At 39.2% G+C, this 144,179-nt stretch overlaps 3 protein-coding genes, 1 long non-coding RNA gene and 2 pseudogenes across 8 annotated transcripts; 3 read left to right on the top strand and 3 right to left on the bottom strand.

The window, feature by feature from the left end:
- Positions 1 to 19,455: 19,455 nt before the first annotated feature.
- Positions 19,456 to 28,576, top strand: LOC308651734 (putative cartilage matrix-associated protein). Its single transcript, XM_081299166.1, has 5 exons — positions 19,456 to 19,561; positions 19,957 to 20,022; positions 20,124 to 20,219; positions 24,496 to 24,594; positions 28,331 to 28,576. The coding sequence occupies exons 1-5, from the start codon at positions 19,504 to 19,506 to the stop codon at positions 28,426 to 28,428; spliced, it is 417 nt and encodes a 138-aa protein (XP_081155292.1). The 5' UTR covers positions 19,456 to 19,503; the 3' UTR covers positions 28,429 to 28,576.
- A 4,205-nt stretch (positions 28,577 to 32,781) lies between these two features.
- On the bottom strand, positions 32,782 to 33,752 carry LOC308651240 (small ribosomal subunit protein eS27-like; annotated as a pseudogene). Its single transcript has 2 exons — positions 33,581 to 33,752; positions 32,782 to 32,851 (listed from the first exon to the last, which is right to left on the bottom strand). The product of its transcript is annotated as a small ribosomal subunit protein eS27-like (transcript).
- A 3,277-nt stretch (positions 33,753 to 37,029) lies between these two features.
- Positions 37,030 to 71,723, bottom strand: MCM10 (minichromosome maintenance 10 replication initiation factor). The gene is made up of 20 exons (XM_081297108.1): positions 71,632 to 71,723; positions 69,797 to 69,880; positions 66,161 to 66,499; positions 65,176 to 65,280; positions 64,900 to 65,037; positions 63,196 to 63,382; positions 61,831 to 61,996; positions 59,472 to 59,639; positions 57,768 to 57,884; positions 56,758 to 56,957; positions 55,279 to 55,379; positions 54,570 to 54,680; positions 54,373 to 54,490; positions 51,145 to 51,373; positions 49,937 to 50,081; positions 49,078 to 49,196; positions 47,245 to 47,358; positions 46,570 to 46,715; positions 38,668 to 38,710; positions 37,030 to 38,224 (listed from the first exon to the last, which is right to left on the bottom strand). The coding sequence occupies exons 2-20, from the start codon at positions 69,801 to 69,803 to the stop codon at positions 38,141 to 38,143; spliced, it is 2,637 nt and encodes an 878-aa protein (XP_081153234.1). The 5' UTR covers positions 69,804 to 69,880; positions 71,632 to 71,723; the 3' UTR covers positions 37,030 to 38,140.
- A 125-nt stretch (positions 71,724 to 71,848) lies between these two features.
- Positions 71,849 to 87,696, top strand: LOC308650792. The gene is made up of 2 exons (XR_014022415.1): positions 71,849 to 72,098; positions 87,252 to 87,696. It is a non-coding gene; the product is annotated as an uncharacterized lncRNA (long non-coding RNA).
- Positions 74,846 to 77,409, top strand: LOC308650791 (small ribosomal subunit protein eS27-like; annotated as a pseudogene). Its single transcript has one exon. The product of its transcript is annotated as a small ribosomal subunit protein eS27-like (transcript).
- OPTN (optineurin) lies at positions 86,045 to 126,085 on the bottom strand. 3 transcript variants are annotated; one of them, XM_081297111.1, is made up of 14 exons: positions 125,847 to 126,085; positions 119,018 to 119,194; positions 118,102 to 118,304; positions 114,036 to 114,218; positions 111,485 to 111,558; positions 109,451 to 109,585; positions 99,778 to 99,880; positions 98,557 to 98,672; positions 97,158 to 97,307; positions 96,701 to 96,794; positions 95,200 to 95,358; positions 92,802 to 92,932; positions 91,538 to 91,620; positions 86,045 to 86,422 (listed from the first exon to the last, which is right to left on the bottom strand). In XM_081297111.1, exons 2-14 carry the CDS (start codon positions 119,181 to 119,183, stop codon positions 86,295 to 86,297), a joined length of 1,725 nt encoding a protein of 574 aa, XP_081153237.1. In that variant the 5' UTR covers positions 119,184 to 119,194; positions 125,847 to 126,085; the 3' UTR covers positions 86,045 to 86,294. The 3 variants fall into 3 exon arrangements, with proteins under 3 accessions (XP_081153237.1, XP_081153235.1, XP_081153236.1); XM_081297109.1 differs by having other exon boundaries at positions 125,837 to 125,974; XM_081297110.1 differs by lacking the exon at positions 109,451 to 109,585 and having other exon boundaries at positions 125,847 to 125,974.
- Between the last annotated feature and the right edge of the window lie 18,094 nt (positions 126,086 to 144,179).

Raw genomic sequence — 144,179 nt, 5'->3', positions numbered from 1 at the left:
CTTTCTCACCCTCTCTCTCTTTGAAGAAAAAAAAAAATCTGCCAGTTCCTTTCTTGTCATTCTGCTGAAAACAGGATTTCCTTAATCTTGTGTTTCCATAGGTGTTAGTTAATTGAGGGGGCACCCATTTATTCTTAGCCCCATCAGGAAAGGAGTAAAATCAAGAGAATCATTAAGAGGGCCTAGGGAAACTGGTCCTAGAATGATATGAACTAAATATAAATAAGGAAAGCCAGGGCAGATAGCATGCAGAGAGCACTGCTTTCATCTAGAACCTGTTTCAAAGTACTTCCAACCTGGATTTGCTTCCCCTGCTTGGGCCTCGAAAGTTGCTGTGATTAAAGATGTACACCCCTGTGACCCCCTTTTCCTGATTAGAAAAACCAAACTTCAGGCTGTGGTTGTGACTCAGTGGCAGAGCGCTTGCCTAGCATGTGTGAAGCACTCAGTTTGAGCCTCAGCACCACATATAAATACATAAAATAATGGTCCATAGACAATTTAAAAAAAGAAAGAAAACCAAACTTTACCAAGGAAAATGGCACAATTTTGAGTCTCCATGTGCATGTGTGAGTGAAAGCTAACTCTTCTGTCAGGAACATGCACTTCTCATCTCATCTGTGTCCCTTCTATGTAGCAATTTGCAGGCACCCACTCTATAGTGGGAAGGGGAATGACTAGGGCAGGATGACTAGGGCTGTGTTCCTTCCTTTTGAAGGATGGGAACAAACCTCTGCTGGAAAATGAAGAGATGGGACAGGAATGCCTTGGCAGAATGAGAGAACCCTGGCTGTTCAGTGGGAGGGGATGTGTCCTGGGCTCTTCATTTCACCAGAGAGCAATACAAAGTTTTCTGCTATAAGTGCAAAATAAAACTCTTAAGGTCTCCTAAGAATTTGGGGCCTTAGAGTTGAGGAAAGCCAGAGGCCTTTGCTCACTTGTATTTACTTGGAGCTCCTCTCCTTTTTCCTGTGTTCTTTTTAATACATAAAATTGAGATAAAATACTTATAACTATCTTAGGTTTTTGTTGTTGTTGTTGTTGTTGCTGGGGATTGAACCCAGGGGTGCTCCACTACTGAGCTACATCCCCAGCCAGGAAGAAATTGAGAGTGAAGCTGGAATGTGAACACTCAGAAATACAAACAAAACCTTTAGCCCATCTGGCTATTTGGGGGAGCTGGCAGCCTTTTAGTAAGAGCCAAATTGTCATTATCTTCAGCTTTGCATCCTGGACTGTCTCTGTACAGTGACTCAGCTCTGCCTTTAAAGAAAGAAGGCCGCCAGAGACAATATGAACCTATGTGGGCTAACAACATTGTACTTACAAAAGAGGATGACTGTGACAGATGACCCCAACTCTACATGAACACCCAACTCTACATGAACGTGCAAACCCAGAAAGCAAACAAGTGTCCTGTGCCTTGTACCTGCAGTGTTGCAGGGGGATTCAGGGTCCTTACCTGTGTGCTCTTTGCAGATGCACAAGAAGCTTCTGCCAGCTTCACCTTCTTGGCACAGAGAGCAGCTTGCTCACCTGTGTGTGATACATTGCAGCTAATTTTGTTTTCTTGATGAGTCCAGTTTTTAATCTAGATTATGTTCAGGACAACTGTTAGGATTTATTCTGAGACCTCTAAAGTGTACCTTGTAGCTCACAAATTATTGAGCTGAAGTGTGCTGGAAAACATTGATATATCATGAATTCAAACTAAATGTGCATGTCAGTAGCAATAAGAAATTTTGGTTGCAACAACAGAAACTGACCTTGACTATAAGAATCGGAAAACTGTGTCAGCAGGCTGTTAGGGACTCAGAGCGTAATGCTGGGGGCCAGGCATGCAGAGGAGCAGGGACAATGGAAGACTAAAGACTGGTCCATAGGGGTGGGAATGCATCTGACCCCACACCCCATCCTGCCCTTGGGAGCTGCCATTGGGGTAAAAATGAAACCAAACCCTTATTCTGGAGCTGTTGAGCAGTGGCCCAGGCAGGCTACAGCACAGATTGCCAGCAGAATCTGCCCGCTGGTGTGGGCCTGAAGTATAACAAACCCGGACAAAGGCAAGCCAAGGTGCACCAACCAGTTGCTCAGAGGCAGTCCAGCGTCCAGTCTGCTGCAGAAGCCCACTACATATATCACCCCACTTGGGACCCACAGAACATCCACCATGCATGACCTCAAGCTCCTGCTCAGGAAAATGAAAGTGGGACAGACTTGAATGAAAGTTCAGACTCAAGGACTAACCAATAATCAAGAGCATGGGTAGTTTTTCCAAAGCCTGATTAACATAAGTTTGGACAAACATGTTAGTGCTTTTCTAAACTCTGATTAGCATTAATCTGGATCAATAGTGTTGGTACTTTTCCAAATCCTGATTAGCATACATTTGGACCAATAGCATCAATCCAAGTGCTATAAAAACCCCTAGACAAGTGCAATCAGATGGCAATCCCTATGGGGGTCCTCTCTGGCCCCTGCAAGAGTTCTGTTACTATTCTTCACATTTGAATAAATCCTACTTCTTTCATTCTTAACTTCTATTGTCCAGTGAATTTCATTCCTCAAATCTGCAAGAACTTGAAGGTAGTTGGCAATGAGCTGAGCTGCTGGAGTCTATTGCAACACTGGAGGGCATATCCCCCATTGACAGCTGCAACTCACCATTCAATGGTACTGAAGAAAAATGGCGCTTTGCTTGCTGCACACTCAGACCCCACAGGAAGGCATTCCCTGCTGTGATAGCTGCTAACACTAAAATGGATTTTCAGGCTTTCTCAGCTGCAGAGGACCACAGCTTACACAAACTTCTGTCCACCAACAGAAGCAGTGAATCAAATTTCATCTCAAATTCCAGTTTCAAAAGTGTTGGGGGTGGACTCTGATGGACACAGTGTAAGTTACAGGCTGCCTACAGGTTGCTGCTGAGGTGAAGAGAGAGCTATTATGAGATTTTCTGTTCCTGTAGTCTGCTCCACTTGGTGGAGTAGAGATGGCCCCAAAGCGAGAAAAATGTCACAGTCCACTGCAACACCCATGGAATTTGGACCCAACATCTGAACACTACAGTTCACCTGCATGGAACCCCATTCTGAGCATGACAACGGGAAGGACTATAATATAGGTCACTTCTTAATGTCCCTGAGCAAATGCCTACTGACTCAGTTCCTTCTCAGACACTCTGTCTTAGCTCCCCAGTGACAGAGATTCATCACCTGACATTAGGTTAATCTGTGGGACCAAACCAATGGTGACACATTCTGGGGTCACTGATATTAATTTAGTGGATCACAACCAGAGTTTTTTTAATATTTAGTTTTTAGTTATAGGTGGACAATATATTAATTTTATTTTTATGTGGTGCTGAGGACCTAGCCCAATGCCTCACTCATGATAGGTAAGCACTCTACCTCTGACCCACAACCCCAGTCCCACAATCTGAGTTTTTGAAAACAAATTTGTTAAAATGAAAGACCAGAGAACCTGGTACATAGTGAGCCCTGCACATTTTAAACAAAAATGTACATACATGTTTTGGAAAGTGATGCAAAATGAATTTCTTATTGTTGGGTATAGCCAAAAGTGTGACCCCCAGTAGCCTAATTCTGATGCTCATGAAAATAACAGATACTATTCTCAGAATGAGATGTTAAGTAAAAAATCCATGTTAAATTGATGACAACACGTCCCTTTATTAGCACACCTACATGGACCTGTGTGGTGACTAGGACCTTTGCTTGCGGGAGCCAGCTTGAGCAAAATGAGACCTTTGCAATAAGGATCTGGGTACTTCATGACATCCAAGAGTCACAACTTCCCAACAGAGTTATGAGTACAGCAGGGAATGTGGGGGTCCCTCTTACTATCCCCTACTTCAGCCTCTCCCTGTGTGATTGCTTCCTTCTCTTGCCCATGACCTTATTCTCCTGCAAAGGGCTTTTATCATAAGGTTCTGGGGTTTGCATCTTTCCTTCCAAAAGAACAGTCAGACTGTGGAACTTTATTAAATTCCAGATTGCTATGAAGTGACTTATTGATTCACGTCAAGTGCCCTGCCCTGATCTAATTTTTAAAAATATTATCAGCTTCCTTCTTAAGTAATGCTAGTGTGTGTGTGTGTGTGTGTGTGTGTGTGTGAGAGAGAGAGAGAGAGAGAGAGAGAGAGAGAGAGAGAGAGAGAGAGAGAGTTGTGTGTGTGTGTGTGTGTGTGTGTGTGTTTTGGGAGGCAGGTTGTTAGGAGAAGACAAAAGGGTGTGTGTATCAAGTGGGAGCAATTTCAGGGAAGAGAACTGATCAAATGGTAATTGGGCCAGAACAGTCTGAATAGACATGTATCTCTTTAAAAATACATTGATCTACTGGACATAATGATGCATGCCTATCATCCCTGCTAGTCAGGAAGCTGAGGCAGGAGGATGGCAAGTTCAAGGCCAGCCTCAGAACTTAGCAAGACCCTGTTTCAAAATTAAAAATTAAAAAGTGAACTGAGAGAGCAGCTCAGTGGTAGAGCACTCCTGCATTCAATCCCTAGTACCATAAAAAAGAAAAAGAAAAAGAACTGATCTAAGCCAGCAACTTTGCTTCTGGGCAAATGCAAAAAAAGCATCCCAAAGAGGCATTTGCTCATCCAGTTATAGCAGCAGCATTTGCTCTTGAGGAAAGCAGCTCAAGTACCCATCAGTGGGAGAACAGATAAACAAAATGTGATCTATGCATACAGTAGGTATTATTCAGTTTTAAAAAGAAAGGGAATCCTAGCACATGTATAGCATGGATAACCTTGAGGACATTATGCTCAATGAAAAAGCCAGTCCCAAAGAACAACTATGGTTAATTACACTTACGGGAGGTCCTTAGAATAGTTTAATGCATAGAGGCAGAAAGTAGAATATAGTGGCCAAGGACCTAGGGAGGAGGAAATGGGGTAGTAATGGGGACATTGTGTCAGTTTTGCAAGATGAAAAGAACTTGTGGAAGGACGGTGGTGATGGTTGCACAATGTTGATGAACTCAGTGCCACTAAACTCTGTTTTTCAAGGTCGTTAAAATGGTAAATTTTATCACAGTTTTAAAAAGAAAAACAAACATAGGGCAAAGAGAGGAGGGGTTTCCAAGCACATGCAATGAACCAAGGCCTGCACTTTCCCAAGCAGATGGTCCCCAAGTTCATAGAAGCAGGTCCTTCCTCTTTACTTCATTTGGAGCTTTGTGTGAGTGCCTCATAAACTCTTCAGATTCTCTCTGGTGAAGTGACCACAGCCCAGGATGAGTCTCCTGTTCCACTGAGAAGCCAGGCTTCCCATGTCATCCAGGTCCCTTGGTAGTTCTTTCCCTCTTCATTTCTTGTTTTGTCCTAAATTCAGTCTAGTACTGATCCTAGGGGCCAGTGGCCTGGTCCTGGTATGTGGTCACTGGAGCCACGGCTAGCCTCTGAAGAAGTAGCTATCTCCCCACCCTGTAAGAGGCCTAAAGGATCCTCTCCTGGTCTGAAACCTGAATTTCCTGGTCTGCAGTCATTTCCCAGAGCAGTCATAGGGCCAGACACAGAACACAACCAAACCAAAAACAAAAAGCAGGGACCCTTTAAAGAATCCCCCTCAGATATGCCTGAAGTTAAGCCTCAGCCCCATTATTATACCTTTTGCAATCACCACACATCTCTAGACCTCAGTTTCTTTAGTTATAAAATGGAGCTTCATGGCTGGTTTTTCGAAGATTAAATGGGAGTGTTGGTATTTCTCTTTCCCAGTCATGTCATTTGTTGAGCAGCCCACTCACAGGTCATTTGGTAAAGATCTTAAAATGGGAGTCCATATTACCAACGAAAACAAAGAACAGCAACCCTGAACCAGTAACAACTCTACCTAGGACGCTGCTAGAACCTGGCAGGAAAGAGGAATGCTCCAGGGTCCTGGGCCTAGGATCTGCATTGTTCCACTGTAACCCCTTCCTCCAAAACATCCAGGAATCTTCCAGCATCCAGAGGTCTGCAAGCCCACAGGTTGTTCCAAGAGTGAGTGTACAAAACAGAGTTTAAAAATCTCTGGGTAACATATATCATAGGTGATGGTCTGCTTATTATCAGGACAGTTTGCATCATTAAATTCAGGTTAGCTGAAAAGGGATGGGAAATGTTGGGCAAGGTGTGTAGAAATGAAAATAATTTTTAAAGAGTCGGAAACTGGGGTTTGGTGGATGGCAAAGACAGCTTTGGGAGATGATCTTAGACTGACCAAAGTTGTGAGTGACCAGAAACTTCTCTGTACATTCCTGGATTGCTTCTTCCTCCATCCTCCTGATCTCACTGCCAGCAGCCTCACAGACACCTCAGCCACATGAACAGACTCCTGTTCATTCAGCCTCTCTCGGGAGATTTCCCAGGAAAGCCCGGGCTCACCCACTTGTTACCACATGGACTGCTGGACAGCCACCCTTTCATGCATTCCCTCGACTGAGCGGTCTAAATGCCCACCAGTGTGTGTGTGTGTGTGTGTGTGTGTGTGTGTGTGTGTGTTGCACACCACACTGCACACCAGCTCTCCAGCCCTGTTCCCTCCAATTTCCCTGCCTGCTGCTCCTACTTCTCCCAGTTTCCATCCAACTTCTCCACATCAATCTCCTTCAGCATTTATTTATTGAGTGACTTGATGTGCCAGGCACTGTGGGGACTCCTGGGAGAAGCAGAACCGAACAAGCATGCACTGTGTGCACAAGGATCCAGGTCTGCTGGAGAAGGGGTTGGGGACTAGAGCAATCTAGTAAGATCTTAAGCACGTGGAGAGACTGACCATAAAAAGGAGGCAAAGCACAAGCAAAAGTTGGGGCCAAGGGAGAAGGAGGAAGGGGGACACTAGGAAAAGAAGATTGCTAACCCCTGGAGAGGTGAGTAAAACAGTCATTGAAGAGAAGGGATTTCAGAATAATCCTGGAACATTAGAAAGATTTTTCCAGATGGGCCATGAAGGAGAAGCTGGTTCATCAGAGAGAATGTGAAGAAAGAGGGATCCTCGTGGCATGGCAAGAGTGTGACATGTCAGAACGTAGAGGATTAAGCAGTGGAACTGTGGCTAGAGAGGTAAACAGGGACAGGTAATAAAAATCTTTTCATGTCATGCCAAATAATTTGGAATTTATTCAATGTTAAATGATGCTTTTCGTGGCGAGGAGCAGAAAAAGTCAATTCTGCAGGCTTAACCAATAAAGAAACTGTATTTTCTCACATAACTGGAAGACCAGAGGACATAATATGCTCAGTGGTCATCAAAGACCCCATTTATTTTTTTTCTGTTCCCTCTCCCATCTTCATAGTGATCTTTCTTCTCATGAATACAAAATGACTGCAGTGGTCCCAAGCATTGCATCTCACCAAACACCCGCCAGAAGAGGAAAAGAATTATTTAACCTCTTTGTAAGAATCCTTTCTTTAAAATCTAAGAATCCTTTCCTAGAATATTCTATACTCCAGGTAATAGGAGTGGGAGGGAGCAAGGGTGATGGCTAGAGTTTCATTGGGGGGTTCCTGCAGAGGAAGGGGTAAGCCACCTGGAAACTTAAAGTCTAAAATAATTAGTGAAGTACAAAACACAAATAGTCAGAATTGTATTTTTAAAAGGCAGAGACCTGGATATATCTAGTCCACATGGGTGCTGGAACTAGACAAAGGAAAAATGGCTCTGGAGGTTTATTTTAGCGAGTACATCAAAGGCAGAGATAAAGTTTCAAGGTTGGAGTCTTGCTTCCTGATGTCTTGCAGTCAGCAAGTTGATTGACATCTTGGCAGGTCACACCCATCTCAGGTGCAGTGTGAGCCACAGCAGAGTGAGATAGAAATTTACAATGTCTTGGGCAATTGCCCAGAAAAAATGTCCACTGGTTATTCCCAGACCCCAGATGTTTCTATCCACTAGGCTTCGATGCCTGGTGACCCACACACAACCCATGGACAGCTCGTGACATCCAGGAGCCTTCCTCCCCTCCTCAAGTTCATATGACTCTACCTGTCAATGATCAGCAAGGGGACTGGCTGGTTTAACTAATCTAGACCCATTCCAGGGACTGGAGCTGGGTCCAGAGGCCACATGACTGACAGAGCACTGGATAAAACCTCAGCTGTTTTGGTAAAGAAGTGGGTGATAGCCACTATTACTGTGAACCACTGGAGAGTTTTAGGAGGTGGTGTAATATCATCAAATCTGAATTCTAGGAAGATCAATCTGACAACAGTTTGTAGGATGAAAAGTGAGAAGAATGAGACTTGAGGCAGAAGAACCAGTGGGAGGATTTTCAATGACACTGCAAAGAGAGCAAATGCAGTCAGGGCCAGGGACATGGGTGGGCTGTAGTTAAGATGGAGAAGTGATAGAAGTTTGATATGATGCCAGGAGGAAAGGGGGAGGCCAAGATGACCCTGGTCGCCAAGGGGTCTCCAACTTCCCTCTGCCAAATTTACCAGCAAAGGCACTCTGGGGGTTTCCCAGAAGCAAAGTTTTCCATATCCTTTGCTGTCCCTCTGAGAATGACTGCCCTTGTCCCCAAATGTGCGCTCTCAACTCATCTAGATAAGCAGCCACTCTTGACCCAATCCCTGACTCATTCCTTCCTCCTCTCACCTTCCTCACAGGCTCTACGACATTGCTGTATCCCCAACAGTCTCTAAAACCCCTGGCATCTTTTCTTTTTCTTCTTTCTTCCTTCCTTCCTTCCTTCCTTCCTTCCTTCCTTCCTTCCTTCCTTCCTTCCTTCCTTCCTTCCTTCTTTCTTTCTTTCTTTCTTTCTTTCTTTCTTTCTTTCTTTTTCTTTCTTTCTTTCTTTCTTTCTTTCTTTCTTTCCGGTGTTGGCCTGGAGTCTTGCCTTGCACATGCTGAACAAGCACTCTACCACTAGGCTATACCCCCCAGCCCCCAGTTCCTTTTTCATCCTCCTAATCTCCAAGTCTGCATGCTTGGGCTTCTTGAACATTTTCTGTCTTCTATCTACTCATTTTCTAGGTCAGAACCTTTCATTCAGGCATCACCTAGTCTCTCTTAGTGTGTAGGCCACACAGAGTTCATAGAGGAACAAGTTCTAGTTCTTTGACTTCTGTATCCTCTTTCCTGAAGCCATTTGTTTGAGATTGCATCCAATTGGAGATGTGGGTTCTCCAAGCCTTTCCATCTTTTAACAAAAGACAATCAGTAAAATGTCAAACTCACAGATACCACCTCACACTCATTAGGATGAGTTCCATAAAAGAACAAACAGAATGTTGGCAAGAACAAGGGGAAATTGGAGAGAAAAACAAACAAACAAATAAAAAAAATAACTGGATAAAAATGGCTCCAAAACCACCATTGTATTTAAATTCCAAACAGATACATTTAAAAAAGTGATGTAGTAATTTTACTTAAACTGTTAGTTAATGCCTACTATATGCCCAAAATTCTTCGTAATTAAACTAATGGCCAAACTTTAAACATATGAGGAGAATCACAGTTCTTTTAGAGGCAAATCTGGTCTAATTGACATTTTTAGAGCACTACACTCAACATTGCTTAAAACCACCCATCTCCCCCTCCTTTTTTTTTTTTTTGGCAAGTGAGCCTCAAATATACACCATATACTGGTCATAAAACAAGTCTCAAAAACCTTCAAAGGAAGCCATACTGTGTTCTCTGATCACAAAGTTAGGAAAAGATAACTGGAAAATCCCCAACCATTTGGAAATCAAGCAAAACACTTTTAAATGTTTAAATGCTTCTAGGACAGACTTATTGCATGCTAAATGCTTTTCTTAATGCAGATTTTTCCAATTTAGCCCAAAGTCAGACACATGAGGGAGATAGGCTCCCTCTCTTTTCTCTTTTAATTAATTAATTATTATGGTTCTGGGGATTGAACCCCGGGGGTGCTCTGCCACTGTGTTACCTCTCCAGCCCTTTTAATTTTATTTGGAGACAGGATCTAGCTAAGTTGAGCAGGCTGGCCTTCAACTTGAGATCTTCCTACCTTAACTTCCTGAGTAGCTGGGGATTATGGGTACATGCCCCCACACTGGGCCGGTTTTCCTTCTTTTTAGGTTCTCCATATATAGATATATAGAGCTAGCCTCTTTTTCTTGAACACTTTGCTTTTTAAAAGAAATAAAGACCTGCTGGGAGCCCTGGGGCATGTCTATAATCCCAGCAACTAGGGAGACCGAGGCAGGAGGATCACATGTTTGAAGCCAAACTCAGCAACTTTGTGAGGCCTTAAGCAACTTACCGAGACCCTGTCTCAAAAGAACAAATAAAATGGGCTGGGGATGTGGCTCAGTAGTATAGTGCCTCTGGGTTCAACCATCTCTTGATCCAGGAAAGAAAAAATAAAAGAAGACCCATACCCCAATGTAGGGTAAACCCCACAGTCTCCCTTCAGAGGCACATTATGCTCATCCTTCAGAGACTCAGATCTAGCCTTTGCACCTGAGCTTCCTCAGAAATTTTCCCACCTGTCTCTTTCCTGGACAGTTTTTTGTACCAATGACCCTGATGTGGTCAGCATATTATATTGTCATTTAAAAAAAATTTGTTCCCTTTGAGTATTCTCTCCCCAGTTGGACTGCTTGAGATTAAGCATCCAATTATATAATATTATTTAATTATATATCTTCTGAAAATTGAATTGGATTAAAGATCATCCTGAAGCTAGGATTTCTTGCCATAAAATGAACTATCCAGGTCTTTCCAAAGTAGGCTAGGAGATGTTCATAGGGGATCCATAATAAAGAGCACGCTCAATGAAGTTTGAGAAAGAACAAAATGACAACGTTTTCTAAATGCAGAATTTGCCAGACACTGTGGGGAAGAGAGCTAGAGATGAGTGCTCCCCAAACATATTTTACCATGTTCATCAGGGAACATCTTGTGGTACTGGTATCTTGAAACTTTGCAGACACTAATATATCCCCCCAGTGCTAAGGTGCAACTGGAAAGTCACATAGAAGGTACACTTTGTCCAAGTAAGATGCATTTGGCAGGAGTCATACCTGCCGTTTTCCAGTCCTGTTGGTTCCCCAGGCCCATCGTTTAGGATTTGGCCTGGCAGAGCCTCTGCACAAGCTTGCCTTCAAAGCCATCACCCTGAGGATGACAAGACTGGGCCTGTGTGTCTGTTTTCCTTCAGCATGGCTCAGCTCCGGCCAGGCTTCCTGGGGTGACTCAGTTCCTGTCCCCCCTGGACCTGCCTCAAGCAGCACTAGGCACATCCCCAACCTCCCAGAACTATGGGGAACTCAGAATATAAGCCATACATTCAAAGCATTCCTGGAAGGCCGGGCCCCCAGCCAGCTGGGCCAACAAATCTCATCCACAGCCCTCATTTAAATGTTCTTCTGTGGGTTTTGCCAATGAATCCTTTCCTTTCCATTCCCCGCAAAGTCCAGCATGAGACTAGAAAGGAGCTCTGTTTCATCTCCAGAAACACAGAGAGAAAGAGAGCGCCTTTGTTCAGAGAAATGCTCAGCTCTCCAGGCGCCACCTCAGGCTCAGGTTATCAATAATAAATCCATATAGAGGCCCTGCTCCTGAAAGGTGGGCCAGACCATGTGCTCCTGGCACTGTCCAGCTGGGGGCGGGGGTGGGTGCTGATACCAACGTGGAGCCAGCAACCATGAAGCTCTAGATTCAGTGGAATGCTCACAAGCTGGGAGAAACTTAGAGACCAGAGACAGTAGGAATGTTGAAGATTGGCCAGGGAGCTGCTCACAGAGAGAGATGAGCCGGATCTAGGATTGCTACAATTTTATTTTTATTTTATTTATTTGTTTTAAATATATTTTAAATTTTAGTTGACACTGTAGGTTTTTTTGTTTGTTTGTTTGTTTCTTCTCAATAGCACTTCTGGTCTCCCACCCCCCTTTTTTGGGGGGATACTGGAGATTGAACCCAGGGGTACTTAACCACTAAGCCACATCCCAGCCCATTTGTTTCTTTGTTTGTTATTGAGACAAGGTCTAGCTAAGTTGCTGAGGTTGGCTTTGAACTGAAGATTCTCTGGCCTCAGGCTCCAAAACTACTGGAGTCACAAGTGTGCACTACCACATCCTGCCTCTTGACTAAAAAATTATTTTATGATCACTGTACAAAACTTAATATAAAAATACTGAAAGAAACCGGGCATGGTGGTACATGCCTGTAAATTCAAAGCCAGGCTCAGCAAAAGTAAGGCACTAAGCAACTCAGTGAGATCATGTCTTTAAATAAAATACAAAATAGGGCTGGGGGTGTGGCTCAGCAGACAAGTGCTCCTGAGTTCAATCTCCAATAAACTCCCCCACCCCCTAAAAAATATTGAAGGAAGATGTTTTAGTTAGCTTTTTCATCACCAAGACTAAAACTAAGAACAATTTAGAGGAGGAAAATTTGTTTAAGGTTCCTGGTTTCAGAGAGCCCAGCAGAGGAAAGCTGCTCAGCTCATGGTGGGGTCAGGAAGCACAGAAGGAGCTGAGAAGAGGCCACAGGGAAGATGTCCCCTTTCAGGGCACATCCCCAGTGACTCACCTCCCAGCTATGCCCCACCTGCCTACAGTCTCCACCCAGTCATTTCCTTCAAACTAGGAGAGACTGATGAGGTTACTGCTCTTACAATCCAATTGCTTCACCTCTGAACATTTCTGCACCAACACTGGAGTTTTTGGAGGACACTTCACATCCAAACCATAGCAGAAGTAAATAAAGACCACCCTTATTGCAAGTGGTTTTCCAATATGCATATATGTGGTAATTACATACACACACAATATGTGTATATACAATTTTTTATGTGTATGTGTACATATATTTTGGATATATATATATATATATATATATATATATATATGTATTTATTTTAAATAAAACTTTAGATGAGCCTGTGAAAATGTGTGTGCATATACAGTGATATCAGTAGCTACTAACCTTAGCTGTTCATTACATTCCCCTTGCATGTTTGCAATAAATCCTGGTATCCAGGTCCCTAACAAACTGAATGAGAATCTTAGAGGTTGGGGCCCAGGTATTGGTGCTTTTAAAGTACTAGGGAGATTTGAATGTGCTGTCAGGGTTGACAACCATATTCCTGTACTGTCTTGAGTAAAGATAATGTACCCCTGTTTATCCCAAGAGTGAAATGATCTAATGATCGCAGCAAAGGGTCCATAAGTTCAGTGGATACCTTCCTTTAGAGATTGTACTTAGGAATGGGTTGTAGTGGGAATGGAGTTTGCCCTGGATCCATCATGGACTGCTTACCTTTAAGTGTTATCCTCAAGAGAGGAGCTTCAGGCCACCCAGACACAGGATGTCCTTTGTCCAAACTGTGGAGATTAAGGTTGCAGTCAATTACTAATCTTGGGCACTAAAGTGCCATTCCAAGGACCTGGGGCAACTCAGAAAATCAGCACTTCACTAGATTATTTGATCAAAAGGAAAGAGCTTGTTGAGGATCGTGGATGCAAATAGGTCTTGCTCACTTAGGCTATAGAGCTGAGATGGGACACAGCCTACCATGTTGGCAAAGCAGACCTCAGAAGTAGAGACTGAACTCTTCTCTTACATGGGTAGATCATAATGCGAGTCTCCTGCTGATTCATTTAGATTGTTTCCAATTTTGCACTTTTGTAAATAAGGATGTTTTAAATATCCTTGATAAGATTTTTTGTGATAAATGAGGGATTTTGATGGGACCAAAGGATATGGTAAGTAAACAATATGGGAAATAAGAACAGAAGTGACAAAGAGAAGAAATAGAAAAAATATATAAGGCAAGTCTGGGGATCAATAAATAATAAGAAATCTCTGAAGTCAGAGAGAAATGTAAAAGTACTGAACTGGCATAAGACAGACATTTAGCAATCAGAATCAAGGCTGGCCTTGGGCAAGGGCAGAATTCTGGAAGGTTTCTGCTGGGCCAAGCATCAACCCTCTAGATAATGGATTGTGGAAGCTGGGGGAGGCCGAAAGCAGCAGAGGAGATTGGGAGAGGGCTCAGGCAAGTGTCTATTTACAGACTGATATATCCAATGTTGTAATAACTTGTATGGTCGTAACAGAGCTAAATACTAGCTAGGGGTGAGCTGAGAACAGTAGTCCATGTACTTATAGAGTGGCCTATGTCTTTATCAAAACTTTTCTTGCTACCACCTTACACATCCTGGTTCTAATAGTGAGGACAAGTGTTTCTTGAATTCCTTCTATGGCAAGTGGGGACATTGAAAGAAGGGAAGGGTTTATGACTTTGCATATAGATTCAAGGAAGGCATTGGTCACTGGGAGTAGGACATGAGGTTAGTGCTGCTCTCTTCTGAATGAGCCTCTTCTGGCAGAGTTAGTTCCACCAGGGGCTTCTAGACACCATTTCATTAGAGACCTCTCATTTCTCTGTGGTGCAAGGGGGAAAATGCTATATAGATGCTCCATGACATTCTGGTTCAGCACTTAACACTTAGAGAAATGGATGGTTTTCCCAAGAAAAAAAGAAGCCGGGAAGGATTTAGAAATATTGTCCTGACTCACAAGCTCTCATTTTCCACACCCACCTGTGTCAACATAGTAGCTTCAGAAGGACCTCAAAGAAGTTGACTTTTTAAAAAATTTCCAACTGTCACTCCCTTAAACAACAAACAAGCTTTCCCATTCAATCTAAGGTAGTGTTCTTTTGTTTTTTTGTTTGTTTGTTTTGTTTTGTTTTGTTTTTCTTTTGAGATGTGAGGAGGGAAAAGGTGTTCATTTATATTGCCTTGCAGGGGGAGTACCTGGGGGTTGAGTTCTGGGGACACTTGGTTCCAAGAGTCATGAGTTCCCCTTTGAGTACAACCTTTGTTTCTCACTCCTTCCCAGTAGGGGGCTCTCAGGAACACAATTGGTGCATTGAGAATGAAGTGAAATGGAAGAACACAGTATATCTCCCCACCCCCCATGGTGCCTGGAATTGAAACTAGAGCCTCATGCATAGTAGGTAAGCACTCTACCATCAGGCTACATCCCCAACCCAGTAGACAATATATTCTTAATAGGAAGTACAGACAATAGCTTTTCATATGTTTATTTGGGGATAACACTTATAGATAGGCCTTGGCATCTAAGGACCTCATTTGCATGGACACCCTCTTCCCAAAGGTCATTTCCACTCAATGTGATTGATGCCCATGTCCCTGGAGGATCAGGTGGTGTACTGAGTCAATGTCATTGTCAAAGTTAAAATTGCACCTGACTAATAAAACAGTCAGGGAAGACTTTGTTCAAGATTATTGCAATGGGGAGAGGCCTGAACCAACTCCATTGACCCAAAGGACTGGAGAGGTTGACAGATCAGGAAGAGGAATTTCAGTCCACCTGTGGGTGCTAATTGGTCTTCATGACTCTAAAAGTAAGCACATACCCTTCCTCAGAGACAGGGAGGCAGGGGTGCTCACTCCCTCCATGTTCATGTTTCAGAAAAATGATTGTCAGGTCCTTCAGAATTTCCGGAGGGACTGGGGGTGTAACTCAGTGGCACAGTGTGTACTTAGCATGCAAAATGTTCAGCATCCCTCCTCCTGAAAAAAAAAAAAAAGAAAAAGAAAGAAAGACATTTCCTGGGTTGTGCAACTGGAAGTAGCTGCATCTATTTCAAGGGGCAGAGAAAGAATTTACAATCCCAAGTATTAGAGCAAACCCTCTAAGAAAAGGAGGTCAGGGACCTAGTCAGGAAGAAACTTGTCTAACATTTAACTAAACTGTGGTGAATGTTGAGGCCATCTTGGCTACTCTCTAAGGCAATTCTTCAAAATTCACTGCAAAATTCATTCCTGCCACTTGAGAAGGATCTTAAACCCAGTGGTACATAAATTTGGAAATTTCATGTCTTAGTACAGGTACCTTTTCATGAATAGCCCATTGAAATGAGCATATAAGTGTTTCCTTTTAATACTCTCATGAAAGGCCATTTTGATGGATCAATAAATATGCAGGAAGCATCTAGTCAATGTCACACACCATATTAATCATGACAAGGAGAAAACGTGCCTCCAAAGAGATCTCACAACACTGAAGGAGACAGCTAAATAAATAAACATTTGAGATATGAGTTTTTCAAAATATTAAATATAAGACCCAGGTGTCTGGTCAACAGAAATGAAAGCATGTGCCTCCGCAAACTCTTGTACACAAATGTCTACAGCATCATAATTAATGATAGCCAAAAGATGGAAGCAAACCAATGTCCATTGACTGATGATGGATAAACAAAATCCTGCATATCCATATTATTCATTAATATTCAGCAATAAGAAGGAATGCGGGACTGATGCATGGTGCATCAAGGATAAACCCTGAAAACAATCTGCCAGTTGAAAGAAGCCAGACACAAAATGTCACATATTGACCAATTCCATTTAGGTGAAAGGTCTAGAACAGATAAATCCAGAGACAGATCAGAAATGAGAGGCTACATAAGGCCCTGGGGTAGGGAAAATGATGAGTGACGCTTAATGGGTCTAAGGCTTCTCTTGGGGGCCAACGAAAGTGTCCTAAGATGATTTTTGTGGTGGAGTCACAACTTTGTGAATATACTAAAAACCATTGAATTACATACTTTCAATGCGTGAATTGTATGGTGTGTGAATTAATCTTAAAAATGCTGTGTAAAAAAGATGTGTATATAAACATATACATATCTATATGTTACATGATGTGAAAAAAACGTGAGGATACTCATCTGTGGGAGTCAAGGGGAAGGAGGTGAAATCAGGAAGACTTCAAAGAGGAGGTGAAAGCTCCTCTTTCTGAAACTTGAAGGATAAGGGTTCCCAAAGCCCTATCAGAATGGAAGCCCAGAGCAGCAAGGCCCTTCTGAGGACCCACAGACAGTTCAGAGATCCCCAGAACACAGGAGCATGTGGAGGGGATGGAGACAGGTAGGGCGTGGGCACTGTGAGGGGTTCATCCTTCCTGCCTGTGAAGCAGTACAGGGTGACAGTGATAAGCAAGACCCTGAGGCCAGGCTCCATGGGCTCAATTCCAGTTCTGGACTTACAGAAGCTGCAGGGCCTTGGGCAAGTCACTTTACTTCTCTGTGCATGAATACCCTCCTCTGTCACATAGGTTGATGCACCCAAAGTCCTTGGAATGGTGCAGAGAGGCTCTGAGCACTGTATGCATGCTTATCATGTGACACAATCACAAAACCACTGGATGATTTAAAGCAGCAGCCACAGGAGGGTTTTCCAGGAACAATACCCTCCCAGTGACATGAAAGGCAGGAGGGGTTCAGTGTGAATTAGGTGAAAAGTGACTGGGTCTTAGAGAAGACTGTTGCAATTGTCCAAGAGAGACATGATGTCTGTAGAGTGCAGAAACAGCAGGAATGGGAAGGACAGAGAATATTCAAAAAGAGTTAAGAAAGAGAATCAATAGGATGTGATGACTAATAAGCTCGGAACAGTGAGGGGTTGGGAGGTGTGTATTGTGATGGTCCCTGAGTTTCTAATTGGGTAACTGGGTGGACAGATGGTGAGATCATTCACTGAGATGGATGAAACAGAATGAAGAGAAAGCTCAAAGGATGTGTCATTGGACAAATCCACTATGTGGCACCTGTCTTCTGATGTCAGATTCAGTATCCTTCTTGTCTTCCCCCAGCCATCAGAATGGTACCCTGCTTTCAGGTGATATGGTTTGTTATACTTGGGGGCATCATGTCACGAGGAGGCCGGCTCTGCAGCACACCTGATAATGGAAAGTCAAGTACCAATGATCTAGAAAGTTCTGAAGGAACTGAGAGATTATTGAGACAAGATCTGGTCAGACCATTACTTGGAACAGATCAGTGTAGCCTGGAGAATCTCAGGTCACCAGCTTAGTTATATTAGTTATTTTTCCAGAACTGAGCTTAATTACCTATAAATTTCCAGTCTCCATTCCTTGAATCTGTGAATTCTGGATCTCGTGCCACCTTCTCCTGACTGACTTTGAGAACACTGCACAGGGTTTGAGATTATTCTCTGAAGCCTTTGTGCGTGGTGAACAGGGTAAGTACAGTGTTCAATGGGGAGCAGAAACACTTTCGGGGAAACTAGACAGGTTTACTTAAAGCTGATTGGCCAGTGACTAGGGGATCTTGGGCAAAGGAGGTGCCCAATAAATGTGGTTAAAGTGCATGTAACTGAAATAAGGCACAGGTGGATTTAGGATGTCAAGAATGTCAGAGGTGTTTCCCACACCCATTTTCTCACCTAGGAATCCCATCAAAAGCATTCTGTCTGTGGCCCTTCCCCCTCCCAGGGACATCTATTCATCTGTTAGATGAGTCCTTGCTGATGTGACCTCACACAGGTTGCACCCACAGCCTTTCCCCACTGACTAAGTATAGTCCAGTCAGTGTCCAAGGGGTACCCACGTAGAGCCAGCACTGCCACTGGCCACATTTTTCTCCACTGGAAGTCAACCTGTTTATTTTATTTACTCTGCCTCCATTATTTCTCTGGCACTAACACGTATTTCCTGACCAATGATCAAGTTCATGCAGGATGGTAAGATACAGTCTATGGAAGGGGAGCCTCCGATGGGCATGGGCTGGGGTTTGCGTCTAGTGATGGTCGCCATTGAAAAGTTTCTCCACAATGCCCAGGGGATAATTCTTCAGCAGGTAACAAAGTACTGATGAAGGTCATAATAAATGGCAATGGCAGGAACAAGCCACCATAGGGGCTGGGCTCTGATGCCCCCCCAGAGCTCTGATTTCCTCACTGATCCCATTTCTAGGGACCAGTTCCTTCCCACATGGGCGTGGTGAGTGTGGTTTGTGTGGTTCTGAAGAAGTGTGCCTAAAAGTGGTTCTTTTCAAATGCTGAACGCCTCCTTCTCTGCAGGGGAAGCTTGACCCACTCTCTTCCTCTATGTCTCCAAGGGGCTCTAGGACTCCCAAGGCTAGGGTTCCATGCTTTGCTTGGCAGCAATCACCAGCTGGGGACAATGTGTCAAGGGAGGGAGTTGTCTTGTTGTCACCAGAATGACCCATGTGTCTGTGTGTTAACTGGATGGCTGTTCTGGACACCATGGTCCCCCTTGCCTGGCATTTGAATAAGGATTTCCCAGTGCTACCCTCTTCCTCCCTGCTCTCGTATGCTCAGGACTTGGATCTAGGGTCCCAACCTTCCTGAAGCAGATGCCAGGAGTTCTTTGAAACATGCCCTTGGTCTCTGGAGTCCTGACTCTTAGGCTGAGCCTTCTCAATAGCAACTCTTTGGGATGTTGGACAGGCCACTTCAAAACTGTCCCATCCAGGGCCCCTGACTACAAACTTTGCTTCTGTAGAGGTTTGCCAGGCGCCAAAAACATCTCCGGTGCTCCAGTCAGGAACAGCCAATGGAAACGGCAGCCAGGACCCCTCCCACCCTCCCCCAGTGGCATCCTGGCCTCCTGCCTCTGTCTTCCTTCCCTCTTGCCTGTCCTGCCCGACTCAGAGTGAGGACCAGGTGGGAGACAGCATCAGCAGCATTAGGAGCTGCAGAGAGACTCAGCTTCTACAAAGATGACTTGGCGACAGGTCCTTCTCCTGTCCTGCCTCTCGGCCGTGGTGCTCCTGTCTAGTGAGTATATGGGAGGGTTAAGGGGGACTGTGTTGTCTAAATAATGGGTAAGACTTACCTTCCACAGGTAAGTGCTCTCAGCTGGCACAGAGAGGCCATTCTTGGGGTGTGTGTGTGTGTGTGTGTGTGTGTGTGTGTGAGAGAGAGAGAGAGAGAGAGAGAGAGAGAGAGAGAGAGAGAGAGAGAAATATAGCAAAGAAAGAAAAAACCAGGAAACACTGTAGTTTGCCTCATGGGTTCCTAGGGAGATTGGCTCCATACCTGGCATGTGATGTACAGAGGACCCCACATGAGGCCTGGCAAGCCACTAAGCCTAGAAGGACTATTGAGGCCTTGCTCAGGGCCTGGACTCCCCTCCAATGCTGGAGCCTTCCCTCTGTGATCTTGTCCTCCAGTGCTGCGGGAGGGGACCAGCGCATCAGTGGGCAGCCCTCAGGAAGCGGGAGAAGAAGCCCAGGAAGGTGAGTCTGGGGACAACCCTTGGGTGCAGGACAGGTGGAGCCCACTCCCCCAACATCCCTGCCCCCAGAGCTGGTTGTGACAGGCCTCTCTTGGGTTTCAGGTGTGAAACCGAAGATTTTCATGCAGGAATCAGATGCCTCAAATATCCTCAAGAGGCGCAGCAAGCGGTCCCCCAAATCCCGAGATGAGGTCAATGGTAAGGATGCTGAGTGGTCTCTTACCACCACAGGGGATTAAGGGTTGCAGCAAAGCCCTTGAACATCAGGATGACTGTAGCTCTGAAGTGGAAATTATACTGTGTCCTTGATGGTGGGTCACATGTTGGGGCAAATGGGTGAGGACCAAAAAGGAACAGTGATGCATCAAATGTATCTAACAATTATGAGATGCATCCCTGCTTCAGAAAGTGAAAAATGTAAAGGAGGAAATGTTCTCTGGTCTAGAAAGCACCTAGCCCTTTAGTGGGTGTTTTGGAGTATTGGCAAGGTGCACAGTAGAGCAACAGAATCACATGTAGGAAAAGATCCCAGGGGACAGGAGTGCTGAGAAATGTGGGCTCTGTTGCTAAGTGGCCTCAGCCACTTCATGTCTGTGGTCCTAATTCCCTTACTTATAAGCCTCTGAACAAACTGTGTTTAGCCAGCTGTGCTTTCTTGAAGCTTTATTTGCAGTGCAGTTGGTGAGCACGTCTCCCTAACAGCCTGGGGCCTGGGGTCCACACTGCAGGGCCCTCATGTTCTTAACCTACGGCCCTTGAACGCATTTGAGTTTCCTACCTCTAAACTTGATTCTTCTTAGACTCTGAGCTCAGGCTGTCCTGGCCAAGTTGACTGCTTGATTCTTTCCTTTTGTGTGTAGATGAATGAACTCTTTGTATCCCTGAGCATACACAGTGAGGTGACTTTCTCAGTGAAAATAACAGGATTATTTTCAAATGATGGGAAAGATCAGAGGCGGAAATGCTTAGAGATGAGAATTTTTTTTTAATTGGATAAGTGTAGTCAGATTAGTGAAATCTCTAGACCTCACATAATTTGGGATTTAAATTTGCAAAATCAAAAAACACTGAAAGGCTATGATGGATGTTGGGCCTTTCTTGTCTGAAATCAGAGAAGCAGCTTTCTGCAAATTTCCAGGGGAAAACAGGCAACTTTAAGACAGACAAATATATCTGTCCTCTGAAGCTGACTCAGAACCATAAGATCCGTGATTAGGCTGAGTTCCCTGACCTTAGGCAGAAGCTCAGTGCCTCAGGCAGTTGTGGGAGGCCCAGGATAGCCAGGTGAACCCCAGGACTGCACGTAAATGAATCTGAGGATACCTCATCGATTCCTATAGATGAATGGGCAGAGCTGACAGAGATCCAGAGGCCCAGGCAGTAAGATCGCAAGTTCTACACCAGCCTGGATGAATTAGTGAGACCCTTTCTCAAAATAAAGACTAAAAAGGACTGGTGATACAGCTCAGTGGTAGAGGATTCCTCAGTACAAAAAAAAAAAAAGGAAAGAAAATAAAATGAAAAATAAATAGATAAATAAACAAACTTCTGGAGAATCTTTCCAGTGGTCCTTAAGTTGGGAACAAGGAAGGTGGTATTTTGAAGCAATTTGTATTGGAAGCTAAGGAGATGGATAAGTGACTTCTTTAAGTTTCTGAGATACAGGCTCAATTTACTTTAGGGTGAAAGAGAATCTGAGGGATGCATGTTCTAGGCAGAAATGCATGTAATGCAGAAGGTGATACCTAGCATAGAAACACCGTCTTAACTGGGCCTGGTGACATAGCCTGCAATCCCTGCCACTCTGGAAGCTGAAGCAGGAGGATTACAAGTTCCAGGCCAGCCTGGGTAGGGATGTAGCTCAGTGGTAGAGCCCTTGCCTAGCATTGTGCCAATCTCTAGTACCTAAAAACAAACAAACAATCAAGAGTTAAATTGTTCTTCTTTGTTGCTACATCTAACACCCCAATGGAAGTGCAGGACTATAATCCTAGTGCTCGTGAGACTGAGGCGGAAGACTCAATTGAGTCCAGGAGTTCGGAATCATCATGGACAATACAGTGAGACTCTGTCTCAGAAAAGAGATAGAGGGAGGAAGAGGAGGAGGAGGAGCAGGAGGAGGAGAACAGAAGTAAACGTCCAGTTTTTGGCACCTCTGAAAATGCAAATTGAGGAACCAAGGAACTAGGGGGTACTCTGGGCAAGTACTAGGAATCTGGTGTTCTAGCTCTAGCCTCAGCTCCACCCCAACAGGCTGTGTAGCTGTGTGACTTCAATGATGTCAATGCACTTCTCTGAGCCTGGATCCCCTCTTGAGAAATATGTGCGGTATGAAGATGGATTGGATCACAAACCCCTTATGCCAGACTAAGGTTTCCTTCAACTGTATAGGCAAAAAGGCAGGAATCTGGGAGAAACAGAGGACTTACCTCAGGGATTCTAAGACCGATTTACAGATATAGTGATTTTTAATCTGAGTTAAATATTATAATTTCAACATAAATAACTCATATTTATAGAATTTACTGATCAATGTAGGCTCCTTGGTTCCAAGAGGGATTTGAGGTGGTTTCTGATGTTACCATTGTGCATAGGAGAACTTGTCATTTCCTGAATATGGGGTGGCCATGGCCTCCCTTGGTTCCTCTGCTTCCCTCACCTCCCCACCTGCTCTTGCACATCAGAGTTGTGGGGACAAGAGCACCTCAGTCCCCCAGGAGAATGTGAGGTTTCTGAGGGGCCTGTTCTTCCTCCAGCAGACATGAGCCGCAAGTCTTTGTTGATTCTTCTAGTTGAAGAATGTGCCAGAAATCCTTGAAAGTAGAGTTCTAGATAATGTCCTCCCAATAAGTCATGTTCTCCAGAGGACCATGGCTCTCACAGAGTTTAATTTCACAGTCAAAAGCTCAGTGAAACTTGTTTTTTTTTTTCTTGGTGCTGGGAATTAAAGTCAGGGCTTTATGCACACTGGAAAGCACTCTGCACTGAGCAACACTCCCAGCCCCTGAAACTTGCTTTGAGGGCTCTCTCCTCACCTGGATGACAGGCATCTTAAGTGGAGGGACAGCATCTTTCTTACTTACCTTTGCAATTCCAGCATTCAGTCTATATCCTGGTGTGACAGGTGCTCAAAAATGTTGACTAGACTTGAAGGTATTAATCAACATTAAATTGGATAAGTCCTTCGTGAAGTTTGTTTATTTATCTATTTATTTTTCATTTTCTTTTCTTCTCTTTCCTTTTTTCCTTTTTCTTTTCTTTCATTTCTTTTTCTTTTTCTTTCCTTTTTTTTCTTTTTGTACTGAGGAGTCCTCTACCACTGAGTTGTATCACCAGTCCTTTTTAGTTTTTATTTTGAGACTGTTAGGTGCAGGGCAGGCTGAACTAAGTTGTCCGAAGGACAGGCTGAACAAATGTCAGCTGCAGGATAACCCATGCACTCAACCCCACATCTAGCCCCTGCACCACCCCGTCTGCCTGAAGGCAGATGACACTACTGTATGATCCAATCACCGTATGCCAACAAGGCAGCTTGCAGATCCAGAGACCCCATTAGATTTGGGCTATAAAAAACTCCCTCCTGCCGGGCCCCACTCTCTTGCTCTCTCTGTCTCTCTCTCTTGCTCTTGATCTCTCTTTTCTTGCTTTCGCTCTCCCTCTCACTCTCCCCTTTCCTCTTCTCTCTTTGCTCTTCCCCCTCTTTCTTCTCTCTTTCTGTATTCTTTCTTTCTCTTTTTCTCTTCCTTTGCACTACTGCAATAAAGATCTCTTGGTCTCTTCGAGTGTTGTGGTCACTTTCCTTTCAGAGACAGGGTCTCACTAAGTCATCCAGGTTGGTGTAGAACTTGCGATCTTACTGCCTGGGCCTCTGGATCTCTGGGATGACAGATGTGGGTCACCGTACCCTGCTTGTGGAGTTTACCTCTGATTTCAAGTGTCTAAGTGGCCTGGTGTACTTGGATTATACCACTAACTTGATGACTGGAGCTAACTCACTTTTTCCTCTTGGGGCTTCAATCTCTTCACCTGCAAGATGAGGTGATTTGGCCTGGCATGGTGTGCACATCTGTAATCTCAGTGACTTGGGAGGCTGAGGCTGGAAGATGGCAAATTTGAGGACAGCGTGGGCAACTTAGTGAGACCATGTCTCAAAAACCAAAAACCAGAAAACAAAACAAAACCAAAAAAGGCGGGGCTGGGGATGGAGCTCAGTAGTAGAGTGCTCCTGGGTTCAATCTCTAGTACTGTTCAAAGAGAGGGGATGTGGCAGGGGGTGAGGGGTAACTGGGTAGGATCATCTCCCAGGTCCTTCCAGTTTAAAGCCTCTGCCAGGAAAAAACCATTTCAGTGGAGTCTCCCAACCTAAATACCTCCCAAACCATTTTTAGCTTCTCAGGTAAAGTGTTGGTGTTCCCCTAAATGTGAGCCCTCAATGCCCCTCTCTTGGGGGCAACTACCTCTTTTCCTTCCACAGCGGAAAACAGGCAGAAGTTGCGGGCCGATGAGCTACGGAGAGAATATTACGAGGAACAAAGGAACGAATTTGAGAACTTTGTGGAGGAACAGAAGGATGGTAAGAGTTCTTGCTCATCTGCCATTTATGCCCTGTTTGCCGAGTCTTGACCTTTCATCTCTTGTCAATAGATAACTAGTAGAAAAGGCAAGAGAGCAAGTGTCTCTGACCAAGCAATTAATGTACCATGCCCCTGCCCTCAGGGCTCCTTTCTTCCCTCCAGCCTTGCTGGCTGCACCAGGGCTTCAGTAGCGAGTGGGTATGGATGGGGATGAGATAGAGGGAGGCTATATCTCTAAGCCAATGCCTTCCACCAGTGGGATTTGACCTTGCTGTCTAGTGTCATCCACAGCAGACATCTGTAGCAACATTTAATGAGGATCAAACCAGTAGGCCTGATTCTCATTATGTGCTGGTTTTTCTTTTTTGGGATTTCTCAAACTTCAAGATAGAAATGGTCCTGAGCAAGCTCACTTGGTACCTCCTGGTGCATATGAGCTTGGAAACAGGACCCCGGTTTGGGGTACTTTTGTTAGAGCCAGCTCTTTTGTTTTATCCTGACTCCTTGACTTTGATGGACAGAGGAAGTATGATCCTTTAAGGGCATCCTCCAGTGGAAAGACTACTGCCACCAGGACCCAAGGGCTACAGGCTGTGCCTATAGCCCTTCAGGTGGCATCTGGTTGAGCCCCACAAGCAGGTGTTGGGCTCAGATCCTAGCAAATCAAACGTTACATTTTTTTTAGTTGTTGATACTTTTATTTTTTTAAAAATTATTTATATGCAGTGCTGAACCCAGTGCCTCACACATGCCAGGCAAGTGCACTACCACTGAGCTCCAGCCCCAGCCCCCAAATCAAACATTTTTGGGAAGATACTGTGAAAAACTCAGGCTGTCCTAGCTTAGAGGCCAATGCTTATTACCTTGGTGGACAGCTTGGGAAGAGCTGTCTTAGTTTTAAGAAATGGAAATATGATTTTTAGTCATACTACTCATCATAATTTTTTTGTATTTGTGTGTGTGATTTTTTAAAAAGTTTCAGGTCCAAATCTCTAGCACATGGGTAGAAATAATTTGCTGTTTTCTTTTTCATGATGAATTATGAAGGAGGTTAGGTACCTATAGGATGATGTGTCTTTTTGGAGGATGCTAAGATCAGGGTCCTCAGGCTTCATCCACAGAGATGGAGAGGCCATTTTTAGAATAGGCCACAGGTCTTTGGGAACTGAAGTTATAGAAGCTGTTGGTGCAGAACACTTGTTCTGCCAGGTACTGTGCTGAACCATCTAACCACTACAAGCTTCATCTGAGACAGGACTTGTGAGTTTCATTTTAGAATTTGGAAAACAGTCTTAGAAAGGACACATGAATACACAAGGTGACATACTAACAGGCTAACTAACATAACAGGAACAGGTCTAGCCTGTTTGAGGATAAAGTTCTGAAAAAGGTGGAACTCTTCTCAAAATTTCTTTCTTTTCCAGAACAACTGTTGCTATGGCCTGGTTGCCTGGGGCCATGTTCAAAATCTCCATCTTCTGGGACTTTTTATGAGGCCCGTGACATTCCCCTTTCATAACCCTGGCTTTAGTTAGCTGTCTTATCCGACAAAGCCACGTGTTCTAAGAATAATTAATAGCAGTTGATTGTTCAACCTTTTTCAAGGTATTTACTTCATGAAGGGGATAGCCAATCAATTTCTATGGCAAAATCACACTCTCAAAGAGGAGTTGGTCCACTGAGCTTGAGCAATGTCTGAAAGGGCTGAAGGCTAATGAATGAGTTCTAGTCCAGGAGTTCCAGTCTATCTTTGGGGTACCAAGTACCTAAGGATATTTTTCAAGGAGAGCACCATCTCCAGGGTGCCATGAAAGGACCATGGTGCCTCAATGTGCAGTGGTAACAGGGCCCTTCCTCCTTGGTCCAGGCATATGGCTCTCACAGGTGCTAAGGGGCAGAGGGACATCCATTTTGTCCATACCACCAGTTTGTCCTATTAGTCCAAGGCCATAGAGAATGCCACTTTCATTAGCACCAGAATCAAGTTCATAAACTTTTTGGAGAAGTTCACATTTGAGACAATAGAGGCAAGGAAGACATTTTAAATTTTTAAACCTCGACATCATCTTCTGCCAGTATTTCCATCCTCCCAATATTTTTCACAAATTCTTTTCTTAAAAACAAAAACAAAAACAAAATAAACAACTAGCATGGTGGCACATGCCTATAATCCCAGTGGCTCCAGAGGCTGAGGCAGGAGGATCACATGTTCAAAGCTAGCCTCAGTAATTTAGCAAGGCCCTGTCTCAAAGGAAATGTAAAAAAGGATGGGGATGTGGCTCAGTGGTTAAACACCCTGGGTTCAATCCCCAGTACCGAAAACAAACAAACAAAAAACCCAAAACAACCTTGTGGTAAAATAGAGATAAGGGAAAATTTTCCATGTAAACCATTGCTAAGTATACAGGTTCATGACATTTAGTACATTCATACTATTGTGCAACTATTACCACTAGTTCCAAATGGTTTCATTATTCCAAACAGGAACTCTGTACCCATTAAATAATAACTGTCCATTCTTCCTTCCCCCTAATCTTGGTAACCTCCATTATATTTTTTGTATTCATGAAATTTCCTGTTCTAGATATTTCATATAAATGGAGGACACAGTATTTTGTCTCATTATGCATGGTCTATTTCATTTAGCACAATGTTTTCAAAGTTTATCGATGTTGTGACATGTATCCATTCATTTCTTTTTATAGCTGAATAATTTCTCTTATGCATGTTTACATACGTATTTGTTTATATATCCCCATAAATAACACATTTTGTGTATCCATTCATCTGTGGGTGGACATTTGGGTCGTTTCCACTTTTGAGTGACTGTAAATGTTGTTGCTGTGAGCATTCCTATATGTACACTTATCTGAGACTCTGTTTTCAATTCTCTTGAGTATAAGTCTAGGAATAGAATTGCTGGATAACGTGGTAATTTTATTAACTTTTGGAGGAGTCTCACTCACCCTTTTCAAATATTGGAGGTCTTATGATATCTGCCAGTGCCTTAATTGCAATTAATGGTAGCAGGCATCTTGAATTGGCACCAGGAGCCTAATTCTACAATTACACAAAGGTGTTGTCTGGAAACATATCTGAGCAAACACAAGTAAAATTACAGCTTTCTTAACTCATTAAAAACTTTCTTCGTCCCTTTTCAGCCTTTTACTATTAAATACTTCAAACATATGGAAAAGGATCAGGTTAATGAGCCCCATAGAGCCAGTTATCTAAGTTTTCCCACTTTTAGTTCATCCATCCTTTTTCCAGTTAGTTTTAAAAATGGAAATTTATCTTTGAAGCTTAGAAAATACAGAATGGTATAGAGGAGAAAAGCTGTAATAAATCTGTCATTCCAGATCCACAATAATTTCCATCCAGGAGCTTTTCAAGGCACAGTGCTTGGTCTCTGTGTTACCACATTGTTACTTTTAGTGCTTCAGTTGTCATCTCTTTGAGCCAGTGGCTGCATAGGCTCTTCCCCACATAGGCAGAGTTCAGATGCCAGACACTGGTCTCAGTTCTACCAGCAGCCAGCTGTGTGGCTCTAATCCACAAATGGAGGCCGCTGGACTCACATTCTCAGGTCCCTTCCAGCTCTGATCTCGGATGTCTCCAGGGCTCATAGGCACACTTGACTCATGTCACCTCAGGGTGGGCCATGTGGGCTGATGGCTGCTTGTTTTCAGGTCAGAGTCCCCTTCATCCTCATGTGACTTCATTTTTCCTCTCCAGAGCAGGAAGAGAGGAGCCGGGAGGCCGTGGAGCAGTGGCGGCAGTGGCATTATGATGGGCTGTACCCTTCCTATCTCTACAACCGCCACCGCATCTGACCCCATCCTGAAGCAACCCAGGAAGACAGAGCATGAAACATAGCTGCTCACTCGGGTGTACCAGCACCTCTTTCCACACAAATGCCCTAATAGGGACCTCAGCTTAGGGTGCGCTGTGGTCCACAACCCTGGTAAATACACATGCCTTTCATTCTGATGCATTAAATGTCCTGGCTTTTGCTTTTTTGTGGATGATTTTCCAAGGTGAGCAACCACCTGTGGCTCATCCTAATCCTTAATCTTCTTTGGTTTCCCCTCACTTAGTCATTGTCTACAAAGCAGATCTCCTGTCTGATTGGACAGGAGAATCACAGTAAAGAGAGAAATTTTGTGTTTGCTTATAGCTTACAAATAAAAACGATGACTTAACCATATGTATTATCATCTCAAGTCTCCAGTTGAGCAAGGTATAGACTTGATCCCCGCTCTCCCCAGTGACAAGGTTAATGTTGCTGATTTGGTTGTTAGAAAGCTTGTCCTTGGGAGTATCAATCACTCCTCTATTATGTCACAGTAGTTAGTCATGTAAGTGAAAAAAATACTAATACCTTTGTTTTGGTAAAAGCCTTCAAAGGATTGCTGAGTCCAGGGACTTCCTTCTTCATCCCACCAAAGAGGGATAAGGTTCATTCCTGATTTCCTAATTGCACCCTTCAGAAGCCACAGTTACAGTAAGGCCAGTTATATAAACAAAATGAGAAACCCTTGGTTGGCATCATCTCACTTTTCTTCATAGTGTCTTATATTTGTTTCCCTCTGCTGCCATTAACAGAGTACCACAAACTAGGTGACTTGAATCAATGGAAATTTATTCTCTCACAGTTCTGGAGCTGAAAAGTCTGGAACCTTGGTGTTGGCAGGGCCACGTTCCCTCCAGAGCTCTAGGGGTATCCTTCCTTGCTCTTCCTGCATCTGAGGGCACCAGGCATTCCTTGGCATATGGTGGCATGATGCCACCCCCCCTCAGCATCATATGGCTGCCTCCCTGTGTGCTTTCACATCACCATCCCTCTCATGTATGTCTCATGTCTCTTCTTCTAAGGACACCAGTCATATTGAATCAAGGTGTCACTCTACTAACTTTGTCCTAACTTGATTAGGACCTAAAAACCCTATTTCCAAATAAGATCCCATTCACAGGGACTGGAGGTTAGGACTTCAATGTATCTTTTGAGGGGCACACAATTCTATCCCTTCCTTTCCTCTCAACCACTTTGCTTTCTGGTCCCAGGCTCATCACTCCTACTCCCATTGTTTCTCCCCACTGACCTCCAGAAATCGCACACTAAGAATGGCAAGGAGTCAAAACAACTTAAGTGGGCTCTGGAAGATAAAGAGGACTCTAGGTGAAGAATAAGCACCCACTCTTCCCCAGATTCCCATCTCACCTGTGGGCCCTTGCTTCCCTCATGCCTGGGGTACGTGGTCAGCTAGCCCCCACCTGCTTTTGAGGTTGGGCTTCCAGGGCAATATAGGGTGATTTTATATAGGGGTTGCTGTGAGGAAATTTTACCTTCATGGTGGCAAAATATTCCACCAGAGCTAGGGTGATCTATCAGGTTAGGAGACTTTGTAACAAACGCATGTATTTTTAAGTTAGTTTTTAAAAAAGCCTATAAAGTCTTTAAAAAAGCTCCAATTATTAAGTGATTATGTGCCAGAATACCTCATATTTAACAATCAGTGCTATTATTTTCTACCCACAAACTTCAAGCTAGAGCTAACATGACCTTGGGAAGATGAGGTGGGCAGTGGACAAACTCTCATACTAAATATAGTTTTATCTTTTTTCAGTGCTGGGGACTGAATCTTGGGCCTTGGTCATGCTAAACACATGCTCCATCACTGAGCTCTACCCCCAGTCCTATCATTAAATGCTGTTTGTTGTGCAGGAAGATAGAAGGAACTCTAGGGTTCACAATTTGGAAACTAGAGCTTGAGGACAAGTCAAGTCTCAGCATAAGAAAGGGCAAATGGCACTGTTTTTAGTGGCATAACTAAGGAGAATATTTTGAGTTAGTCTTCTTTACCTGTGGCCCAGGTGTACCTTCCAGATACTTCTCTGTTGGATAACAGGTGCTCAGGAATTATCTGTGCTCCTGTTTTCCCTCTAAGGTCTATTTTATATTTATACCATTAGTGGCGGTACTGGGGGGTGAATCTTTGCTCCCTCCACATGTCATTGAACAGGCTAGACTTTGTTCACCCATTTCTTCATTGGTAAGATAGATGAAATGTGAGTTACAACTTTTATGCATTTCAAACTGGCTGCATCAAACTTCCCTGTGAAGAGGTTAGGTGCTTACTATCACTGGGACATCTTTGCTAGTCTTTTTATAAAGCAAGCAAATTGAGAATGTTTGCAGAAAAATTCATGGTTGGGGGCCCTTGAATTATTAACTATTTATGGATCCCCTTGGACCACTGCTGTTAGATTTAATCAAGTCAGACCTAAACAGGTGACTAGTGCTCACTCCTCTGCATGATCTGTGTATTTTTACCCTAACACCTTTGGACCTGGTGCAACAGAAAGTTTGTTTAGGAACTATAGTTGCTATAGTTTGGAGTTGGAAAGTCCTCGAAAAGCCCATGTGGTAAAGGACATGTCCTCAGCTTGGTGCTATTGGAAGATGGTGGAAACTCTAAGAGGTGAGGCCTAGTGGGAGATCTTCAGTTGTGAATGTGTCCTTGAAGGGGATTGTGGGATCCTGGTCCCTTCCTCTTCCTTTCACTTTCCAGCTACAATGTAGGCAGTTTTGCTCTATTGCATGTCTGCCATGGTGTGCTCCTTGCCCAAAACAATGGGGCCAATCAGTCATGGATTGAAACATGACCGTGAGCCCACATAACCTTTTTCTCCTTATAAGTTGCTTATCTCAGGTATTTGTTATAGAGATGGGAAACTGACTGACACCTCATTTCTCTCCACCCTCCCGGAGAGTGTCATTCTGGAAGAAACTGATATAAAATAAAAACTTGGAAATGCCTCAGCTTTTCATTGCTATTTTTATTCTGTTACCTGTTGAGACTGATATTACTTGGGAGGGACAAGGATTTCAGTGTTTCCAAGCATCAATCTCAACAGGAAGGAGCTCTGCTGCTTGCCTTCCATTGCCCTAGTCTCTGATCCAAACTAGAGTGAGCAATCAGTTTGAGTACAACCAAGATGAGAGATGTTCCTTCCTGAACTACTGGTCAAGAGCCACACATGAATCTCATTTGCTTCGTATCCCAGCCCCTAAAATGAGACAGAACTGGAGCATTAGCAAGTTAGTGAGATAGACTCCCAGCTCTAGGTCTGTTCTTTTGGGGCTGGAGCTCCTCAGCACTTAATCCATATCTAGATTATAAATTCTAAAGCAGCATGTGCCTATTCTAGATTGGCTATCAAGTGAAGTTGGCGAGGGTGAGTCCTCAGCTGGGGTTGGCATGTGAGCACTGGTGTGGGTTTAGCTCAGGTGATCTCAGATTCTGAGTCTGAACTGCAGATTTTCTGGCCAGTGGTACAAGCAAGGATGAACTCTGGCCACATGCAGTTGCCCTCGTGGCTGTTCAGGAGTGTGATGGGCCTTGAGGATCCTACACCTGTAAGGCTGGTATTCTAGGACAACAAGGTGCTTTTTAAATAAATTATAGTCATTCCTTGAAATCTGAGGGATCAGTTCTAGGACCCTCCTGGATACCAAAATCTACAGATGTATTCAAGTCCCTTAGGTATATGGCATGAATTTACATGTAACTTGCACATATCCTCTGGTATACTTTGAATCATCTCTAGGTTTATTAAAATATCAAACACAATGTAAATACCAAGTCAAAACCTCTACTGTATTGTTTGGGGAATAATTACTATATAGACACAATTTTTTAGTCTGAAGTTGGCTCAATCTGTGATTACAGAATCTGTGCATACAGTAGGCCAACAGTATTTTTATTACTGTGTGCAATAGAAAAAAAGCAAAGGACTGTTCTTACTTCAGCTGCAAATCAAAAGGAGCCACAATCTGGTTCATATCAGTCAGGATAAAACAGCCTATGCCTTCTGGTGAGCCACCTGCCTCTCCCTTGTGCTAGTAAGCAGGTGGATGGCAGCAAATAGATTCTGACTCAGGGCCACACCACACAGCCACCTGCCTGTTGTGTCTGTAGGAAGGAATGTTGGGGCCATACAGATGTCAAAACCAGAATGGTTTGGAGGAGAGATTGTTTAAAAACAGAACAAAGTAAGTTTATCCTTGCCTCTTCAATGACCAAGCTTGGCAGGTTGGCTCTAAATAAAGAATTCTAGCAGAAAGGGGCTAAATAAGAATTTTATTACTCGCTTGCTCCCATCCCTACCTAACAAGGCCTCCATTATACTTCAGGGTTTTCAAATTTGGCCCAGAATTCCTTAGCTAAAATCCAAGCAAAGTCATTTCCTTGGCTGGGAGAAGGATGCCAAAGGTAACATGACTAGGAATTTGAGCAGCCACATTTAATAGGAAATTAATGACAGAAAAATTTGTATTTTGGGACACTGACCTTGTCCAAAGTGTGGCCTTTGGACATTCTTTTGCTTACTCTTCTGTTCTTTTACTTCTATCCCGTTGTTCTTAAGGGCTTCCAGGTAAGTGGTTGCAAACAAATTTGTTAAAGATTAAATTTGTTAATTTTTTATCACCAGTTTTACAGAGTGCCCCCCCCCCCCCACCAACCGAATAATACTCTGTAGCTCAGTAAAGTGCGTGCTTAGCATTCTGGAGGCCTTGGGTTTGATTTCCAGAACTAAAAACAAACAAATTGTGTGTGTGTGTTTGCGTGTGTGTGTCTGCATGCCTTCCAGGGGAAATTTTGCAACTTCTTATCATCTGCCTTTATTTACTTAAGATTTTTTGAAAAGAGATGATTATTTTTGTGAGTTCCAGAATGATTTTTAGTTTTTGAAGTCTTGTTAGGAGAAAGTTTCATTTCTAATTTATTTTCAATGATATTCTAATGCTCCACAAGTTTTCTATAATTTAGAAGTTCTGTTTCAAGCTTGTAAAAGATTTGTCTAAAAGCAAATGGGTTGAATATTAATGTTCTAGTTCACAGTTGATAACTTTGGCATACTCTGTGATCCTATAACATATCAAGACTTAAAAGATGCCTATTGAGATGATTTCCCACTCACCTCAACTCAGGGTGCTTTGGGTGCTGCTTCCTCTTGAAGGACCACCCTCCAGTAAGCCTGGCTTTTCTTCCTGTGGGTTGACAAAGGACAGTGAAATGGGCAACACACAAAACTACCCTTTGTGTGGCTGAAGACTGGTGATCTTACAGCATCCTGGGCCTGTTGCATCCATGGAGGGGGAATGGGGCTCTGTGCCAGGTGCTTTCCTCTAGAAAGGGCTGAAGGAGATCTTTCGTGAGAGGCATGATATCTTGGGAGGTCTGTCACTGCTGGAAAGCTTTGCCCCTTTCCATATTACCTTTTTTAAAAAATTAATGTTTGAATACCTAGCACGTGTGAGGCCCTTGGGTTCGATCCCTAGCACCACACACAGACACACAATGTGAACAGGTAATCTACATACATGCTTTTAAACTTACAAAGGACAGAAAGGAACACAGTAGAAAGTACATCCCTCTTGTCTCCAAAGGAAACCATCATTCCCACATCTTGAGGATCCTGAAGGTAATCTGTGTACACCTAAGAATCTACAGAAACTTTTTATTTTTTAAACATTAAAATTCATTTTTGTCCAGTAATGCCTACTTTACCTATTGAACCATTTCTTTTTTATCATATAAAAAAGATGGTATAGTTAATTTATAGTTAAGCAGTTTTCAAAGTTTCCTACAGGAACCGCAATTTTTGAGGTTTGGGATATGGCTGGAAAATAACTGATACGAAAACTAAAGTGAATATATTTTCTAGACAACTCCTCATTGATTTAGACACCATAATACTTTGGGGTCTTAAATATGACACTAGTTATTCTGAAATCTTTCAGTGTGTAGACTCCTGTCCTTAAATCTTTCCCCAAGTAAAAACAATAACAACAATGTCATTATTATAAAGCACTGGCCTTGCAAAAACAATTTCTTTCTTTTTTTTTGGGGGGGGGGGTAATGCTTGTGATTGAACCCAGGGTCTCACACATGCCAGGCAAGTGTTCTATCACCCACCGAGCTACCTTCCCGATCACATCTAGTTATTCTCAGGCAGGGGCTTGCTAAATTGTCGATAGGCTTTGAACTTGTAATCCTCCTACATCAGCTGGGATTAGAGGTGTGCACCATGGTGTCCAGCAAGCTTGTGATGTTATCAGTTCATGGTTGATCATTCATGCACTCAGCAGAATTATGGCACCAAGAGGCAAGATATTTAATATTCTGTAAGTTGATTTACATGAGAAACAATCTAATTACACCATTAGATTGCTCTTCTGAAGTCATTATTGAAAAAAAATAAAACAGTACAGAAAGGACAACCTTTCTTATGCCTTTAACACATGAACAAGTACCTGTCATAGTTTGGATCTTCAGTGTCCCCTAAAGGTCCCTGTGTTAAAGACTTGGGTTCTAGCCTGGTGTTTCAGAGGTGGAAAGAGTGGGAGGTCTTAGGTCACTGGGGTTGTGCCACTGAAGAGGACTGTAGGACTCTGGTCTCCTCTTCCTCTTTTTTTGCTTCTCAGCCATGAGTTGGTTTTGCTCCAACATGCAATCCTAACATGATACACTGCCTTGCCACAGGCCCAAAAAGAACTGGGCCAACCAGCCTCCAAAACTGAGCCAAAATAAACCCTTTTTCTTTATAAATTAGATATCTCAGGTATTTGTTATAATGATGGAAAACTAACACAGTACCTGAATAACATACAACTAGACAATACTTCCATTTTGATATATTTGCTAATTATGTAAAAATAAATCAGAATTAAAAAACCCAGGAATTTACCAAACCCAGTACTTGAAGTGTTCTCTCTCAAGGTCAAACCCACTGTGCTCAGCTGATTACATCACTCTGGAGAATTATGAGAAGAAAAAAAACCAGACTATTTTCATAGATCTTCTGCCCAACATTACTCAAAATACTTTCATGATACTTAATGGTGAAAGAAAGCACTTGTATCCAGAATATACATAACTCAATCCAATAATTAAAAAAATATATAAATAGATGAGTAGACATATGTCATAAAGACACATGAGGCTGGGCGTGGCGGCAAAAGCCTATAATCCCAGCAGCTTGGGAAGCTGAGGCAGAGGGACTGCAAGTTCAGCAACTTAGCAAGGCCCTGAGCAATTCAGCAAGACTCTGTCTCAAAATAAAAAGGTGTAGGGATTTAGCTCTATGGTTAAGTGGCCTGGAGTTAAAAAAACCAAAACCAAAACCAAAACAAGGACATGAATGGACAGCACATGAAAGATGCTCAAATAGTATTGGTTACCAGGGAAATGCAAACCAAACCATAATAAGATGCCACTACACACGCATCAGAATGGCTAAAAAGACAATATCAGGTATTAGGACAGTGGAGCAAACGGAACCCTTGCACATTACCAGTTGGTGTATAAAATGGTACAACCACTTTCGAAAACAACTTGGCAGTTTCTTATGAAGCTTCCCATATAACCCAGAAATTCCACTCCTAGGTGTTTGCCCGAGACACAAAAATACTTCTATTGCTAAAATAATTTTAGCAGCTTTATTCATGATAGCCCCAAACTAGGGAAAATTCAATCCATTATGAATATCAACAGGTGAATAAACAAACCATTTACAGGGAAGCCAGCAATAAAAAAGAAAAAAAAACATTGATAACACACTATAATATGGATAAATTTAAAAAATTATGCCACGTGAAAGAAGCCAGATACCAAAGTATGTCCTGTAAGATTCCATTTATCTGAAACTAGAATATAAATCTGTAGGGGCTGGGGTGCAGATTGATTTGCAAGTGGTTCAAGGCTACCTTTTGGAGGAGAAAGCAACATCTTGCTTTAGGTTTGTGGTGTGGCTACATGGGTATAAACACTTGTTCAAATTTTTCAACTGTACACCTTAGGTATGTGCCTTTTACTGTATGTAATCTATACCTTAATATAATTGATTTTAAAAAATATTGTTAGCTAAGTCTTTGCTTAAGAAACCTTACTATGGCTGGGGTTGTAGCTCAGTGGTAGAGTGCTTGCATCACATGCATGAGGCCCTGAGTTCAATCCTCAGCACCACTTAAAAATAAATAAATAAAAATAAAGATATTGTATCCATCTACAACTGAAAAAAACAAAACAAACAAACAAACAAACAAAAAACAATTAAAACAAACAACAAAAAAAGAAACCTTACTAAACTTGGTTCAAATAAGTCTCAACCCTTATTTCTAAATTACTTAACCAATTTCTAATCTGCAAAATAGAGTATACCTGATCTGGTCGTATTTGAGGAAATACTATATAGTCATTGGTTATTTGTGGTTCAATGTTTGCAAATTCACCTAATTTGATTTATAGCTTCTAAATCAGTTCTTCAAGTGCTTTTGTGATGACTTGCATGCAGAGTAAGTAACATGTTCCTCATTGAGGATAGTCCAACAGTGTAGCCATAGTTTTAATTTTCAAAATTTCTAGGCCTTTTTCACAAATTGTCGTCAACCTAATAAGCTAACTGATCTCTTCTACCTTTAATGCCACTTAGTTTGTTGCTACTAGTGACATACCTAAGCAAACAGATCTGTGCTCCAGATTAGAACAAATGTCATTAGACATTAATTACCTGCTATAAACAGCATCAAGCTTTTCTTTTATCATGAACTTTTCCACAGAAATCCAGTCCATGCACTCTCTTCCTTGTCCAATGTGAAGCTTTTCATATTTTAGGTTCCCTTTGGGGAAAATTCTACACCAGCCATTCAGAAGTTCCTTATTTGCTATTCTGAATGGTTTTTACCTAAAATACTTGTTTTATTTTTGTTGTTTTGAAAGGGAAAACATTTTATCATTATAAAACTCAATGAAAGGTGATTTTCTATTAAAAAGCCAAGTTTTTTTTTTCCTCCAAAAGGAAAAATGCACAACAAGAGTACCAAAACCAACCAAACAAAACTCCCCCATAAAACCAAACCAACCAACCACACAAACAAAAACTATTGTAAAAATTATAATCTCCACACCAAGTTCTCCATAAAGGGCAAATGGCTACTGCTCAACCCTGCTCCAATGGCCTGTGATGACACAATACCCTACTAATGACAGGTTAAAAAAAAATTTAACACCTGTTAGGTTTGCATGAAAGCATTTAATACATGTTGATAAACAGGATTAAAAGACTGATCTCATTAGGAATGTTTTCAAGGCCTACAAGTAAGTTCCCCCACCTGTGCTGTACCCCTGGCCCACCCACTCATTGCTCAATGTTCTAAAACACCTCAAAGGAAAGCCCTCCAAGATTTAGTGTAACTAAGGAGTAACTCTAAAAATTTATGTGAATGCAGTAATGCGGTCATCTAAAGTGAGAACAGGAAAGCTCAGGATATCTTGATTTTCCACCTGTAAGTCAAAGTTATATTTGGTGTAAAATTAATACAACAGAGGAAAGTAATTAAGGAAAGTGGATGGGCTTATTAACAAGTTTTTGTTTCTAATGGTGTCAATCAGAGACATGGGCAATGCAGAGGCAGTCCCTTGCTTTTCCAGACTCACAAGAAGCAAGACAGATTGTGAAAAAAAATATCTGAAGTTAGGGTCATTTAAGGCTATTCAGAAATTTAGCATGTTCTTCTCCTCTTGGCAATAGGGTTTCTCCTCCAATCTTTGGACCCGTCTTTTCCTAGAAAAATGAGAGTACTTAATAAGAACAGGTTTAACATTATTTCCCTGGATCACTAAAATGAGTCACAAATTAACACTGAAGTAATCCACCTCTATAGTTGGATCTAATATGTACCCCAAAGACCCACATGTTTAAGACTTGGTTCTCAGCATGGCACTGCTGGAGGTGTGGAACTTTTAAACAGGTGGGGCATAACAGGAGGTCGTAGGTCATTGGGGTTGTGCCTCTGAAGGGACTATGGAACCCAGGCCTCTTCTATTTCATTCCTAGCCTTGAGGTAAATGGGCCTCCTCTGCCATGTATTCTCACCACAATGTGCAGTTTTACCACAGGCCCCAAAACAATGGGGCCAACTAGCCATGGATTCAAATCCCTAAAACTGAGCAGTTGATTAGCACAGTGGTTTGTTACAGTAACAGAAAGCTTATGAAAACACCTACCTTTAGCATTCCATCTCGTTCCCATTTGTAGAGGCCACAATTACTGAAAGAGAAAAGATGGATGGATTTACTCAGTGGTGAGGTATATGCCAACACACTTAAATACAATGGGGCTTACTGTGTAATTAAAGAGAAAAAAAACAATAGGAAATTATCTATGTACTTTTAAGGTGGGGATGGGGTAAGAGAAAAAGAAAACAACTAGAAAAACAACAAAAACCATAAAAGTACAAAGCTGTGAGATTAAAAAAAAATTCCCTAATGATTCAACTTATAAATCAATAGTTTGGGAATATACTTGCAATGATTAAAATTATATGGGACTGCTCTCGCCCTCCACTGAGCCAGCTGCCCGCAGGAAGCTGAATTTGTGCTGCAGTTTGGCGAAGACTCCCACATAAATGGCTTGAGGAAGTTCAACAGAGGAGAGATAATGAAAAAAAGATAGAACATAGTGAAGTAGAGAAGAACTTGTTACTGGCGTGACTCCCTGTGAGTGGTCGGACGCTTTTCAGCATAGGAGCCCCCATTCACAAATTTAAGCTTCATGGAGCTTGTGACAGGATTTTAAACAGTGGTTTGTTACAAGGGCAGCCAAAAATGCAAGAAGTAGCTCTGTGCGCAGAAGCCGGCCAGCAGCAGCGCGGCCTGGGAACCAGCTGCAGATGGGTCGAGGCAAGCGCAGTGGAGTTCTGGCAGTGTAGAGACACAGGCTCACAGATCCTTTAAGATCAGAGCACACCAGACTTCGACCCAGGTCACTACAGGGCACCAGACTGAGGACAGAACTTGAGGTATAGTGGATAAACATCCTAGCCCCCCACACCTCACCTGACACCCTGGTGCCCAAACGGGCGGTTGCCATCTTGGAAAATCTACCGCATCAGCTTTTGGCGGATGTAGTAGAACATCGAGATTAGCAAATGAACAGGTGTGTGATACCCAGCTGTGATAACACAAAACCTTTTTTGCCAGCTCTCGGTGGGCATGAATTTCAGATCCGAGTGAAACTGAAAAGGTGCCAGATCTCCCCCTCCCCCCAGCTGTGATAACCTGAAACCTTTCTCTCCAACTCTTGGTGGGCTTGGCTATCAGAGAGAATACAGACAGAACAGGTTGCTGGTTTCCAACTCCCCCTCTCCACAGCTGTGAAGACCTGGTAACTCCCCAACACAGAGGTAGCCCCCAGTTGATCAGGAGCGCGGGGTGGCCAGGGCTCCGTAAGTCCAGAGTAACCCAGGGCTGCAGAAAAGAGTCCCAGTATTTGGGGCCTGGTGGGCAAGAGAAGTGAGGAGAGATAGAGACCGGGATTGGAGAGGTACCCGGCAGGGCAGGGAGAGCCGATATCCTGAGGGCAGAGACTCAACCTGGAATGCACAACATCATCTACTGGAAGAGAAGAAAACAGAATTCTAAGAGTGCATTATTTCTTTCCTTTCTTTTCTTTTTCCTTCTTTCCTTTTTTCTTTTTATCTTTCTCTTCTCTTTTCCTCTCTTTTTTCTTTCCTTTTTCTCTATTGCTTCCCCTCCCTTTTTTCTTCTTCTTTTCTTTCTCCTTCTCTTCCTCTCCCAACCTCCCAAGTGTTACTACTTATACTACATGTAAACTACTAAATGCAAATAGGTGATTGTTTCTATGCTTCTTATTGTCCTCCCACGTACTTAGCCACCCTAAAATACCTCCTGTCTATTGTCCTGTTAATAACCCTCTTCATTAGAGTTCTCCTCCAAAGTAGCTAAGATATATTAGGCCCCATACCCTCACATCTTTCCCCCTAAACATAAAGTCCTACTACTGACCCTCAGTTCTCTATACGTCACCAGAATCTGTATGCCTTTGATGAAGCTAATGAATATATTGTAAACTATAATTGAATCCAACATCTCTAGACATTGTCTCCCATCACAAAGGAGAGATCTTAGAACTATTCAAGAGCAATACAAAATTATAGGAGAGAAATAATAACACAACAGTCAAACAGAGCTGGAAAGAAACGTGAGCAATATGAAAAAACAAGGAAAAAAAAGGGCCACAAACAATGCAGGACAACTCAAAAATAGAGGAGATAATAGCTGCAGCAGAAAAAATGTCAGATAAAGATTTCAAGATATACATGGTTCAGATGAACTGGAGTCTTAAGGAGGACTTTAGACGGCAAATGCAGACAATGAAAGATCACTTTGACAATGAAATACATAAACAAATCCAATAAGCAAAAGATCAACTCTACAGGGAGATAGAGGTTATACAACAAAAACCAAACAGAAATCCTGGAAATAAAGGAAATAATAAACAAATTAAAAACTCAAATGAGAGTATCACAAGCAGAGTAGAACACTTAGAAGTCAGAACATCAGACAATGAAGACAAAGCATATCATCTCGAAATGATAGCTTAGAAAGGTTGATAAGAAACCATGAGCAGAACATCCAAGAAATATGGGATAGCATAAAGAGACCAAATTTAAGAGTTATTGGGATAGAGGAAGGTATAGAGGTCCAAACCAAAGGAATGAGCAATCTCTTCAATGAAATAATTTTAGAAAACTTTCCAGACATGAAGAATGAAACGGAAATCCAAATCCTAGAAGCCTACAGGACACCAAATGTACAAAACCACAAGAGACCCACACCAAGACACATAATAATGAAAATGCCCAACATATAGAACAAGGAGAGAATTTTAAAAGCCACAAGAGAAAGGAAGCAGATTACATTTAGCAGATTTTTCAACATAGACTCTGAAAGCTAGAAGATCCTGGAACAATGTATTTCAAACGCTAAAAGATAATGGGTTCCAACCAAGAATCTTGTATCCAGCAAAATTAAGCTTCAGGTTTGAAGATGAAATAAAAACCTTCCACGATAAACATTACATGAAGAGGAAATGAAAAATAACAATGAAAATCAACAGTGGGAGGTAGTACAGTAAAGGAAAAACTAATCAAAGAGGAAAAACAAATCAAGTCAAATAACAAAAATAAACAAACATGGCTGGAAGTACAAACCATAGCTCAATAGGAACCCTAAATGTTAATGGCTTAAACTCACCAATCAAAAGACATAGGCTAGCAGACTGGATTTAAAAAAAAAAGATCCAACAATATGCTGCCTATAGGAAACTCACCTGATAAGACATAACACAGACTGAAGGTGAAAGGTTGGGAAAAATCATACCACTCACATGGACCTCGGAAGCAAGCAGGGGTGTCCATACTCATATCAAATAAAATAGACTTCAAGCCAAAATTAATCAAAAGGGATAAAGGATACTACATACTGCTAAAGGGAACCATTCACAAACAAGACATAATAATCATTAACATATATATGCTCCAAACAATGGTGCAGCTATGTTCATCAATCAAACTCTTCTCAAGTTCAAGAGACAAAGAGACCACAACATAATAATCATGGGTGATTTGAATACACCTCTCTTACCACTGGACAGATCATCCAAACAAAAGTTGAATAAAGAAACTATAGAACTCAATAACACAATTAATAACTTAGACTTAATTGATATATATAGAATATATCAACCAACATCAAGCAGATACACTTTTTTTCTCAGCAGCACATGGATTCTTCTCAAAAATAGACCATATATTATGTCATAGGGCAACTCTTAGCAAATACAAAGGAGTAGAGATATTACCATGCATTTTATCCGATCATAATGGAATGAAATTGGAAATCAATGATAAAATAATGAAGAAAAATTCCTATATCACATGGAGAACAAACAATATGCTACTGAATGAACAATGGGTTACAAAAGACATCAAGGAAGAAATTGAAAACATAGACATAACATATTGAATCTCTGGGACACTATGATAGCAGTACTAGGAGGAAAATTCATTGCATGGAGTTCATGCCTTAAAAGAAGAAAAAGCCAACAAATAAATGACCTCACACTACATCTCAAAGCCCTAGAAAAGGAAGAACAAATCAACAGCAAATGCAGTAGAAGGCAAGAAATAATTAAAATCAGAGTGAAATCGATGAAATTGAAACAAAAGAAACAAAAAAATTGACAAAACTAAAAGTTGGTTCTTTGAAAAATTAAATAAGATCGACAGACCCTTAGCCATGCTAATGAAGAGGAGAGAGAACCCAAATTACTAGCATACGGGATGAAAAAGACAATATCACAACAGACACTACAGAAATACAGAAGATAATTAGAAATTATTTTGAAACCTTATACTACAATAAAATAGAAGATAGTGAAGGCATCGATAAATTCCTTAACTCATATAATTTACCCAGATTGAGTCAGGAGGATACACACAACTACAGATCAATATCAAGTGAGGAAATAGAAGAAGCCATCAAAAGATTACCAACCAAGAAGAGCCCAGGACTAGACAGATATACAGCCAAGTTTTATAAGACCTTTAAAGAAGAACTAATACCAATACTCTCCAATCTATTTCAGGAAATAGAAAAAGAGGGAGTACTTCCAAACTTCCAAACTCATTCTACAAGGCCAATATCACCTTGATTCCAAAACCAGACAAAGACACCTCAAAGGAAGAAAACTTCAGACCAATATCTCTAATGAATACAGATGCAAAAATCCTCAATAAAATTCTGGCAAATCGGATACAAAAACATATCAAAAAGATCATGCACCATGATGAAGTGGGATTCATCCCTGGTATGTAAGGTTGGTTCAACATACGGAAATCAATAAATGTAATTCATCACATCAATAGACTTAAAGAACCACATGATCATCTCGATAGACGCAGAAAAAGCACTTGACAAAATACAGCACCGCTTTATGTTCAAAACACTAGAAAAACTAGGGATAACAGGAACTTACCTCAACGTTGTAAAAGCTATCTACGCTAAGCCTCAGGCCAGCATCATTCTAAACTGAGAAAAACGGAAGCATTCGCTATAAAATCTTGAACAAGACAGGGATGCCCTCTCTCACTACTTCTATTCAACATAGTTCTTGAAACACTGGCCAGAACAATTAGATGAAAGAAATCAAAGGAATAACTATAGGAAAAGAAGAACTTAAACTAGCACTATTTGCTGATGATATGATTCTGTACCTAGAAGACCCAAAAAAACTCCACCAGGAAACTTCTAGAACTAGTAAATGAATTCAGCAAAGTGGCAGGATATAAAATCAACACCCATAAATCAAAGGCATTCCTGTATATCAGTTACAAATCCTCTATAAAGGAATTGAGGAAATCTAACGCGTTCACAATGTCCTCAAAAAAAAAAAAAAAAACAAAAAAAAAAAAAAAACAAAAACTTGGGAATCAACTTAACGAAAGAGGTGAAAGATTTACAACAATGAAAACTATAGAACCCTAAAGAGAGAAATAGAAGACCTTAGAAGATGGAAAGATCTACCTTGCTCATGGATAGGTGATTGTAAGAATTAATATTATTAAAATGACCATATTACCAAAAGTACTATACAGATTCAATGCAATTCAGATATAAATCCCAATGGCATTCCTCACAGAAACAGAAAAAGCAATTATGAAATTCATCTGGAAAAATACGAGACCCAGAATAGCTAAAGCAATTCTAAGCAGTAAGAGTGAAACAGGTGGTATCGCTATACTAGATCTTAAACTATACTACAGAGCAATAGTAACAAAGACAGCATGGTACTGGCACCAAAACAGGCTGGTGGACCAATGGTACAGGATAGAGGACACAGAGACTAACCCACAAAACTACAACTACCTTATATTAGAGAAAGGTGCTAAAAGCATGCACTGGAGAAAGGATAGCATCTTCAACAAATGGTGCTGGGAGAACACTGGAAATCCATGTGCAACAAAATGAAACTGAATCCCTATCTCTCACCATGCACAAAAGTTAACTCAAAATGGATCAAGGATTTAGGGATTAAACCAGAGACTCTGCGTCTAATAGAAGAAAAAATAGGCCCTAATCTCCATCAGGTGGGGTTAGGCCCCAATTTCCTTAATAAGACACCTATAACACAAGAATTAAAACCAAGAATCAACAAATGGGATGAATTCAAACTAAAAAGTTTTTTCTCAGCAAGAGAAATAATGTGAGGTGAATAGGGAGCCTACATCCTGGGAACATATTTTTACCTCTCACATATCAGATAGAGCTCTCTAGGGTATACAAAGAAAAAAAAAAACGTGGCAATGGAATATTACTCAGCACTAAAAAATAAGATCATGGCATTTGCAGGGAAATTGATGGCATTAGATCAGATTATGCTAAGTGAAGTTAGCCAGTCTCAAAAAAACAAATGCCAAATGTCTTCTCTGATATAAGGGGGATGACTCAAAATGGGGAAGAGAGGAAGAGCATGGGAAGAAGATTACCTCTACATAGTGAAGAGGGGTGGGAGGGAAATGGAGGGAGAAAGGGAATTGCATGGATGGTGGAAGGAGACCCTCATTGTTATACAAAATACATGTATGAAGATGTGAGAAAAAAAAAAAATAGCATTACCCTAGATTAGGTAGAGAGAAGTGATGGGAGGGGAGGGGAGGGGTTGGGGAGATAGGAAGGATAGTAGAATAAAACAGACATTATTATTACTGTGTATATATGTGACTGCATGACCAATGTGATTCTGCAACCTGTATACTCAGAAAAATGAGAAATTATATCCCATCTGATTCAAATGTCAAGATCATTGTACTGTCATATGTAACTAAGTAAAACATATAAAAAAATTATATGGGACTAAGATCTTAAATACTTAAGACACATCTATAAATAAAGAAGAAAAAGAAACTCCAGTAGGGTAATTAATAAGAGATAGTAACAGAAAATACAAAAAAGAAAAACATATGAACTGATATTAAAAATATCAATACCCAAATACATAGAATTTTAACAAACTATCAGAATGCTGCTTTGTACTCTGGCAAAAATGTGTTGAAGACAGGGGGATATGGAGGCCCCTGTGTAGGCCTGATGGAGGGACGACTGGCCTGGTCACTCTGGAGAGCAGCCTAATACTATCTGGTCAGTTCTAATCCTGGGTTCACGCCAAAACATCTCCTATACCAGACTCTATGAGGACCTAAGGGGTGAGTAAGGGGTATGGAAATCCATGGATGAATGTGATGAATGCTAGTCATGGAGCAGTATTATCAATTGGTGGAACAAACTAGAGCAAAGAGAGAGCAAACAGAGGTATCCTAAAAACACTGAGTGAAAAGAGACATTAATATGAGACATTTAATATAGTACCATTTCTGCAAAATAAAAGTGCATAAAAACAGAACATTTTACAAAAAAACAAAACATAATATTAATCATGTGAGAATGGTTGATTATGTTAGGAGGTGGGAAGAGGGGGTGAGGAAGGGGATAAAAAGAACAAATAAATAAGACGAGGAGGATGGTGAATGGACCAGAGATGGAGGAGGAAGGATTCCTCAGCCTCCCCAAGAGGATGCCATCACCGTATATGTGACCCAGCAGCTATGCCTTTGTATCTGAGCCCACCCACAAGTAAACACAAAAACAAATAAAAGAACATTAAAACATGTATATTTTCTCATGTGTTAAAAGAGACTTTAAGTGAAGAAAAGAATCCTTGGAAAGAGAAAAATAGTTCTTTATCTTAGTCCCTAATAAGTGTATATATTCATTCACCAGCCCAACCTATACATATTTCATTTATTCCATGAACATTTCTGAGAACTCTATGGGCCAGACACCACATTAAGTGTTGGGGATATAGCAGTGAAAAGGAAGTGTCCCTGCCTCCCAGGGATTCCAACTGACAACTGTAGTCTTGGGGATATCCAGAAGTTCTAAAAAGGCATGGAATAATATTCCTATGATCCTTTCAGCATCACATTGTAACACCAAAAGACTTAAGGAGCCCTGCATGCGACAGAAAACCCCAAGCAAAGTTCATACCTGCAGTGCTTCTTTGGGAGCCTGTCAAGGGAGATGCTTCTGTTTCCACAGGGACACTTGAAAAACCTCTTGATGCCATCATGCCAGTGGTAGTCATGTTGCTCGCTGACACAGGTCTCCAAAGGTTTGAAGTGGGTGTAGGCGCACTGCACAAACCAACAGACCACATGTCCATGAAGAGCTTTTAAGGAGAGACTGGGTAGCCACCCTCTGTTCCAAGTACACAGTGTCATCCCCTTACTGCCCAGGTCAATGCTGGGGATGTCACTAGCTCTGTGGATCAAGTGATTTCTGACACTCCCTCATACTGATTACTACGTTTTCTAATGTCTACTTGAACTTCTAGCCAGGCATGAAGTACCCATTAACTTCTGTGACATTAGGACAACAGTGAGGGCCAAAGGAGCCCAGTGTGGTAAACTTCTCAACAGCTTAGGATGGTTTGTCTTAGACTCCTCCTTATGGGCTACTGATGATAGAGGAGGCTTGGGACTTATTTAGAAAGGCTGATCGATAGCTCTTTCACTTTCTCCTACAAGGTCTATGAAAAATATATAAGCTTGTTATCACTCCAACTTTACAAGCAACAAAACCAAAACATAATTCATCTTTAGTTTTGATCCCTGAAAGGAGTGAAGAGAAGAAATGGTAGAAAGTTGAAATGGGCACACTCACTGTCTTACACGTCACTACTCGACACTTCACTTCTCTGATGCTTCTCATCTTTTCTTCCATTTGTTCTTTTTTCATCAGTGGCTCGAAATAGCATTCCTGAAGCTCAGCCTCCAACTGAATGACAAAATAGTCAGGAGTATTTGCACAAATTCCAACATATGCTTAGATAGTTGGATAATAATAACAATAATCAGTTGGGATAATAATCAACACAGAACTGAAGAGACAGGCTAAATGTTAGGGAACCCTAGGTAGTACCTCAAGAACTTCAAACCAAAGTTGAAGGTAAATAGAAATGAGCTCTTAAAATGTATATCAGGGAGAACCAAAACCATGAAAGCATTTGGTGATTTGTAAAACACCAAATGCAAATAAAAACAGCTAACATTATTAACACCATCATTAGGTCCAGTGTGCACCAGCAGACAGTTATTTCTACTGTTCTAATACAGACTCTATGGGGGGAACATGCTCGAGATCTCCAGTGATGACAGCCCCATTTACTAGGTACTGGTCCCAGGTTGAGCACTTGGCAGAACTTCCTGGGTGCTGGGAATAAGAGAAAGGATGAGGGGAGGGAGGTGTTTAATATAGAATGTGGACACAGCTTGAATTGGCACAGCTGCACAAGGCAAAAGAGTTCAGTATCTGAGGCCCCATGAGGAAGGAGCTCATCTCTACGGCCTTTAGGAGTTAGCTCTGACATTTCAATTGCCTGAGTTTTAAGTCCAGTGGAAAGATGGTTTATAACCGTCTTGTTACTTGGTAATCAAGAGTGAAGATCATCTGGCATATCAGCATTAAGTGGAAACAACACTAGCCCCAGAGACATTTTGAGAATGTGTGTGGTGCTTTTTTGTTATTGTCATGATTGCTATCTCCACCACTGGCAGAGAAAAGGGATGCTATGCGGTCTGCAATGCACAGAACAGTCCCCTACAAAACAAAAGATTGTTCCTTATCCCATTTGCTTCTGTGTATTTATGGGACATCCATGTGCATGAGAAATCTAATTATAGGTTTTACATATAAATCCGTTTTATATATAACCCTAAGTTATTTGTGCATGGTTTTAACATACATTATATATTCCAAGAGCACATCTAGGTAATTTCTGTGTACACTGAGGGTTTTCCAGGATAATTCACTGTTTAAAAAAAATAGGCTCATGGTACTTAACAAGAAAACATAGCTACTACATGAGTTCTCATTTCCAGCTGTGTCATATACATTTATAAATTCAAGCCTCTAACTACTTCATTATTTCTTTTAGGGTAAGCTATGCCCAAGCATTTCTAAAAACGTTATTTTCCTCTTTTTAAAAATTTTTATATTATTTAGGATACCATACTTATATCTTTGAAATTTTAAGTATAGGTAATACATATCATTCATGAATTTTATTTTATGATAAAGAGCAATAAAAAAGTACTTCTGATTAAAATGGTCTTTGGGAGTAATGAGGTTAACTATTGATGTAGAACATTTGAAATGTCAACATTAAAATATTTGAATGGAAATAATACCTTTCCATATTGCAAGGCAGAAAATATTAAGCAGTATCGGGCCATTTACACATAATCTCATAACCATAATTACATGAAAACAATTTTATATACTGAAGTCTGTTGAAATAATAAACAAATTGCTATTCTTCAGTATAAGGACAAGAGCAAAGCTAAAATTATTTGAAATATTCCTGCCTTTCAAAGCAAACCCAAACAAACTGCCCTAGTTATTTCTTGACATATGTACAAGACAGTTCTTTGTTGTACAACAAAGCACCTCAGGTTTGAAGGACATTGACATCTTTCTGATTTGGGGGGTTCTTACCTCTTTCTGGATGCCTGTGTGCTTTGATTTTGCTTTTAGAATTTTCTGGAATTCCTCAGATTCCAGGTAAGAGAGCTGCTCTCTCCTTTTTTTCTTGGCAGGCTCCAATTCATCCTCAGCTAGAGCAGAAAGAAAAAAATGTTAAATGTAACAGAGAAATCTGAGACAGCATAGCATCCCTGTTCCCTGCCAATGGTGCCTCAGATGTTTAGCTTCCTCCGACTCTCTATTGGGTCTTTCAACCTTGAGACCATGAAGAAAAGCTCAGGGAGTGAGCCAAGCAGTAGAATATAGGGGTGATCTGACCACTGGATCAGAATATCTCTTTCACTTTAACATAAGGATCTGATTATGATAACAGATAACAAGAAAAATCCTATTTATAAACCAATTAAAAAATGGCATTACTAACTACGGAGTTTTAAAAATGAACCGCAATTTAAAACAAAGGAATTCTATTTATTTCAAAGTAAATTTTCATGCTAATGCATTCTGCAAAGATTCATGAGGAATCTTTTTCCTGATGGTTCAAATTGTGTATTAATTTCATTCCAATTTAATGTGGTTATAAAAACACAATCAGTTTCAATCTTAAATCTTATGTGGGGGAAATGCAAGTGAAAATATGACTTGGGCTGGGCATAGGAGTGCATGCCTATAATCCCAGTTGCTTAGAAGGCCAAGTAGAAAGATCGCAAGTTCAAGTCAACTCAAAATATAAAGGGTTGGGGACATAGCTCAGTAATAGAGCTCTTGCTTCACATGTGTGAGTCCGTGGGGTCGATTCCCAACACCACCACCAAAAAAAAAAAAAAAAAAAAAAAAGACTTAGCATCAGAGCACTGGTTATGGTTACTACCTTGAGGAGAAAATGTATTGTTCTTTTCTACACGATTCTTCACTTCCAGGACATTCTGGGAGTCCTTTTGTTTCTTTGTAATGTTGTTTGGATCAGTTTTTGTAAGAATCTGGCCTTTTGCCCTTAATTTGGAGATAGCGGCCAACTAGAAAAAAAAGAGAAGAAGCTAGGAATCTAAAGATGAAATAGGCACCCAAAGCATCTTCCCCTTTCCAGATATTAACCAGTGGAGTTTGTCTATTTTCTGATGGAAATTGACAGAGTATTTCTTCATCTTACCTAGAATTAGTAATAATTATTAGAATCTAATAACAGACAGGTCTATAAACTGATGAATGAAATTTCAGTTTACTTAAATGAAACAAATAGCTTAATATCACAGACTACAGGCTTCTAGATCTATAAAGGGGATCACATGATCATTTTGTAAGTTTTAGAATCCGAATTCAGGTAGAATTCCAGCTCAGGCCCTGAGTAGCATGTAATATTACTTCATTTCTCAGTCTCAGTTTCTACATTGATAAAAGGGGATGATGATAGCATTGACCTGTCTTATTATAAGGTTCTAGTTGTCTGGATTCAATGAGACAAGGCACATACCTGCACATAGGACGAGCATGGCATGCACAGAGTAATATTACTCAATATGTGCAACTGCTGTTATTATTGATGTTACTGTGATTAGAGAAAAGCAGAAAGAAGTTCAATCAAGGGACTAGGGCAGTGTTCTATTTAGCTTTCATCTATTGACAGACTGGACTTCTGTATAAGGTTTTTTTTAAAGAAGAATTCTTTTTTATTTTTTTGGTTGCTGGGATCAAACCCAGGGCCTTGTGTGAGCTAAATACACACTGTAGCACTGAGCTACACCCTCACCCTAAAGAAGGAATCTTTAAACCACTAGTTTTTAGTCTTGCCTCAAAAATTCTAATTTTTTCCCTAACAGCAATGTCTCTAGCTGTAAAGCAATATTTTCCTGGAGGCTATTTCTTTTAGCCTAATTAAGAATAGTTGAAACAGGGCTCAATTTTCTTAGATTAAATGAATGGTATGTGGATACCATTATCATTTAAAGTTCCTTTTACTCTACATAACACGATTGGTAAATAACCACTAGGAATCTAGTGAACATGAGTATATAGTTTGACACCCAAGCTGTGTCTTACGGAATGCAAAATCAAGCACTAAAGAAAATAGAAGCCAGTTACCTTTTTAGCTTCTGCAACTGCACTCAGTTTTGGTCTTGGTGGTGGTGATTCATCAAAAAAAAGAACATCTTCCCCTTCTGAGATGCCTCGGCCAAGCTTAGGCACTTGTGTGGCCACTGTGCCTTCCAGCCCTGGGAACTTAGCCCCTGTTCTCGGAGACTGAAAAGTGGGAAGCTGAGATGAGCATGGAACAGCTGGTCTCTGGTCTTTGCTGGAGCTTTGAAGAAATCTTTAAAGAAACATGCACAAATAAAACATACACTCGGTTTTACACAGATGGAAACTCCAGAACTCAAACTGGACTGAGAGACTCTAGGCAGGCCACCAGCTGATAACAAGTTTGTTTTTAAAATAATTTCTTCCTAGTTTAATCATTCAAGTTACACACAAGAACAACTCTAACACTTAGATTAATTGACTTTTCATTGAATAAGCTCTGACTGTTGTATACTTTAGTACTGATGAACTCTTTCACCACCAACTGTCTTTCCAATGGGTGTCTTCTGCAGGGCTCAGTCCTGAAGCTAAGGTGTGGACAGAATCCCAGCCTGTGGTTAGCTCTAGGACCTGCAGGACCTCACTGAATCCCTCTGCATTTTAGTTTACTCAACTGGGAAGACAAAAAACATAGGATGCGTTTGGAAGTCCTTAATAGAGAGGCACTGTAACCTTCATGGTGATTACACATGGTTTTAAGAGTTATTTAAAAAGAGTGAATCTCCAAACTAAAAAGCTTCTTCTCAGCAAAGGTAACAATAATATGAAGAGAGAGCCTACAGAATGGGATAAAATCTCTACCATACACACCTCAGACAGAGCACTAATCTCCAGGATATATAAAAAACTCAATAAACTTAACATAAAAAAAAAAAAAAACACACATAACCCAGTCAATAAATGGGCTAAGGAATGAACAGAAACTTCACAGAAGAAACAGAATTGACCAACAAACATATGACAAAATGTTCATCATCTCTGGCAATTAGAGAGATGCAAATCAAAACTACTCTAAGATTTCATCTCACTCCAGTCAAAACAATTATCAAGAATACAAGTAATAATAAGTGTTGGCAAGGGCTGGGGATGTGGCTCAAGCGGTAGCGCGCTCGCCTGGCATGCGTGCGGCCCGGGTTCGATCCTCAGCACCACATACCAACAAAAAAAGATGTTGTGTCCGCCGAGAACTAAAAAATAAATATTAAAAATTCTCTCTCTCTCTCTCTCCTCTCTCTCTCTCTTTAAAAAAAAAAATAAGTGTTGGCAAGGATGTGGGGAAAAAGGCACACTCACACATTGCTGGGGAAACTGCAAATTGGTGCAACTACTATGGAAAGCAGCATGAAGATTCCTCAGAAAACTGGGAATGCAACCACCATTTGACCCAGCTATCCAACTCCTCGGTTTACACCCAGAGGACTTAAAATCAGCATACTACAGTAATACAGCCACATCAATGTTTTATAGCACCTCAACTCAGAATAACAAAACTATGAAACCAACCTAGATGCCCTTCAAAAGATGAATGGATAAAGAAAATGTGGTACATATACAATGGAATATTACTCAGGCTTAAGAAGAATGAAATTATGACATGGCAGGTAAATGAGAAAATCATACTAAGTGAAATAAGCCAAACTCAAAAAACCAAAGACCGAATGTTTTCTATGATAAGCAGATGCTGATCCACAGTGTGTATACATGGGCAGGAGGGAATGGCAGGGAAGGGAGTTTGGGAACAATGAAGGAACTTTGGCTTTTGTAGAGGGGAGTGAGGGGAAGGGAGGGAGTGTAGGGACGGGAAGGACAGTAGAATGACAGTCGTCATTGCCCTATATACATGTATGATTACACTACTGGTGTGACTTTGCACCATGTACAGCCAGAGGAATGAAAAGTCATGCTCCATTTGTGTATAATGTGTCAAAATGTATTCTACTGTCATGTATACCTAATTAGAACAAATAAAAAAAATTTAAAAAAAACCTTTGGTAGTCTTCAAATTCTTTTTGTAAAATGCTCTTATATTTTAAAAAAACAAACCCACAATTTAAGAATACAACAACATCAAAATAGTGAATCTCAAAAATCATTTCGTTCAAACTCTTCATTTTTAGATGAAGAAACTGAGGCTGAAGATCACATTGCTTACAAATAACAGACTCACAACTGGTAGCAGGTAATCTCAGACCAGTATTCCTTTCTCTATCAATGAGCACTCCTATGAGGTCTAGGCTAGTTTGCAAACTGCTTATCAAATCCTGCCCGAAGGTTATGTTTTGTTTTGCCAGCAAAATCCTGAAAAATGTCATACTATAATGCCTTCTAGCTGACAGGTATTATTTATTTCCCACCAGGCTCACAACCCAATATATTTTCATGTGCATATATATATTTATGTTACCTGGAGGCACATGATAAATAACTTCTGTAGGTATCATATCAGAATCTCAAACTAAGCTGAGACCAAACCCTTCTTACCTTTCTCTTATTTTTCCAAAGAATTTCCCCTTGACTTTTAATTGAGTTTCCATGTAACTACCCACCTTTTTAGCAGCCCAGACTTGGGATAGCAGATTGGTTAAAACAGTGGAGTAGAATGGGTGGAGGCTGAAACCCGGCTGTTATCTTCAGTTACATCATCAGTGAAACCAGGACCATAAAACCTTCTCAGGTTATTGTGAGGACTGAATGAAATGCTATATTCAGGGAGTGACTGCTTGGTGCATGTTAAGCACCTATAAACAGTGGTTGTTAACACTATCCAAACAAATTGAGTTCAGGAATTTCTGATTTGTCCACCCTCCCTATTTCTACTTGATTTTACTTCAAAAAATGACTCCTTATTTTTAGTGCCTCATTTTTCTCATCTATTTGAATAACTAAGTATAACAATTTACTCATTGGCTCTGCCTATATTTAAAAACCTAATTCTAACAAAATAAAAAAAATGAGAGCCAAATAAGTGAACATGTCTTCCCTTTCTATAAAAATCCTCTTCATGCTTCACTCCTTTCTCTTTTTCCACAGTGGTACTAACTAATCTATATCTGGTTTCAGGAGTCACTAGCCTAAGTTAGAAATGTAGAGCCTTCAGTGCTCTTCGGGTTATGACACAAACGTATCCAACCAAATCTGAAGTCACATTTTGAAATTGAAATCGATTAAGAAATTCAAAGGATTCCCAAGATAAGTTACCGAAACAGTGAATGTTAAATCTGCTCCTCTTACCGTTTCTGAATTTCTTCTGATTTCCTCTTCCTCATCTCCAACATTTTCTGCTTCTGCTGTTTCAGGAGGGCTGATGCTGAGATAGACTGGATGGCAGGTTTTGAGCTTCCCATGAACCCTGAAACACAAGCCCATCTTAGGGGTTCCCTGAGAGCCAAGAACTAGGGCCCACACTGCTGCCTGTGAGCTGACTGTACCTGAAGACTTGGCTTTTGCTAAGTGTTCTTTTAAGTTTCTGGCTCCAAATGTTGGCAGGTCCATCAGTTCCCTGAACTCCTCAGAGCAAGACAAGGCCTTCTGGGGTATTCCTGGGATGTGCAAACATCGGCTTTAGAAAGGATCCAAAATTCAGATGGTTTGATGTCATAAGATGTGTCATTTTAAAAAACCTGTACTCATCACTTAAAATAAAGCAAATGGAATGTCAAGAGAAAATACAGAGCCCTTGAGCCCTAACATCTGTCTAGGACTGCAAGGGTATCGTAAGTATGTTATTTCTAGTAATAACTAGAATACTAGGCACTAATATCTGTGGGGTTGTTTCAGACACTATTTCTATGCTAGGCCCCGGCCATGTTAAGACCAAAAGTACACAGTAGGCTGGCATTCTCTGATTTAGAATTAACAAAAGGTAACTGATAGGACTGACCAGGAATTTAAAACCACTGATTCTTAAGAGTCTGACCCAGATACATTAGGAAATCTTAAAGCACACAAAGCCAAGGCACCGCTAAGACCAACATGTACATTTCCATTATGTCTTGCTACTGGGCTTCATGCCTTTAGCTTAGGCCATATTATGCATTAAGTACGAGTGACGGCTGGATATTCAGCACTTAAGAGTATAAGCCAAATAAAACATATTTCAACTGGAGAAAGAAATTTATGAAGAAGAAACTAAGTTACCGAGTTTTTGCTGAGTTTCCTGAATGATCAAGTTTGTGCCCTTCACAACCAGATTACTTAGAGTAGTTTGAACCTTCTTCTTAGGAGCAATAGCCGCAGCACTGAAATGAAAAGAGCCACACCATGAAAGAAAAAGCACCAACTCCAATGCTCTGACGAGTAAAGGTCACAGAAATAAATATTCAATGTATTTACTACTAACTGTTGAAGTCTCTCAAAGCACCATGTAAGTAGGCTTTACTAATGCCATGACCTGGCAGTGTAACTGGTTTATGTGGAGACTAAGAGGCAACCTACAAATTTGCCTGAGCCCATTCTGGAAGGGCAAAAGAAATACAAAATATGTCAACATTCTAGAAGTCCAGGAATTTGTCTTAAGATGATTAAGCTTTGTGTCAAAATTGAGGATAATAACTAAAAATTGAGGATAGCTTAGTTTATGATGTTATAAATTAGAATCACCATTAATGTTCCTCTAAGTGTTTAAAAGAGCCAAGAATAAGAATAGCAGGTAACCACGAAAAATAATGACATTAAATATTTGACTAGGAAAACATTATATTGTGAGGAAAAAAAGGGTTCACAAAGAAATGTATAAGTATAATATGGCTCACTTAATACTACCAAAAATTCAAACTTAAAAAAAATAAAAACCTGGGTGCTTAAAAACCAAACAGCTAATCATTTTCTAGGTGATAGGATTATAGGTGGCTTTTACTTTCTTCTTTTGGTTGAATTGCATATTCTTATTTTAAAATAATGCACACACATTGCTTTTTAGCAATGTGGAAAAAATACTGTAATTATTTTAAATCATAAAAATAGGTTTGATATTATTAAATAAACAGGAAGTGTGAATCCTCTTGCCTAATTCCTGTTGTATTGGGAACAAAATTTGTTTAATGATAAACCAACTAAAGCTCCTTTGTGCCAAGTCCCACCTGTCATATCTTCTGATGTGCTCCTTACAATATAGTGACAGGGCCATTGACCATCTATTTCAGGGACTCTATAGACAGTCTGAGATCCCCAGAAAGGGGCAATGAGTGTCTGCCCTGCAGCATCCCCACCCCATGTGAGACTTCACAGGGTGTGTTCACTAAATTTAAATTGGGTTCTAAGAGGTCTGCAACCTCGATCAAATAGTCACAACAGAATTGACTCAAGGGCTATTAAGACTATGATGAGCTTACTCTTAATGGTATACCGACAGCCCCCACAAAATCACACCATTTGTGTTAGAAGCTAAAAAAAAAAGTACGGGCTCTGTGTTAAAGACCATGACTGCTTAATCACTCCCTTCTGTATGCTTTGCTCTCTAAGAACAGAAGTCCTGTCTATCACATTGCAGGCAATAAACTATGAAAGATAAAACCTGGACAAGTATCCTAGGTCAGTTACAGAAAGTCCAACCATTGGGTTTACTCTTAGGAAACAAACAAAACTCTTGCCCCAAAAGAAGCCCTGAGAATGTCTTACATGGAAGCTGCATATGATGCAGAAGACACTCCTCCATAGTAAAAACCATCTTGACACAGGCGCTCTTTTAGACTGGCACCTTTGCGTGCAAATTTCTTTGGTATACGTCCTCCGGAGAAGGTGGACTGCAAATCAGCTCGCTTTGCACTGAGTTTCTTGTACTGAGCCTGGATATGATACTGACAGTACTCACAGTCGTTCTGCAAAGAAGAGCAGCTGATGAGGACTAGGGTTGAAGCCCTGGGAGCTGCAGGCAGAAAGAGCCTCTTTTCAGCCTCACAACACTATCTACATGCAGAGTCCCCTAAATGTTTAGAGCAGCATTATTCATATCTGCCAAATGTAGAAACTCAAATGTCAAGCAACTGAAGAATGGATAAACAAAATGCAGTCTGTTCATGCAAGGGAATATTATTTAACCATAAAAAGAAATGAAAGAATATTACAATATGGGTGAAACTTAAAAGATGTGGTAGGCAAAAGAAATCAGTCAAAAAGGTCACATTCTATGAATTATTTAGAATAGGCAAATGCAGACACAGAAAGTAGACTAGTGCTAACCAGAGGGTAGGAGAAGAGGGACTGGGGAATGACTGCTATTGGGTATGGGTTTTTTTTTTTGAAGTAATGGAAGTATTCTGAATTACATGGTAATGATGGTTGCACAATTCTGAATATACTAAAAAATTACTGATTGCATATTTAAAAGGGTGAATTGTATGGTATATGCATCACATATCAATGAAGCTATTTTTGTTTTCTTAAAACAGTCATAAGGAAGTTATATTACAGTATAAGTTCCTGGTGTATTTCATCATTGTTGGCAGTGAAAACCTCCCTATCCTTAGCTTTTTAAACTGGCAATTATTAACCACAGATTTCACTTTCTCATTTTGAGTATTCCTGTGAAGTAGGAAACTCTATTCCAATTTAATCATTACAGTTAAATACCTAAACTCTAATCCTAATCACTTTTCTTTAGCAGAAGCCATCTTAGGTTTGAAACCAACCAAATTAACAGTCTGTGTACAAGGCTCTCCATTTTTCTTCTTGGCTTTACATGTTCCCAAGTCAAGAGCTTCACCCATAATTAAAACCTTCTGAGGATGATCAATAGACAAGCATACCTAAAGGAAAAAAAAGGCAGAGTTAAAAGCAGACAAAGACAGGGTCTTTTAGTAGCAAGAATGGATAAAAGAATGGTTGGTACTGATTTAAGACTTTATTGGTCCAAAGGAATTTAAGATGGGGGCTCTATAAAAGAGATTTAGAAGTGAGAAAACATTCAGTTTTCTTCTCAGTAATGATCTCTTCCTTCTTCTTGGCTATCAGAATTGTTTCTTTGTTTGGACTTGTAAAAGCTCAGCCTCAGAAAAGGGATCCCACTTTGCTTTCCCAGCACTCCTTATAGCTAGTAATGGTCTAGCTTTAAGTCTTAGCCAATGAGATTTCAGCAGGAATTGGTAAGAAAGCCCTTGCTTTCCTAGTAGGAGATAGTGGCCGGCTCATCCTTCCTCTTCATTTGCTTCCTTGAATGGTGATATGATTGCAGGAGGAAAACCAGTTCTCCCCCTTCTTGCTTGCAATTCTCAGGCAGAATGTATTATGAACACAGGTCCTAATATAAGGAGGAACTGTCCTGAAGAGCCTAGATTTTATCCTCAACCCTCTTATAATACTTGAGGTTGGTGTGTTATACAGTCTAGAGTAGAGTACTTTTGGAAACTGGCTAGTTTTCCTAAGTCTTAGGGGGATCAGTTCACTATGGATCATGGGCTTCTATGGATTATTAGAACCTAAGTAATAAAGTTACTTTGCCTGGCTTGTGAGAGCATTCAGCATCAATGGACTCAAACTCTGGCAGTCGGGTTTGTGCATAAGCCTCTTGCCTAGCAGAAACTGGCAAGGTGTTTCGAGTCCTTTTCTGGGAATAATATCTGATACAGTATTCTGCTCCACAGTGATGACTGGAACTTCAGTCATCTTGTAAGTGAGGGGGAAAGTCAGAGACTCACAGAGTCATTGCCATGACATTACTATACTGCCCATGTTTAGATTTTTATCATGTAAGAAAATCAAGCCCCACCATTTATTGTTAAAAAACAAACTGTAGTGAAATTTTCCTATTATCTGTAGACAAACACATTCCCAACAAACAGATAAAGATCTGATGCTATTCTTTTTGTTGAAAACAAGGAGTGAAATAACTTTTTTTTTCCTTTCCTTACTTTTGAATTTAATCTGACATGAAGGCAAAGCTTGCTGGATGAGGGTAAAGAAATTACTTGGTGCTAATTCAACAAGTAATTTGTAATTTATTAGAGAAGCAGTGGATGGTACCAAAAAGTCTAATATGGCTTGAGAAGAGGCTTTGATTCTAAGCTACAGTTATGACTGTAATAATTAATGGAGCAAAATTCCTTGAGGCTACCATGAAAATTTATAAGGGATCTAAGGAAACCTGAGCATAAGAGTTCAAAAAACTCTAGGAACCTTGGAACTAATTTGAAACAACTAAAGGTAGTTGTTACAAAACACTTGGGAGAAGGTAGAAATTCAGAACACTGTGGATGATTAACAAACACCAGATTAATGGAAACAATATTATAAAAGCATGACTCATTTTTTGGGGGTAGACCAATACAAACATTTTTTATAAAACTCGGCTAATTTGTAAAGACAACCAATCAATATAATCACAGACACATTCTTACCTCCTCTGAACCATCCTTGGGCTTCATGGGATTAGCATTTAGCAATCCGATGACAGTACCTTGCTCTGTTTTCCAGAGTCCTTTATGAACTTCCCCAAACAAGAATAATGACACATATCGCGTGAGGTCACGAAGATCATTTAGTCTCCAAATGCTAAATGTTTTCCCCTGAAAAGAATTTTTATTCTATTTTTAATTTGAATTTTTGAATTGTTGATTACCCTGTCTCTATTTATGGTTCAAGTGCTAAAGTACTCTTTTTGATACTAGGGATTGAATCCAGGGGTGCTCAACCACTGAGCCCTTTTATATATTTTATTTAGAGACAGGGTCTCACTAAGTTGCTTAGGGCCTTGCTAAATTACTGAAGTTGGCTTTAAACTCACAATCCTCCTGCCTCAGCCTCTAGAGCTGCTGGAGTTATAGGTGTGTGCCACCATGCTGAGCAGTTCAAGTGTTTCATTGTAGGAAAATACAGAAATATAATGAATCCCAAAAATACAATCATCAAATGTCTGCAAATCCTATGCAGTGGGCACAACACTGCCTTTTTAACCCCCGCCCCCAACACACACCATTAAGAGGACAAGAAGCTACAGTGTTACCATTTAATAACTTACTAACATAAACTTTACTATGTAAACAACTTGGTATCTATTAGTTAACAAACACCAGATTAGTGGAGACAATAATATAAAATTAATAATATTATTAGCAGTAATAAAGAGGTTCTGCTGTATGCTACTAAATCTCTGCTTGGCTTGGAAGCAAAAAGCATCGTTTAATCTATTATGCCCATTTTCCCGTTTATGAAACACCTAGAAAACCTAAATTGAAATGATGGTGAAATGTAATGATCATTACTATCCAAAGTACATGTATGAAGACATGAATTGGTGTGAATATACTATGAATATAACCAGAGATATAAAAAATTGTGCTCTATGTGTAATAAGAATTCTAATGCATTCTGTCATATATAAATTTAAAAAACTTACATTAAAAAAAAAACTAAATTGAGCAACAAATATACCACTTATGGTAACTTTCACATAAATATTTGTTTTTGGAGATCCATTCTTTTGAGAAAAAAAAGTGAATAACTAGTACTAATATCCATTAATATTATTGACATAGTTAACATTATTAATGATAATAAGTTATATAATAAGCTCTAGATTATGACTTCCAACCTATTTTAATGCCGCTGTGTCAATTTCATTGAAATATTCAAGAATTGAAAACCTGGGACTTAACTGGTTAAAGAAAATTGGCTGAGCTTTAAAACTTCACAAGTATTAGAGAAAACAACTCAAAATGTGAATCACTTATAACATGAATAACCTTCAAAGACACATTTTAAAAAACAGAACTGTTTGAATAACACTGAAACAAACTATTTCATCAGGGCTGTCCCAGGACAGGTCTGGTTGTAGGCTATAGTGAGTTAGTGCCTGTATTATTAAGCATTATAATTATTCTTCCATGGGTTCATGCAATGTCTTTCTTGGAAGAGCTGAGATAAACTTTCATATCTACTGTTTCAATGTCATTCTATCCAGTGTGAAACAATTAAGAACTTAATTAAATGAAAACCATATTTGTTCACATTTATCCCAATAGTAACAGGGCACACTAACCTAAAGCTCAATTTTGGTATCAGATCTTATGAACAATCCATGGTTGGAAAATTCTAAATTGGAAAATAATAACAGATTGGGCCTGATTAAGCACAGTATTTCAAAGCTGGAAGGGATTTTCAATATAACCAAAGCCAGGCTTCATTTAATGGATAAGAAATGGAAGTCTTTCAAGAAAGATTAAGGGTCAACCTGAGGATCTACCACTATTTAAAGAGAGAACAAAGCTTAGAACTTAGGTTTTTTGCCTTGCTAAGTCACAGAGTTTTTCCCTCCACACTATGCCTCAGTCAAGCGCAATTTTGAAACTTGGGAGATCTTTTGGAAGAGCCACCAACTTAAAGATACCATATTGTGTTGGCATAGGCCAGAGATTTCAGCACTTTTGTGATTGATAATTTGCATTTACAGGGATCTCCAAAAAATCTGTGAATTCAGCCTCTCTGATCACTTGCCCTTCTCTCCTCCACAGGAAGGATTACAGTGTCACATGGATGTTCACATGTATAAAATACTATGAGAATGATTTGAACAATGAAAAGCTTTTATAATTAGCTTTTTAAAAGATAAGGCATTCTTTACCTATTCCCCTTTATACCAACACAAAGGACGGTGAACTAGATTTTTCAAAGTGAAATACTGACAAGTAAAAAGTTAAAGATATAAGTTCCATTATCAGTTTTCAATGAAGTAGCTCAGAAATCAATAGCATGGCTTACATTGTTAGTACTCTGTGGAGTGACTTTCTTCACTATAACTCCAAATGTCACCCAGTCCATTTCTTCCAGTTTCTCACTTGCCATCTTTTCCTTTATCTGAGACAGTTTGATTAATTTTCGGCCAGTCATTTTCTTGTTCATTTCTGTGGAGGATACTCTAGGTCGCCTAAGTTAAGAAACCAGCAATAAACAGATTATAATTCTAAAAAGAGATTATCTGGCATCTTAACCAGGTGATAAGAGGAGGTGTTATGGGCACACACCGCTACAGTTTCTCAAGGGGTTAAGTTATATAATATAAACAATACACACATTTTTACAGCAAATAAACAAAAATCAGATAATTTTTAAAGTGAGGTTTGCCTTTCTCCAAATATAGATCTGGGATTTACACAGAATAGGAAAAAAAAAAATCCCAAATCCTTTAAGTGCTAATAAGTTATAATATTCTTTTTAAAATTTTTATAAAACTGAATTGATATTTAAAGCTCATCAGTTCTTCAAGAATTTCACAGTTTCTACAATTTCCAACCAGACTTTTTAAAAAACAAATACTCTAACAACAATAAAGGCTTTTGAATTTAGCTTTGATGAATACATTCTCTTTTTTATGGTATTGAGGATTAAACCCAGGGGTGCTTAACCACTGAACCATATCCAAGCCCTTTTATATATTTTATTTAGAGACAGGATCTTGCTAAGTTGCTTAAGGTCTTGCAAAGTTGATGAGGTGGGCTTTGAATTCTTATTTCCTCCTGTCTCAGTCTCTCAAGTACTTGGGATTATATGCATGGATCACCATGCCCAGCTTGATGAATATATTCTTATTCCTAATCATTAGTCAAAATCTAGTTAATTTTCAAATTGTTCTTCTCTAATAGAATATGAACATCTATTCTGTCTCTGACCATACTATATATTCATATAGAACTCTATTATCCTCATTCACCTATATATCCTAATATATTTTAAAAAATCTATAACCACTAGTACAACAAAAATAAAATGTAGACTAAATTATACCTAAATAAAGATGAAAAAAAACACACCTCAAAATAGTGAATATCCCTGTTCCACCTGTCAATTTCTGATTAAATATATTTCCATTTTCTTCTTAACAGATAAATATTCTTTATTCATCATGAAAACAATAAGTCTTCCTTAAACATCTCATATGCAACTGTCCTGAGTCAAACCAAGTGCTACTGCTGGTCTTAGTGCCAAGTTTTGTTCAGCTCAAGAGCTGTTGGTATTCTGTCAATCTGCTGCGCCAACATGCTACTTCTAGAAGTCTCTGTCTTCTGAGCAGAAGAGCCACCTAGTGGTGCAAATGAGGGAAATAAGAGGATTGTTATACATACTGACCTGAGTCGCAGGCCAGAGAAGGCTTCCACAGAGACCTGCTGAGCTGGTAGTGCTCCAGAATTCCCTGGTGTCCCCAAGCTCTGTTCTCTAGTTATCACACTGGGTTTGTTCCCAGGAACAGTTTGGAGTGGTTGGGAGGGTGCACTTGTCATCCTTGAAAATGAGCTCTTGGCCTCTAGAAAGTTACCTTAAGAATTCAGTAAAAAGAAAGCCATGTGGATAAATGCAAAATTTGTTTTTAGTTTCTTTTTTAATTAACTAATGCAAAACAAACAAAATGAAGCCCACAAGACCATTTTTAACCTACCCTCAAAATCTCTGCAAAACAGTCCAACACAATATAATGGTAGCCACCAGTTACAGGTAGCCACTGATTACTTAAAATGTGACTGAAATAAGTTTCTAATTTAAATAGATACACGTGGCTAGTGGTTACTGTATTAGAATGTGCAGTTCTAAAATACCTATGTAATGATACTTATTGAGTATTCATCATGTACAAGATTTCAGTAGATTCCATTCAGAAGTGAAAGCCTTCCTTTAGGAATAAATAATTAGAGATCTATGCACAGATCAAATTCTAACTTGGGGATATCTAAAGTTAATTTCCCTTTTGATTTTCTTGTTTAATTTCATTCCATTTGTAAGACAGGGGAGAAAAGGGGGACGAGGGTATTCTGATTATTATTTGCATTAAATATCCCTGATGTGGTTACTTTTTACATTTTGGAAGTGTTTGTAATGCTCTCAAAGATCAGAAAGCTTGGGTATATTCCATAATAAAATTTCCCTTGTTATATAAGATTATGTCAAAGGGACTTTGGATCATTGCTCCCAAGCTAGGAGTCAGGACAACTCTAGAATTTTAGAATTAGAAACCATGTCCATGTCCTACCTCCTCAAAACAAATCTTTGAAAACTGCCTAATGAAACATGCTAATAATGCCAAAGATCTCAAGAGAATGGACAATTTTCATGAGTGAATAAACTCAATATAGAACTTGCTATCAAATTAATATGACCACTCCAAGACTGCAACTATTCTCCACTACCACATCATAGGTCAAAGCTATTCAAAAGGGCTTTTGAACAAACATGGCCAATAAATGCTGCTTCATTTAGGCTTCTTTATCTCCAGACCATTTTGTCTCAAGTTTTTTTGAAGAATAATCACTTTGGACAAACTGAAGCAATAAACCAAGACCAATATAGGGTTTATAAATTCTTACCTCAACCCCACAAAGAAGTTTTTTTCCCTAAAGAATAAACATTGGCTTAATACAACCCAGTTTCAAATAAAGCTTTACCATTTTAAGGGCATATATGCCTTACTCCCCCAAGCCTGAAGATTAAATTTCCATTTTCCCAGCATGAGAACTTCATCCACATGTTATACTTACTTCAGTCCAAAGTACAACTTTAAGATTACATGGTTAAAATAATTCAACCTGTTAACTATTCAGTAAGCATTTACTTCATACCTAAGGGTTTTCTAAATACTTTGAGATGTACAAGAAAGGCACAAAATATATCATATGATTTCCATTCCCAAGAAACTTACTTTTCTCAGTGGGGACACAGACAGACCAAAAGACTATAGATAAATAGACAGACAGACAGACACACACACACACATGACAATGCCAAAATACATTTTAAACATAGCGAGAGCAGTGGCAACCAGTGAGGCCTTGAGTATCACACCTGTAGAAGTCTTTGGTTTCCGAGCTACTCGCTTGGTTCTTGGTAGGGCAGGGACATCAAGCTCTGAAGAAAAGCATGTTGATTCTTGAATTCTCTGAACTTTCTTCTCCTTAAGAGGGGGCCGTGGAGACTTACTTTCTTGATTAAAAATAAATTAGAAAAACCAATTTAGGAAGAGGTTCCAAGGCTGTTTTGTTAGGAGTTGAATTCAAAGAATAATGTTACAATTTCTTAAAGACAGAATGCATACTATTATCAGAAGTATAGTCTTATTACCAGGGGATTTATGTGGAAGGGCTGGACTTGAAGGCTGTTTAAGTGATGCTGCTTTTAGCTGTTCCTGTAAGGACTTCATTTGCTCTTGCAACTTCCTTAATTCATCTAGGAAAGAAAAACAGATTTAAGAACAAGGAAGGAAAAAAATGGATACATAAGAAAAATGCTGGCAATACATTGTCCCCCACCCCAAAACCTTGAGACTCTCAATATAACCACATACTTAAATTAAAGCTCATGCTTAAAGAGGTCCCTCAGAGAAATACTTTTCATTTCTAAGCAATTAAGACTCTCATATCTAAGCTAGTTAAGAATTTGTACCACAGATATTATTGATGCATATGTATAGTTAATTTTTAGAAGCAAAGAAATAATTATATAGGGCTGGGGTTGTGGCTCAGTGGTAGAGTACTTGCCTAGCATGCGTGAGGCACTGGGTTTGATCCCTGGCACCACATGAAAGTAAAAACAAATAAAATAAAGGTATTGTGTCCATCTACAAATAAAAAAATATTAAAAAAAGAAATAATTATATTTATTTTGTAAGTTGAAATATCATAGCTAACATAATAAATGCTAGTGCCTGTATTAGAAGAGACAGTAAACCCCAGAACTGTGTTATGACTTAAAAATATGCCAAGAATAAGACAAAGTTATGCCTCAAAGTTTCTGTTTGGGAACAGCCCCCTGCTTACATAGAATGTGTGATACCTTTGTAGTCTTATCCCTGGCTTCAATGCACATAAAGTATGTAATAAGCATGAAAAGAGCCATTCTGTGGAGGATCAATTATGGCTGGCTGACAATGATCCAAGGAGGCCTATGGATGCTGAAACAGACCTTGAGTACCTACTGTCTTAACTACCTACTGAAAATATTTTTATTTTTTACAAAGTTATTTATCTCTACCCTTGAATCAGCAAGTATTTTGATGAAAACTATCTGTTTTGTGGTTTTGGAGTCTGTTGGCAAATGGTTAGAGCACCTTGTAACTCCTGATTGGTTTTCTCTTGACTAGGTGCAGGAGCCAGGAGGACTTTGTTTTCAGTTGTTTGCAATGTAGGAACTTCTTCCTCATCTGTTAAGTCCTCCATGTCCCCAAAGAGAGTGGCCAAATTTTCTTTCTGGTCTTCCATCTTTCCCACTTCATCAACAGCCTCTTCTGTATACGATTCACCATCACCATCAGCATCAAAGAGTTCGTCGAACGTGTCAGGTTTACCATCTTCCTGAGGCAAGGAGTTACTTTCTTCTGAATTACAAGCCCAGGCTGACTCATTTTCCTCCAGCAGAGCCGTCAGCAAAGACAAATCATCTTCCTCCACTGGAGGAAATAAAGGAGGGAAATTAAGCCTACCTGAGAAATTGCTCATGACAAGCATAGTTAAACATTCAACATAACAAAACTATTAAAATCAATTTACAGATTCACCATTTTGCCTGATTCATTGTTGTTCTCCTTGTATCTACATTTCCTGGCCTCAGATACTTCTTAGAAGGCATAAGACCAAGAAAGAAAGGACCAGGATCTGAATAGTGACTACAGAGGCCCAGGCACTGGGCTACATCTTTCTGACCTGTGCTACTTTAACTGATGAGACAACTTTCTGAATGACAACTTCCATGAGATTCAGCCAACAAAAGAATAATTAAAAAACAGTAAACATAGATCCAGGCCTTAGCTGTGTATGCTTCCTTACTTTTTAATTATTTTGAGGTTTTTTTTTTTTTAAATACAGAAAAGTACACTAAAAGTATTCATGTCCCATCATCCAGAATTACCCATCACTAACATTTTTTCTGGCCTTTCAAGTAACACTTAGCAGGGATCTATCATGCCAGATCTTTTCCCAACTTCTTACCACTCCCTACAGCAATCACTTTCATAACTTGGGGGTATCATTTGGCCCACTTCCATACTTTTACATAAATATATAGGTAGTAAGAGTCAATACATGATATTGTTGTCTTAAAAAGAAACATAAATATTTCACACTGTATTTATTACTCGGTATCCACTGGTCATTCTATATTCCTTATAAAATTAAACCAAATCAAAATAGTTCTAGTTTATTTATTTTACTTTTTGTATCATATTCTATAGTAAGGCCGTATCAATAATCCATTTGGCAATAAATAACATTAGGTTATTCCCAATTCTAAAAATGATTCTAAAAAGATATATATATATCTTCTTGCACACATGTGTTTCTTGGAAGTGAATTGCTGGATTGTTGGGAATGTACACTTCCTATTTTAGCAGATACTGCTAAGCTATTCTCAAAGTGGAAGGACACCAGTATCTTGAATTTTTTTTTTTTTTGCCAAAGATGACTTAAAAATTATTGCACTCTTCTGACTGGCATTTCCTGGATTACTGGTGAGGTCAAGAATCTTTTATGATTACTGGCAAGTTGTATTTCTTCTTTCTTAATTAGTTTATTTTCTTTGCTCATTCCCTCTTCCCCACATTTGGGCACTATTCCTTTATAAAATCAGAGGTATTTAGAGCAAAATATCAAGGATATCTGACCGATTGCCCTCATTTGAAAGATAAGGGCTGGAATGGGTAGGAACTTGTTCAGATTCACAGGAGACAGGTCAGTGTGGCTAGTAAGGAGTTCTCTAGATCAACAAACCAACCCCTTCTACCACTCTATACTCTCATAGCAGATGGAAAGAGCAAAGGGCTAGTCTTACATCCTAGAATGTTCTGACAAGCCTAATGGTTAAGAGTCAGATGTCATTTAAAAATTAGTTTCAATTATTGGGTCAACAAAGACTTCAAGACTGTAGCGTGTAGTATGAGAAGAGAGGTGATCCTAGCTCCCTGTGCTTCAGAGAAATTGCAACATCTCTAAATCAAAGCAGAGAGGCCTCTACTACCTCTCATTTCTAGCTGCCAAAGATAGTACATCACAGGAAGAGGGCTTGACTCTTTTTCTTTCTTTTCATTTCTTTTTCTTAGTACTGGAGAATGAACCCAGGTGCATGCTAGGCAAATGCTCCCAGGGGGCTCTATCACTAGCCCTCAAAGACTCTTAATTCCCATGCTTCTCTCACATGTTCTCAAGTTCCCTGACAAAATTTTAACCATGAGTAAGTCCAACGACTACCACCTCTATACTAGCACGCTACCTGGTCAATATTACTGTGAAAAGACATGCTAACATGCTAATTGGCCTACATTTAAATTTATGCCAGCAATAATAAATAGGCATTCAACAATGCTCAAAAAATGCTTCCCCAATACATTTCCTTTCCCTTTCCCTACTTCACACAGCCTTTCCTCAAACCACCTATATCCCCACCTCTCTTTACTTTTTACTTTTGGCTGATGACCTTGATTTATATTTATCTTACTCCCTTGATGAAAAAGTAAGGAGGAACAAGGTTCAACAGTGTATCCCCAGTACCAGTAAACTTTTTATTCTCTCTAGGTTGGCCAAATTGTGAAGCCATGCCAACCAAATTAGTTTTTCCTACTGGATACTATGATTTCTTAGCACATATCCAAGCACCTCTTATTTTCATGTCCACCTCACAGAAAAAGTTATGGTTTGTGTTACATAAACTATTCTATAGTTTAATGATTTTAGGAAAACAAGAAACTATCATCATACAATAGTGCAATGAGTTTCATGTATACCACAGGGTAATGAATTTTAACATTTAGTTTTATAATCTTTTTTTCCTTAAAAAGTATAATAATCTTGATTTTTTTAAAAATCTAATTTCAAACAATGACCTCAAATATGCAACCAGAAAAATAATGCATTTTATTTGTCAAGGTCCCTTTACAATCAACACAAGTCATTTTTATGCTGTTTCAGGCTAAGCTTTGCAAATAAGAAAAATATCTCTTTACTGACTAGTATTGTGCACACATCCATGAAAAAAATGAAAGTTAGAAAGGACTGTTAAGAGTTGGGGATGTAGCTGAGTAGGACAGTGCTTGCCTAGCGTATATGAGGACCTGGGTTCAATCCCCAACATTGAAACAACAACAGAAAAAAACTGTTAAGACGTTTTAACTTTGAGAGATGCTGTCCTTGGGGGTGGGAGATACCCTGGGGATGTGGCTCAGTGGTTAAGCACCTCTGGGTTCAATCCCCCACTATCATCCCCTTCAAAAGAAGAAAGGAAAGTCAGAATTTAAGTCAGATCTAGACTAAGACTAAAACGATTTCAACATATTTCCACATCAAATGCAAGCTCTTGAGGTCTGACTTCCTGGTTCAAATCCCTGATCTGACAGTTTGACCAGTGACAAGTTACTAAACATCCCTGACTTCTTTTCTATAAAATACAGTGGCTATGAAGATTAAGTAAGTTAATATATGTAAGGATCTTAGCAAATGCTTGCCACATTTTAAGTACCTGTCAGCAAGCAGTATTATGAAAGACAATTACAGTTGCCAGAGGGAAAAGAAAAATCTCACCTAGTGAAAACAAATAACATTCAGAGACTAAAATGAGATCTCTTTTGAACCACTGAGATAATATTATGCTCAGGGTAGGAAAGCATTTTCACTATTTTGTAAGTAGAATAACAAGTCCATGCAGGAAAGTGTGGTTTTCCATGAAACAAAGAGAAATTAAGAAAATAACCAGGTCTTACCATCCATGCTGTCAAAAGAACAGTTGTGACCAGGAACTGAAGGAGGATTAGATGGCCAAGAGGATGAGTACTGTAGAATCTTGGCTGTGTGAAATCAACACAAGAAGTCACCTTTGATTCTTTTTGGTCTAACAGTGCATATCCAACAAATCCCATGGGCTATAACCTTAGAATTCATCTAGAATCTGACAATTTCTCATCTTTTCTCTGCCCACAGCCAACACTATCTCCTCTTTACACGTAAACAATCTTCTTTTTCTTGTCTTCACACTATGATTACAGAAATCATACATTGGTGAAATGTAGTAGTTTGTATAATACAAGGTGGTAGAAATGAGACAGACTATGAATAAGAATCATTGAGGCTGGTCTAAATATTAGGGCTGGTATCCCATATTATTTATTATAATGCACACAATGTTGACTTTATCCATAGTAGCTTAGTGTGTAATTACTTAGTTCCAGCCTTTGTCAGAATCTTAATTCAATATTAGTTAGCAAAGCACAGAGGAGCTTTTTAAGATAAAAATATATCATTCTGTGTGCTCTCCTTTTTTTTCATTTAAAGTGACTTATTAAATTGCAAGGTTATTTAGACTTAACTTACGTATATGTCACTTTCACAAGTGCAATGTCAAGATATTGATTATGGTGCTTTCTTTTTATTTATTGAACAAACATTTCCATGTACCCTATAGTGTGTAATGTAGGATGTTATTCACCAGGGAATACAGTGAAGAGTTAGGAGCAAACTTGGTTCACTGCTATAACCAGCACCTGCCTTCTCTCAGAACATACTCACTCTCATATCCAGGGTCATTCAACAAGTATTATGGGTTTTATTGCCAAACTATTGCTCAAATCTTTCAGTTTTCTCCAATCTCACTGACAAAACCCTAAAATGAGCCACTATTAATCTTTTGTCTGGACTATTATGTTAGCTTCCTATATTGGTTTCTTTGCTTCCTACAATCTGTTTTCCATACAACAGTCACCATAATCTTTCCCTAGTAAACATACAAGATCATAGTATTTCCTTAACTGAAATTCTTTAATGGTTTTTCATTGCACTTAAAAACAAAATTTACAAAGCCTGCGAGGCAATGGATACTGTCTCATCTTGTATTTCTACTTCCTCATCTTTTCTGTGTATACCCCATACAACTCTACCCACTTCCCAACCTATGCTCCAGCCAGACAGGCCTGCTTTCAGGCCTCAGGCACTTTTGTTTGGAAAGCTCCGCCGGAGCATCTCATCCTCACTTAACTCTCCATTTTTCTAAGTTTTCCCAGACCAGCCTATCTGCTAAGCTTCCTTCTATATCCCTCTCATCATAAAGGAAAGGAAGATATCCTTTCGCCTGTCTTATGGCACATCATCCATCACCGTGAACTTGTTTGTTCAAACATCTATTTTCCTCCTTAGACCGCAAGCCTCCTCCTAAGGTAGACATCACGTGTCCGGAGGTCGGCAAATGCAGCTTTCAGTACTGGTTAGGAAATTAAATTACTGATTAGACAAACAAAGGAACGAATCAATAATGAACAAAAGGCATTCATTTGGCAAGTATTTTAAAAGGTTACTCTTTAAAAAACAAAACAAAACTGATTTCTTAAGCAGGAGACCCGGCGCCCAGGCGGGTCTTCCCGGCGGTGCCGCACCCTTAGCGCACCCTCCCCAGGCCGGTGCTCAGCAGCTAGCCCCCGCTGCAGCCCGATCCCGGATCTCGCCCACCCAAGCGCCCAGGGTTCTGCGCCTCTCATGCTCAGACTCCTCCAAGTCCTCCCACAGACGCGCAGGGGTCACCGGCACGCCCAGAACCCGCGTTTCTTACCCGGCGCCGGCTACAAGACCCAGTCTACCGCGGAACCCGCCAAAATTAAAACTCGGGCCAGCCCCTGCTTCTGACGTCAGACGCATGCGGCCGCAGAACCGTACTAATTGGCTACGCTAGAGCTCTCCTAGGCGAATACCAGGGGAGCGAGCGAAACATGGCCCCTGCGCAGAGCAATCTGATTTGCTTACGTCACCGGGCGCCCTCTTTGTTGAGGGCACCGGAACTTCCGTGAACTTCTTGGATGGACCCTGTAAAACAGAGTCTGACGCCCCCCAGCGTCAGGATGCCTTTACAGTATTTTTATACGCGGTCCAAACTCATTTCTTCACCGTTTTAAGGACTGAATGATCTAGTTCTTCGCAACTGCATTTTCTCCTTTCCACGAGGTGGAGGCAAAGAATTGCCGCAGAGAAGCCCCGACATTTGCCAAACGCTTACTGCTGCGCTCACAAATTTCCTGTGGGGTAAGTAGATATAGGTCGAAACAAGCTGGTTGATTATCTCACTTAGCTTTGCTGGCCTTATGTCCAGTTGATATTCGAACTCAAAAACAAAAAAATTCTATTTTTGACTGCAACCTTCGGGAAATAACTTTTATTTTTAGGTTTCCTTTCACTATTCGTAAAATGAGGGAAAGGCTAGATGACATTCCTTGACTTACAAACCACTATTCCCAGATAGTTCTAGGTCCACAGGTTTTGAGAATTGTAACAGGTGTCAGAGTTCACAATAACTTGGCAGGAAGCCATATTTTTCACAGAACACTTGGTGTATTTACATTCTAAAAATAGTGTTCAGGGCTGGGGTTGTGTTTGGTCTCAGTGGTAGAGCACTTGCTTAGCATGTGTGAGGCACTGGGTTCGATTCTCAGCACCAAATTGTGGTATATATGTGTATTAAGAATTGTAATGCAAAAAAAAAAAAAAACAGCACATGTATAATGGCATAAAATAAAGTTCATTGACAACTAAAAAAATTTTTAAAAAAGTGTTTGTACATAATATTAAGAATACAGTTTTTAAGTGCAGACTTATCTTCTACATAAGTTCAAAGACTTCCGAGCAGACAAGTTTTTAATGGACCAAAATGATCATGTCTTTTTTTCTCCTGAGGACACTATTCAGGCATGGTATTCCCCCAATGCATTTCATATAAGATGTTATTTTGTCCAATGCATCTACCTTCATTTTAGAACAATTAAAACCAGCTTTAAGATGACTGAAAAACAATCCTGACATCATCTACATGGATTTTTTTCCTCCGTGTATTAATGCTCCACTTATGAGCTCAACCTGGGAGCAATACCTTTTGAGAACTCTGAGTGCTGAAAATTTCACAGTATTGAAGAGACTACAAAAAATCAAATTGAAGAAAGGTGTTTAAATGTATCACTGCTTATCTAATTATAAAAGTTCATCATTGATTTAGTTTTAGCCATCATGTAGAAATTCCTTGACAAATTCTGATTGGTAGTCTAGAGTTGGTTTCTTCACCTTGACTTTTAGGTCCTCTTTGCATCCCATGCTATGCAAGGAGTAGGAAACAGTACCAATCTTTAAGCCCTCAAATCTTACTTGAGTGAGGGAGCAAACCATTCTTATGGGATTTAGAATAGTGGCAATTTTGAGGAAAGAGATGGGAGTGATTTTGAGAAAAAATGAGAGCAGATTTAGGACCCATTGAAAGTGGGGATATTAAAGAAAGAGAGGGTGAGGATGACAGATTTTGGATTTATGCAACTGGGTGTTTTTTGAGGCATTGCAATGAAATAGGGGACACAGGAAAAACATAACATGTTTAGGGGAGTCAATAGATTCTGTTTTCAATTTCATATTGAGATGTATCTAAGATACTGATTAAGAAAGGCCAAATAGTCAGCTTAATCTCCAGTCTGGGGTTCTTGGGAGAGGTTGATGTCTCCTTAGAATAAAAACAGAGGTCCATGAACAATAGTTTTGAGAATCATAAAAAAATACCTAAAAATGAGATCTAAACAGAGTCTATATTACAGGGGTTTTTAATCTTTTGGCGGGTATGTGATATCACAAACCCCTTTGAGAAAATACTGAAAGTGATTCTATTTTTCCTCTTGGAAAAATATACACTCAGAATCTGAAGATTTTGCATAATTTTTCAGGGGTTCACATATTTTACTGAAGTTCATCCATAGACATCTCTCAGATTAAGAGCCTCAGGCATAGAAGGTCAGAACCCTGGGGAGCACAAGAATTTGAGGGGCAAGAAGCAGAGGTAAATAGGAGCAGCCAAAGACAGAAACTGAGCAGGAGCAGCCAGAGGGGTTAGGAAAGTGAATGATCCTATTTTGGGTGTGATGGTGCAGGCTTGTAATCCTAGCAATTTGGGAGGCTGAGGCAGGAATATCAAGGCCAGCCTCAGCAGCTTAGTGAGGACCTGTCTCAAAATAAAAAGGGTTGGGGATGTAGCTAAGTGGTAGCGTGCCTCTAGGTTCAACCTTCATTACTAGAAAAGAGAAAAAAAACCCAAAAAATTGAACTACTCTTATCCCAAGGCCATAGGGCACCCTGACCATGTCCTTTACATGCCCCTGTTCTCTCCCATCCTTCTTCCAGCTGTACCCTTTCTCACAGGGAGATGAGCCCCAGGACCAAGGGAATATACCACCAGGATCATGGGCAACCCCCTGTAATCAAAGCTCTATGTCATAGGCTCCTGGAATTTTCTAACCAATTGATCTAAGCCTGTGTCAAGGGCCTTACTTGGGCCTCAGCCTCTGGTTGTCCTTTCAAGGGCCAATCCTTTGTCTAAGATAGTGGCTGGGGTAGGGGTGCAGGAAGCTTGAATAGCAGGCTGGGTGTCTTGTTGCTTGTGAAAGAGGCACAAAACAAGGTTGGGAGGCCTAAGGCCCACTGTTCATGTGCCATAATTCAGTGTGAAACCCTAGGAGATGGTAAGTTTTAACCATAAATTTTCAAATGGTACACATAGAGTATATAGGCTTCAGTTTATATTCTTGCTCCCAGGTTTTCCCAGTATAAGAGATGGGTCTGCAGAAAATGATGGCATAGAATTCCAAGAAAGGAGACTTTTAGGAAGGAAATGGCTATTGTCAGTGCTATAAAGCAGTGCTTCTTAAAGTCTGGTCCCTGGACCAGCAGCATCACCATTACCTGGGAACTCATTGGAAATCATATGCTTGCCTTTCCTGCGGTGATGATCTCCCCACGAGAACATGCCTCTCACAAAAAAATCTCCTTCATCCCTCTCCAGAAGAGAAGAGGAAACACAAGAAGTGGTTCCTGGTGCAGAGCCCCAATTCCTATTTCATGGATGTGAAGTGCCCAGGATGCTATAAAATCACCACAGTTTTTAACCATGCACAAAGAATAGTTTTTTGTGTTGATTGCTCCACTGTTCTCTGCCAGCCTACAGGAAGAAAAGCAAGACTTACAGAAGGATGTTCCTTCAGGAGGAAGCAGCACTAAAAGCAGCCTGAATCAAGATGAGTGGGAAAACATACCAATAAACACGTTTTGGATATTAAAAAAAAAGAAATCACATGCTTAGGCCTCATATCATATCTGTTAAATAAGAAATGCAAGATAAGACTGGACATTTCTCTGTTCAGCCTCTGTAATATCTTTCTATAGCACTGGTTAGAGTGTATCAGAATCACAGTGAGGGCCTTTTAAAATATATCACAAAACAAGAAAGGGAAACAAAAGAGAAAGGTTAGTCTCCAAAGGGCATAAATGCCATGAGTCCATTATGCTGCTGAAGTTCTCACTCACTGTGTTCAGTTACACAAGCTCTAGCTCATATCTCCTGAATCTTTTCTCTCCCCTACATCCTCACTCTTTAGTCTCTCATCATCTTTCATCTTTAACTATTGCTGATCCATTTCCAGTCTCACACGATTCCTATCTATTTCTCTTGTTGCCTCCATTTATAAAACAATCTTGGCATCGCTTTTCCCTGAAAAAAATCTATCAGTCACCTCTCAGTTCCTATAAATTTCAAACTTATAGACTCAACTTCCACCCACTTTTTCAATAATCTGAACTCTTATCTTTCCCCACTAAAGTAGTCTTTTTTTTCCAACTACACTGAACTATTCCTTCTTCCTCAAGTATTCCAGGCACTGGCATGCCTCAGAGCCATTTACAAGTAAATTCCTCTGCTTGGAATGATTTCAACCATTGGGTCAACATCAACTACTACCTGGTCAGCTTCTACCCATCCATCTAAGCTCTGGCCAAGCATCCCTCCTCTGTGAAACTCCTCTGGATCCCCTGGACTAAACTTTCCTATTTGGTATTTCCTTGAGCTCCACACTGGTCTTGTTCATAGAACTTGCCATGGTGCTCCCTAATTGTTTGTATCTTTTTCTTCCTACTATATTGTGAGCATCTGGAGAGAAGGGAACCATGTCTTGCTCATCTTCCTACATCATCCTCTATTTTCTCTCACTGCTACTGTCTGGCGCACAATGTTTATAGAAAGGAAAAACCAAATAGCACATTTTTTTTTAACAAGTTACTGACCATTTGAGGACAATGTCTGGATTAGAAGATTTTAGGGAGGATCACATGAGAATATCCAGTACATTTTCACACAAAACAGCCATAATAGTCCATTGCTTTATGTAGAAAAGTGTTAGGCAAACACGTGATTCCTATTCCAGGTTTTAACAGTGTAATATGGGAGATATGACAATGCATAAGAGGTAAATAACAACAGGTGACTACCAATTTTGCTAGAGGGGCAGGAACATATAGAGAAAAGGAGGCAGAAACATTAAAGGAAATATGTAGAAACTAATTATCTGGAGGATGATAGACACAGGTCAAAACCTTTTTTATATATATTTTTAGTTATACATGGATGCAATATCCTTATTTTATTTGTTTATTTTTTTTAATGTGGTGCTGAGGATTGAACCCAGTGCCTCACACATGCTAGGCAAGTGCTCTATCACTGAGCAACAACCCCAGCCCCCAAAACCTTTACTTATACATAATAAAAAGACATATTTGAGCAGATGGAAGAGGAAGGTGGATATAGAGAAAAAACATATGTACTAAGTACTGAGACTGCATGCAGCCTTGAAGGTTGCATGATTTTAACTGCCACTTACAACTGTGCAACTTTGGATAAGTTACTCCTCAGTGACTCCACTTACTTCTCTGTTCAGTAGGGATGGTAATTGTTATTTCATAGGACATTTGAAGATATTTAAATGGAAAAACTTGAAAATATACACAATGTGCCCTGTACATGGAAGCATTAAACATGTACTAATTTATATTCTCATTACTCTGTAAGGAGATTAATCAGAAGATTAATCAGAAGGCTTAATCTTCTGATTAAGAAGATGGGTGCTCAGGAACTGAAACGCAAGACACTAGGGGCAAAGAACTTGTTAGAAGGTTGTGACTGTGGGGAGCCATTATGACACATGACTGGGCGACTCCCGGTTTGGGTCTGAGGCGTTCTGGCTGTGTCGGAACTTTCCAGGCCCTCTCCTGATGAGAGAACCCATCTGTGTGGGGGTGTGACTGACCACTGACCCCGGGGGCCCAATCACTGATCCTGATCTTGGAGTGCGGCCCCCCCCTCAACCTTCATTAGATGGAATTCTCCCCTGAATTTCTTGTTCCCAAATAAAAGGCTACTCCCTGGCGTGTTCACTCTCTCTCTCTCCTGCTAGCCCTGAGTAATCCTTGCTGCCCTGCCGGGCGGTTAGAGGTGGGAACCAGAGAGGGGAGCCGTCTCCGACCTGGCAATAGAAATAAGGTAACTGAGTCTATGTGTTTTATTTCGATCTCTGCTAGCTAACTTTTATGCCAAGAACCTCATTAATGAAACCATTGCACTGGCCGCATGGTGGATGTGACAGTCACAACTATGAGAATACAGAGACAGATGGGGAGCAGGTGAAGGTAAACCTATCTGCTTTGGTAACTGACCAGAGGAAAGCACCTGTGGTAGGAAAAGGAGAAGACAATGGCCAGGGTGTTACTACCTGGGGGACTGGCAGAACCATAGAAATACACTAGAAACCTAGAGAGGAGCTTGTTTTGGATAGGCAGAGATGTGGTGTGAATTTCAGCAGGGTCTTTAAATTTGTGACTGAAGCCAGGAGGATATATAGCCAATACCCCAAACTGTATTTGAAACCTTTTAAGTTTAACCTCTTAAACAGTTTGAGGTATTGGCTAGTGAACATAGTTGAGTTCTCTAAGTAGACAGACTAGAAGTGTATTATCTTTGAGTATATTTACCTAACTAATGAGCCAAATAATCAAACCAGTTCTTCTGTCCTGACCCAGGAGGAGGGAATGCTATTCAAAATGAGACCTATTAGAAGTAAGAGCCTGGATGCCCTGCATCCCTCACCTCCCTGTAGGCATCAGTTTATATCTACTTCACATCTCTTATCCTCTGTGGTATAGAATTTTCTACAGTTTTATCTCAAACCTGAATTTGTCCAATGGACTGGACAAAAATGCTTTACTGAGAGAAATGCTATACTTGCTCAGCAGAGACCCTCTACTTAAAGATGTGTGGCCTTTCTGAGAAAGAAGAAAACTAATCTCCTTAATTGTCATAACAGAATATTCTATTTGTTGCTCAAATAGATGTTTATTTCCCTTCAACCAATGCAGCAGTTACTTTAAGCAACAGGGCAGAACCCTCTATCTTATGACTTCAACTGGTGTTTTGCAAAGGGAAACCAATAAAATGTCTAGTTGCCAGGTGTGATGGTGCATTTATAATACCAAGTTTCCAGTACAGTAAAGAGAGAGAGAGAGAGAGAGAGAGAGAGAGAGAGAGAGAGAGAGAGAGAAAAGAAGGAGGAGGAGGAGGAGGAGGAGGAGGAGGAGGAGGAGGAGGAGGAGGAGGTTGTTCAGAGTTCCAATTAATCCATAAGAATATTAAACATATTTCTTCCTTGATTTTGCTGGATAAATAATTGTGTGTGTGTATGTGTGTGTGTGTGTGTGTGTGTGTGTGTGTGTGTGTATGAGAGAGAGAGAGAGAGAGAGAGAGAGAGAGAGAGAGAGAGAGAGATGAAATAACTTTCACCCTTGATTATAGATCCATATATTTAAAAGACAAAATGGCTACAGAAAGTTCACTAAGAGTTCTGGAATCCATGCTTCTTGTATTATATACTTCATATTTCTAATTAGTTAGTTAAAAAAAAATCAACAATGAAAAACATTTTCCTGAGAAGAGTACACAATTTATCTCAATAATTTTTTTTAAGCCATGAACCATGTAAGTCAAAGGATGTCAAAGAAAATGCTAAATTTATATTTCATCTGCCTTTCATAGCAAAGTAATTTGGGTATTTTTTGTTGTTTCATTAAAGCATATGGAGATTGGTCCATATACTTGATTCCTGTTTCACTTAAAAGCTGCACTAGGTGTCATATCAGATTTCCACCACTGATTTAATGATGGAACAGTAAGTTTGATTTTGTATTAAAAACAATCCCAAGTTATCCCTTTCATTAGAGTCAAATGGAATTCTTAGCCAATCTTCACAACAATCTTGATTTTCTGATGCACACAATGAATTTTAGGATGTTCATACTAAATAATCTTTTAGTTCAAAGTTATTTTTTCATTAAAATTGGTGTCAGTTTTTAGAACAGCTTTAGGATTATAGAAAAATTGAGTGGAATGAACAGAGAGTTCTATATAGCTGCTTCAAACAGTTTCTACTATTATTAATATCTTGTAATAATAATACATGTGGGACATTTGTTATAACTGATAAACCAATATTGATACATTAACTATATAGTCCATATGTTATGTTAGACTTCATATATTCATCATCACTGTATCATAAGAATACTTTCACTGCCCTAAAAGTCTCCCGGCTTCACCTATTCAGCCTTTTCTCCTCCCAATCCTGGAAACCACTGATCTTTTTTCTCACTTCCATAATTTTGCTCAAACCAGAGTGTCATATAGTCGGAATTATAAGCTTATAGTTTTTTTTTAAGACAGCTTCTTTCACTTAGCAGTTTGCACGTTAAGGTACCTTCATATATATATATAATTTTGTGGCCTGCTATCTCATTTCTTTTTTTTAATATTTTTTTTTGTTGTAGTTGGACATAATAACTTTATTTTATTTATATGTGGTGCTGAGGATCAAACCCAGGGCCTTGCACGTGCGAGGCGAGCACTCTACCACTGATCCATAACCCCAGCCCCATCATTTCTTTTTATTATTGAATAATAGTTCATTGTATGGATGTGCCACTATTTGCTCATCCCTCCATATATTGAAGGTTATCATGGTTGCTTCCAAGTTTTGGCAATTACAAATAAAATGGCTATAAACATTCATGTACAGAATTTAGTGGCTGTAAGTTTTCAATTCATTTGGGTAAATACCAAGGAGAATAACTGTGTAAAGTAAGTCAGGTTTGTTTTGTAAGAAATTGCCAAACTGTCTTCTACAGTTGCTATACATTTTTCATTCCCATCAGCACTGAGAGTTCCAGTTGCTCCACATCCTCACCAGCATTTACAGTTGTTAGTGTTTTGGATGTTAGCTATTCTAGTAACTGTGCAGTGGTATCTCATTGCTGATGTTTTTTATTTTGTTTTTGTTTTTGTGGTACTAGAGATTAAACCTTGTGTCACTCTACGTGGAGCTACATCCTTAATTCTTTTTGTATTTTGAGACAAGGCTTCAAATAATAAGTTTCTAGGGCTGCCTTCAAACTTCTGCTCCTCCTGCCTTTGCCTTCCAAATATCTGGGATTACAGGCATGTGCACTGTGCCTGCCTCATTTGCAATTCTTCAATAACATGTGATGTTGATATGCCTGATTTCCAGCTCTATATCTTGTTTGGTGAGATATCTGTTCATATCTTTTGCCTGTTTTAAGATTTGACTGTTTTCTAAATTTTAAGGGTTCGCCGTATATTGTAGATAGCAGCTCTTTATGGAAATGTGGTCACTAAAGACTTTCTTTCAGTCCGTGACTTTTTTTAAATAATCTTTTTTAATCCTTTATTTAATTTATTTATTTTTATGTGGTGTTGAGGATTGAACTCAGTGTCATGGTAGACAAGCACACTATCACTGAGCTACAAACTCCAGCCCCAGCTTTAATTTTTATGAAAAATGTAAGGTCTATGTCTAGATTCTTCCTCTTCTTTGCCTCCTCCTCTTTTTTTGCATGCATATGAACAGTTGTGCCAGACACATTTATTGAAACAAACTTCTTCATTGAATTTCACTTATTCCTTTTTCAAAAATTAATTGATTATATTTGTGTGAATCCATTTCTGGGCTTTCTGTTCCATTGATCAATTGGTCTGGGTTTTTTGTTGTTATTGTTTGTTTGTTTTTTGTTCTTTTGTTTTGCAGTGTGAGAGATCAAATTTGGGGTGATACACATACTAAGCAAGTGCTATATCCTCAGTTCCTCTTCTGTTTTTATGCCAACATCACACCATCTTGGTTACTATAGCTTTCTAGTAAGTCTTGAGGTCAGTAGTATCAGTGTTTTTACTTTATTCCTCTTCAATACTACATTAGCCATACTCTTCTCTTTCCCTATAAAATTTAGCTTGTTAATATCCATAAAATAACTTGTTGGGACTTTTAATAGAGATTACATTGAATCTACACATCAAATTGGAAGAACTGACATTTTTAGAATATTGAATCTTCCTGTCCATGAACATGATCTCTCTTCATTTATTAGAATTTTTTTCCATCACAGTTTTATGGTTTTCCTCATAGGTTTTGTGTATATTTTACTAGGTTTATACCTACATCTTCCATTTTGTGTGTGTGTGCGTGCGCATGCTGCGCTAATGTAAGTGGTACTGTGTTTTTAAATTTCAAATGAGCATTCCTCATTGCTGGTATGCTAAAATTGGTAATTTGCCTCTGCTTTCTTAATCTGGCTATCGGTTTACCAATTTTGTTGATTATTTCAAAGAACCAGACTGGTTTTATCAATTTTCCTCTATTGATTTCCTAGTTTCAATTTCATTGCTTTCCACTTTTTTCCCTCCTCAGGGAGAGAAGCTAAGGGTTTTTACCTACTTGTCCTGCACTGAATTGGGGGAGAGTATTATGGTAACTGAGTGTAATTTCTGCTATAATTTTTTTCTTTTCTTCTGCTTATTTTGCATTTAATTTATTATTTTTTTTTAGTCTCCTAAGTGGAAACTTACTGATTTTAGATACTTATTCTTTTCTATATGCCCAATCAATGCTACAAATTTCCCTCTCGGCACTACTTTCTCTATATATCTTGAATTTTGACAAAATGTACTTTCATCTAGTTTAAAATATTTTAAAGTTTCACAAGGAAAAATGGGGGCATGCCTGTAATCTCAGTAATTTAGAAGGCTGAGGCTGGAGTATCACAAGTTTGAGGCCAGCCTCAGCATCTTAGTAAGACCCTTAGCAACTTAGTGAGAACTGTCTTAAAGTAAAAAATAAAAAGGACTGAGGGTGTAGCTCAGTAGAAAAGTACCCCTGCTTTCAAATCCCCAATAGCAGAAAAAAAATAATTGATTTCAGTTCAGACTTTTTGTGTTGTTTTGGAGATGAGTGATGACTTCCAAGTTCCTCACATGCCAAACTGGATCAAAGTTATTTTTAAATATAATAGTTGATAATTTAATATTATTAAATGATTTAGTTATCTGATTTTCATTAGTTCATTAATATTTCTTAGTTCCCATATTTCTATTGTTCCCATTTAACAAGACTTAAGAATAAAGCAAGGTATGCCTTAAAAAAGGGACCAAGAGCCTGATGCAGTAGCACATGCCTGAAATCCCAGCAGCTTGAAAGGCTAAGGCAAAAACATGTTCAAAGCCAAGCTCAGCAACTTAGCGAGGCCCTGAGCAACTCAGCAAGACCCTGTCTCTAAATAATATATTAAAAGGGATGAGGATGAGGCTCAGTGGTTAAACACTCCTGGGTTCAATCCCGGTATTAAAAGAAAAGAAAAGAAAAGAAAAGAAAGAAAGAAAGTAAGAAAAAGAAAAGGGGCCATAATGCCTATAAGAGAGATGATGACATCATCAAGATGGCAGCATAGGAAGCCTCAAGCCCTCCCTCCCCCCAGAGAGATGCTGACTTAACAATACATATATCAATTCCTTTTGTGAGAAATCAAGAAGATAGTTAAGAGGTTCTTATACCTGAAGTGAGTATAAAACAAACATGTAGGCAAATTTGTGGCACTCTATTGCTAGACAGAGTACCTTCCCCTGACTTAGTGTAACATGATCAAGAGAAAACTCCCAGCTTCTGAGTTCTCCCTGGGGTGGCAAAGAGGAGACTGAATACACCCAATATGCAAACTTTCCAAAGGTTTGCCTGAGGGACTGGTTTCTATCTTGTCTCAAGCCCAATACTGAGAGTGGTGGGGGGCAGGTCTGGATGGACAAGATAGGACACACAGGACATATAACACGACAGGAGGCTGAGAACTTCTGAGAACAAAGAAGATCTGGATTAGCATACACTCAGTTAGCATAGTACTTTCCCCCTATTCAGTGCAGGACAAGTAGGTGAAAACCCTTAGCTCTCAGCTTCTCTCCCTGAGAAGGGAAAAAAGTGGAGCATGCATTCAGTTTTTAGTTAGAGCTGCCCAAGAGACTAGTTTTTGTCTTGCCTGGTCAGAGTGCTGTACAGAAACTTGTATATTACAGATGGGGGTGGGGGTGGAGTGGGGTTCTAACAATGAGAGTTGAGTGGCTTGCTGCTGCTGTAGAGGATCTATATCACAGTAGACACAGGCCAGTACATGTTGGGAGCCCCTCCTTTGGGAGGAGAAGAGAAGAGTGAAGCACGTGTCCATTGTTCCATCTTTGCTATCATATGATCTAGTTCTCTTGTGTATAGGTAGTTATAAGAGAGAGTTCTACTCCCATATTCATTGTAGCATCACTCATAGTAGCTGAGAGGTAAAACACCTGAATGTCCATAAGTAGATGAATATATAATGAAAATGTGATGTACATATACAAAGAAATATTACGCAACCTTAAGAAGAAAATCCTGCTATATATAACAACATGGATGAACTTTGAGGACATTGCTAAGTGAAATAAGCCAATCACAGAGCAACAAATACTGCATGATACTCTTATGTAAAGTATTTACAATAATCAAAATCGTAATCAAAATCATAGACACAGAAGGTAGAATGGTGGTTGCCAGAGGCTGGGACGGGGGAAAATGGGAATTGTTGTTTATAGGTACAGAGTGTTAGTCATGCAACATAAAAAGTTCTAGAGATATTCTGACAGTAATGTGCCTATAGTTAGCAATACTTAGAAATTTGTTAAGGGTAGACACCATTCTTTGTGTTTTCATCCATCCACACACAAGATTTCTATGAGGAGTAATTAACTGTTAATATGGAATAAAGCATTTGAAGAGATATCAGAATAAATAAATTAGATAAGACATACACAGAGCTTACATGTTATTTACTAAACTGGTTGATTCCCTTAAAACAGCCTTAATGTTTTTTTAAAATATACAACGCATTATTTATTACAGTCACTATAAATTTTGTATCATATATCACTAAAGCTTATTCCTCAAAATTGGTATTTTGTTCCCTGTGATCAACATCTCCATTTTCCCTACCTAACCCCCTCCCCATCCACTAGTAACCACCATTCTATTCTCAACTTCCAAGAGTTCCACTTTATAGATTTCACATATGAGTAATACCATATGGTATTTGTCTTTCTGTGTCTGGCTTATTTCAATTAACATAACGTCCTCCAGGTTCATCCATGTTATTGCAAATGACAGGTCTTCCCTCTTTTTAAAGGCTGAATAGTATTTTCATTGTGTATATACACCACATTTTCTTTATTCATTCATCTAATGAGGGACGCCTAGCGTGCTTCAATGTCTTAGCTACTATGAATAATGCTGTAATGAACACAGGATACAGATAACTCTTCAACGACCTTAATTTAATGCAACCATAAGAACTTGCCTTCATTTGTAATACTTTTAGTTATCAAGCAAATGATTTGGTCATAAGCTTAAGAAGCTCATTCATATGGTTATTTTAGAGTTTAGATCTCCTGGATATCTATATTTGAACAAAGTAAAAGAATATCCACAATAACTTAAACATGAAACCATTTTGTTTTCTTTTCTATTTAGGATTCTATTGAAATCTATTTTATCCAGTATAAAAGGATAAAAACATTTATATTAGAAACTATAAAGAAGTAAAGAAAATTTTCATTATAATTTTAGAAATGTCTCTAACAAACATTCTCCCTGGGATGTATGTATGATAATCTTTTAATCTAGATTAATAAGGTATACAGTGTATTCTTATTCTCTTGGCATGAAGATAACTGTAATTTGCATAAAATGTTCTTTTGGCATGAATTAACTATTTTGATTCATATTTAAATACGCATAAATGCATACATGCATATACATATGTATGTAATCAAGTTTGTCTAGGAGATATGGTAAATACAAAAGAGATCTTTTAGTTTTCTCTTAAATGTTTTAGGAACTGGATACATAAAGATATTGTTAACTTCTATGGCTTGTGAAGTACTAGTTAGTAAACTACAGGTCTAAAATAAGGCAAATCCCTATCTGTTCACCTTCTTAGTAAGAATAACTCTCTAATTCAAACATGTGTTGGTCTCAACAAAAGGATCTTGCTCATCTTTATCAAATTAATAAAATATATCTTACTAAGTAAGCTTATATTAAGCTAAATGAGCTTAATACAGAAAATGCATCCTATGAAATCAATCATATATGAACAATGTAAAAGATTCATAAACAAAATTTTATTTTTCAATTAACACTGTGAATGATAAGAAATCTAGTGAACTTAATCCCAGTGACTCAGGAGGCTGAGGCAAGAGGATGGCAAATTCTAGGCTAGACTGTGAATATTAGCGAGACCATCTCAAAAAAAAAAAGTGGGGTTAGGGGAAGTGGGGCATGATGTAGCTTAGTGCTAGAGTGACCCTGAATCCCATCCCAAGTTTCCTTTTCTAACACATATGGAGAGAGAAAAAAGAGAAATCCAAGGAACTTAATGTCATGTATGCCAACATTTTTTGACTTGTCCTAATATTAACTGAAAGCTCACCATACTAGATAAAAAGTGGTATGTCACAACTTTGGCTACAATAAAACTACAACATATACAAAAACACATAAACCCAAAAGATCCAGTTTCAAAAGACAAATAATAACAATAATTTGCTTTAAAACTATTTCAAAGACATTTTTCCTGATTAAATCTGTGACCAATTCATTTTTTTCTGCCTCCTTAAAAGATTCTTAAATTTATCAGTGAAGTTTCTTATAATTCCCTGAGCCCTGTCACATTACATCTCATGCTATTTAACTGTATGAACAGTGTATTTGCCCACATGAACAGAACATAAAAACTACTGAATTATCAGAAGGGCAGTGGTTAAGGATTCCATTTTGTGAGCTCATGGAAATCCACAAAGTGTTCTCTTAGAATTGATACATCTTTTTTTTTCCCTCCTAAAACAAGCATAATGAGGCAAAATATTTGAGTGAAAACAAATAAGACAAAACTACAAGTCTTGGAGGAAAAAGCTGACATTTACCAACAGTTTGGGGGAAGGTGAAACATCAACACTTAAATGATGCAGTCCATCACATGAATCTGTAATGTATCTATGTCAGGCAGAACTTCTCCACACTTGGGACAGGAATGAATTGGAATACTCTGTGATTGCTCTTGCTGCCAGTTCCTATCCTCAGCTCCTGGGAATAAGCAGGAAATGAAAAGTTTCATTAGTTCCACCTTGAAAAGAACTTCTGCTTGATTTTAATAGCTTGGTTAATTTGGTCATCTGTTAAACTTGATAATCAATACCCAGTGGGATACCATTCCCAGTCCTTTTTATTTTTTTTAATTCAAGACAGAGTCTTGCTGAGTTGCTGAGGGTCTGGCTAAGTTGCTGAGGACTGGCTTTGAACTTAGGATCCTCCTGCCTCAGCCTCCAAAGTAGTTAGGAGGTGTACATCACCACACTCTTTAATGGAAGACATCATTGTATGCACAGAGAAATCTCCACAGATAGTATCTGCTACTTTTCTATTTTTCAGGATTTAAACTGTATTCCAGGTGTGAGTCTTTGTAAAGACATAGTTTCAGTTCTAGGTACAGGACAATATAGGTTCTGGATAGAAGCAAAAGAGGGAGAGCAAATGAAGGAAGGAATCATGAGAGTATGGGAGGGGTCTCCTGCAACAGTATGCACCTTTTTAGAAGCAAAACACTCACTCCCATTTATTCAGCAGATATTTGTAAGCCCTCACGGATGTGCAGGGTACTGACAAGGTGGGGAAGCCAGGTAAGAGAAGGGGCAGTGGTGGTGTGGAAGGGGGAGAGTGTTAGGCACTGTGGGGTTGGGTAGGAGTAAGAAAAGAGCCCCGGGCTGGGGATGTGGCTCAAGCGGTAGCACGCTTGCCTGGCATGCGTGCGGTCCAGGTTCGATCCTCAGCACCACATACAAAGAAAGATGTTGTGTCCGCCAAAAACTAAAAAATAAATATTAAAATTCTCTCTCTCTTTAAAAAAAAAAGAAAGAAAGAAAAGAGCCCCAATGCAGAAAGGCCTCCTGGATGAGTAACCTATGAGAAGAGCCTTGGAAAGAATATGAATTGCCCAAGGAAAGTCAGTGAAGAGAAACAACTGAAGAATGAATCCTGTTATTGCCCCCATTTCTGAGTTAGGTTGAGGTTGAAACCTAAATCAGAGAATGTCTGAAACAAGCTCTTACTTTGGGGAGGTCCTAGATCAATACAAACTGTGATCATTGCTGAAATTTACTTCTGTCTCCTGGGCATCTCTCTGGCCTGACCTTTCTGGACCAGAGCAAATCATTTTATATTTTTAGAGTCTCAGCCCATACTTTGGTTCATCCCCCAAACTTTGTTTTTGGATCTTTACCATTGTTATTTGCTTCAAAATACATTACTGAATTCAATAACATGTAAGACTTTCAGACAAAAAATAAACTTAAGAAACTTTCTATTTTCTTTACATTTTTTCAGTGCTGAGACCCAGACCCAGGTCTTTGCATACTGGGCGAGTGCTTTACTAGTGAACTACATCCCCGGCCCAAGAAGCATATTTTACTATTGTATTCATCATAAAGTATGATTTTTGAAGCAGGGCTTTCTAATTGTCTCATTGCTTGAGATTAAGGGTCAACAAACTTCTGTAAAGGACCAAAAAGAAAATATTATATAGGCCTTGCAAATCATAAATAAAATCTCTGCCACTGTAACATGAAAGCAGCCAAAGACAGGATGCAAACAAAAGGGCATGATTACATCCCAATTACATTGATTTGTAGGATGCTGGGTTCGATCCTTGGCACCACATAAAAATTAAAAAAAAATAAAGATGTTTGTCCACTGAAAACTAAAAAAATAAATATTAAAAAATTCTCTCTCTCTCTCTTTAAAAGGAAAAAAAAAAAGATGACAGGCCAGATTTGGCCTGTGGGTTGTAGTCTGTCATTGGCATTGTTGGTTCTGCATTGTTGCTTCCATGTGTGCTTTTTTTTGGTGCTATAGCAGCCTGCTCAAGGTTCCCTCTGCCTCCTGCCTCTCCAATCCATAAAAAGCTTAGTCAGTCGCCCCCCCCCTTTTTTTTAGAGAGAGAGAGAGAGAGAGAGAGAGAGAGAGAGAGAGAGAGAAAGAGAGAGAATTTTTTAGTATTTATTTCTTAGTTTTCGGCGGACACAGCATCTTTGTTTGTATGTGGTGCTGAGGATCGAACCCGGGCCGCACGCATGCCAGGCGAGCGCACTACCGCTTGAGCCACATTCCCAGCCCCTTAGTCAGTTTTTATTATTAACTGATCACACTCATTTCTGCCTTTGCCCTTTTATTCTCACACTACACTTATACAAATCCTAGCTTCAAGGTCAAGGTTAGAATCATGTTTTTTCAAGGCTTTTCTTAACTCTCTGTGCCTTTATGATCAGCTTTTTCTCTTATCTTCACCACTATTCCTTGTTTTTACCTACATGCTATCTTGTACATGAATTTATGTTTTTATGTGCACATTCTGTCTCCAGCTATACCACAGCCCTTAAGGATTTGACCACACCTTATGCCTTTCTATTCCCTGTCACTTAACCAAGTCCTAGAACAGAGCACACACTGAAACGGCTGTTGCTGATGACAATGATGAGACTTGTTTAAATCAGTTTTGTTAAGACACTAAAAAAATCTTATGACAGTCTTCTGGAATATTTTTTATGACAAAACAGCTTATTTAGACAAGAATAAATGTATATATAGAAAAAGATTTTTAGATTATAAATATAAGTCAGAAACTGACCAGTCTTTTTTATGTAAATAGTTTTTTGCCTTATAAAGAAAAACAACCATTCCTTAAGACATCCACGTGCAAGAGACTGACCTTTTTGTAATGGGTTCACTTGATGCTTTGACTAATATCCCTTGTGGCTTTGAATCTTACATGTTTTTTTTTTCCCCTCCAACCTTTTTCTCCCTGATCTTCTCCTTCCTGATCTTCTTTTCCCTAATCTTCTCCTTCCTGATCTTCTCCTTAATCTCATTTTCTCTGAATCACCTCTTTAAAAATCCCCTGTACATTCTGATGGGCAGAGTCACAGCCTTTGGGACAGGAGTCGGCAACAATTTGACCCCAGACTACCTTGTTGGACATTTCTAGAATCAGACACATATAGACAGGCATGGTAGTGACAGATTCAATCTCCAGTACTGATGGGGGGATGGGGGAAAGGAAAGAAAAAAGAAAGGAAGGAGGGAGGGAGAGAGAGAAATCAGATGAGTGGAAAGAAATCAAAGGAGTGGGCAGCTGTAGGTCTCTGAGAAAAACATAGCTTTACCCACTGATGCTAAAAAATGCCTCAGGATAATATTTTTTAAAAAAACATTTATTCTTTAGTTGTAGTTGGACACAATACCTTTATTTTATTTACTTTTATGTGGTGCTGAGGATCGAATCCAGGGCCTTATACAGGCTAGGCGAGAGCTCTACCGCTGAGACACAACCCTAGACCTAGGGTAATATTTTTGTTAGATCAAATGGTAGCTTTTCTGCATTTTCCCCATGAATAATCCTATGCATATTTTTAACCTGAATTACTACCTCTAATGTTTAATCTTTTTGTTGTTGTTCCTGTAATAGGACTTTGGCAGGTGGGGGAAGGGGAGAGATAGGAAATAAAAAAAGATACTCAGAGAAATTTCCCTGAGATTTATCAGTTCATTATATGTGTTAATATTGTGTCCTTACTGATGAAAATATTGCAGTTCCATTTCAATAGTCGTTGGTATGTGAAGAGACTTAACCTGGTAAAATATTTACAAACAAAAAAGTTAAAGCTTTTTTGTGATATTCAAGGGGGATCCTGAACTCAGACTCTACTTGATGGCACTGACATTAATTTATTTTTTCTAGCTATGTTAGTCTTTGATCTTGGAATTTTATTTTTTAATACCTAGAATTAAGGTTAATATTTTCCTTTCAGTGATTCACTATAAGTTACAGAACATTATTACTAGCATATTATTAGTGTATTATACAAGTATAAAATCATGTACTAAATAGAGCATCACTCTTTTAAAATGTATCATGATCAGTTTTACTTAGGAAATTAAAATCTGGATGTATTACAAAATTAAATGATATCTGTTATATGCAGTATACTATGTAGTAGTCAAAGTCAGATAACCTTTGGTTCCTTTTCCAATTCTGCTCCCAACTAGCCTTATAATCCTGGGTTACTTAACTTTGTCAAAATTTTAGTTTTGTCTTTTTTAGAAAATGATAATATAGACCTCATGGAATTTTTTGAAAATCAAATTAAATAATACAGATGAAGTTAGATCAGCAAAGTGCCTGAACATAGTACACTCTCAAAAAAAAATGCTAACATTATTATGTGCAAAACACCAGGTATTGGGTGAAAATAAATAGTTCACAAGCCAGGTGTGGTGGTGCACACCTGCAATAGTAGTGACCTGGGAGCTGAGAGAGAAGGATCACAAGTTCAAGACAACCTGGGCAACTTAGCAAGTGCCTTTCTCAAAATAAAAAATAAAAAGGGATGGGATGGGAATGTAGCTTAGTGGTAGAGCACTCCTGGGTCCAATCTCCAGTACTAAAACAAGAAAATGTACTGTCCTGGGAGCTCATCATTTAACAGAGGTCTTAAATACATATTTCAACATATAAATACTTAAAAGATAGCAGAAGAATGAAGTATTTTGGAAGTTCAGAAAGGTGACAATTTGGAGACAGGAAAATATGAAAAAAAAATTGGGGGGCCATATTGAGGATTGAACCCAGGGGTGCTCTACCACTGAGTTACATCCCATTCCTTTTTATTTTTTTATTTTGAGGAAGGGGTCTTGCTAAATTGCCCAGGTGGCCTTGAATTTGTGATGCTCCTGCCTTAACCTCTCAAATTACTAGGATTATAGGAGTGTGCCTGTCTGAAAAGGGTTTTAAAGATGGGATAAGAATTAATTGGAAGGAGAATATAAGAAGACAGGAATATGCATATGGAAAGGACATCTACATGAAGGATACTGCACAAATAAATATATGCAAGTAGAGGCTTAAGATGAGTTGAAGGGGATGATGCAGATCGCCTAATATCTGTAGTCTACAGCATGGGGTGAAGAGTCAAGCCTGGTATTAGTAATGGATAGAGATCTGAGTACTAGGGGAATAAGACTGAAGGGTGCTGTATTTTGGGTAGCTTAATTTGAAATCCCTTTTATAGAATATAGTGGGATTTTTTTTCTTTGGGTGCCTTCTTAGTAGGATATTCCCTGAATATCCTAGACTTGAATGTGACTCACCTCTTTGGATGAGGTAAGCCTGCTGGTCTGGGTCACTTGTTCTTGCCCCATGCCGGCTCTGCATTTCCATCAAGGAGTGCCTACTGGGATTAAAAGCAACACTATTTGTGATGTTGTGTAACTCTGAACCATGACAACATGAAGAAGTCAACAAAAGTATAGGGGAAAAAAGAGTCAAACTGCAGTGTCAAGGTTCATAAAAATCAGAATGTGAGATTAAATTGATTTTTATATAATAATGGCACCAGCATACTATGAGGTAAAAGTAAGATCTTTAAAAATCAACTAGGAAATAACTAAACTATTAATTGATACTAGAATGGATTAGAAATTAAGTTACACATTTCTACACTAAGACACTACACAGGTATTAAAACAATGAATTAAATCAGCATGAATCAAAATAGACAGCATTTGAAGTCACAATGTTACATAAAATTACAGAATAAGCTCTACACTGATTATTTTGTAATTTAAACAAAGAGAAATAATATTGTTTTAAAATATTATATTGGAGTGTGTATATACACATGTATAATATAGATGGGAAGGCTACCCACTAAATTCTGTTTGTTCAAAGCAAAGGAAGAGGAGAATAAATGAAGGCTATGGAACAAGAGACTTCAACTTTATCTAAAGCTCCCTTTAATAAAAAAAAAAAATTGGGGCTGGGGATGTGGCTCAAGTGATAGCACGCTCGCCTGGCATGCGTGCAGCCCAGGTTCGATCCTCAGCACCACATACAAACAAGTGTGTCCGCCGAAAACTAAAAAATAAATATTAAAAACAAATTTAAAAAATAAATAAATAAATAAATAAATTGAAGCAAAAAAAAAAAAAAGATACACTAGCAATTGTCAATTCAGGATTGTGTATATTTTGCTGTGTATTATTTTTTTTCCTCTGTATTTTTCTAGAATTTAAAACTTTCCCAAGATGAAATTTTAAAAATCAGGAGAAATTTTGGAAGTATTTTCTTTCAAAGCACATTAAAAATTTAAAGTGTATAGTATATTTCACTCACGACTAGCAAGGTAACATTGGGACACATAAAACATATTTTCACAGCTTTTCTCAAAGCCAAGAACTTGACTGGTTTCCTACAAGTCTTTGTCCAGCTTTGTTAATAAGCCAATCTCAAGTATAGGAACACAAGTGTAGGTAGAGTGATTCTAATAGCTCAAATTAGGAAACATCTTTGACAGGTAACCTCTCCTACAACCCATGTTATCATATGTTCTACCTTTCTCTTGCTTTACCTTACCTGCCTCCATCTTCAAAAACATTGTTCTCTTTTAGCAAAATTGCCAGCTGCAATGCAAGTTGCTCCTTTTCTTCATGAATCTTCTCTCTTGCTGCTCTTTCAGCATGAAAATCAGAACAATAAACCTCCATCTGTTAGAGGAAAAAAGTAAACAAGTTTCTACTGAGATGAATGTGGATTCCCTGTAGATCACCTGTTTATTAGGTTGAGAGTGCTGCATCCTCAGGTAGGCCTTGTGAATGATAGGTACATACTCCTGCTAGAAACTAGTATAACAATCACAACTTTCCAACTGCTTTCAAATAGTAGATATGAACTGTGTGTTCATGTGTGCTTGAACAATTAGGACCCTGAAACTGCACTGATATAGGTGGTTTAGGCAATATATGCAACATTAATTTAGTAAAATACTCCCGTTTCTTTTTTTAAAAAGATATTCAGAACTAATATAATATAGTAAGTGGCTAATATAGTAATTGGTTTATTTGCTAGATAAACTTAAGAATGCTGCTCTTAAGCTAAATTTTAAATAATAGAAAGATGCGATTTATTGAATTCCAGACACATGTGAAGTCTCCGTGTAGGATGTTCATTTCCTATATCAAAAGTCCTGGGATTGGGGCTGGGGTTGTGGCTCAGTAGTAGAGCAATTACCTAGCATGTATGAGGCACTGGGTTTGATTCTCAGCACCGCATATAAATAAATAAAATAAAGGTCCATCAATAACTAGTAAAATATTTTTTAAAAAGTCCTGGGATTGTAGAATTGCTGTCCTTATTTTATAAACTAGTTTCATAGCTCTTAATCTTGGGGAAAATTGGCCATATCAGTATATGAACCTAGACAAAAGTCCATTTTCGCAAACTACTTCTCTGCCCCTGAGATGGCTCCAATGATCTCCATCTGTTGATATTCATACCCTTCACAAGAAGAAGGAGCAAGCAGAGCACTTAAGATGGTTTTTACTAAATGGAACCAAGACACCTGGACACATAGGAAAAAAAATATAAATCCAAATTCTTATCTCACTCTCTCTATAAAAGCCAATTTCTGATAGTTCATAGATCTTAATGTAAAAGATAAAATGGAAAAGTGTTTAGAAGACAACAAAAAGAGTATCTTCTTGGCCTTGGAGTAGTCAAAGTTTTTTAAATAGGACACAAAAAAGATACTAATTATAAATGGAAAGACTGGTATCTTGGACTACTTTAACGTTAAGAACCTTTCTCATCAAAAGACTCCTTGTTGGGGGCTGGGGCTGGGGCTCAGTGATAGAGTGCTTGCCAAGCACATGTGAGGCACTGGGTTTGATCCTCAGCACCACGTAAAAATTAATATATAAAATAAAGGTATTGTGTGCCTTTATAACTAAAAATATATTTTTAAAAAAGACTCTTTTATGAGAGTGAAAAGGCAAAACAATGATAAGGGCTTATATCAGACTATATATGGAATTGATAAAATCAAGAAAAAGCCAGACAGACCTAAAGAAAAAATGAGCAAAGTTGTATCAGGCACATCACAAAAAAGAATACCTAGAAGACCAACAAACATTTGAAAGAGTACTCAAACTCATTAGTCATCAATGAAACACCAAATAAATGTGATACCCATTACATACCCCCAAATCAATAAAAGTAAAATGACTGATGATACAGGACCGTAGAGCAATGGAAACTCTGTGGATGGGAGTGAACATTTCCAAAGTGGTACAACCACTTTTGGAAAACTGTTTACTTACTACACTGAGTAATATGCATAGCCTGTGAACTAGCAATTCCACTCCCAGGTGTGAACCCAACAGAAAAGGAGTGCGCATAAGAACAGAGATATCTACAGGAATGTCACAGTAGCATTAATTATAATGCCACAAATGAAAATAACCCAATTTCCTATCAGTTTTGGAACATAGATAAATAAAATTCATTTGAGCTGTGCACTCTGCAGACTGGGGGTGTAACTCAGTGGTAAACATTTGCCTAGCATGCGTGAGACCCTGGGTTCAATCCCTAGCAACACACACACACACACACACACACACACACACGACATTGGCACACTTTTTATCAATTTAAAAGTTTTAAAAATTTCACTGGTGGGGCTGGGATTGTGGCTCAGTGGTAGAGCGCTCGCCTAGCATGGGCGCAACCCAGGTTCGATTCTCAGCACCACATAAAAATAAAGGCATTGTGTTGTGTCCATCTACCAAAAAAAAAAAAAAAAAAAAAGGTTCTCTCTCTCTCAAAAAAAAAAAAAAGAAAAAATTTCACTGGAGGAAGGAATATAAATAATGTGTGTGTGTGTGTGTGTGTATGTGTATTAAACACCATCACTTTTGTATTTGCAAATCTAATTGGGGCTTATCCCACTCAGTTGAGGTTCCACAGCATTTCTTACCTGAGTCCTAAGGACACCCATGGTTTCCAGATCCTCCTCCTGCTTGGCAATGGTCTGTTTCATCTCATCCATTTGAAGCTGCTTGGAAGCCAGTGCCCTCTCTGCCATTTCCAGTTTTGCATTTAGTTCCTGCAGCACTGCCCTGTCCACTTTTTCTGACTACAAAAGACAATTTGATTCTAGAAATGTAGCCTATGTTAGTATAATGTCAGATAAACCTTTAGTTTTTTTAAAGAAAAATTATTAGTTTTGTTGGGCATAGTGGCTTACACTAATAATCCCAGTTACTTGGGAGGCTAAGGCAGGAAGGTAACAAGTTTGAGCCAAGCCTAAGAAATTTAGGGAAGCCCTGTCTCAAAAGGAAAAATAAAAGGATCTGGGGATGTTGCTTAGTAATAAAGTGCCCCTCTCTAGTGCCAAATAAATACATAAAGAAATAAAAAATAAAATAAATAAAAATCATTAGCTTTAAATTAGTCTGTTCATTAGCAATACCAACTTACTCAGAAAATTGTATTCATTTAACATATGGCTTGCAAATCATAGTTTCCTGATTTATTTATTTATTTAAAATATTTTTTTACATGTAAACGGACACAATATCTTTATTAATATATTTATTTTTATGTGGTGCTGAGAATGGAACCCAGTGCCTCACACATGCCAGGCAAGTGCTCTACCACTGAGCTACAGCCCCAGCCCAGTTTCCTGATTTAAAACAACAATATTTTTAAAAGATAATACTGAAATAGAGACATAATAACCCCCTCCAAAATTGACAAACTCTAGATAGGGCAAAGGAGTGGGAGGAGAAAGGAGGGAGCAGGGGGTTAGCAATGATGGAGGAATGTGATGGACATCATTATCCAAAGTACATATATGAAGACATGAATTGGTATGAACATTCTTTATATTTCCTATATGTGTAATAAAAATTGTGATGCATTCCACTGTCGTGTATTTAAAAAATAAAAGCAATTAAAAAAAAAACAACCCCCTCTAAAAAAGAGTATATTTATAAGAATATAAATTCAAAGACTTTCTAATTCAAAGTTTTCATTGTTTCTAAATTATCACACCATGCTGGGCATTATTATCAATTTAAATTGCAAACCAGTGAGTCCAGGGTTCCAAGTTCACTGCAGGCAGGCAAACTGGCCTTGTACAATCACATGTGAATGGCCACTCTAGCCCTAGCCAGCTGTCTTACTGTACACTGTGCACATAGGAGCCTATGCTCTTAGCTCTCCTACAGCTCTCTCTACCTACTCTGAGAAATACAAATGCTTACTTTCTGATGGTGGGACATGAACACTACCTTTGTAACACAAAGCACATTGTACATAAGTGAGAAGTTGTAAATATTATGACACAAGAAATCAATTATAAACTGAAAAGCAACTTTTGAAATGGGACTTAGTCAAAGATTCAGGTAACTTTTTTTTAGGTATAAAATGTTCAACAGTTTCCATTAATCAATAATCTATTTTTGTATGAGTACCTCTTTCCTTATTAGTTCCTCAATTGTTTTCAATGCATTGTTATGTTCTTGAAGAAGCTTGTTGTGTGTTGACTGTAGAATGGCTAACTTGGACCTATTAAAAAAGATATTAATAAACAGAATCTTGCAGGAGGATATCACAAACTCAAAGCCTTGCCTCCAAATCATCTTCTGAACACTCCAGTAACAAAATCTCCTCTTATCTTTATAATTCCACCATTTACTAGCATTTTCTTACTCTCAAAACAATAGTTTCTGGAGAAAAAAACAAGCTAGATACAAAGAATAATTTTGTTATAATAAACCTTTAAAATTTTATCCCTCCAAAGTATCTCATAGTACTCTTTCAGATAAATAAAAAACAAATTTTGTGAATTTATTCTCTATTCCTAATTTCAATCTGTATTTTAAAAAGGTATTCTTTTGGGAAAGCTTCAATTCTGCACAGTGTACTCACTTTCCATCCTCTGTTTTAGCTTGCTCCATTTTGATTTCCGATCGCATGCTTTCCACTTGCAGCTCTAGCTTCTTGTTATTATAAACGAGCTCTTGCTTTTCATTCAGCTCTGCTGGGGTTGCAGAATTTTTCCTTTCAAGGGCCTGGCATCTAAGAAAGATGAAGATAAACAACGCAATTTCACTTCTCAGTAGCTTTTCAACACATCCCAAGAACAGGTTAAATTCAAAGAAGTTTAAGGACTGTAGGATTTATGAATGTAAAGTAAAATATTTTATCCATTCTGCTTCTTTACTAGACATGTCCATATCTCTGAACTTTTATGTCTAAAAATAAATAAGTACAGATCTAAGGTGATATGAGGTAGTGTCATCTTTGAATAACTGGTGTATGTAGTCATATAAATATATTTTTCTTAGCTAAATACAGACCAAAGTAGAAGTTGGTTAGCAGTGATTCTCATATAGTGATTCATGGGTACTTTTTATATTTGAAAAAGTTCTGTCAATCACCAAAACTTGGATTTCTAATAAAGACTCAACAAAGGAAAAAGGAAGCCCCCACAGGTTCTTTTAAATATCAAAAAGAGAATTTCGATCTGGGGTTGTGGCTCAATGGTAGAACACTTGCCTGGCATATGTGAGGCACTGGGTTCAATTCTCAGCACCATGTATAAATAAATGAATAAGATAAAGGTCCACCAATAACTAAAAAAAATTTTAAAAAGAATTTCAATATAATAATAGCAAAAACAAATAAATGACAGCTATGTGCAAAGCATTAAAGCCAAACACATTAAATATCTTATTTAATTTGGTGTACATTAGAGAAATTATGACACATAATTTACACATGACAAAACTTAGGTACAGAGAGGTTAAATAAGTAACTTGCCCAAGATAATAACACAAACAAGTTATATTTGCTACATTTTGGGTAACTTCTTAGATCAAAAGAAATAAGCAAATGTAAAATTCTCAATTTATATGCTAGCTTTAATGATTGATTAAACAATAGATTGAGATGGACTTTTCCCTAAACTTCACTCAGTCTCTTTTCAGCTTTCTTTTGTGTGTGTTCACATCAGTGTTGTCACAGTATAGGAATTCTGGCTTGCTACTTTGCACAGGTGGCACATAGGCTAGTATACTTAGAATCAAAGTCCCCATTCTTTCATATAACAACAAGAAGTTTATGCTCATACATTAACCTGTACATTAGTGTTTTCTGAATTCATATTTTACTTAGGCCTGTTTTTCTTTTACTCAGTAACATAGTAACATACATAAAATTATAGTAAATATACAGTAAATATATAGAACTATATTTATATATAGTAACATATTTAATAAAAATGTGTATTTTTCCAAAGAGGATAAAAGCAACCTCTTTCTCTTACTTTTCTTGAAGTCTCTTCTTCATCAGCTCGGCTTCACTCAATTTTGTATGAGCCTCTTGAAGCTCCTTAAACAGCGATGTCACCTGAAGGTTCAACATTTCTACTTCGCTTCCAACCTATCATACAGGAAATACCAAACATTCACACTTGATTATCACAAGATTAAATGGACTTCTTTGTGAGAAAAGAGTCTCAGCCACTGGTATGGAAATAAGACTGACTGGTAAATGAATAAAGTTTTCACAATTACAACCCCAAATATCTTGCATGAAAAGAAATATTTTGGATACAATTCTACTTCCTAATAGAGCATTAATCAATTTGGATGCTCTTATGATAATGATTTTTTATCACTAAAAAGTAATCTTACATATGGCTCAGTGATCATAGAGATTATAGAGTATCAAAGCATATCCCTATTTATTGTCTATCAATTCATCTACATATTTCCTTGCTAATTTATGTTTCTAGTTTGCACAACATTTTCGTTATATAGCCTTTTACCTAGCAGTCTGTAATTCATAAATGAGTAATAGATAGATAGTTGAATTAGTTTTTGTCAATAGAGTGCTATTACACACTAGTGGTCTCTACATCTGTTTTCTAAATAGTCTCGATTCTCTTGATCATATGGCCAACAGTAGGCATTTGATAAATAACTTGCCCAAGATAATAACACAATAAATCCATTAGTTAAAATGGCTATTTTATATAAGTACCTATCACATGGACTACTGTGGCTATCATAACTTCATGGTTTCATTAACTCTTTCTAAATTTAAGACTCTTCAGACTGAAAGATACATCTCTAAGTTTCACACAATAGTGAGTACATGGACTTTTCTCATTCCAACTACTTCGTTCCTACCATTAGAGGCATACAACCAGGGTCTTTGAATCCTACAATTTTCTGAGTTATATCCTCAAGTGATCTCATTATAAAGTAGATGAAGTTCCTTTTTAATGTAGTGAGCTTTCTCACATAAGGATTTAGGAGACAAGAAAAGGTATAGGAATGATTTTGTAGAATATTGATTGGAATATATCTCACTATAATTAACACTGAGTGAAGCTCAAACCAGGACAAGAAATATTAGAGAAATAAAAAAATTTTACTATTAATATTATTTCTACACTTTTTTAAAGCTAATACACATTGCAGCCACTGTACTACTCTTTATCCATTCGGTGTGTCAGCAGTCTTGGAATCTTAGTACCCACAGTTTCTGTGTCTTTCTCCTCTTCATTCTCTTTTTCTTTGCTGCCCTCTGTCTGGGTCTCAACTTCAGAATGATCATTTGCTTTATTTTCAAAATCTGAAATTCTGAAAAATTACAGAATGTTAAAAAATTACTTTCGGCTCAAAAGGAGTAGCAATTACAGAAGCACTCCAAAGAACACTTCAAAATCTGGGTAAAGAATCAGGGTTTTTCAAAAATCTCTACATTCACTGTATTAGCATTAGTTTTGTTTTTCATCCTAAGACTTCCTAGAACTGATGTGGTTTAAGATATGAATATATGTAGAAGTAAAAGCCAAAAATAACTCATTTTGAATACTGCCTGTTTTCATGTGACTGGACTATCCAAAAAGATTTTTAAAATTTCTTGTGTGTGTATACACATGTAGATATGTGTGTGTCTTCCATGAGTGTGTTTGTCTCACTTATGAGAAACTAGCAGAAGGAAAGACTTTTCCTTTAGGATCCATCTGAGTTTATAAGTTCCTTAGCAAACAGACACAGCACCATTTTACACTGAGTCATAATCGCGGGAAAGCCAACCCAGTGCAAATGAAAAAAACGGAGACTGGTTAAATATAGGAGGTCGAGTATGTGCATATAATTCTTCTCCTACCCCAGATGCTATGAAAATGACTTTCAAAAACCTATGTAACTATAGGAACAAAGAGAAGGTGAAAGCAAACAACAAAATTTAGAAAGCACAGAACTGAGTGGGGACAGGCTCAGCATCCCAGGAAGGTGACCCTAAGCCAACAGTAGGGAATAACATGATTTACACTGTGGAAACTCCAAAAAGGCTGGGGGTAATGGGTACCTCTGGATGTGGTAAAGGTGGAACCTGTTTAAAAAGTGTTGGAAGATAAAACATAAAGGATTCTGGACTCAGAAGAGTTAAGCAGAGAGATTGGGCCTTCTATTTAAAAGGGAACGATTTACATAGATTCAGCTGAAGGCCTCAGCCTTCTTTACCTACTCATCTCAAGAACACTGGAATCTAGAAAAATGTGCTTTAGGCAGGAGGTTAGAAGCATCTTCTCAAGAGAATCTGACCAGGAAAGGGAAAATATTTTAAGTTTCAGACTTGGGGTTTCCCCAGGAACCTCCCAGCTTATCTCCCTCCAGATGCTCACAAAGCTTCAAGTAACTTCTAACTCTTACTTACTCTTAAATCTCATCAAACAGCCAAGATTTCCAGACAAGATTACCTTAAAATAAAACAAATATTTTCTACTGAAAGTAAAATATGCCAGTGGGAGGTGGGGGGTGCTATCCCAGAGCCATAGGAAATATACTGCAGCCATTGAGAAAGGAACATTAAAAGCAAGCAAGCATGTGCACATGTGCACCCACGCATGAGCACTTCCCCAATACAACAGAAATGAAAACTGAAAAAGGAAAATGAAAAAGAGATGCCAAAGATGAGCAAAAGTTAAGAAAATCAGATGATGAGTCCAGGAGATCCAATTCAAAATAAAACAATAGTAGGTTCTAGGAAGGCAAATAAAGGAAAAAGAAAATTGAGGCTAGGAAATAATCTTTAATTTGAGATTATTTTTCAAGAAATGAAGGTCAGCTAGGAGTAGTAGGATACATCTGTAATCTCAGTAGCTCAGGAGACTGAGGCAGGAGGAATACAAGTTCAAGGCCAGCCTCAGAAACTTAGTGAGGCCCTGAGCAATTTAGCAAGACCCTGTCTCAAAATAAACAATTAAAAGGGCAGGGGATGTTGCTCAGTTAAGGTCATGAGTTTGCAGAATTAAAAGGTGCAAGGTTAAAAAATAGGCTCACACCCAGAGCACATGTGAAATTTCAGAATACTTGAGACAAAGCAAAGAACTTCCAGAGAAGAGGAAAAACAAAGTTTTCATACAAAAAGATAAGGATCAGAGTAGCAATAGATTTCTCATCAGTAAATCTAGAAGCTAGAATATAATGAGGTGATGCTTTCAAAAACTGGAAAGAAAATAATGTCCAATCTAGAATTCTGTATCTAACCCAACTATCCATTAAGTATAAAGGTAGAGAGATTTTTTTCGATAAGTAGACCTCAGAAAACATACTCCTCATATTCTCAGTATGGAGATGTAGTGTACACTACTTAGTAAAAGAGTAAGAAAGGCACTGGATTAAGGAAATGAGATCCAACACTGGAGAGCTGAAGGAATTTCACAGGATGATGCCAAAGGAAGATGTTGAGATGACTACAATACAGCAGGACCCAGAAGTGACCACGTGAGACTCTTGGAGAAGATTCTGCAAGAAAAGCACACTACTATGCTATCAATGTTTTCTAAAGTAATTAAGAGATTTCCTCATTGGAAGAGAGTACATGGGGAAACTCAGTGCTAGGGTTTGAAAGTCGCCCTCTGAAACTGAAACTTAATGTTGATTAATTGCCATTGGCACTATAACAGTATAGTCATGCATGGATTAAAGCTGCTTTATGCTCAGGAGTGAGAACCTAATGAAACAATGACAGTAGCTCTGTTTTTCTATTGTGCATGCTTGCTTGCCCTTCTTCCATGTTATGACATAGTAAGAAGAACTTCAGAAGAAGCAGCCGCTATCTTGAACTTCCCAGTCTCCAGAACCAGGAGCCATATAACTTACATTGTTTAAGATGTAAGCATCTATAGTAATCTGGCATAGCAGCAGAAAATGGACTAAGATTTAAGCAAAAAATAAAGCAGTGCTAAGGTCCTTGTGCATGCCAGGCAAGAGCTCTACTACTGAGCTCCATCCTCAACCCTTTATTAAAATTTTATTTTGAGATAGTCTCATTAAGTTGCTAAGGCTAGCCTTGAACTTGTAATTCTCCTACCTCACTCTCCTGAGTAGATAGGATTACAGGCTTGTGCTACCACACTCAGCAGCAAATTTTCAAAAAAGAATTATACACAGAGGTTAAAAAAAGTTTTGTCAAAAGGAAAAGTGGTCATGGCATAGAATATAGCTCACCTGTGAAAAGTGTGTGTGTGTGTGTGTGTGTGTGTGTGTGTGTGCTGTGTGTGCCCTGAATAATCATCTTCACTAAATTTCAATATAATCAATTTCAGAGGCAGAGAAAGGACAAAATGGAGGGATCCAAAAGCATATTTGTGTGGTTTTGATGATGTGTAAGAGAGTTAAATCTTCAACATGCATAGTGGGAGATTAATAGATTATGTGTAAAATGTTTAAAAAAATTTAAATAACAATTTCAGCCTAATATATGAAGGTAAATATCAATAGAACCAAGTAAATATGTTGAAAGTGTTTAAGAAGAAGGAAAAAGTAGCTGGAATGGCTTGTCAAAGAACTGTTATCTTTCTTTAAGAAGCTTATAGAACAATTTATTATATGAATGTAAAACTGATTTTTAAATAAGGACCTAGTGATGATAAAAAGTAAAATAACACTGGATTCTGTTAAATTTTGCCAAATCTAATTGGTGTACAGGCACTGTCTCTGGCTAAGCCCAATAAATGGGTTAAGTACCAGATGGTGGGGGGCAAGAGGGTAGCCTTTACACCACCACTCACACAGGACACAGGTTTTGACTTATAATTCAGTTACAACTTAATTTTTTTTTTTTTGTGGTGCTGGGGATTGAACCCATGGCCTGTACATGCAAGGCAAGCACTCTACTAACTGAGCTATATCCCAGCCCCCAGCTTTCTTAATTTAAAGAAATATATATTTATTTTTTAGTTGTAGTGGTTGGACACAATACCTTTATTTATTTATTTTTATGTGGTACTGAGGATTGAACCCAGCACCTCCCATGTGCTAGGTGACTGCTCTACCACTGAGCCACAACTCCAGCCCCTCTTAATTTTTTTAAGGCATTTTTTAACCTTTATTTTCAATTACTTATTTTTATGTGGTGCTGAGGATCGAACCCAGTGCCTCACGTGTGCTAGGCAAGCACTCTACCACTGTGCCATGACCCCAGTCCCAACATTCTTAAATTTTTTACCTTGAGCTGACTTTTCATTGCCACCTCTTAATTTTCCAGGGCTACATTTCCTATAGAATTTCCTGCTTCTTATTGGCTATCAGAGTATGTTTAGAAACACACAGATTACATGAAATATTAATCTTGGCAAAACTGTAGACATCTACTGTTCACTTTTCCCATAAATCACCTAAAAAATTTTCAGAGTAACTTTTAGGGTATGTACATTTAGAACAACTATTTCCTATGATTAATAAAAATGCTTGAAAATTGACTTATTTCAGAAAAGGACATGTTATATCTTGCACATGTGTTTTTATCATATCTATATATACTGTGTGAAAATCAAGCCAGGTTGTTCATGTGTCAGTGATTTTGTTCCTTGGTTTCAGACCTACCTTATCTAGGAAGAAATCATCCTATGCCCACAGAGAACATTATTCTCAGCAGCTAGTTACTGACTTGTCAGTTGTTAAATATTGAGAGAAAGATGGTTACAAAGCAGAAATTGAGAGTTATTGAGAAAGAGACCTTTACAGGGTGCTCATGTGGGGCATAAGGACTTCATCTCAAAGGCAAGCCTGACTCATTACCTACAATCTGAAGAAATAAATACCTCTAGGCATCTGGGTAGAAAGCTATGACTTTTTCAAAAGTAGGTAATATATATTTCTTAAGAAAGATCATTATTTATACCTAGCAAGTTCCTAAGTTTATACTTCCACTAATAAGGCCAATGATATTGGTTTAAAGATGAATTGTTTATTAAACTTGACTTTTTGGAATGGTATATAGAACTTGAAAAATAAAAATATGCCTTTAAAATACAAACACACTGATTACTCATTGCTGTTAAAGGTCTCATTCACAGAACATCTTCTTTTAAAACTCAACTATAATAATAAGAAGAATGCTTTTATTTGTACTACTTACTATGTTTTTGGATTTACTGAAAATAAAGGATGAATATATTTCCTCATTAGAAGACAATGGAGGTAGTAGGTTCCTAGACATTAACTCTGAACTTTTCTGAATAGTAGTGTGTCGGGTAAAAACCTAGATGCCTCCATGCCCTTTTCACCTTTGAAAAGAGTTGATCACCAAATAAGACACTGGACAAATATTGACATGCCTTTCATGTTATTTTTTCTATCTGGGAAAAAAAAACTTATATTTAACATTTAAGAAGAGATCTCCTTATAGTTAAAATTCTAAACTGTTTCAACTGCAAAATACTTTCTTTTTTCCTAAGAGAGGATTGAACCTAGGACCTCTCAACATGCTAGGCAACTGCTCTACCACTGAGCTACATCCCCAGCTCTGGAAAGTATTTCTTAAAGTGCTGCAGTATAAGATTAAGCCAGGCATGGTGATGTATTCCTGTAATCCCAAAGATTTAAGAGGCTGAGAAAGGGGAATCAAAAGTTCAGGGCCAGCCAGGGCAACTTAGCCAGATCCTGTCTCAAAATAAAAAATAAAAAAAGGGCTGGGGATGGAGCCCAGTGGTAAAGTGCCGCTGGGTTCCATCCCCAGTACCACAAAGGCAAAACAAAACAAAAAAGCAACGTATAATGTCTGAGAGAATTAATTATGCCATAGTATATTATGATTAAATGTTCCAGTCACAAGAACTCTAAAACTATTTATAACCTCCCCTGTATCTTACACTATATACTTTGTATTGTAAAAAGTATATTTATAAACAGAACTTACTGACTTAAAAATGCTTAAGACACATAAATGTACCTCTGAAACCAGTCTAAATGATTTTATTTACAACAGCATTGTTGTAGCTATTTCCATATAAAAAGGTTCATTGGATATTTTTAAAAGTGTATGCATCCAGAGGAGGAGGTACCATTTCTCAATTCATTCTATGAAATCAATATTAACCGAGACCAAAACTAGACAAAGATATCTCAAAAAAACTATGAATTATCATCCCTTATATATAGAAATAAAAGTCCTCAACAATATACTAGCAAACTGAACCCAGCAACATATAAAAAGGATTATATATTATATGACAAAGTGGGAATACAAAGTTGGTTTAACTGAAAATCAATTAATATGATATACTATATTAATAAAAGTTTTTCTAAAACCATATGATCAACTCCATATACACATAAAAAGCATTTGAAAAAATCCAAACCCCTTTCATGATAAAATTACAACAAACTAGAAACAGAAAGGAGCTTCTCAACTGATAAAGGCATCTATGAAATACTCACAGCCAACATGAGATTTAATGGTAAAAGATTGCAAGCTTGGAGTTGAGGTGTAGCTCAGTGGTAAAGTATTTGCTTAGCATGCAACAGGCCCTGGGTTCAATCCCCAGTACCACTCTTCCACCAAAACACACACACACACTGAAAATTTTTCCCTGAAGGTTAGGAACAAAACAAGGATGCTACATTTCTAGTTAATTCCATATTACAAGTTCTAGCCAGGGAAGTCAGGCAGAAAAAGAAATAAAAGGCATTCAGATTAGAAACGAAGAAGCAAAACTATCTCTATATGCTAATGATACAGTCTGATTCTGTAATAAGAAAAATCCTGAGGACTCCACTAAAAAATTAGCACTTAATAAATGACTTTAGTAAGGCTATAGGACATAAAATCTACATACAAAAATTGTTTGTTGTATTTCTATGTAATGCTAATGAGAAAGCTAAAAAATAAGAAAACCATTCCATTTACAATAACATCAAGAAGACTAAAATATTTGGGAATAAATTTTGCAAAAAAAAAAAAGCAGGATGTATTGAAAAGTATAAAACAGGACTTGCCTAGCATGTGCAAGGCCCTAGATTTAATCACCAGCACTGCAAAAACAACTCTCCCAAAACAAACAAAACCCCAAACCAAAAATCCCTGAACTATTAAAAATACAAAACATTATTGGAAGAAATTAAAGAAGATACAAATAAATGGAAAAGCATCCCATGCTCATGAGTCAGGATATTGTTAAATGATAATACACCCCAAACTGTATCTACAGATGCAATGTAAATCCTAAAAAAAAAACCCAATTGACTGTTTTTTCCCCCAGAAATCATCCAAGTGATTTTTTCTTTTCTTTTTCTTTCTTTTTTTTTTTTTTTTTTTTTTTTTTTTTTTTTTTTTTGGTACCAGGAATAGGACTCAGGGGCACTCAACCACTGAACCACTGAGCCACATCCCCAGCTCTGTATTTTTATTTTATTCAGAGACAGGGTCTCTAATGAATGAGTTGCTCAGGGATTTGCTATGTTGCTAAGTCTGGCTTTGAACTTGTGATCCTCCTGTCTCAGTCTCTTGAGCCACTGGGATTACAGGCGTGCGCCACCATACCTGGCTTATCCAGGTGATCTTAAAACTCAAATGGAGGGGCTGGGGTTGTGGCTTAGCAGTAGAGTGCTCACCTAGCACATGTGAGGCACTGAGTTCACTCCTCAGCACCATATAAAAATATATAAAATAAAGGTATATTTTAAAAAAAAACTCAAATAGAACAGCAAGTAACCAAGAACAATAGCCAAAACAATCTTTAAAAAGAGCAAAGTTGGAAAACTCATATTACTGACTCCAAAACTTACTATAAAGCTCTCATAATCAAGACTGTGTGCCTGCATAAGGACATATAGATCAATGAAACAGAACCAAGAGCATAATGAAATTAGCCTTCTATATCACTCCATACACAATAATGAATTCAGAATGTACCACAGACTGAAATGTAAAACTAAAACAATAAAAATCTTCAGAACACAGAGTAAAGCCTTGTGATACTGGGTTAGACAATGATTTCTGAGATACCATACTAAAAGCATAGATGACAAGATTAAAAGAGAGAAATCACATCAATATAAAATTTTTTTCTTGCACTGCAAATAATATCATCAAGAAAGTGAAGGGTTGAGAATGTGGTATAGTGGTAGAATATTTGCCTAGCATGAGCTGAGTTCAATCCTCAGTAGCTCAGTAACAAGGAAAAAAAATGGAAAGGGAAAAGGGAAGGATAAAAACAACCCACAGAATGAGAGAAAATATTTGCAAATAATACTTTTAATAAATAACTAGTCTATTTGAATATCTATTTCTCCTAAGAAAATTAAAACATGAAAAGATTCTCACTAGGGAATTAGAAATCAAAACTACAATGAGGGGCTGGGGATGTGGCTCAAGTGGTAGCGCGCTCGCCTGGCATGCGTGCGGCCCGTGTTCGATCCTCAGCACCACATACCAACAAAGATGTTGTGTCTGCCGAGAACTAGAAAATAAATATTAAAAAAAATTCTCTCTCGCTCTCTCTCCTCTCTCACTCTCTCTTTAAAAAAAAAAACTACAATGAGATGCCAATTCACATCTACTGAGATGGCTAAAATAAAAATGGTAGACAAGTGTTGATATGGATGTGAAGAAAGTGGAATATACATATACTGCCGGTGGTAATACACAATGGTATAGCCTCTTTGGAAAATGATTTGGTAGTTTCTCAAATATTAAACAGACTAGTAATTCCATTCCCTAGGTATACACCACAGAGAATTAAAAACATATGTCCAAGCAAACACTTATATCCATATGTTCATAGAAGCATTCACAGTCAGCTAATGTTCATCAAGTGATAAATGGAAAAATGTCACATATCCAATGTAGAATATTATTCAGCAGTGTTATGGTTTGGATGTGAGGTGTCCCCCAAAAGCTCATGTGTGAGACAATGCAAGAAGGTTAAGAGGAGAAATGATTGGGTTATGAGGGCCTTAACCCAATCAGAGAATTAATACCCTGATGGGGGATCAACTGAGTGGTAACTGAAGGTGGGTAGGGTGTAGCTGGAGGAGGTGGGCATTGAGGTGTTGCTTTGGGGTATATATTTTGTATCTGACAAGTACAGACTCTCTCCCTGGTTCCTGATCATCATATGAGCCTCATCTCTACCACACTTTTACACCATGCCTTATCTGGAGCCCTAAGGAATGGAGCTGGTCTTCTATAGACTGAGATCTCTGAAACCATGAACCCCTAAATAAATTTTTCCTCTTCTAAAATTGTTCTTGTCAGGTGTTTTATTCACAATGGTGAAAAAGCTAACTAAAACAAGCAACAGTAAGGAATTAAGTACTGATATATGGTACATTGTATATGAACCTCAAAAATACTATGCTAACTGGGCATGATATTGCATACCTCTAATCCCAGCTACTCAGGAGCCAAGGCAGGAGGATCACCCTGTCTGGGCAATTTAGCAAGACTCTTTCTCCAAAAATAAATAAACAAACAAATAAATAATAATTGGGGGCTGGGATGTAATGCACTGATAGCATATGTGAGTCATGTGAGGCTCTGAGTCAACCCCCAGTACTAGGAAAAAAAAAAATCACTATGATAGGTCAAAGAAGCCAGTCATAAGAGATCACAAAAGATCACATATTTTGTAATTCCATTTATATGAAATGCCCAGAATTGGAAAGCAGATTACTGGGAGGCATGGGTAGTATAGACACGCTAATGGGATTTGGATTTCTTGTATGGTATGAAGGAAAAAATGTTCTAAAATTATATTGTGGCAATGATTGCACAACCCTAATACCGAATATTGCACAATATTCTGAAAACATTGAAATGTAAATTTTAAATGGAATAACTGTGTGGTATCTCAGTTATATTTTAATAAAGCTGTTAAAAAACAGTGTATGCACATTTCAGGTCAAACTATCTCATACCTTTCTTTGGCTTCTTTGAGCGCAATTTCAAGTCTCTCCACCTTCTGGTTTCCTTCCCTTAGGCAAAGCAGGAGCTGGCTCACAGTTAATTCTTCAAATTCCAAATAATTCTTGGCACCTTTGGCAGATTTGCTCCTATATTGATACCACCACCACATTTAGTATGAAGGTTAAAAGGTTTTTTTATCAAAAAATGAAAACCAACAGAGTAACCCAATATAACTGAGACCAGCTTAAACAAATTGTTTTCCAGAACATTCTCCAATTAATTCTCATCTACTGACAGATGGATGGTCCCAAGACCCATAGTGCTATGCTCCTCCCTACTTTCTGGGGAAGGTATAGGGACTGACAGTGAGACTCCAGAGAAGCTAGCCTTAAAGTATAACTTGCTGTTTCTGAATGGTCACTGTCTAAGTAAGACCCCCAAACTCACTTTCCAGAGATCTAGTCTCAAAGAGGACTCAGCCAAATAAACTACACTGGCCTTTCTCCAAATCTGAGAAAGTCACTTTTACTTAAGAAAACATTTTTTTTTCTTTTTGTTTCAAGTAATCAAAGAGAAATATAGCCAATGTTGTCAAATATTTTTCTTGACTTCAAAATATGATTGAATAGAGACATTCTAATGACAAACAAAACCATGGCTACCACTTTAAAAACATTCAGGGACTATGATGACTATGGCAGGCACTATTTCAATAAACTACTGGAGCTCACAAATCTAATAAAGAACCAACACTGAATTCCATTACTAGGACTCCAAAGCTCAAACTCTAAATCTAGAAATCAATCTCAAACTCCTTCTGATTCTCATAAATAATATAGGGTTGTTATTGTTTTTTTTTAAAATAGCACAGTGGCTTAAAAGAAGAACTGATCTTTGCATGTGGTATGAATGAGGAGGAAGTGGCTTGAAATTGTCAAAAAATTTTCTTCCTTCCCTATACTTCCAGGAAAGTCTTCTGATACCAAAAACAGAACTTGGGAAAAAAGTTTTAAGAATTTTTAACCTAAAAAAGGGAATAATATTCACTTATACCAACAGCCATGTTTGATGAAAGAATATTGTCTAATATTTTCTCTCTGATATAAGGGCTTAGAAACATGATTGGAAATTTTTTTCACCTTTTATAAGTCATTATCTATGTACATTCATCAAGTTATAGAAAAAAAGATTTTAAAAGTCTATGAGGCAATCTTGGGATGTAGCTCAGTGGTACAGTGCTTGCCTAGCATATGTGAGACCTTTGGTTTAATTTCCAGTACCACCAAAACAAAACAAAACAAACAAACAAACAAACAAACAAACAATCTATGTAGTGCTGGACACAGTGGCTGTAATCCCAACTACCTAGAACGCTAAGGAGAATTGCAAGTTTGAGGCCATCCTCAATTTAGCAAGAACCTGTTTTGCCCTTTCATTATTTAAGATGTCTGTTTCGCAGTATCTACTTGGTTCAGGTAAACTTGAGACTACGCAGATATGATACCTGGGCACTTTCAACAAACTCCTACAGTGATTGCTAGCATTAACAATAATCGTTAGAGAGGATCACCAGCACCTGTCACTGACTCTGGCTTATAACTAGGGATGAACAGGGAAGATAAAAGTGATACATCTCATTTATGGAAGCTGGGAAGCCTGCTCCAAGTCAGACAGCACTGGTAAACAAATTAGCAAACATGGGTCCACTGGTAAACAAATTAGCAAACATGGGTCTTTGGGAAGCAATATCTTCTTTTGATGGAGGGCAGGACTGTTTTCACTTCTTACCTGATGGAGATGAAATACCTACAACAGAGTAGTCTGCATTAGTCAGCCTAAAAAAGGCACCAAACATTGTTTTTATTCTCCACCAGTTTGGACTATAACATTAAATAGCATTCAAACTGAATATTAATGAAAGGTCCTACTATAAATCAATAAAAAGTTACTTCTCCAGCCCATCATGTTTGACCTCCAGTGACAGATTCAAAGGGACAAGAATGCCCCATCTTTCTGCCTGACAGCTCTAGTCTTTCATCACATACATGTCAATGGAGACTGTTCTTGTAGGCTCAAGACTATTCTTGATTTCTTTTAATGTTCCATCTGCTTCTCCTTCCTGTAAAAGCAGAAATGAAAGGGATTTAACACAATATATCTACAAGACAAATTGTTTGTCAAAAGAAAAGAAAAAGGGAAAAGATCAAGAATTTTGATGATACAACCCAGGAAACTATGCAACATTTGAATGTGAAATGATTAAATTGGGTCACTCAAGTGGAATGGAAATTTACTCTTCCCTCAGTCTGCACACCCTGTCAGGATTATAAATATCTAGGCCAAGGCGTAAAGGTCAGACTCTTCTCATTGAACACACTCACCCTGACTCCATAAACACGAAAGCTTATCTCCTATCTCTCCTTTTTCCCTAGGTTAAGGTCACACAGCTAACAATCCCACATATCTTTCTTATACAGCTCTCTAAAATGTAAAATACTAGAACTCTATGAATTAAAGTTGACAAAGAGGCAATTTTCTTTGGATGAGGCTTACCTACATTTTTTTGTTGTTGTTGTTGCCAAATTAGGTCCTGTTAGAAATTTGCATGTACCATAGGCCATTTAGGGATGGAGAAGGTTAAGTAAGACTAAAGTAGTATTTGCAAGGCAGTTATATTCAAATAAACTAATAGGGAAATCTTCAAAAATTATAATAGATACTGTAGATATACTTCCTAAATCATTTTTTTTGATACCACACTGAGCCACATCCAAGCCCTTTTAATTTTTCTATTTTGAAAAAGTTCTCATGAAGTTGCTTACAGCCTCACTAAGTTGCTGAGGCTGGCTTCAAACCTGCAATCCTCCTGCCTCAGCCTCCTGAGCTGCACTTTCTAAATCTTGTGCAGTATTTTCAAGTTCACAGCTGTGAGGCAGAAGATGATGTTAACTGTAAGAAAACAAGCCTAATTTGGAGAAGTCTGATATACTCTTTTGGCTTCCTGAATTTTATCAGTTATTTGCAGAAGGTTAAAGCTCTTTGATCAAATTTCTGCTTCAGTAATCTTCCAGGAAGGACACTCTGGTAAAGGAGCCTTTTCAAACCTAAATTTCTCCTGATTTTGGCATGGATAGTAAGGTCACTAAGAGCCATTTTCCAACTCTATTAATCTTTAGTGTGGTAAGTGAATAAGGAAGACCCACAGTAATATTCCAGAATACCTAGTAGATCAGCTGTTTTTCAAGTTGCTCCCCACTACCCCTGACTGATCTATAAAGTCCATTTCCTTTTTCAGGGCACAATTTATCTCTTTTCCCGTATCAGATCTGCACTTTGACAAAGCTCAAATGACCTTCTATATTACAGAGGATTTTATCCTTGTGTGTTTTTCTCCTTCACTGTCCAATCTTTTGTAGTGTCATGGAAAGAGAGGCCCCTACATGATCTACGTACCCATTCTGCTCTTTAACAGGACTATGTGTATATCCAGAAACAGCTGTAATAGACACTTAACAAGAGTTTAGGGATCAATAAACACCACCTTGCTTAGCTCACTTCATTTTGGGTTGACAGGAATTTGACTTTGACAGCACTGAGTTCAAACTCAGTTCTCATATACCCCACAACATGTAACAGTGGTCATGTTATGCTTTGAATATAATTCTTACTGCTCTGCCACTGCAACTTATTTTTTAAATGGACATGTTTCTTTCTCCTCCTCTCTCCTGGGTCCTCCCTAATCTCAGGGGAAACAGGATTACCTTTCTTCCCCATCCTAAGCAGAGTACACACTCACCATAGGAATGAAGTAATCCAGACTTTGGGGATGATACCAGAAGTTCTCAGAAAGGTCTTATCTCCCAAATGAACAAGTGAATTACAACTCCAGAGAACACACAGAATGTAGCCTTTGAGTCACCTCTTTACAAGCCCCCTGTTCTTGCTGATGGGCAGAGTCACGGCTGTTGGGACAGGAGCGCCCTGTGTTTCTCCTTTGCTAGCAAAGCAATAAATCTTGTTTTTCCTTTTCCTCAAAATCCTGACCTTGTTATTGGATTGGCTTTGCGGACAATGACGAGATTTTGGCAACAAATCTACCACCAGAACAGCTCTTCCCTCTCTTCTCATTTTTAATTTCCCTAGTTCCTCATAAGACTTTGAAAAGAGAAACCCACAACTAAAAAGTATTTAAAAACCATTGGTTTACTACATTTGATCACAATTCTGCTCATCTGAGTGAACTGGTCTCACGGCTTTGAGACCTGATTTAAAAAATGACCAGAAAGTTCATGCTTTATGTTTTTTTGTTTTTGAGTTGTTTTTAGGTCAGTCACAAAAACATCCAATTTGCCAAGACAAGTTGGGGAAAATGATTATATCTTTTGTCATAAAAGGTAATTTATATTTTTTCATTTTTGCTAGGAAACTCTTGCAAGCATTGTACTTAAAAAAAATGGGAGCTAATTTATCATTGCTACACTAAAATTTCCTCATTATTTCACTTCCAGTGTTGGCAAAAAACAGTAGTAATTGTTTCCTCTGTCTAGATGAGGCTTTGTAGTTTGCTTAAAACAAGACCAAAAACAAAACTCTTACAGCCATCTTGATTTCAACAAAGGAGTCTTCTGAGGAGCCGCTGGCAGTCAGCTTGAGCTGTAATTCAGACACGATGCCCAGCAGGTCTGCCTTTTCAGCCTGAAGTCGTGCCACCTGGGTCTTCAGCTGTTCCACTTCCTGCTCTGCTACCACCTTGGGAAGCCTAGAGTCACCAGTGGGGTCCTGGAAATGACAAGGAGTAAAGCACATAAACAAATAAACTAAGGGCCTATGCATCAAAATTGATTGTCCTCACACTCATGTACAAGGCTGTTTTCAATATCTTTGTCCCCTGGTTTAAATAGAAAACCCAGCTCTTACTTGACATTTATTTTAACAGAACATTTAAGGTGGAAATTTTTACTGTGTGTGCGCTTCTGGGTATTGAACCCAGTGGCTCTCTACCACTGCGTTACATCCCCAGTACTTTTTATTTTTTATTTTGAGACAGGTAAGTTGCATAGGCTGCCCTCAAACTTGAGATCTTCATGCCTCAGTCTCTGGAGTAGCTAGGATTCATATGACACAATGCCAAGCATTTTACATTATTTTTGTTGTACTCAAATAATAGAAATTTAAAATGACTTCATGAAAGAAAGAAAGTCTTCCATAGCACATTGAAATATGGATATTATGAAAAGAACCAACCAGATTTTGGCAATGGTGAATTAGACCAAAACTCTAGAAAACAAAAACAAAAAGAAAAAAAAACTCCTACCTTTTTTCCTCCCCAGAAATGTCCACTTATCCCCATTCTCCCTATACTCATGATATCTCATTAGAAGCCAAAGCACCAAGGATATTACTTGGTCCCATAACAGCAAAACACAGTGAAATGACCCAAATCCTCCCAATATGTAAGCTGGTGGGTACAATATTCTATGTTGGTGTTTGAAAGTTGGTAAAAATAAATCTGGTGAGAAATAGGAAATTTAAAATTCAGAGATTGGTACCAAAAGCAAATAAATAAATAAATAAATAAATAAATAAATTTATTTTAGCCTATAAAAACAATAATTAGCACTAATATCCCACTAGTGCCTACTATGCATTGTGTTCACCCTGTTGCAATGACTGCATATGTCAACGTCACAGGAGAAAGACCCTTTTCAGGTATGGCATTTTCACTTGGGAATAGGGAGAACAGATCTTGTCTATACTCTGTCCATCACTGGGGGTATGACCTTGAACAGAATCCCTGAAATTCCTGGTCTCAGTTCTCTTAGGTTAGAACGGAAGATGTGACACCACATACTTGGTTCTCTCCCTAAGAAACCTCCAAGGCTCTTATGTGCATGACAACATGCTTCATTTAGTTCCCTTTCCAAATTGGAAGTATAGATGCTTGAGAGCACCAGAAAATTTCAGCATTCCCTGCATCTTAATAGTTCAGTGAAAAATAACAAATTCTTCAGACCAGCCTTTAAAGAAAAATCTTAATTCTCAGAAACTGATAGCATAATTAACTATTATCAACATGATCTCTAAACAAATAATTTAAATGAGTGATCCATAACTTGTAGTCAGCATTGTCTGAGTTTTATCCTTTTCCTCTCCCAACCTCTCTAAAAGATTTCCCAAGAAACAAAGAACAGGCCCAAAGGTTCAGAGTGGAACTTTAGCAGTATAAGAAAGACACGTGGCTGGACCACAAACCAGCTAGTCCATGAGGTACTGACTTGTTACCCGATGGGCCTCCCGCTGCCCAGGTGATACTCTGCCTTCAGCTGGAGCAGTGCCATGCTGGGAACTACCACACATTCAAAGGAAAGCAGCTCAAAGAACCCCAAGAAGCAAGTTCCAAGGAAAGGTCAGAAGCTGTGCAAATTCTCTCAGCAGTGACTCACACAAAAGAAACAAAGGTGAAGAATGAAACAGGAAAAGCATAGGTATACCTCACCTAGAACCAGGAACGAGTCTAAGCAAAACCAGCCTTTTTAGGAATCATTATGTGTGCCCTCTTGACCTCTCTAAGGACATTTTGTAGAAAGCATTTTTATACATCTTAGTATAAGGAGAGAAAATAGAGTTTTAAACAAGTGTTTGAGGATCAAGGATAAAAAACTGACATTAGAATATCAGATTATTTGTTTAAATTTTCTTTTTCACAATTCCCTTAATTGTCCTCAGGAAATAATAAATCCAATTATTTTTCCATGAAACTCCTTATAAGATAACCCTTCAAATTTCCCTTCATTTACTACTGAAATCCTTTCATTTGCTTCCTGGGTTAGCGCTTCTATGGTTTATCTCTGATCTCTACTCCAACTCCATTCTTTGTTACTCTCTTTCATCACTTCTGAGCCCTTACCACTGACCTTCATGTGACACAATTTGTCTTTTCATGTATTTGTACAATCTTTCCTCCCACTGTCCTGAAAATGTGCCTAAGTTAATATGCCATCTTAGAATCCTAGAAGGATTCTATCTATTGACCCTGCATAGCCATTTGTACAATTAAGGTAGAAAACACTCCCTGGAGATAATTTTAATGCATAATTCAGTGAAATCAGACAGAACCTCTAGTGCCTGGCCTCATGAGGATCAGAAGGTAGACCTCCAAGGGAGATCTCTGTTCATCCTCATGTGGAGTTTGAGTCCTGTGATCACTTGCCTTGAAAGCAGCAGTCCAAAGCTTCAGCTTCTGATTTAACTTCTTCCAATTCTGGAGCCTTCTAGGAAAGCCCATAGGCAGATAGCTCAAAAAGACAAACTGCTTCTGGAAGCTGCTATCTTGGCTTCAGTGTGATAGGCCCCAGCTGGCTAAAGCCAACAATCAGCTCACATTCCAAAATCCAAGGAAGCAACATAATTTAAGATATTTTCTTCCAGAGATTAGAAAATCATTCATATATCTTAAGTGATCATTTCTTCAGAGAATTTTTCCTCAACAATATTTAGCTAATGAGAAATTCCCGGCCCCCCCAAAGAAACAACTTCATGTTCTTTGAACAGTAAGATAAGTTGATGGTTCAGGCATGATAAATCTTACCAACAATACAAATATAAATTTATCCAAGCAGAATATTCATCATTCCATGAGCAGGATGATGAGTAAGATCACTGATATGAACTGTAGTATTTTTGTAATCAACTTCTCATGTTTTGAATTACTCACCCCCCTTTTCCATTATTTTTAATTTTCTTTCTATTCCTTACCCATTCAAGAAAATAGAGATCAACAAAGTTCAAAGTAAAAAGCCTCAAGAAAAAAAAAATCACTGATAGCTAGAATACATCCTCCCTAATACAACCAAGTACTTCATCTTCCAAAGGATTAAGTGCCAGCTTGGAAGAAAATGAATAGCAGATGTCCACCCAAGTGAACAATAACCAGTGACCCTTGGTATATTGTCAGGGACTTCAAATTCGTCCTGGTTTTTCACTAACATCTTTGACATCTACTCTCTAGTATGAATACATTTCCCAAGTTACTTGGGTGATATGTCTTTTTCTCTTTAACCATGGCAACTCTATAGCTAGCCTCTCATCACAACGTGGCATTTGACAAGTCATTTTTCAAAAGGAAATGTAAAGTGAATTATCTCCATTTTAGATTAGAGAAAGGACAAAGTCAATAAGTAAAAATACTGAATAGTAGATGTTTTAAATGTGATTTTTATCAGAGACATAATCTAAAAGACAACAATTGGATGGTTCAAAGCAGAGGTCCACCTGCATCGCTGTAATGAATATGAAACACTGATTTATTGCCTCAGTATTCTTTGGACTACAATCAACATGGTTAAAGCCTTACAGATTTCTTTTCCCCAGGCTTAAGCTGCAATCAGGGGCTGGGGTTGTGGCTCAGTGGTAGAGCGCTTACCTAACTAGCATGTGTGAGGCACTGAGTTTGATTCTCAGCACCACATATAAATAAATAAATGTCCATCAAAAACTAAAAACATATTTTAAGAAAACTGCAATCAATTTTTTTTTCACCAGAAACACTTTATACAACACTAGTTCAGCCTGAATCATGAAAGGTTTTCACCTAGGAGTCTAGACAAATAAGATTCTATTGAAAATACTAAGAAACAACATCATAATTTATCAGTCTTCTCACCTCAAATGGTCTTTCTGATTTCCCTTTTAGTTTTCCAAGCTCTTCCTTCAATTTTTCATTTTCATGACTCAAGGCCATCAGGCGCTCTTTGGCTTCTTTGCTCTGTATCTCAAAAAACTGGCGTTCTTCCTTCTGTTTCTCTGTCCAGGCTGAGAGCTCCTCAAATCGCTCTTTCATAGCTTGATTGTTTAGCTTCATGGCTTCTGTATGGGGGTCAGAATGAGGAAGTCACACACACCAGGAGAATGGACCAAATGCGCCCACAGCCCACTTCACCACTTGGCTCTGGATCTAAACAGGCCAGCCTTGGCCTGGGCCCAAGGGTCAGCAGGAGAAAGATTATATCAAAGTGAGTGGTTTTTGCTTTCAAACAGGACTAGTGAACATTTCTAGTCCTCAAAGTATCAAGAAAAAAAAAATTGATTTGGATACCTCCACTATAGCCCAAATTCCCATTTCTAACTAGGAGACTAAGGAAGGTCCTATCACTCTGTGATAAGAACACCCTTTCTGCCAAAAGCCATAGTTTGACATATCAGAATGCTTCCTACGAATAGGTAATATTTAGGACTAAGTCTGTATTCAAAGAAGCTTTCCTTTCTTTTACCCCTTAATAGACTAAATGCCACTATACTATTTCCCTGAGATAGAATATTTTTTTTTCTTTTTCTTTTTTTGCAGTGCTGAGGATCCATCCCAGGGCCTTGCACATGCTAGACAAGCATTCTGCTACTGAAGAGCATCACCAGTCCCTGACAGAATATGTTTTATTCTTACGTTATCAAGAGGTAAATAACAGAAAGCATTTTAGCCCTACCAAAAGCCATCTGGGCTCATGTAGGAGACTTATTACAAAGGAATTATGTTTCATAAAGGCCCCAGGTGAGTGGAGAATACAGGTTGAGTGGCTGCTCACCTTTCAGCTGGTGGTTCTCAACCAAGAGCTCCTTCATCTGCTGCAGCAGCTCCTCTGGGGTGAATGTATCCAGGCTGGGGTGAGCCAGAATGGGGGGTCCATTTCCTGTGGTCTCAATGGGACTGTCCCCCTTTTCTGTCAGGCAGCTGAGAGGTTGGTGGGACATGGCAGAAGTTCCTATGGAAAAGCCACAAACTGAAAATCTAGCCATGCCCCCTCTACCAAGGATGTCCTTGAGTCTCACAGATCCATTAATAATTACTAATATTTATTTCCAAAGTTGCCAACTTTCACCACTTGCATTTTGAACTTTTTAAATTCTTCTTTTGTTTTAAACAAAAAGGCATATCCCAGTTTCAGGAAAACATGCATGCGTGTATACATGAGTGTACAAAGGGATACAATAAGAGACTGGAAAATGAGAAGGAAGGGTATGTGTAGACATGGGCAAAACATCATTAAATTTTCCCATGCAGATCTTTAAGTTCAAATCTCCTTACTTTGAGTGAATTATATGGTATGTGAATTATATCTCAGTAAAACTGTTAATTTTCATATATTTATTTTTCGTAGTTTTGGTTAAAAGGGAAGGGGAGATTTAACATTTTTTTCAATGCTTAATTTGTGTTAAAACACCACCCAAACATGTCATTGCCTCTACATTCTTCATTAAAAGTCACCCAGGTAGCTATTTTACTATGAAGAAACTGAGTTCACAGAGGTATACAGCTTGTTCATGGCAAAGAAGTGGCACAAACAAGTATCAAAAGATGATTTCCACACCTACCCTATCATACAATAAAGGTGCTACTAAATACATGGCCTTCAATATCATATTTTGCAAAACATATACCAAAAAATTTTAAGACATCTTTCTATTTTGTATTCTGAAAATATTTCTACTCATATGACTTTATTTTGTAAATTGGTCAGTGTGGACTTAAAAATACAAGATACCAGTACATACCAACTCTGTTTCTTTATTATGTACCACCCAGACAAACAGGGACATCATTCCATGACTGGATATATTCTATGTGAAAAAACTTTCATCTTCACACTTTTTTTTTTCCATCAAGAACTGATGTGGATGGATTATAAAGCTAAACAAAAGCCACTGACACCAAAGAAGGCCCTAGGATGAAGAAGTAAGCAAGCCCATTTTTAATGGGAGAAAGACATTGCTCTCAGACCCATCAGCTCCTCATGATTACAGAGCCTGTGTGGCCCCTTTGAATTGTGCATGAAATCAGTCACTGCAAGACAAGAGGCAAGAGAACTGCCTTCTAAAATATAACAAGAGGCAAGGGTTTCAACTCTCTGCCTGTGCTTTGGAAATGAGAGGATGGCACACTGATTTTGGTAGGGAAGAACTTGTAGGCAATCAGAGACAATGCTACCACCAATAGAGACAGCAGGTCCTGCAGTGCCACTAGCCATGTGACTTCTACCTAAAGCAGTCAGCACAAAGAAATGCATACTCATGAACTAGTCCCGAGAATGGCAACTTTATGAATGGAAAACACTGATAAAGCATTTTACTCAATTCTGAACCTCTTGCATTTATGTCTTACACAACTAAATTGATCTAGAAAAAAAGATATCATGCTAAAATGTTCCATCATTTAGCATTAAGGAACTAAAGCAGACTGCTCTTCTAGAAGGAAGGGGAGGGGAGGGGAGGGGAGGGGAGGGGAGGGAAGGGAAGGGAAGAGAAGGGAACTGCCAATGTCTATGACTTTCCGTGAATTTATTTCTGTACAGAATGATCTTGGTGCCAACATTTCATTAAAATGAGGTTTTTCCTTTTTTTAAATGGGGTTTTCTGATAACAGAGTTCATACCTATTTTGCAGAGGAATAATCAACTTCCAGGTAATAGGCCTAAATGTGTAATTCATCAGCCAATATAAAATTTCCTTAGGTATTCCTCAATTACATTATAGTTTGCAAGGGTGCATCTCTCTCTCTCTCTCTCTCTCTCTCTCTCTCTCTCTCTCTCTCACACACACACACACACACACACACACACACACACACTTTTTTTTCTCTTAGTACTAGGGATCAACTCCAAGGCCTTGTGCATGCTAGGCAAGTGCTTTACTACTGAGCTACACCTGCAGCCCAAAATATTTTTTAAAATATCTAAACACTTATCTAGAGATGTTCTCAGTTTTGTCTTTTCATATGAACAAATTTTCCCTTAATTGTTTTTCCAAGGGAGAAGGAATAGAAAGGGAAAGGAAAAGGGGAAGGGAAGGGAAAGGGATGTTCCCTTGAAAAGTATTCAGATGTTTTCCTCCTTGACCTTCCTTGACACCTTTACCAAGTCTACAGATAAGCCATAATAAAGGTAAAACCAGTTCTAGTTGTTATATGAGTGCTTCCAGCTTTGTCAGATTGTCCAGGTTTTATAAGGATATTGGAAAAAGCTGGGTTGTGCTAAAAGAGGCAGTAGAAAAGCACTTATACCACTAGCCAAATGTGTGGCCTTGGGAAGTCACCTGACCCGTTGTGATAACTCACTGACTGGTATAGCAGATGATATGCTTCATTGTTGCTCTCAGCTCAGCAACCCTGTGAAAGGTATTCTTTGGTTTCTAAGATTATAGTCCTACTTTACCCTTCAACATAGACACACCCTCATGAGCATGTCTCTCACCAATTCATATACCTGTCCTAGTTACAGCAAACTATTTTTATCCAATATTGTTAGGAAAAATTAGTTTTTAATTCAAATGTTATAGTAGATAAGAAGTTAGCATGCACGATAACCATAGCATATAGATTCTATCAAAATTTTACTAACAGTAATTTAATATAAAATAATTTTGGATGACTCAAAGGGCACTTTATGATTTTAGAATGTTCTGGAGGAATTATTATGAGTGATCACTGTAGAGTGCACATGTGAAATATCTATTGGTAGAAATGCCAGTTAGGGAAAACTTAAAATTAAGTTTTAACATCACCTTGAGAAACCTTCAAGTGGGCAAACACAGAGGTATATTATAAATCTTTTCACATATATTCAGAGATTACAGAAATTGGAACAATGTCATTTAGTCCAAGAGTCTATCTAATAACAGATTTTCTCATAATAATCTAAATGACCTCAATCTGAAGTGTGTCAGTTCTCAGAAAAAGTGATATTTAATAATGGAAGGATTGAGCACAGAATTTGTCAAGATTTCACCAGTAAGGAAGACTGAGAACTACCCGGTAGGTAGAAGGTCAAAAGCAAAAATCTAGATTTTATTCTTAGATCTGCTACCTGAATTCCTAACATCATATTCTTATTTTTAATTCCAGAATATCAAGTAATTATAGAAATGACTTGACCTTGGAGACATGGACATAACTCTCATTCCTGAGTTGGCCTTAGAGATAATTTAGTCCAACTTCTTATTCAAAGCAAGAATGTCTTGTCTAGTTTCCACAATGCATGCTCACAAAACAGGTTTGAATATTTCAATGACAGAAAACATAAGCAATAATTCAAGTTGTGGGCACTGTCTCTTCTATTACAGGATGGCTGATGGCCAGAAAATTGTAATGTGTTAAGTAGAATTTACTTTACACTGGCTTCTACCCACTAGACATTAGACACAAAATAAGATTAGGCCCTTACCCTGATGCAGTTGTGCCTTCAAATTTGCTACTGAAGTATTCATGGGTTCAATTCCTACATGGATAAATCACCTTTTTTTGTTGTTGTTGTGTGTGTTTGTTTTTGGTACCAGTGATTGAACCCTGGGGTGCTTAACCACTGAGCTACATCTCCAGTCCTTTTTTATATTTTATTTTGAGACAGGGTCTCACTAAGTTGCTTACGGCTTCGATAAATTGCTGAGGCTGGCTCTGAACCAATAGCTGCCTAATCCTCCTGCCTCAGTCTCCTGAGCCTGGGATAAATTAGTCTTAAAGTAAAAACTTGTTTCTTGATCAGAGATAATAGTTGGCTCTTGGCAGTATAGTTTGCTCTACCAGTATGTATTCACAGAGGGGCTAAGATTCCAAGGCTGCATCAGCTAAACCCATCACCACACTGGAAAAAGAACTTAAGAGTATTTATAAAAGAAGGCTTACCATTATATACTAGAAATTCTAGTTTGATATAGTATCTTCCTATTACACAGAAAACAGAAACAGCTTTAACCTAGTCACCAAGATAGGATCCTGGGAGTGATGCTTGATACTTTGAATTCCCTCTTCTGTCAAGTATAATGGATCCTCAAATAGTAGTCTCTCCCACCCACTAAATGCTTCTCAACCTCCTCTCCATCCCCATAAGCTTAGCTCAGGCCCTTCTTAGTTTGCCTGGACTTTGGAAATTCTGACCACCATTGAGAACGGGATTTTTTATTTGTTTTGTTTACTTTTTGTCTACTGCTGTACCCCCAGCCCTGAGGACACTACGTAAAACATATAATGAAAGGTTCAATATATCCTTATTGAATGGATTTTAATAGCTGCCTTTAAATGGTCTGACTTTTATCTCTTTCCATTTCAGTTCCATTGTCTCTTCTATAACATGAGGTCATTACCTGAGTACAACTATTCTTATAAGACAGAGTTCTGGCAAGACAAATATGGCCTTTCAAGTCCAGGTTCAACATACCTATCCACAGTGTCATCTGTCACCAAACTACTCATACTCAAGTACACAGAAAGGCTCACAATTCTCTGTGTTCTTAGCCTCTGCACCCTTGTCTCTCTTTTGTCATTTGCCTTAGATCTCTGACTCCATCTCAAATATGATGTCCTGTATCAAATGAACTATTTCTTCTCTTAAGCACCCAAGAGCAATTTGTGTCTCTACTTCCTTGGCCTTCCTTCCCCAAACTTACTGTTGTCATCTTATGCCCATCTCTTTTCTCTCTGTGTTATTCTTACTAAAGACTGCACACAGCAGGCTTCCAAACAATGTTTGCTGAAATGAAAAGATAATACAGCATAATGAAGTATTTTTAAGTCTAATACCTGTAAAGTGTTTTCTGCTGTATAAATGACAAACCCCACATGCTGGTATTGTTATGTTTTCCTAGAGTTCTATGGCATTCACTTCCAGATTTTTTTTAAAATCAACCTTAAAACCAATTTTAAAAATCAAAATTGCTTTTTATATCACTGCAAAGGCATCAAAATACTATCTCATAACATATTCTCATGCTCCATTGCAATACACATGTTGAAGTGGAAACAATGAAAACTTTTAAAATGGATTTTATTTTTAAGATTTTAATTTTTTCCCTTTGCTTTTTGTTTACCAGTCTATAAATTCTAAAGAATTTATTAAATAGGCCAACTCTATAAAATTCAGATAAGCAGGTTTGAGGATCACTGGGTATTTTTCATGGTGAGAACACCTACGTGCTACTATTTGAGAATCAGAAAGAAAGTAATACGGGCTGGGGATGTGGCTCAAGCGGTAGGGCGCTCGCCTGGCATGCGTGCGGCCCGGGTTCGATCCTCAGCACCACATACCAACAAATACCAACAAAGATGTTGTGTCTGCCGATAACTAAAAAATAAATATTAAAGATTCTCTCTCTCTCCCTCTCTCCTCTCTCACTCTCTCTTTAAAAAAAAAAAAAAGTAATACACTGATCAATTCCTTTCAAGTTTATTTGGAGGGAAACCTCAATTCTGTATCATAATATGCAGGTTAAAGTTTTGTTGTAAAACAAAGACGGTGTTACTTTTATAGTGTTGTACACACTATATAAAGAACTCCTAAAACAGATTCAGTGAAAAAACAGATCAAATACCCTTCAGACTCAAATCAGTCCTTGTCCACTACAAACCACACTCAAACTGCACTTGTCTTGTCCATTCCAGGGCAGTCCCTGGCCTTGGCTTCTGCTCTGGGTCCTCTCTAGTACAATACAAATAGGCCGGTCCTGGGAGGCAGCCTTGGCTCCCCACCGCTTCTTTCCCTAGGTCAAAAGAGGCAGGTGGCTGGTTGCTCTTCTTACAGTGTTGCTCTGCTAGTCAATTCTTAAGCCTCTGGGCATCCTGACACTGTCTTCTGTGTTTTTCTAAGTCTTTCCCTAAGGCTTTAATTGTCCATTTCATCCTTAAACACCCCTGTGGCACACATTTCCATAAACAGTACTCTTGGTAGCAAGGCCTGGCCAGAAGCTAGGTTTCATTTCTTCTGAGCCTGTTTATTGCCTCATCTTACACATTTCTGACTGTAAAAGCAATTCCTTTGAGATTCTCAGCTCATCAAATATTCATCCTCTCTCCCTCTGCTGTATATCTATCTGTATAGCTACATAAAGTAAAATCTACATATATATGTAGATTTCAGAGAGAGAGATCACACATCTTCCTAGTCACAACGGTTTACGTTGACTCCTCTGAGCTGACCACCTCGGAGAGCCCACCACCTTGGAGAGGGGTCACTACTCTTTACTGTTCCTGGAACACCTCGTTGATAGTGTTTTCATATCTTCCAAGAGTGCACCTTTAACCACTTCCTCCTACAAGAGGACATTACCCTCAAAACACCTCCGTGACCTGCAGAGGAAGTCACCTGCAGCTAACCAAGCCACTGTTTTTACTATTCCGGGGCTCAGGGACCCTCTGGGGTGGCCGCACCGGTCACCCTTTCACAGCAGGTCATGATCCGGGGCCTGAAAACCCTCGCAAGGCAGTTGTCCCACGGGAGGTATGCCCCATGGCCGCCCCAACCCTCGTCATCCTCACCCGGCAAGCTCAGGCCGCAGGAGCCGAGAGGGGGGAACGGCTTCCAGGGCGAGAAGCACTCCCCAAGGAAGAAGCCACCCCCTACCCAGTCCCTGTCGCTCCCTACCCCAGCTCACCGGCAGCCGGCGATCGGCTTCTCTCGATGTCACTGACCCCTAGGCATCGTGCCCCTGGAGGAGAGCTCCCGGCCCGGATGTGGACGCCGGCTGGGAGACCGGCCAAGGGCGGGGACCGGAGCGGCGGGGACCGGAGCGGCGGGGCCCGGGGGCTTACGATCGGCCTCGCAACCCGCCCGGCGCCGCTCAGCTGACCACAGCGCCAGCTCCCCGCCTCTGCCGGGGAATTTCCCAGGCTCCGCCCAAGGCACGCCTGTGGCCACGCCCCTCGTGGCCTCGCCCAACGTCCCGCCCCTCCTCTCTCCTGCTGGTGCCCAGCGTTCCACCCTCACTGCTTTCGTGCAGTGCCAAGCTCTCCACCCAGGGGGTAGGAAAACGCTGAGGTGACAGACAGATGTCCTTAATTAAGATAAAGTACGAATTAGAAGAAGCGTGTGGAATCGGTCTTCCCTGATTTGCTTCTTGCTCTGCAAGACCAGAGCAGCAGGAGGTCTTGGAAAGAGGAAGAGGGTCCCAGGCAATGTGTATATATATGTATATATCATATATATATATGTGTGTGTGTATTAGTTGGACACAATACTTTTATTTTTATTTATTTTAATGTGGTGCTAAGGGTCGAACCCTTAGCAAGTGCTAGGCAAGCGCTCTATGGCTGAGTCACAACCCCAGCACACCCCCCACCCCAGGCAGTTTCAAAATGAAACCTTTATCTGTTTTAAATCAACCTTAAATCTAGGCATAGTTAATAGCATAACAGCTTTCCATCCCAAAGACACCTCCCCTTTTGCCTTAATTGAAAAGAAAGTGTTCAGGATGCTGATCGGGCTCTTATTCTTCCAGATCTGTTAACACCTGGATGCTTCAGATGCCCCAGGCAGGTGGGATTAATGGATTGATCAGGATCATATTTGTGAAGCAGTCTTTGCTGTTGTGGGAAGTATTGATCTATTATGCCAAAGAAGGGAAGATGCTTCTGCATTGGACAGCAGAATTAAAGGGTTGAAAACAATAGGAGAGAAGATCTTTCCTGGTGCAATCCAAACACCGGAGAAAGCATCAGTGAGGCATTGTCATAGGACCCAGACTTCATCTGATCACAAGGGCAAGGACTTGGTCAAAGTGTTGAGACCAAAAAGGGGATCCCAGAGCAAGACACGTAAACAAATTAGGGTGGGATCCCAGGTGGTCTGGGAAAGCGTTTGTGAGCAGGTTTGTATTTAAGGTAGAAAAGAATGTCATAACAGGGAAGAACTTGATCTAGGAATATAAGAGTTGACTGTGTTAGAGTTAAAGGTTCATCCTAGGGTTTCATAAACTGACTTCCAGACCACTCACATATAATTGAATCTATTGAAGCACACTGGTGGCGGCTGACCAGAACATAAAGTTGTTCCCCTGATCAGCCCCGAACAATTGCAAGGGTATTCCTTATAAGCCTGAAAACCGCAAAAGGGATGTTGGGGGGGCCGGTCTAGACAATGCAAACAAGCCAGGTTACAGAAGCGGGACAGTGCAGTCAAGCAGAGGGAAACCTAACCAATCACAGTTAGCCCAGTCACCTCAGTTACAGAAATAGAGCCCCATTACCCTAGTTACAGAAACAATACCCCATTAGGTAGTTTTGTGTTCTTAAAGGTTCCTATAGCAAAAGGAAAAGAACATCTTGCCCTAGTCATGACTCTTCTACTTGGCATGGTTGTTTTACAGGATGAAGTCATAAAACAAAATGGAGTCACATTTGCTCCTACTATCACAACTGTTACTCACATCAGTGAGAGTAAGCAGCGCATGTTACTAATCTATGGCTGCTCACAAATGGGAAATAAACAAAATCCTAATCATTGCCTGGAGCCATTGTGCATGCCTATAAACACAGATACTGCAGAGGCTGAGGCAGGAGGATCACAAATTCTGCTGGCCTAGGCAGAATTAGTGAGTTCCTGTCTCAACTAAAACAAAAAGGGATGGGAATGTGGCTCAATGGTAGAGCACTTGCCCAGTATGTGGAAGATCCTGGATCCCATTAGCAGCAACACACACTCACAAGCCCTCCTAACCCAAAAAAGGGAAAAGGCAGAAACACCCTCTCCTCTTGTACTGCAAAGGTATAGCTTTGCTGTGTAGATCTCCTGCTGCCTGGCTCTCAACAAGCCCCTGGTGTTAATTAACCAAAAGTGGGTTGGGGTCTGAGAATATAGGACAAAAACACAGTTTCTCTCATCCTCTTACTCCACAATCAACACAGAAGAGTTCTATGACCTCTGATCACCAAGAAGTGTGTGTATGTGTTGAAATGCCCCCCACCAACAACCAGCTCTCTGGGTAACATTGGCTGGGTGTCCATTAATTCAATTATAATTCTATCTACCTGGATGTGGTGACACATACCACAGGATAAGGATTCAGTCCCATGGGACTGACCCCCACTTCCAATGCCATTTGCAATATCTAGGTTGTTTGACAAGAGTTTCTGACCAACTGACAAACTAACAATAAATTGGGGTTTCCAGTAACCCTTTGTTTAACCCCAGGGCTGCAAATGCCACAAACATACTGTTTACTAATCACAAAGAAAGAAATCAAAGGATTCAATGGAGGGGGTTTGGATATTACAATAGAGGGCTGCGTTGCATTTAGAAGCAGGGGAAATGTACAGGATAGGGGGCATATCTACTGACCAGGTGGACAATCTAACATTTCCTTAGATGTTTTATGAGTACATTTTTCTACTTTACAACCAAAGTCACTGCTTTGATCCTTATCTAAAGATTGGTGACAAGGCAAGTGTCCAGTTTCCCCTCTCTATTTCCATTATCACATTCTTGAGAGTCCTTCATAACTACTTTTTGGAACAAGAAACTTTCTTAGGTACTAACTAGTGTTTACCCAAACACTCCACTCCTTCAGTGCCTCAGAAGCCCTTAAATGTACTGCCCATGTCTTTTGGAAAGTCCTTGGGACAGAGCTCTGGAGCCCTGCATCCATATCTTACTAGGGCAGTACAAAGAGCAAGAACCTATCAACAAGGATGTTAAAGTAATGAAGATTGCAAGTCCATTTCATACCCAGGGAAGTTCTTCTGCTGCAGGTACACAGAATTCTGAGTAGATCCAACAGTGGGTCTGGTTGGCATGATGTGCAACTTCTGTTGCCCAGTCCAGGAAAAGGTTACTTGTTGCTAACCTATGGAGAATATGACAAATGTTTAATGGGCACCAATAATGGCAAATCAGCTCCATGAGGCAGTATACCGGTTACTGTGTGATCTTGATGTTAGTAGAGGACCTTGCACAGTAGCCCTGCCTAAGCAAGTACACCATGCCAAGCTATCTGTTTACACTCTGGAGGCATAGAAAGAATAAGACACTCTGAAATGTAACTGCCATAAACTGATACAAAGTGTTCCTCAGATGTACAAGGGTGACATCGCTGGTACTTGTGAGGGCTAGGTTCCCCACACAGTGGGCTCTACTTGTAAGTTTAGGCTTGCAAGTAAACTTTAGACCCACAAGGGATCACAGTAAGGCAAATCACCAGGGGCTTCCATGATCAACTAATACTCCTTGTCTCTGATGTGTTTTCAGGTGCCAGCAACAGTAAATTGTTACTTGTGCCCCCAAGCCAATTTAAGAAAATGTCCAGTAGATTTTTTTTAGAGTTGTAGATGGACAGCATGACTTTACTTGTTTATTTTTATATGGTGCTATGGATTTAACCCAGTGCTCACACAGGCTAGGCAAGTGCTCTGCCTCTGAGCTCAGCCCCAGCCCATGAGTGGACATGAGTGAGTTAACATAGAAAAGTCTGCATGCTGCTGATATCTGGGTTTCTCATTTAATGCCCTCAGTGCTTCAGGCAGATGAGCATTCCACCCCTGCACAGAGTTGCCCTCAGTCCTTAAGACTTTTTTCAGCAGGCCATTCATTCCAGTTAACCCAGCTCCTTTTAAATAGTGTGGCAGATGGAAAATCCACAATATGTCTTGGTTTTGAGCCCACTGTTATCTGTCATGGCCTGTGAAACAGTCTCCTGGTCACTCAATTACCTGTGGTGTGCTATACATGGAACTCAGCAGGATCAGTCCCTTAATAAAGAGCCTTTGAATTGACTCTTTTACTGGGGAAGGCTTGCATCGAGCTTGTAACTGTGTCCACACAAGTCAATGCATAGCAGGTCCCTTCTGATAATGGGAGAGGGCCAATGTACTCTATCTGCCACTGCTGAAGAGGGACAGCACCTTGTTTGATATGCCCTTTGGTGGCATCCAGTCATTGTGAGTAGTGCTGACAGCAAGCAAGACATTGCTGGAATGCAGTGACCGTATCAGATATCTTCATGTGCAGTCCCCAGCATATTATAGCTGGAAACATAGTCTTGTCCTGTATGATTAATCTATGACGTAACCAAGTGGCAATTTTCTCCTCTGTATCTTTCTCCAGCCATCTTATGTTTGCTAGTTGTATGACCTTGACTGGTTCTACTCTGATGGTTATGGGCTTTGTGGCAAGAAGGGTAGCATAAGTAGCATACAATTATTTTTCCAACAAGCAATAATGTTCCCTTACCCCTTTCTATAACTGTGAAAAAATCCACAAGAAGTTTCATGTCCCTTAATTCAATGCCAGAAGCCCCAACCAAAATCATTTAGGCTGACATGGACAGTAAGCTCAGTAGGTATCAATCAATGTGTCTATTGTCCCAAGGGCATGTACCTGTTTTGTTGTTCATTTGGCTTGATTAAATAACTCAGTACTCCAGTCAGTCCAGTCCTATAATGTACCCCTCCTGCACAAATTACATAGAGATCATTATAACTGACCCAGATGAGGGAATGGAAGCCCTCCAATGGCCCAGTAGCCCTACAAATTCTTGTATTTGCTTACTATGTTGGGAGGTAGACATATTTGAGCTTCATCTATAACAACTTGAGTTATAACCTCTGTTTTACTTGACCAGACAACACCAATAAGCCAGGCCCCTGCACTTTTTCAGGATTTACAGCTATTATCTTCTCTTTGCAAGTCAGTCAAAAGCATGGGGGTAGTCTTGATGTGCACTGAAAGAAAATCAGATATGATCATTATGTAAACATTTTTACCAGTGGAGGGTTGGGACCAGGTTTATTACCATTTTATGAAACAAGGTGGGGATATCCTTGAGGTAATATGGTGAAAGTCCATAGTCTGCTTTCCCACATGAAGGCAAATGGGTCTCAACCCTCAGAAGTTGTATCTGTGCTAAAAGGGGCATTATCAAAGTCTAGCACAGAGACTTTGCTGTGCTCTTCTCATGTGGCTATGATGAGAATGACTGCATAGAGGTATCACCCTATTTAATTTCCTATAGTCTACTGCCATGTGCCGAGTTCCATCCTGCTTTCTTACCAGCCAGCTATGTAAGGGTTAAAAGTACTGTGGAGCTGGGTGTGGTGGCATATGCCTATAATTCCAGCACCTCTGTTCTGGAGGCTGAGATAGGAGGATGTCGAGTTCAAAGCCAGCCTCAGCAACAGCAAGGCACTAAGCAACTCAGTAAGACCCTGTCTCTAAATAAAGTACAAAAAGAGGGCTGAGGATGTGGCTCCGTGGTTGAGTGTCCCTGAGTGCAATCCCTGGTAACCCCCTCACACCAAAAAAAAAAAAAAAAAAAAAAAAAAAAAAAAAAAAAAAAGAACTGTGGATTGTGTGAATTATATTTACTTTAGCTAATGCATTTATGGTCTCTGTTATCTCTTACTGGCCTCCAGGGAGCTGATCTTGTTTGGTAGCAAAAATTCAGCAGGAAGCCAGCAAAACAATAGGGAGATGTTTAGCACTCTCTCTTAATATTTCTTAATATTTCCAGATAACACATTCTTAACAGCTGACACATCTCCTGGCAAACAGGGCTCCCCTATTGTGGTTTGTAAACGTTTACCCCATAAGGTATCAACACCTATACTGTATACAGGATGGAAGCTATGAACTCCAGGTATGGAGTGGGTAGCAGGTGTTCAAGCTGCAACATCAGTGTTACAACTCTGACTCTCACTGTTTCCCCATATCCATCAATAGCAGTTAATCTGTTTGAAAATTTGTCAGGATTACCATTTATCAATGTGCCTTCAGTTCTCATGTCCAGTGCTGTTATCTTCTGCATATTTTTTGAAGATTAATGTGTTACTCATTCTCTGATCCAGAGACATAACTCAGACCCCTGAATTTTGACCTCCTCCTAGTTGTCCCACAATCAAAGGGTTCTAGTGTGTGTTGGGGGTGACGGTGTTGTGGGAGATGCTTGTCTTTGTCTCCTTTTGAAGTAGGAGTCCAGTCTACCTTTCTGACTGCCTCCCTTTTCTTTTCCTTATTGAGAGTTAATGGCTGAAACCATTTGTCCTTTTTAATAATTGCTTCCATAACTACCAGGATGGCATTAGGCTATTTATCCATTTTCCTTTCATCTAATACTGCTGCTATTAAGTCAACCCACATCCATTTATGGGAGACTTAGAGAGGTCCTTCCAGTTTGGGTTGAGTTACAGACTCCCATTTTCTCTCTCAATCTGTCTCCCCTAGATCTGCTATCAATTGTGCTGCTTGCTGGAGAAGCTGCCCTACTAATGGGGCACCATAAATGGATGAAGGGGCTATGTATAACACCGCATCCCTCATCCTGGCAGTGAAAGTCATACTGTCCAGCCCCGAAAAGAGCTGCACCTAGATAGCATGTTTCATCCCCAGGTCCTGCAAACAGACCTGTAATTCTTCCTTAGAAGCCCAGGTGCTTCTGGGCATAGGAGTATATCCTAAATTTGACCAAGAAGCAGCCAAGCTGGTAATGACCCCACACTTACATCAGCAGCACTGGCCTAAAGTCACTGATGCAAAGCAGCGTGAGCAGTTACTGAAGTCATTTTAGGTAGTTCTAGGCCATTCAATATTATCCCGAACTAGTAGAGTCTCTGAGTGGGTCCTATGTCTGAGGGCTCAAGTATTTGCTAGTCACCAATGCCCAGATACAGACTCTGGACCCATGGTGTCCACTCATTTTATCATAAGGGCACTCCATGACTTGCAGGTGTTTGCTGCAAGTTCTAAATGCCATGACAGCCCATCCTTGCTGTCAACCTGTGCTAAATGGACTTCTCTTTCTAGTTTTAATTCTTTCTGTACTCTAATGTGAGTAGCTAACTCCCAGATTGTGACTAACTTTAATGCGCACATCAGAGGCTTTGTCACCAATGCCTGAAAACATTTTTTAATTCTCTTTCCCATGACTACTTTGGATGTTCTTCCAAAACTTGCAGCACCTCTATTTGGATTTTCAGGGTGTCCCTGAATGTATGCAGTGGTCCCCACCCATCCAATAGGGAAGCCACTTCTAACCACATCAAGACTTATGGCCAGCCTGGATTTTCCCCACCGACCCCATGTCCCTTGGCAACTCTGGAGTCAACATGTTCCTCTTTGAGTTCCTGCCAGTTACACCAATTTTCAACTCTAAGGATGTAAATGCCACAAGCATTATGTTTTCTGATGCCAAAGAAAGAACTTGGAGAATTCAATGGAGAGGTTTTGGACATTTTATAACTCTCATGCTCCTTGGGGAGAGGAGAGTTAGAGAGGGAGAGGGAGAAGGAGAGAGAGAGGGAGAGGGAGAAGAAGAAGGAGAGAGAGAGAATGATAATATGAAGTTCTTGAGGTTTTTGTTGTTGTCTAACCACTGGGATAATTCAAGCATCAGAGACTTGGTTACAGCTGTCCCCTGGGAACTGTGGAAGAGAATCCCTCTTGGACCTGCTAAGTGTACCTGGTATGAGGCACATTCCACTTGTTAAAGAAAAATTACAGAAGGATGCTTATTTGGACTAATTTTTTGCATTATGCTCCAAAAGACCAGACTAAAAGTCAAAATAGGGTCACTGAAGCTAAAGTTCCATTCATCAAGCTTAAACAAGCTGTGGGACACTGGATCAGATAGCATAACTTATTTATCCCACCTGAGATGTCAGTGTTGCAGAGCAAGGCTGTCTACAGAGCCAACATGGCCATAGATATCTTCAGTCATTGGTTCTTATGCTAGAAAAATTTCAGATGAGTCATTCAATGGCAATCATGAGTTTATTAGAAGAAATAGGAAAAAGGAAACACTTTCAAAGGAGAAAGGGAGAGAGTGGTTCCTCTCAGAGAGGAGAGGGACTGTGTGCACTTCTTGCACTCCTGTTTCATTACGGGCTCCAGGGAAGTTTCCATGGAATCCTGGCCAGGTCCACCTCTTCACTTTTGACTGATAGAGGATCCACTGTGTACCATCTTACCCCATGTAGAGGAGATTTTACTATTACAATGACATGCTAAAGAGCCGAGTCAACTCTGTGTCACCTTGGCCTGTGCTGACTTGTTCCAGTTCCAGCTTTTTCTTATAAATTTTATGTTTGGAGGCTTCACTTGTAATTATTCTGTCTCTCTAAGTCCTGGAATCTGGTCTGTGTAAAGGTCATAAAATCCCCCTTCAAGGAAACCCATGCACTTCTTAATGGCAGGTAGGAGTCCTTGGGCCTGCATTTCTTCTGCAGATAACAGGTTATTTTCTGAGGAATGTAGAGTATCCCAGTAACTCAAGCCAGGCAAGGCCAGAGTGGCCTCAGGCAAATGCCCTTCAAAAGAAAGCATGTGGGTGTCAACACAGTTCACCCAGTCCACAGAACCATCTTCCCAACCTCACATTGCCACACTTAATGTATGTCTGCCATCTATTTATCAGGATTAGAGAAAGAAGAGACAAATTTCCTAGTCTAGATTCAATTGATATGATAATGAAGTGTCCTAATTTTTACACAGGAAAGTAAACTTTTGTTGACCAATTATTTATTTAATGTTTTGTCTCTCTGTCCCTGCTTTATACTGAAAGTAAGTTTGAAATGGCCAATTCACTTTTTGGTTTTATTAGTTTGTTTCTGGTTTTCAGTCTTTTTTTTTCTGTCTAGAAAACTAATCTCTTCTACTTGGCTCATCAGACCACTTACTCTATTTTTTGGTATGAAGTGTTGCTGATTCTAAAGTCAAAAATAAAGCCAAGCTGGGTGCCATGTCACACACCTGTAATTCCAGCAGCTCAGGAGGCTGAGACAGGAGGGTTGCAAGTTCAAAGCCAGCCTCAGCAAAAGCGAGGCACTAAGCAATTCAGTAAGACCTTGTTTCTAAATAAATTGTCCAGCTGTCCTTTAACTTGAAATCCTTCTGCTTAGCCACCCAAGTCACTAGGATTATAGGTTTGCACCACCAAACCAGCTGATTATTTGTTTTATTGAAGGAGCGTTAATTAGTTTGTATGAGAGCTGCTTCAGACCCTCCTGGAGTGTTATGTGATATAAATTAGATTCATTATACCTTTCTAAAACTCTGACAGTTCTGAATTATGAAATGGAGCTTGCTCCAAAGGTTGCAGATAAGGGATTTGTATCTGGAGCACCTGCTGCCTGAGGACATTGTGCATGTTAAAGGCATAGTGTGCATAAGGCACTAGCAGGAGACCTGGCACCTAGTGTTTGCTGCTATGATCTTTGCTAAGCTCAGAGCCAGCAGTCTCTCAGCCTGAGTAGTTGGCTAGGGGCCTCCATTCTCCTCACACTTCATAAGTAGCTGGAATTCCAGTGCAACTCAGAGGATTAAAAGTCCTACATGATTTACTGCCTCACTGCTGTGGATTTGTGGTAGGTAATACACAGCAGAGTATGGGTATTAGTGAGATGTTAATGTGTGTGTCAAAGTTTTTTTGTTTCTCCCCACCCTGGTCTCCTATATTGAGTTGGTAGCTAGTCGCCTTATGTTTCCTACCTCAAGGGCATTTGTAGGATTCTGAGCAACAGCTCTTAGAAGAAAAACCTTTCTTGTTGTCTTTCGAGAAAACCCAATCTCAGTAGGTACGTTATCTACCCCAGGTGTCCTGGAGGGAGAAGGGAGAGAGCTAGGGTGGAGTGGGGGATTTCACAGCAGCTGGAGGGAGAAGGGACTTCTTCAGCTTGGGAATGGGGAGAGGCTGGTGGTCTCATGCACATCCAGGACTCACACTGTTGTCCCTGCTGTACCAGGACAGATGGTGATCTCTTGGAGGTGGCACAGCCATATATTGCATCTATTAGATGTCTGCAACCTTTGGCAGATTCTGGTGACTAGGCTTGTCATGGGAAACTGCAGGGTAGCTTTCTCTTTCCCTAGAAGAATACCCTGTTGGATATTGAGGGCATTAGCAGTGAGGTTGATGGGCTGACAAATAAATGACACTTACTCCAATTGGTCCCAAAGTCCTATGGTTTTTTTTTTTTTTCATTCTCATATCTTTATAGGCCACAGCTAAAGCTACCCCTGATACAGCATTTTTATCCTTTTCCCATCAGAATAAAAAAAAAAAACAAAGAAGTTTAAGGAAAAAGTAAAACAGTTCAAGTTTTTTGGGACTGAGAGTTTTCCTAGAATGTAAGATTTTCAGCACTAAAACCAGGATGACTCTTGGTCACTGTGTTAGGCCAAAAAAAGTGTCCTTCCCCCAGTATCTATAGCCTAATCTCTGGAACCTATAAATGTTACCTTATTTGGAAAAAAGACTGTGTGGATGTGATTTAGTTAAGGATCTAATCTATCTCTAAGGAGATAATCTTAGGATTATCCAGATGGACTCACAGTAACATTAGAAGAGAGAGGCAGGGAAATTCTGCACAGAAGAGAAGGAAAGATGATCATGAAGGCAGAGATGAGGTTGCTGTGGCCAAAAATGAAGTCATACTAGTGAGCATCAGAAGGAAGAGGCAAGAAGATTCTCCCCTGGAGTCTCCAAAGGAGTGTGGCTCTGCTGAACTTTGAATGTTGGCCCAGTGATGTCGGTTTTGGGTTGCTAGCCTGCAGAACTGTGAGAGAATAAATTTCTGTCCCTTTAAACTACTAAGTTTGGGGTCACTTATCACAGCAGCTATACAAAACTAATGGGGTCATCTTACCAAGATTCCCTCACTCTCTTGTTGGAGTTTTTGGTTGGAAACAGAAAAACTCTGACCACCTTAAGGAATAAGTGAAGTGGAAATCCAAGTGCTGGGGACTGAATTAGACCAAATTATATTTTGTGCTTTTGTGATTATGTCCATATCCCATATCCTAATATTATATGTAACTAAAAAGAATCAACAGAAATACTTAGGGGAAAAAAGTGAAGGAAAAAAAAGAAAGAAAATTCAGAATAAGAAATCTAGCTAGGCTGCTGCAGCTGAGGGAAGGTGAGACTCTGACTGTCAGGTCCTCCATGACTATATTCAGTGGTGAAAAGGAGTTCATTGGAGCCAAAATCAGAGATGCAACACATTATGCCTGGTTCTTAAGTATGGCTGCCATGATTAGCAACATGAATGCCACCTAGGAACTTGTCATATGTGTGGATTCATGGGCCCCACCTCAAACCCACAGAGTTAGGAACTCTAGGTAGGCACAGAAACTCAAAAAGTCCAGGTGAAGTTAGATAGCCCCTCACCTTTCGGGTGGTTCTGAAGGAAGCCAAACTTTGAGAACTGTTGATTAGATTAATCAAGGCTTGCTTATCTTGACCTAAATACCTTTATCTTCCTCACTGCTTTTCTTCTACATCCTAATTTAAGGTAAGCCTTTAGTGCCTCTTGCCTAGATGATTTCCATAGTGTTCTAATTCATTTCTATGTTCTGCTCTTAAATTTCTCAAACATTGTTCAGAGTAAACTATATAAAATACATGCATGATCATTTATCCCCTGATGAAAATAATTTAGTAGCTTCCCTGTATTTCCAGTTTTGGCAGTTCATCAGGATAACTGGGGAACTTTCTATGATACAACTTCGGTGTGTTTTTTTGGAGCGGGGGTATTGGGCATTGAATCTGGGGTACCATCTCCAGCCCTTTTTATTTTTTATTTTGAGATAGAGTTTCCCTAAATTACCTAGGCTGGCCTCAAACTTATGATCCTCATGCCTCAGCTTCCTGAGTCACCAGGATTACAGTGCCAACATGCCCTGCTTTATGAAACAAACTTTTGAACATTATTTGAAACCTAGCTAGGTTACTGCAGATGAGAGAAGGTGGGACTCTGACAACAGCTCCTCCATGACTGTATTCAATGGTGGAAAAGGAGTTAATTGGAGCCAAAATCAGAGATGCAACACATTATGCCTGGTTCTGAAGTGTGGTTACCATGATTAGCAACATGAATGCCACCTAGGAACAGTGAACACTGGCAAAGCCTAGGAATCTAACAATTATAAAACAGGCAATCTGTAATTGGTCCATAGACTAGTATTTGGAAATCAGTTCCTACAGATTAAGTCTAAAACTCTCAAGAGCTGCCCCTTTTCCTACTTTAGCCATTTGTCTCCTACCAATTTCTGCCTTACATCATATGTTTCAGATACTGAATGACTTCTCTTTCTTTTACCTACTTAGTGTAGAGTAACTATGACCACTTCTGAAATTTTATGACTAGCATAATACATGACATATTTGTGGAATAAAATGGTGTCATTTTGTGTGTGTGTGTGTGTGTGTGTATGATTATAATACATTATATATGGTGTGATTAGCACAGTTTCTGAGACATCATTTAAGCCAGACAGGCATAAAAACAAAGAGTAGTATTTAAAAAGCAGTGAAAGAATTATATTCAGAGTAACTAAAAGTGGGGTTCTAACCAAAACTGTCAGACTCTAAATTCTTTTGCCTTTACCACTTGATTTTTTCTTTCTTTTCTGTTTATTAGCAGTTGGTTTTTACAGGAGAGGAGATGCCTGGGAGATAGAGCATAATGTATTACCTGGCACACAATAATAGTAAATTGAATTGAAACAATAGCAAAATCTAATGATAATGTTTTTGGGAATTTATGAGGCAAAAAAGAAATGAGTAATGCCTCCATTAAATCAATTTTTTTATTAAAAAAATTCTGCAAATTCATTTAAATTACCATAGATCAGTCTACAATTATAGTACTGATTTATTGAAATAAATAAATCGAACTCCTTATTTGGGGTATTTAGAAAAAAAATAGTTTAAAATTACTATTTTGGGGGCTGGGGATGTGGCTTATCCAGAGTGTTTTCCTAGCATGCACAAAGCCTTGGGTTTAATCCCTAGCTCAGCAGAAAAACAAAAAAGACCATTTTATTTTACTTTTCCAAAGGATTTAAACAGCTGGTTTATGATGTAGGGTGCAATGCTAAGAAATGAAGAATGTCTTTTAAAACATATTGAATGTGGCTTTTGAAAGCAACTTCTGCTGAGATTGGGGGTGCAGAGGGGACAAAGGCAGAAAACATCAAAACTCCTTGTCAGGCACTGCCATCTTCTGGTCAGTTCTCAAAATGCAGCCTTGAACTCATTTCTCATTAAAAATATAACTCAAAGCCAGGTGCCCTGATGCAGGCCTGTAATCCCTGCAGCTCAGGAGGCTGAGGAAAGAGGATCTTAAGTTTCAAAGCCAATCTCAGCAACTTGGTGAGGCCCTAAGCAACTTAGTGATACAATGTCTGCAAACACAAACAAAACAAAGGGCTGGAGCTGTAGCTCAGTGGCAGAGTGCTTGCCTAGCATGTGTGAGGCATGGTTTCAATCTTTAGCATCACATAAAAATAAAATAAATAAATAAAATAATAATTATTTTAAAAAAACAACAGCAGAGAATCGGCTGTGGATGTGGCTCAGTGGTTAATAACCCCTGGTTCACTCCCTGGTACCAAAATATATAATACATATATATTTTATCTCCATCTATCTGAAACCCATACCTTGGCTACTGTGAATTGTGCTGCTATAAACATTGATGTGGCTGTATCATTGTACTATGTTGATTTTAAATCTTTTGGATATGTATTGAGGTGTGAGTATAGCTGAGTCATGTGTTGGCTCCATTCTTAGTTTTTTGAGGAATCTCCATTTTGCTTTCTAGAGTGATGGCACTAATTTGCAATCCCACCATCAAGGTAAGAGTGTTTATCTTTTCCCTCACATCCTTGCCAACATTTATTATTATTTTCAGTCTAGATAATTGCCACCTACTCTGACTGGAATGAGATGAAATCACAATGTATCTTTTTTTTTTTTTTTTTTTTTTTTTTTGCGCAGGGGGTTGTGTGCGTGCTGGGGATTGAACTCAGGGATACTCAACCACTGAGCCACATCCCCAGCCCTAATTTGTATTTTATTTAGAGACAGAGTCTCACTGAGTTGCTTAGCACCTCGCTGTTGCTGAGGCTGGCTTTGAACTCATGATCCTCCTGCTTCAGCCTCCTGAACCACTGGGATTATAGGTGTGCACCACCGCGCCCAGCTCAGTGTATCTCTGGTTTGCATTTCACTGATTCCTAGAAATACCGAGCATTTTTTTCCATATATTTTTTGGTCATCTGTTTTATTCTTTTGAAAAGTTGTTTAGTTCTTTTGCCCATTTATTCATTGGGTTATTTGTTTTTTTGAGTTCTTTGTATATTCTGAATATTAATGCCTATCTGAGGAGCAGGTGGCAAAGATCTTCTCCCATTCTGTTGGCTCTTTACACTCTTAATTGTTTCCTTTGCTGTGAAGAAGCTTTTTGATTTGATGCCATCCCACTTATTGGTTTTTAATTTTATTTCTGCTGCTTTAGGAGTCTTGTTGAGGAGGTCCGTTCCTGAGTTGACACTTTGAAGTCTTGGGCCCACATTTTCTTCTAGTGGTTGCAGGTTTCTGGTCTAATTCTTAGGTCTTTGATCCACTTTGAGTTGATTTTAGTGCAGGGTGAGAGATAGGGGTCAAATTTCATTATTGTACATGTGGATTTCCAGTTTTACCAGAATAATTTGTTAGAAAGGCTATCTTTACCTGCATATGCAGGTAAATGGATGGAGTTAGAGAGGATAATGCTATGTGAAGTTAGCCAATCTCAAAAAACCAAATGCCAAACGTTTTCTTTGATATAAGGAGGCTGATTCATAGTTGGATAGGGAGAGGAAGCATAGGAGGAATAGACAAACCCTAGATAGAGCAGAGTTGTTGCAGGGGAAAGGAGGAGGCATGGGGTTATAAATGATGTTGGAATATGATGATCATTATTAGCCGAAGTACATGTATAAAGACACGAATTGGTGTGAATATACTTTGTATACAACCAGAGACATAAAAAATTGTGCTCTGTAAAATAAGAATTGTAATGCATTCTTCTGTCGTATACAAATACTAAATAAATAAAATCAAAGAGAGAATAAATAAATATAGATTATGGAGTTAAAAAGGCTATCTTTCTCCCAAATGTATATTTTTGTCATCTTTGTCTAGTATGAGGTAATTGTATTTATGTGGGTTTGTCTTCTAACTCTTTCATTTGTTTTCATGCCTGTTTTAGTACAAGTATCATGCTTTTTTTTTTAAATTTTTATTTGAGGTCTGATGTTGTGACGCTTCCTACATCACTTTCTTGCTAAAGATTGCTTTGGCTACTCTGGGTCTCTTATTTTTCCAAATGACAGCACAATTCACAGTAGCCCAGGCATGGAACCAACCTAGATGCCCTTCAACAGATACATGGATGAAGCAAATGTGGTTTATATACACTATGAAGAATTACTCAGTCATAAAAAAAGAATGACATTATGGTATTTGCCAATAAATATATGGGTGAAACTGGAGAGTGTCATGCTAAATGAAATAAACCAGTCCCAAAACATCAAAGGTCAAATGTTTTCTCTGATGTGGAAGCTAATCCAAAATAAGCAGGAGTGATAAAAAAGAAAGAGAGAGAGAAAGGGAAATAAAGAGAGAGGGAATTTCATAAAAATAGAGGACATATCAGTAAAGCCAATGAAGGTGAATGAGGGAAAGAAGGGACAGTAAAAGGGAAAAAACTGTGAAATGAATCTGATCAACTTTGACATGAGCATACACAGATGTGGCCCTGTGGGTCTCAGCCTCAGGTGTATCCATGGACACCAATGAAAAAAACAAAACAAAATGAAGTATAAATGGATTGAAGACGGATGGCTGGAGTGGAGGGAGGCAAGTGGGGGTAGCACGGGGCAAGTGCTGGGGACTGATTTGAAGCAGGCTGTGTTTCATGCTTCTGTGATTATTTCAGGGTGTATCATTGTGTTTTATATAACTAAAAAGAATAAAATGAATATATCTGTATATGTGTACGTAGAACTCAGTGTTCCAATTTCCTGTTATTCAAATGTATGTAAAAACTGGGAATCATAAAACAACTGTGTTTGAATATTAATCAGGTATAAATAAAATTTCAAGCTATTGAAACAATGGAAAGAATATTTTCCTTATAGTGTAAAAGACATGCTAATTCCATATTTTTTTTAAAAAAAATACCTGTTAAAAATGGTCATTGCTATCATTTAACCACCTGCATGGGGTGAAACCAACAAATTAAAGAGCCCAGAGGCCTACCCTCTCCAAAGTTGACTAGATTTGAGATAAATTCGTTTAATTTTCTCAGTCAAGGGCTCATCACAGTGCTTTCTCTGCACTTCAGATGAACAGATCGTAAAAACTGACGAGTCTTGCCTTTGCTTGGCACAGTCTGGAGCCCCTTGCTATTCATAGTTAGCACGTCCTGTTCTGCATCTGATTCTGACATGGTCATCAGCATCTCGGGGCTTAGTTCCTGCTCAGCCTGGAAGGAGCCATGGAGGTCAATGGCAGAGGGAATTGGCTTTGTTGTGCTGGGTGTGCAGACCAGGGAGGCCAAGCCAGGATGGTGCAGGACCATACGGAGGACCATGCAGACTGCATTTCCATGGGACATGCCCCAGCCAATGGTTAGTGTGAGTTTTCTGGACTGGACTTCTCCTGCCTTCAGATTTTTCCTGTGTTGCAAAGCAAATGTCCTCTCCCCAAGGTTAAAGAAGTTTTGATGACAGTTGTGATGATTTTCTTTCGTGTTCTGCAGTAGTCTTTTCATGAGCGTGCTTTCTAGATCAGTCTTGGTGTTCTTGGGTTTGTATTGACAGTTACCACTTGAGAGACGCCAGGATGTTTGAAGCAGTCTTGGGGCTAAGCAGATGTGTTTCATCAACCTAGCCCCTTAAGTGACTGATGCTGGTGACTCTCTGAGTCTCTTTCTTACTCAAAATTTCTTATCTTCAAGTTCATATATGACTTCACCTATGGACTTACAGGGTTCCTGAAACTATATAGATCGTGTGTGTATCATGGCATTATATATATATTTTTTGTTCCCAAAGTATCCCTAGGCTTTCACGGAGTTTTCTAAGTGATTTATAGCTTCTCCCCATCCCCCAAACGCTTAAGACCATCTGTGATTATGCTATTAGATGAAGATTCTAATGGTACACAATTCCCAGGGTGGTTATGGTGATAAATTAGAATGGACAAAATCACAGGAAGAACATCTGGTGCATGTACATGTTAGTTTCAATGAGGGGATCAGATAGGGGTCAAAATTATTCTGAAAACAAGAGATACAGTGTATGCAATTAAGATGAACTCTGAATGGATGTACTGCCAATCACATAGTAACTGGCAGCATCCTGCGTCATTTGAAACAACCAAAATTAACAACAAAACCAAGCAAACTTGAACAATGCTGGAGAAAAATGTGACCCTACTAAATTATATTTATGTTATTTGATGCAGCAAAGGAATTTCCAAAACCAGTATTCATACATACTATTTTGTATATACATAATTTTTTTTAACCTTCTACAATGACTTTGGAACCAAACTACCACATAAAAAAATGTCTGCTGCACTTTTCTGCACACAGAACTATTCTAGAAACATCTCATAGAATTAACATTCCTCAAAACACACTTTGGAAAACTGATTTTGTTGTATAAAGTCAATACTCAAATTGAATGTTCATTATCAATTTTGAGTGATACCATGCTGAAATTATAATATGATTAAATTTCATATAATTGCATTTTAATTTCAAAAAGTTGAAGCTGTAAACTGTAAGGATGTATTTACTAGGATTACAAAATATTATCTCAAATTAGAAGATTCATTACACTCAAAGGAAAGTCATAGCACAGATTCAAGAGAGAAGATAAAATTGTCAAAAGATATGATATACATTCAAGACATTCCTATAACAAAAAGGTTAATTCTAATACCAGGTATAAAAATGCTTTTTTAATTCAATCAAAGAAATTAAGTAAATAATAGTGTGATAGTAGGAGCAAATGTGACTCCATTTTGTTTTATGACTTCATCCTGTAAAACAACCATGCCAAGTAGAAGAGTCATGACTGGGGCAAGATGTTCTTTTCCTTTTGCTATAGAAACCTTTAAGAACATGGAACTACCTAATGGGGTATTGTTTCTGTAACTAGGGTA

Source organism: Spermophilus citellus (assembly GCF_964194105.1).
Source record: "Spermophilus citellus genome assembly, chromosome: 6".
NCBI lineage: Eukaryota > Metazoa > Chordata > Mammalia > Rodentia > Sciuridae > Spermophilus > Spermophilus citellus.
This window is presented reverse-complemented; position numbering and strand designations above follow the sequence as displayed.

Bases quoted from the DNA above. Each gene is read 5' to 3' on its own strand.
- OPTN (XM_081297111.1), bottom strand. From the start codon at position 119,183: ATGTCCCACCAACCTCTCAGCTGCCTGACAGAAAAGGGGGACAGTCCC. The intron at 109,586-111,484 runs GTATGTGATGAA...GTATCAATATAG, and splicing joins AGAACAGTCTCCATTGACAT to GAGCAAATCTGCCAAAGGTG. The intron at 92,933-95,199 runs GTAAGAAATGCT...TTCCTCTAACAG, and splicing joins TGGGTGTCCTTAGGACTCAG to ATGGAGGTTTATTGTTCTGA.
- MCM10 (XM_081297108.1), bottom strand. The intron at 56,958-57,767 runs GTTGGTTTCAAA...TCTTCTTTGCAG, and splicing joins GTACACAGACTGTTAATTTG to AACGACTGTGAGTACTGTCA. The intron at 38,711-46,569 runs GTATGAACTTTG...TTTCTCTTTCAG, and splicing joins CTCCCAAAGAAGCACTGCAG to TAATTGTGGCCTCTACAAAT.
- LOC308651734 (XM_081299166.1), top strand. From the start codon at position 19,504: ATGACTTGGCGACAGGTCCTTCTCCTGTCCTGCCTCTCGGCCGTGGTG. The intron at 19,562-19,956 runs GTGAGTATATGG...CTTGTCCTCCAG, and splicing joins GGCCGTGGTGCTCCTGTCTA to TGCTGCGGGAGGGGACCAGC. The intron at 20,023-20,123 runs GTGAGTCTGGGG...CTTGGGTTTCAG, and splicing joins GGGAGAAGAAGCCCAGGAAG to GTGTGAAACCGAAGATTTTC.